At 47.1% G+C, this 132,798-nt stretch overlaps 3 protein-coding genes, 1 long non-coding RNA gene and 4 other non-coding genes across 18 annotated transcripts; 5 read left to right on the top strand and 3 right to left on the bottom strand.

The window, feature by feature from the left end:
* Window positions 1–15,607: 15,607 nt before the first annotated feature.
* On the bottom strand, window positions 15,608–33,884 carry LOC140897777 (olfactory receptor 11A1). 2 transcript variants are annotated; one of them, XM_073310803.1, is made up of 3 exons: window positions 33,298–33,884; window positions 29,305–29,409; window positions 15,608–16,761 (listed from the first exon to the last, which is right to left on the bottom strand). In XM_073310803.1, the coding sequence occupies exon 3, from the start codon at window positions 16,735–16,737 to the stop codon at window positions 15,775–15,777; it is 963 nt and encodes a 320-aa protein (XP_073166904.1). In that variant the 5' UTR covers window positions 16,738–16,761; window positions 29,305–29,409; window positions 33,298–33,884; the 3' UTR covers window positions 15,608–15,774. The 2 variants fall into 2 exon arrangements, with proteins under 2 accessions (XP_073166904.1, XP_073166905.1); XM_073310804.1 differs by lacking the exon at window positions 33,298–33,884 and having other exon boundaries at window positions 29,305–29,439.
* Window positions 33,885–34,515: 631 nt separating this feature from the next.
* Window positions 34,516–131,656, bottom strand: LOC140898298 (uncharacterized). Of its 8 annotated transcripts, XR_012154945.2 has the most exons (4): window positions 128,878–131,587; window positions 111,811–112,967; window positions 105,066–105,192; window positions 96,241–100,412 (listed from the first exon to the last, which is right to left on the bottom strand). It is a non-coding gene; the product is annotated as an uncharacterized LOC140898298 (long non-coding RNA). The 8 variants fall into 8 exon arrangements; XR_012154944.2 differs by lacking the exons at window positions 96,241–100,412; window positions 105,066–105,192 and adding an exon at window positions 34,516–34,829 and having other exon boundaries at window positions 128,878–131,586; XR_012154943.2 differs by lacking the exons at window positions 96,241–100,412; window positions 105,066–105,192 and adding an exon at window positions 76,060–77,536 and having other exon boundaries at window positions 128,878–131,586.
* On the top strand, window positions 78,750–91,483 carry LOC140898294 (lymphocyte antigen 6 complex locus protein G6c). Its single transcript, XM_073311934.1, has 6 exons — window positions 78,750–79,070; window positions 81,224–81,372; window positions 82,360–82,457; window positions 84,175–84,368; window positions 86,247–86,366; window positions 90,096–91,483. The coding sequence occupies exons 4-6, from the start codon at window positions 84,320–84,322 to the stop codon at window positions 90,218–90,220; spliced, it is 294 nt and encodes a 97-aa protein (XP_073168035.1). The 5' UTR covers window positions 78,750–79,070; window positions 81,224–81,372; window positions 82,360–82,457; window positions 84,175–84,319; the 3' UTR covers window positions 90,221–91,483.
* On the top strand, window positions 91,698–119,774 carry TRIM7 (tripartite motif containing 7). 3 transcript variants are annotated; one of them, XM_073311919.2, is made up of 8 exons: window positions 91,700–92,278; window positions 98,513–98,940; window positions 100,386–100,481; window positions 105,100–105,330; window positions 107,170–107,192; window positions 109,689–109,804; window positions 111,920–111,955; window positions 118,306–119,773. In XM_073311919.2, exons 2-8 carry the CDS (start codon window positions 98,524–98,526, stop codon window positions 118,818–118,820), a joined length of 1,434 nt encoding a protein of 477 aa, XP_073168020.1. In that variant the 5' UTR covers window positions 91,700–92,278; window positions 98,513–98,523; the 3' UTR covers window positions 118,821–119,773. The 3 variants fall into 3 exon arrangements, with proteins under 3 accessions (XP_073168022.1, XP_073168020.1, XP_073168021.1); XM_073311921.2 differs by lacking the exon at window positions 100,386–100,481 and having other exon boundaries at window positions 91,698–92,278; window positions 118,306–119,774; XM_073311920.2 differs by lacking the exon at window positions 91,700–92,278 and having other exon boundaries at window positions 98,334–98,940.
* Window positions 125,924–125,996, top strand: TRNAT-UGU (transfer RNA threonine (anticodon UGU)). The gene has a single exon. It is a non-coding gene; the product is annotated as a tRNA-Thr (tRNA).
* TRNAP-UGG (transfer RNA proline (anticodon UGG)) lies at window positions 126,819–126,890 on the top strand. The gene has a single exon. It is a non-coding gene; the product is annotated as a tRNA-Pro (tRNA).
* TRNAV-AAC (transfer RNA valine (anticodon AAC)) lies at window positions 128,956–129,028 on the top strand. The gene has a single exon. It is a non-coding gene; the product is annotated as a tRNA-Val (tRNA).
* Window positions 129,864–129,945, bottom strand: TRNAL-AAG (transfer RNA leucine (anticodon AAG)). The gene has a single exon. It is a non-coding gene; the product is annotated as a tRNA-Leu (tRNA).
* Window positions 131,657–132,798: the final 1,142 nt, after the last annotated feature.

Raw genomic sequence — 132,798 nt, 5'->3', positions numbered from 1 at the left:
GGAGGCAGTGGGTCACCCCCTACCCAGCATGTTCCAAGGGGCACTAAACACACCTGAACAGGTTGGCAGCCCTCAGACAGAACTTCCCATGGTGTGAACACAGGTGGGGCAGCTTTGACCAACACTCTGTGGAGTAGTTAGGTTACATCCTGTCTCCAAGGGCCTCAAAATGGACCCCAGGAAGGTGAATGTTGTTCGGACCTGGGCAGCACCCCTGGAACATCAAGGAGCTGCAGTGCTTCCTTGGGTTTGCTAATTTTTATAGGCACTTCATGCCTGGGTTTTCGGACCAGATAGCCCCATTGACAGTGCTCCTCCGCAAACACACCTCCTTCACCTACTCTCCGGAGGCTCAACAGGTGTTCGACCAGCTCAAGATGGCCTTCACCAGTGCTCCAGTCTTGATCCATCCTGACCCAATGCAGGCCTTTGTCAGTGAGACTGATGCATCTAATGTTTCAATTGGGACCATACTTCCCCCAGAATCAGGCCCCCAATAGCACCTGCTCCCTTGTGCTTATTATTCTCGGAAACTCGCACCCAGCAGAACAAAATTATGAGATTTTAGATACAGAGCTTCTAGCAATCAAAGCCACCTTCGGGGAATGGCACCACCACCTTGAAGGTGCCCAACACCCAATACAGGTATACACAGATCATAAAATCTTGGACTATCTCCATAGGGCAAAGGCGCTGAACCAAAGACAGCTTCAATGGGCCCTGTTGTTCACACACTTTTATTTTACCATCACCTGTCACCAGAACAAGGCAGCCAATGCTGTCCTGAAGAGGGGAATACCTCCCTGACCATAGCCAGCTGAAGTGCACCCTCAAGCCCTATAATTTCCTGGATGCTTTATTCCCAAGACCACTTCCTCCTTTAGTTAGTAAGATGGCACCCCTCAGCACCTTCAGACACCCTATCTAGACTCTAGGTGGTTATTACTGTGGATTTGATAGTCAAGCTTCCCTTATCTGCGAAGCATACCATCATCCTCCTAGAAGAGCCTGTCTGGGCAGCACCCCTAGAAGAGATGATGTAAGACCTAGTGGGTCTATAGGACTACCAGGCAACAAATATCCCCACATTTCTACCTGTAATTTGATTATTCCTTGCAACACACAATCTGCAGTGGTTTAACACCAGGGGAAGTTCCGCCTCATGTGATCTGATTGACTGGTCTTAGCTATCCCTGATTGGCTCCTTGACCCTATATAAAGCGATGGGGTGTAAAAGGAAGTGTCTAGGGTCTGGTTGAAGAAAGGCTGTTTCAGTGGTGACTGTGGGGTGCAGGCTCGGTGGCTGGTTGGGCAGAGTGAGATGGATGAGAGAAATGAAACTGAAACCAGGCTAGACCATGAGTATAGTGAAAGCACTGACAAAGACTGCATGCAAGCAAGGAAAAAGATTCTCTGCACCCAGAAGAAGAACCAGCAAATAGGAGGGCAAGGGGAAATGGGGGGAAATTACCTAACAGTAAAATCCGTAGATAAGGACATAAAGATAGGGGATATCAACCCCCTGAGAATGGCAGAGGGGATCAAAAAAGTGCTGGAGATAGAGCAAGAGCTAAGATGGTACCTGCTGGAGACTCATTAGTGGAATGTAAAAACAAAGACCAAGTAGGGACACTCCTTAAGACAAAGGTGCTAGGTAAAATAAAAATAAGTTGTCAGCTACCCAAATTCCTCACAGAAACAAGATGGGTAGTGTCTTGGGTGCCAAATGAAATTTCAGGAAAGAAAGCAAGGAATAGGTGGAGATAAGGTGATAAGTGCTAAGAGGCTAATTAGCAGAAGAGGCAGTGATAGCAAGTGCTTGACAGCTGTGCTGGTCACACTTTAAGGGAGGGATGTGACCAGATAGTCCAGAATATCAGAGTAACTTTAGGGTATCAAAGTCCTATAGTCCTCTTTCTGTGAGATGCTACAGCGGCCAGAGATATGGTCATGTTGCAAATAATTCCAATGGGAAAATACAGCGCAGTAAGTGTGGAGGTGACCATTCATAGGATGACTGTGAGGAAGGGACAGAAAAAAAATGTTGCAACTGAGGAGGAAAACACAGCTCAGAATATGCAAGCTGTACTGAGGGGAGCAAGCTAGAGAAATACAAAAAACCCAAGTTATTAATAACATGTCCTATGCAGAAGCTGTTAGGAGATACCTAAAAGAGAACCTGATGTGAGGAAAGGCAATAGCCTGCAACAAATTAATGGGGGGAATGAGTAACGTTGGGATGAAAAGAGATTCATTGCAGTAATGGTTGATGTAATCAATTGTAGTTCTCAAACAGGAAAGAAAACAGAAAATGAGAATTATAATTAAAGCTGCAGGCTAGCAACCTGTCAGTGGAACAACTTCATACTTTCCTAAGTGAAACTACTATGGACGGTTAGAAACAGGGGTTACTATTTTCAGCTTGAATGCCCACAGCTTAATAGCACATGGGCAGGAATTAAAGACCAATATTTTTGATATGAAAACAAAGCCTGATATAATATGCATACAAGACTTGGCTAATAGAAAAATGAGACTATAAAATCCCAGGATATGGTCTATATGGACATGATAGAGAAATGGAAAAGGTGGGGATGCATACCCTTTCACTAAGGAGAACCTGAAGTACCTTGAAGTAGAGATTAGAAAGCTAAATATCAAGGATAATGCTATTGAGATACCAATACAAAACAATTCTGCATCTCTAAGACTTTATAATGTTTATAGCCCATGCAGGAAACTAGAGGCTATGGACCTGAAAGAATTCATTGCAAGTGTCACATGCCCACTCATTGTCTGTGGTGATCTGAATAGTCACAACCGATTGCAGGGAAGTAAGAAAAACATGGAAAATGTTCAGAGCAAATCTTTTAAGAGAATAATTTAGCAATAAGTGATGGAGCGCCTACCAGGTTCAGTACAGCTGATGGAAGCTTCTCATGTCTGGATCTGGGACCATAGGGAGTGAATGCAGCTGTGAAATTGACAGAGGGATGGGAATGGCTAGTGACCACGTCCTGACATTAATTACATCTCAAGGGAAAGGATATCCTCACTTGGAATCTCAAAAAAGCAAACTGGAAAAATCTTTGGAAAGAGAAGTGAGCAATATGTGAGTAAGTAATGTATCTGTGAAGATATTGAGGAATTCTGTAGTAATATTAATAAAGGAATCATAAAGACAGCCAGCCTAGCTATTCCTAGGATGCCAACACTGCCTGAAGATAGGAGAAGTGTACCATGGTGGAACAGGGAATATGAAATGGTAATTAGGGAAAGGAATAAGGCATATAAGACAGCAAAAAAATCCTTAAATAATTGACTTAATGAAATATAAAAAAGTAAGGTAGTTTCACAAAGGGCTATAAAAAGGGCAAAAAGAGAGAACTGGACACGATTACATGGGAAAATAAGTAAAAATACCAATACAGCAAAGATTATATATAAACAAACTAGGGAAATGAATGGAATAAAGAGTAAGAGTCATGTAACACCAAGTCTTCCAGTTGCGGGGCATGGAGTAATAAGCTCTAACAAAAGAAAAGCAGAAACTCTGGCCACCATGTTTCAAAAAGTTAGTAATGATGAATATCAGAGGATACAAATTAGGGAGAAGAAAAGATCATTAAGGATAATTATGAGATGAAGAGGTGGGATGGGAGAAGGATGTGGATATTTTAAACGTAAACTTTAGTGTGGCTTAGGTAAAACCATGGAAAGCAAAGTAAGGGAGAGAACAGTAGCACACCTAGAAAGAAGAAGGTTTATAGATAAAACACAAAGTGGGCTCCAGTAAGGTGGGAGTGTGATTGACCACGTTGTCAGGATAGAGACAGAAGCACAAAAAAGCATGAGAATCATAGAATTAATTATACTAATATTTCTGGGCATAGAAAAAGCCTACAATGTGTTATGGAGAGAGGAACTACTTCATAATGTGGCCTCAATGGGTAACACAGGAAGAATGTACAGATGGATAAGGAACTTCTTAGGCAAAAGAACTGTACAAGTCCAATTAGGGAAAGCTTTCTCCAACGTATAGTAAATTGCAAGTGAAACTCCACAGAGCAGTGTAGTTACTCCAGCCCTCTTTAACATCATGATAAATGATCGCCCTGAAGAGATGAGTATAGGAATAGGGATCATGTTTGCTGACTGTGCCATATGGATCAAAAGCAGAAACCTTGAAAGTGCCACCAAAAGAATGATGATGCACTTAAGGGAAGTGCAGAATGGGGAAAGAGGTGGGGCTTCAAATTCTCATAGACAAAACTAAGGGAATGATCCTCACAACATGGAAAAGCCAAAAAGATGTAAAGTTATAGCTATATGACCAATAGATAAATATACTGACATTACAAATTCTTAGGTGTGATATTTGATAACAAGCTCACTTGGAGGGACCATACTGAAAATATTAGATAAGTGTAAAAGTCAAATACCTTTGGAACATCCTGGGGAGTGGATATGAAAATGGTGGCAATGCTATACAGAGCACTAATTAGACCAGTTATTGAGTATGGATGCCCGGCCTTTGGGTCAGCAATGAATACAAATCTGAACTAGATTAAGAATCCACTCACACGCATTGCATATCAGGTGGTGACTTCATTACTGTATCTCTGTACTACAGATATACGCATTTCAATCAGCTGCTGCTAACTCTTAGAACGAAGCTCCCAGACTTAACCTTTTTGGGCCAAAGTACAAGATAATAGTGAAGATAGCACTAAGCTAAACGGTTCGGACAAAAACTCAACATTCCCCATGTAAATAGGGTACAGAAGTGGATAACTGATCTTAATGAAAAGAAGGGATTGAAAGAGACCAAAATGTATAGCTATGGGAAAATAGTCTATCATTAGAAAATCACCCCCGGTCGGGAAAGACGTGGAATTATATAATGAAATCAATAAAAGAATGATAGACAAGATGTCACAATTATATTGATTTGCTATAAGTGGGGACACTATTGACAAATACATACAGAGGGTTGAGGAAAGAGGAAGAACAGAGTGGGAACAGCTTCCTGTGTGCCCTCACTCAGACTCAAGAAAGCTGTATGGCTAACTTTGCATCCATCTTCATGGCTGAGATACACAGGGATTATGCTAGCACTAAATCGTGCTTTAGATGTGTGGCCGGCTGCTGTGGCCATCCTGTCTGACTCCTTATCAGGGCTGCAGCAGGCAACTCACAGTTGTGAGTCTGACAGCAGAAATTATTTTCTTAATGATATATTACTGCTAACAGCCAGACTGGTGGAACTGGATATAACCAACGTAATCGCGTGGATCCTGGTGCAGACAGGGATAGCAGGCAACTAATTGGTTGGCAAAAAGTGTTATTAATCACAAAGAAGTTGACCTCGGGATCCCCTTAAGCAAACTGGAATTTAAACACCTAATCAAAAGTGAGCTAAGGAAGGAATGGCAATAACTGTAGGCAAATGAAATGAAAGGGAAAAAAATTCCTGATTCTGCCTCCGGCTCTGACCCTCGGCTTGACTCTTGACACTGATACTGACTCTGACCCCTGGCTTCAGTTCCGGGATCTCCAGCTCCTAACACTTGTCCTACCTACCTCTGCCCAGCATCCTGACACAGACTATGTATCGTAAAAATGAATACAGATACTTCCCACGTTCTTCACAGAAAGTGAATCTTAAATTGCTCATGCTTAATTACTCAAGCACTTTAATACCCCGGTTCGGAAGGTGATATATAAATGCAAAGCAGCAGCAGTTTGGAATTGGGTGCTCACCTCTATTCATAGGACAGCTCACATTTCAGTCGATGAACTCATTTCTCAGGGTTTGAGACAAGGTGGGTGAGGTAATACCTTTTATTGGACCAACTTCTGCTGGCGAGAGACATGTTTTCGACTACACAGAGCTCTTCAGGGTTTGGCAGACAGGACTCCAGTTCCACTGAGGTTCTTGTCTTTCATCATTCTGCAGAAATGGGATTTTCTCACTAGAGACCTGCAGTTACTTGAAGGGATGAAAAATGGGCTCCCCTTCGATTTAATAAGTGTAAATGCTCTCTCATAGTTGTATTCTCTCTTCGTGCTTTTCAAAATGGTCCCACTTCGACCTTTTTCCCACTTGGTTCATTTTGTGTCTCCAAAGCTTTGTAGCTAACAATGCCCAGTATGACTTGCAATTATACAAGTCCCACTGTACATCATGTTTTAGTCGAATGATCCTTTGTGGAAAATATTTTAGATCATGGACAAACACCAGCTTACATTTTTGGGAGATGCCTGTCCAAGGTGATGGCCAGTTATGATGTACTTGCAGTGCCCCTGAATTAGTATTCAAGATATGCTGCCATCTAATGGGCATTTTTGAAAATAGCTGCCCATGTCTCACTCTTACAACATGCTGCCACCTAGTAGCCATTTTACAGTATAACTTTCCCATTATTGTATTGGCTACTGAACTCTATTGGTCACTAGTCAGTATTTCTGATGCCCCCCCCCCCCGCCATCTAGTGTCGATTTTCCAGCATGACAGCCTATTGCTCTTCTCTCCTCTAGTGAATTCTTCTCACTATAGCTGCCTCTTTCCCATTCTTAAAAAGAAAACGAGGACTTGTGGCACCTTATAGACTAACAAATTTATTAGAGCATAAGTTTTCGTGAGCTACAGCTCACTTCATCAGATGCATACTGGGAAAAATATAGTGGGGAGATTTGATATACACAGAGAACATGAAACAATGGGTGTTACCATACAGACTGTAACAACAGTGATCAGGTAAGGTGAGCTATTACCAGCAGGAGAGCAGGGGTGGGGGGTGGGGGGGAACTTATTGTAGTGATAATCAAGGTGGGACATTTCCAGCCCTTTATAAGAACAGTAGGAGGGGAAATAGTTTTACTTTGTGTAATGACACATCCACTCCCGGTCTTTATTCAAGCTTAAGTTAATTGTATCCAGTTTGCAAATTAATTCCAATTCAGCAGTCTCTTGTTGGAGTCTGTTTTTGAAGTTTTTTTGTTGAAGAATTGCCACTTTTAGGTCTGTAATCGAGTGACCAGAGAGATTGAAGTGTTCTCCAACTGGTTTTTGAATGTTATAATTCTTGACGTCTGATTTGTGTCCATTTATTCTTTTACGTAGAGACTGTCCAGTTTGGCCAGTGTACATGACAGAGGGGCATTGCTGGCACTACAATAGGGTCCTCCCCCCCGGCTCTCCTGCTGGTAATAGCTCACCTTTCCTGATCACTCTTGTTACAGTCTGTATGGTAACACCCATTGTTTCATGTTCTCTGTGTATATCAAATCTCCCCACTATATTTTTCCCAGTATGCATCTGATGAAGTGAGCTGTAGCTCATGAAAGCTTATGCTCTAATAAATTTGTTAGTCTCTAAGGTGCCACAAGTACTCCTTTTCTTTTTATGGATAGAGACTAACACGGCTGCTACTCTAAAATCTGTTGCCCATTCTTGACTCTCAGGTCACCTGGTGGCCGTTATTTAATATAACAGCCCATAACTCACTCCATAATATCTGCTACTATCCACTGTTCATTACGCAGCACAGAGGTCCTCTTCTCTTCAGTGCTCTCTACTCAACACTTACACACCATTATACAGCTTCACCTCCCTTTCCATTGGTCATTTGGCAACATAACTTCTCCTTTCTTGCCCTTCCACTTTGGCTGCTGTTCAGTGGGCAGCACGGCTACACCTGTCCCAATCCTCTGCCCTGTAGTGGCCCTAGACAGCATAATCACATCTCTCTTCATTTCTTACGTACTGCTAGGTGTGAGCAGTTCCAAACTGTAGCTACTGGGAACAAAATTGTTCAAAAAATTATTGCAATATTAATGGCTACAAGAGCACATACAATGGCAGCAGCTCTCAAAGGTTTAGCAGGGGTTTCCCATCCATCCAATGCCTTTCTGTTGATGTGGGTTCTGTTTCCAATGGAAATGCATAGATTGAAGCTACCATGACAGAATCCCAGTGGCTCTCCAGGCTGAGATTCTCAGAGACATTTAAGGGAGATAAGCATCCATCTCCCATTTAAAAGAGATTTGGGTGACTAGCTCCTTCAGGTCCCTTGGGAAATCCTTTCCGCAGAGTTGGAACCCTACAATTCTCACTGGTGCCCAGTTCTCCTGCTTCTGGCCAAGCCCTGACGTGCTCCCAGTGACTGAGCCAGCACTGCCGTGTTTGGCATTGCAGGAGTTCTGCCCGTTGGTAGGTGGCAGTCACTTACTCACACCATCAGTTGCCTCATCCCCTGAGGAGAGGGCCCTGCATGGAGCAGAGCTGTCTGTGGTACCTGGGGCTAACTAGACACCGTGCCCTCAGAACTAGCCCTCTCGGACATTGTGCTTGTTACAGTTAGTTTTGGGGACACTCATTGTCACAGGTGTCCTCCCTTTGAACTGCTCTGTGCAGCTGGTGGAAGCAGAGCAGCTGGTGCCCTGCAGGGTCATGAGCAGAGTCCCTCGTCAGTGACCGTTTGACAGACCCGACCCCCGGAATGGCCTCAGTTCTATGTGTGCCCTGGCAAACCCCCAGCTGGGTCTCGGCAATCCCAGTGGACCTGGTATGTGAGCCTACCTCTGTTTGCCCAACCTCCCTGCATCCAAGAGCCTGGAGCTGTTGCTTTTCTGGAGGTGGTCACAGCCGGGTGTAGCCCAGAAAATAGCTATAAATCTGTTCCTGGTGAAGTATCCAGAGGTCACTGCTGGGGCCTGGTTGTTTGCATCCAGCCTGTGTGAGTGCAGTGGAGGTGGATGGTTTGCAGAGGGCTATGATGGTACCAAGCACAATTTCAGGGGTGGCAGATTTCCCAGGCTTACGTCCCCATCTCTGCGGTACCATGAGTTACTATTTTTATTGTCTAAACATTTATTTTGATCAAGAACAGCTTTTTTACAGATCTAAAAAATTGGTTAAAATTTTGTCTCCATTCTGCCTAGTGACCAGTTAATAACTCCATGATGGGAAAATGGTTATGGCCACCTCCCTCCAAGGTCCTTCCACTGAAATGGACATCACTGAGTGCTGAGATTTTCACTGAGACTTTTCAATTTAATTTTAATGGGGGCTGATTGCTGAAATCAGCTGGACAGCTTTGAAAACCTCAGGCTACATTATTATCTCGGAGTCTCTGCACATTTTTGTGAAAGCCACATTTACTGACTGCTTTGCTCAAGGCTTCCTTGACCTCTCTGTTTCTCAGGCTGTAGATGAGGGGGTTTAACAGGGGAGTCAGGTTCTTAAAAGAAGAATTTTAATTGAAGAAAAAGTAAAAGAATCACCTCTGTAAAATCAGGATGGGAAATACCTTACAGCGTAATGAGATTCAAAACATAGAGAATCTCTCTAGGCAAAACCTTAAGTTACAAAAAGACGCAAAAACAGGAATATACATTCCATTCAGCACAACTTATTTTATCAGCCATTTAAACAAAACAGAATCTAATGCATATCTAGCTAGATTGCTTACTAAGTTCTAAGACTCCATTCCTGTTCTGTTCCCAGCAAAAGCATCACACGGACAGAGAGAACCTTTGTTTCTCCCCGCCCCTTCAGCTTTGAAAGTATCTTGTCTCTTCATTGGTCATTCTGGTCAGGTGCCAGCGAGGTTATCCTAGCTTCTTAACCCTTTACAGGTGAAAGGTTTTTCCTCTGGCCAGGAGGGATTTTAATGGTGTTTACCCTTCCCTTTATATTTATGACACACACCCCAAATCACAGATAGGGTGAAACGCTGGCTGTGATTTCTTCCTGGAGCTCTAAGAGAAAACAGAGTTAATAAGACACATGCACCTCTAAATATAGTACCAAGTATATAAAGACTAACAATATTTTCCACATCTCAAGGACGATTTTAACCAGTTGATTCTGGGAAACTTTCAAGGGAGAGTGCATCAGCCACTTTGTTAGGAGCTCCTGAGATGTGTTGGATGTCAAAATTAAAATCTTGGAGAGCTAAACTCCACCGAAGAAGTTTTTTATTTCCCGTGGCGGTATGAAGCCACTGTAGTGCAGCATGGTCGGTTTGCAGGTGGAAACGCCGTCCCCGAACATATGGGCGTAGCTTTTCCAGAGCATAGACAATGGAGTAACATTCTTTTTCACTGACTGACCAGTGGCTTTCCCTCTCAGACAGCTTCTTGCTGAGAAACACGACAGGGTGGAATTCTTGATCCGCTCCTTCCTGCATTAAAACTGCTCCCACACCACGCTCGGACACATCTGTGGTTACTAGGAACGGTTTGTCAAAGTCTGGGGCCCTTAGCACAGGGTCAGACATGAGTGTTGCTTTAAGCTGGTTAAAGGCCTTCTGACACTCTTCGGTCCACTGAACGGCAATTGACTGTTTCTTTTTGGTTAGGTCTGTCAGTGGGGCAGCGATTTGGCTGTATTGAGGTACAAATCGCCTGTAATATTCAGCCAAACCTAAGAAGGATTGGACCTGTTTCTTTGGCTTTGGGACAGGTCACTTTTGGATAGCATCCACTTTGGCCTGTAGGGGGCTGATAGTTCCTTGACCCACCTGGTGTCCAAGGTAAGTCACTCTGTTTAGGCCTATTTGACACTTCTTAGCCTTAACAGTTAGTCCTGCCTCCCTTATGCGCTCAAAGACTTTTTGTAGATGTTCCAGGTGTTCTGCCCAGGAATCTGAAAATATGGCCACATCGTCAAGGTAGGCGACTGCATATTCTCCTAATCCCGCTAGGAGACCATCTACAAGTCTCTGGAAGGTGGCAGGTGCATTCCGCAGCCCAAAAGGGAGTACATTGAATTCATACAGACCGATGTGTGGTGAAGGCTGACCTTTCCTTGGCGGATTCATCTAGCGGTACCTGTCAGTACCCCTTGGTTAAGTCCAAGGTAGAGCTGAACTGGGCCCATCCCAGTTTCTCTAATAGTTCATCTGTGCGTGGCATGGGATAGTTGTCTGGGCGAGTTACAGCATTTAGCTCATGGTAGTTCATGCAAAAACGTATCCCCCCATCTGGTTTGGGAACTAGAACCACTGGAGATGCCCATTCCCTCCCAGTGGGCAGATGGGGCAGATTACACCCATCTGTAACATATCCTGGATCTTCCGTTCTATAGCAGTTTTAGCTTGAGGAGACACCTGGTAAGGTTGGACTTTAATTGGGTGAGCAATGCCTGTGTCAATGGAGTGGTATGCCCGTTCAGTCAGTCCTGGGGTGGCTGAGAACGTCGGTGCATAGCTAGTGCACAGCTCCTGGATCTGCTGTCACTTCATATGCCCAAGGGTTATGGAGAGGTTCACCTCTTCCACGCCACCAGCACTTTTCCCTTCATAGTGGACACCTTCAGGCCACTCAGTGTCATCTTCTCCCTGGGCTCTAAACTGACAAACCTTTAATTCTCTGGAATAAAAGGGCTTTAGAGAATTAATATGGTACACCAAGTAGTACTCCCAGTGGAATGACCTCCCCAACCAGTCTTTGGTTCTGTTCACCCCAGCATGGCCACTAGGATGATCGTGGGCTAAGCTCAAGAGCTTGACCCAGTACTTAGCTGGAACTATCAACTGTCTCTGAGGATGCCAATCTTCCTGCTGTCCACCAGAAAGAGTTTCCTTGTATAAAAGTCCTCTTTCTACAACAAACCTGGATCGATTAGAAGAGCTGAGAGGTGGTGGGTTGCTCCGTGCCGCCGTCCAAGCTCTCTGGAGGCTTTCATCTGCTTCCTGTTCAGTCTGGAACTGTTCCCTTGATGCTGGAGACATCAGTTCCTCATTGGATTGTGGACCTAGGCTTGGTCCCTCTGGAAGCGATGTAGGGGATGGGGCTGTTTCTGTTGACTGTGAACCGCTCTCCACTGGTGCACTATGTTGGGGTTCAGGCTCTGGCTGACCCTCTGGTGGGTTATCGGCTGCTGCCGGTTCAGGTTTGGTGGGGCCCTCTGGTGTTGGGGTTGCAAGTACTGGATTCAGTGCTGGCACGGGGTCTGGTGCTGGTTGTTCCACCGGTTCCGGTTCTGGGACTGGCTCTGTCTGGGTCTCTGGGACTGGATCCACCACTGCTGTTGCAGACATTGGCCTGGGGTCCGGGTCCATCACCTCTGACCAGGTCCTGATAGAAGTTTTCGGAACAGAGCTAGGCGTGACGGCTTGTTTAGCCTGGCTGCGGGTGTTAGGATATAGATATTCAGGCCTGTCTGCAAAGGCCTGTACCTTAAGAATTTAGGTGTATTCTTATCACTTGGCTGGTTAGAGGTATAAAAGAAAGAATCAAAATCACTGTCTGCCAGTGTAAGTTCTTTCTCTTACTGTGACAGTCTGAGGCCCTGTTCTTAGGCTAAGGCCTTTGGCTAAGCGACAGAGGCAGCCATAAGCTGGGAAGCAACCGGTCACATCCTCACATTCCAAACTAGTCACATTGAAAGAAGGTGCTATTGGGCTGTAAGGAATACAATCCTGTCCTGATAGTGCCTATCACCTCCAGAGAAAGAGAAATGCCTAGAAGATGTAAAAGGAAATTTAGGTTGATAGTTTTCTGTCTAGTAAGAACTTACTTATCAATAGACACAGCTGGGAAACTCTTATGTATTTATAGATGTAGTTGTGAAATCCGCACTTCTGTATTGTTTTGTCATTATAGTTCCCACTTTGCTATTGTTTATTGGCATGGTCTCTGTCTGGTTCTGTGATTGTTTCTGTCTGCTGTATAATTAATTTTGCTGGGTGTAAACTAATTAAGGTGGTGGGATATAATTGGTTAGCTAATCATGTTACAATATGTTAGGATTGGTTAGTTAAATTTCAGTAGAATAATTGGTTAAGATATAGCTAAGAATATTACTATATAAATTAGGGGCAAACAGGAAGTAAGTTGGGATTCGAAAATAAGGAAAAAGGAACTTGGATTTAAGCTTGCTGGAAGTTCACCCCAATAAACATCGAATTGTTTGCACCTTCAGACTTCGGGTATTGTTGCTCTCTGTTCATGCGAGAAGGACCAGGGAAGTGGGAGAGTGAAGGAATAAGCTCTCTAACAGTGAGTGACCATTCCCACCCTCTTGGCTAGCTTCACATGATTGGCCAAGTCTTCCCCCAACAGCATGGGGATGGGATAATCATCATAGACTGCAAAAGTCCACATTCCTGACCAGCCCTTGTACTGGACAGGCAACTTGGCTGTAGGCATATTGAAAGAGTTGGACCTGAAGGGTTGAATCGTCACTTGGATCTCTGGGTTGATTAAATTGGGGTCCACTAAGGAAGCCTGAATAGCTGACACTTGTGCTCCGGTGTCCCTCCATGCGGTGACCTTCTTCCTGCCCACACTCAAAGTTTCCCTCCGCTCCAAAGGTATCTGGGAGGTATCTGGGCCTGAGGACCTCTGGGGTGATTCCGGTGCAATGAACTGTAATCTGTTGGGGTTCTTGGGGCAGTTGCCCTTCACATGCCCCGGCTAGTTACATTTAAAACATCGTCCAGCTGACGTATCACTGGGGCGAGGTGGGTTGCTGGAGAACGGTGTGGCGGGATGATAAAGTGTCTGGAGGGTTCCTTGGGGGATAGGTGGGGCCTTGGGCTGCCCCCGGTAGTAGGGTGTGGTCTGAGATTGTCCCTTCTGGTCTCCGCTCCAACTGCGACCAGTTTTTTTCTTTTCTGCCACCTCCACCCATTTGGCTCCAATCTCTCCCGCCTTGATTACAGTTGTGGGCTTCCCATCTAGGATGTATCTTTCTATTTCCTCAGGAACACCCTCTAAGAACTGCTACATTTGCATTAGGAAGGGCAAATCTTCTGGAGCTTTAACACTTGCTCCCAATATCCAGGCATCCCAATGTTTCACAATGTGGTCGGCATGTCGGGTAAATGACACGTCTGGTTTCCACCTTAGGGCTCTGAACCGTTGGTGGGAATGCTCAGGTGTTAGCCCCATTCTGACTCTCACCTTGGTTTTAAACAGTTCATATTTGTTCATGTGTTCCTTAGGCATTTCAGCCGCCACCTCAGCTAAGGGTCCACTGAGCTGCAGCTTCAGCTCTACCATGTATTGGTCTGTAGAGATGCTGTATCCAAGGTAGGCCCTTTCGAAGTTTTCTAAGAAGGCCTCGGTATCATCGCCTGCCTTGTAGGTGGGGAACTTCCTGGGATGTGAAGCGGTACCTGGAGAAGGATTGCTATTCTGCTGAGCCTTTTACTTCTCCATCTCCCGTGCATGCTTCCTCTCTTTTTCCTTTTCCTCCATTTCTTTTTCCCTTGCCTCCATAGCTCTCCTGTGGGTAGCTCCCTTTCCTCCTCAGCATGCTTCCATTCTTTTTTCTTTGTCTCCACAGCTCTCCTGTGGGCAGCCTCCTGGGCTTTTTCCTTTTCCTCCATTTCTTTTTCCTTTGCCTCCATAGCTCTCCTGTGGGCAGCCTCTTTGACTGTTTCTGTTTTGGGCTCTGTCATGTTTGCCTCTCTGTTTTTAACTAACTTTACACCCGAGAGTTAGAAATAAAACAAACAAAAAACTTGGCTTGTAAAATTTTGCTGTACTGTAACCGGATACCTATGTTCTCTGATAGTGATTGTCAGCCTACAGAAAAATCCTTAAAAAAAACCCTAACACCTTTGTCTCCAGGCAAATAGACAGAAAACCCCTCTAGTTGCTCTTAGGTAAAAAAAAAAAAACTTCTTCAGGTCTGTGAAGAATTGTGAATTTCCCTGCAGGAGGTTAACTACCCTGCCTTTAGGTAGAGAAAACTCCAGCTCACAAAAGACAATTCCCTTTTGTCTCTGCTCTGGCCCCCAAGCAGAGACAAAAAAACTCTAACTGCTTTTAGCTGAAAACCTGCTTTCCAGCAGCCCAAAGGAAAATTTCCTTTTTAAAATCTCTGCTTCTTGTTCAAAAAATCTCAAATTGATCTCAAAATGATTTCAAGTTAATCCCACCACTCTATCACTATGTCAAGGTTCCTTCCCTACTCTGAACTCTAGGGTACAGATGTGGGGACTTGCATGAAAAAAACCCTAAGCTTATTTTTACCAGCTTAGGTTAAAACTTCCCCAAGATACAAACTATTTTACCTTTTGCCCTTGGACTTTATTGCTGCCACCACCAAGCACCTAATACGTATATAACAGGGAAAGAGCCCTCTTGGAAACATCTTTCCCCCCCCCACCCCCACCAAATCCTCCCAAACCCTACATCCCCTTTCGTGGGGAAGGCTTGATAAAAATCCTCACCAATTTGCATAGGTGAACACAGACCCAATGGTCTCACCTTTACAACATGTTGCCACCTAGACCATTTTGTGTCTTTTTGTAACTTAAGGTTTTGCCTAGAGGGATTCTTACAGCAGCCAAAGTGGAAGGGCAAGAAAGGCTATAACACTGTTCCTGGTGAAGTGTCCAGAGGTCTCTGCTGGGGCCTGGTTGTTTGCATCCGGCCTGTGTGAGCACAGTAAAGGTGGTTGGTTTGCAGAGGGCTATGCTGGCAATAAGCACAATTTAAGAGGTGGCAGATTTCCCAGGTTTATGTCCCCACATATGCTGCACCAGGAGTTAGTATTTTTATTCTCCAAACATTTATTTTGACAAAAATGGCTTTTTTACAGATATAAAAATCGGTTAAAATTTTGTCTCCACTCTGCCTAGTACCCAGTTAAAAACTCCATGATGGAAACATAGTTTTTCCTCAGTGGTCTTTCTACTAAAATGGACAACATTGAGTGCTTAGATTTTAACTGGGACTTTTCAACTTAATTTTAATGGGGGATGATTGCTGAAATAACCCAGGCAGCTTTCAAAACCTCAGGCTATGTTATTATCTCAGAGTCTCTGCGTGTTTTTTGTGAAAGCCACATTTACTGACTGCTTTGCTCAAGGCTTCCTTGACCTCTCTGTTTCTCAGGCTGTAGATGATCGGGTTTAACAGGGGAGTCAGGACCGTGTAGCAAAGAGAGAGCACTTTGTTCAGGTCTCTCAGTGTATCATGTTTCGGTAGCAGGTACACAATCATTAGGGTTCCATAGAAAATTGTCACCACAATGAGGTGAGAGGAGCAGGTAGAAAAGGCCTTTTGCCTCCCGGTGGTGGAAGGGATTCTCAGGATGGTGGCGATGATGCACTTATAGGACGTCAGGGTTAGTAGGAATGGAGGCCGGGTGAATACACAGGCTAGTATGAAATCCCCCAATATGACCATGTGGGTGTCACTGCAGGAGTGCTCTATCAGTGGAATGGGATCATAATAGAAATAGTCAATTTCATTTGGGCCACAGAATATTAACTGTGATAGGAATAAGATAAAAATGGTAAGATCCAAAAAACCATTTAACCAGGAGCCAGCAGCCAAATGGAGGCAAAACCTGGTATTCATAAGAGTTGAATAGTGTAGGGGTTTACATATTGCTAAATACCGATCATAAGACATCGCTGCTAGGAAACAGAATTCCATACCTGCCAGAGACCCAGAGAAATACAGTTGTGTGATGGAGCCACTGACTGAGATGGTTCTGTCCCCAGTCAGGAGACTGGCCAGCATCTGGAACAGGATGGTTGTGGTGTAGCAGGTCTCCAGGCAGGACAAATTCCCCAGGAAGAAGTACATGGGGGTGTGAAGGTGCTGATGAGCCACAATGAGCACCACGATGGGGGTGTTCCCAGACATGGTTGCCATGTAGATCACTAGGAATATCAGGAAGAGAAGAATTTGTAGGTCAGGGAGCTCCCTGAATCCCAGGAGTAAGAATTCTGTGATGGTCGTTTGCTTTCTCCAGTCTGCCATGGGTTGAGTCTAGGAACAATAAACCTGTGTGATTGAATCAGAAGGGCATGGAGTTAAAAGTTAATCAAACCTTGTGAGTTAATTCCATAAATATTCAGAAACTCCCCTTCCTCTCCTGGTTAAAGGCTGAAATGTTAAGACTAAATGTAGATTTCAGAGCAAAGTGCCAGGAGTGGAAACAGGGTGGAAACAGGTCATTATTCCTTTTGTGGGGGGAGGGATAGTTCAGTGGTTTGAACATTGACCTGCTAAACCCTGGGTTGTGAGTTCAATCCTTGAGGGGGCCATTTAGGGATCTGGGGCAAAAAATTTAAAGAAAAGCAGATGATTTAGTTGGGGATTGGTACTGCTTTGAGCAGGGGGTTGGACTAGATGACCTCTTGAGGTCTCTTCAACCCTGGTATTCTATGAGTCTCAGTCTGAGGACAGAACTTCACTCTGATGGGGAAGAGGGTGGTCTACATGGATACCAATGACTGCTATAACAGCCCGTTTCCATGGTGGCCAATTACTGATAGAGAAATGATCTGTTCTGTCATATCAAATCCCATCTAGTGACATACCAGAGCTTAACAATGACACTTAAATGCTGTATTTCACTTCTGACAATGGCCAGAATCATGCCATGCCTTAGGAGTTGTCAAGGTTCCTCCCCCACTCTGAACTCTAGGGTACAGATGTGGGGACCTGCATGAAAAACCTCCTAAGCTTATCTTTACCAGCTTAGGTCAAAACTTCCCCAAGGTACAAAATATTACCCCCGTTATCCTTGGAATGGCCGCTACCACCACCAAACTAATACTGGTTACTGGGGAAGAGCTGTTTGGACGCGTCCTTCCCCCCAAAATACTTCCCAAAACCTTGCACCCCACTTCCTGGACAAGGTTTGGTAAAAAGCCTCACCAATTTGCTTAGGCGACTACAGATCCAGACCCTTGGATCTTAAGAACAATGAACAATCCTCCCAACACTTGCACCCCCCCTTTCCTGGGAAATGTTGGATAAAAAGCCTCACCAATTTGCATAGGTGACCACAGACCCAAACCCTTGGATCTGAGAACAATGAAAAAGCATTCAGTGTTTTACAAGAAGACTTTTAATAAAAAATAGAAGTAAATAGAAATAAAGAAATCCCCCCTGTAAAATCAGGATGGTAGATATCTTACAGGGTAATTAGATTCAAAAACATAGAGAACCCCTCTAGGCAAAACCTTAAGTTACAAAAAAGATACACAGTCAGAAATAGTTATTCTATTCAGCACAATTCTTTTCTCAGCCATTTAAAGAAATCATAATCTAACACATACCTAGCTAGATTACTTACTAAAAGTTCTAAGACTCCATTCCTGTTCTGTCCCCGGCCAAGACGACTACAGACAGACCCTTTGTTCCTCTCCCTCCTCCCAGCTTTTGAAAGTATCTTGTCTCCTCATTGGTCATTTTGGTCAGGTGCCAGCGAGGTTACCTTTAGCTTCTTAACCCTTTACAGGTGAGAGGAGCTTTCCCCTGGCCAGGAGGGATTTCAAAGGGGTTTACCCTTCCCTTTATATTTATGACACGCCCCCCAAATCTCAGCTAGGGTGAAACACTGGCTGGGATTTCTTCCTGGAGCTCTAGGAAAAACAGAGTTAATAAGACACATGCATCTCTAAATATACTACCAAGTACATAAAGACTAACAATATTTTCCACATCTCAAGGACGATTTTAACCAGTTGATTCTGGGAAACTTTCACGGGAGAGTGCATCAGCCACTTTGTTAGAAGCTCCTGAGATGTGTTGGATGTCGAAATCAAAATCTTGGAGAGCTAAACTCCACCGAAGAAGTTTTTTGTTAGTTTCTTTGACGGTGTGAAGCCACTTTAGTGCAGCATGGTCGGTTTGCAGGTGGAAACGCCGTCCCCAAACATATGGGCGTAGCTTTTCCAGAGCGTAGACAATGGCATAACATTCTTTTTCAGTGACTGACCAGTTGCTTTCCCTCTCAGACAGTTTTTTGCTGAGAAACACTACAGGGTGGAATTCTTGATCAGGTCCTTTCTGCATTAAAACTGCTCCCACACCACGCTCGGATGCATCTGTGGTTACTAGGAACGGTTTATCAAAGTCTGGGGCCCTTAGTACAGGGTCAGACATGAGTGTCGCTTTAAGCTTGTTAAAGGCCTTCTGACACTTTCCGGTCCACTGAACAGCATTTAGCTGTTTCTTTTTGGTTAGGTCTGTCAGTGGGGCAGCGATTTGGCTGTAGTGCGGTACAAATCGTCTGTAATAACCGGCCAAGCCTAAGAAGGATTGAACCTGTTTCTTTGACTTTGGGACAGGCCACTTTTGGATAGCATCCACTTTGGCCTGTAGGGGGCTGATAGTTCCTTGACCCACCTGGTGTCCAAGGTAAGTCACTCTGTTTAGGCCTATTTGACACTTCTTAGCCTTAACAGTTAGTCCTGCCTCCCTTATGCGCTCAAGGACTTTTTGTAGATGTTCCAGGTGGTCTGCCCAGGAATCCGAAAATATGGCCACATCGTCAAGGTAGGCGACTGCATATTCTCCTAATCCCGCTAGGAGACCATCTACAAGTCTTTGGAAAGTGGCGGGTGCATTTCGCAGCCCGAAAGGGAGTACATTAAATTCATACAGCCCGAGATGTGTGATGAAGGCTGACCTTTCCTTGGCAGATTCATCTAGCGGTACCTGCCAGTACCCCTTGGTTAAGTCCAAGGTAGAGATGAACTGGGCCCTTCCCAGTTTCTCTAATAGTTCATCTGTGCGTGGCATGGGATAGTTGTCTGGGCGAGTTACAGCATTTAGCTTACGGTAGTCCACGCAAAAACGTATTTCCCCATCTGGTTTGGGAACTAGAACCACTGGAGATGCCCATGCACTTTCAGAGGGGCGGATTACACCCATCTGTAACATATCCTGGATCTCCCGTTCTATAGCAGTTTTAGCTTGAGGAGACACCCGGTAAGGTTGGACCCTAATTGGGTGAGCATTACCTGTGTCAATGGAGTGGTATGCCCGTTCAGTCAGTCCTGGGGTGGCTGAGAACGTTGGCGCGTAGCTAGTGCACAGCTCCTGGATCTGCTGTCGCTGCATACGCCCAAGGGTCATGGAGAGGTTCACCTCTTCCACACCACCAGCACATTTCCCTTCGTAGTAGACACCTTCAGGCCACTCAGCGTCGTCTCCTCCCTGGGCTGTAAACTGACAAACCTTTAATTCTCTGGAATAAAAGGGCTTTAGAGAATTAATATTATTAATAATATTAATAATATTAGCATCTTAGAGAGGTAATTAAGAAAAAGCAGAAAGCATATAGGGAGTGGAAGAAGGGAGGGATCAGTAAGGAAAGCTACCTTATTGAGGTCAGAATATGTAGGGATAAAGTGAGACAGGCTAAAAGTCAAGTAGAGTTGGACCTTGCAAAGGGAATTAAAACCAATAGTAAAAGGTTCTATAGTCATATAAATAGGAAGAAAACAAAGAAAGAAGAAGTGGGACCGCTAAAAACTGAGGATGGAGTGGAGGTCAAGGATAATCTAGGCATGGCCCAATATCTAAACAAATACTTTGCCTCAGTCTTTAATAAGACTAAAGAGGATCTTAGGGATAATGGTAGCATGATAAATGGGAATGAGGATATGGAGGTAGACATCACCATATCTGAGGTAGAAGCGAAACTCAAACAGCTTAATGGGGCTAAATCGGGGGGCCCAGATAATCTTCATCCAAGAATATTAAAAGAATTGGCACAAGAAATTGCAAGCCCATTAGCAAGAATTTTTAATGAATCTGTAAATTCAGGGGTTGTACCATATGATTGGAGAATTGCTAACATAGTTCCTATTTTTAAGAAAGGGAAAAAAAGTGATCCAAGTAATTATAGGCCTGTTAGTTTGACATCTGTAGTATGCAAGGTCTTGGAAAAAATTTTGAAGGAGAAGGTAGTTAAGGACATTGAAGTCAATGGTAAATGGGACAAAATACAACATGGTTTTACAAAAGGTAGATCGTGCCAAACCAACCTGATTTCCTTCTTTGAGAGAGTAACAGATTTTTTAGATAAAGGAAACGCAGTGGATCTAATTTATTTAGATTTTAGTAAGGCGTTTGATACTGTGCCACATGGGGAATTATTAGTTAAATTGGATAAGATGGGCATCAATAGGAAAATTGAAAGGTGGATAGGGAATTGGTTAAAGGGGAGACTACAACGGGTCCTACTGAAAGGTGAACTGTCAAGTTGGAGGGAGGTTACCAGTGGAGTTCCTCAAGGATCAGTTTTGGGACCAATCTTATTTAATCTTTTTATTACTGACCTGGGCACAAAAAGTGGGAGTGTGCTAATAAAGTTTGCAGATGATACAAAGCTGGGAGGTATTGCTAATTTAGAGAAGGACAGGGATACCCTACAGGAGGATCTGGATGACCTTGTAAACTGGAGTAATAGGAATAGGATGAAATTTAATAGTGAGAAGTGTAAGGTCATGCATTTAGGGATTAATAACAAGAATTTTAGTTATAAGCTAGGGACGCATCAACTAGAAGTAACGGAGGAGGAAAAGGACCTTGGAGTATTGGTTGATCATAGGTTGACTATGAGCTGCCAATGTGATATGGCTGTGAAAAAAGCTAATGTCGTCTTGGGATGCATCGGGAGAGGTATTTCCAGTAGGGATAAGGAGGTTTTAGTACCGTTATATAAGGCACTGGTGAGACCTCACCTGGAATACTGTGTGCAGTTCTGGTCTCCCATCTTTAAGAAGGATGAATTCAAACTGGAACAGGTACAGAGAAGGGCTACTAGGATGATCCGAGGAATGGAAAACTTGTCTTATGAAAGGAGACTCAGGGAGCTTGGCTTGTTTAGCCTAACTAAAAGAAGGTTGAGGGGAGATATGATTGCTCTCTATAAATATATCAGAGGGATAAATACCAGAGAGGGAGAGGAATTATTTAAACTCAGTACCAATGTGGACACAAGAACAAATGGATATAAACTGGCCACTAGGAAATTTAGATTAGAAATTAGACGAAGGTTTCTAACCATCAGAGGAGTGAAGTTTTGGAATAGCCTTCCGAGGGAAGTAGTGGGGGCAAAAGATCTATCTTGCTTTAAGATTAAACTCGATAAGTTTATGGAGGAGATGGTATGATGGGATAACATGGTTTTGGTAATTAAATATTCATGGTAAATAGGCCCAATGGCCTGTGATGGGTTTTTAGATGGGGTAAGATCCAAGTTACCCGGGAAAGAATTTTCTGTAGTATCTGGCTGATGAATCTTGCCCATATGCTCAGGGTTTAGCTGATCGCCATATTTGGGGTCGGGAAGGAATTTTCCTCCAGGGCAGATTGGAAGGCCCTGGAGGTTTTTCGCCTTCCTCTGTAGCATGGGGCATGGGTCACTTGCTGGAGGATTCTCTGCTCCTTGAGGTCTTCAAACTACAATTTGAGGACTTCAATAGCACAGATATAGGTGTGAGGTCTTTTTTAGGAGTGGTGGGTGAAGTTCTGTGGCCTGCATTGTGCAGGAGGTCAGACTAGATGATCATAATGGTCCCTTCTGACCTAAATATCTATGAATCTATGAATATGATACACCTTAGGCTTTCGGTTGGAGGTGGGGAATGCTATGAGATAATTAACAGCTCCCAGGCGCTCCTGGACCACGAATGGCCCTTCCCACGATGCTTCCATTTTATGGGCCTGGAGCGCCTTTAAGACCATGACCTGGTCTCCTACTTTGAAGGAACGCTCTCTGGCATGTTTATCATACCAGGCTTTTTGCTCTTTTTGAGCATCCTGTAAGTTTTCTCTAGCAAGGGCTAAAGAGGTTCGGAGGGTGTTTTGTAGGTTGGTTACAAAGTCCAGAATGTTAGTTCCTGGAGAAGGTGTAAATCCCTCCCATTTCTGCTTCACCAACTGCAATGGCCCCTTAACCTCACGGCCATATACAAGTTCAAATGGGGAAAACCCTAAACTGGGATGTGGTACAGCTCTGTAGGCAAAGAGCAACTGCTGCAATACTAGGTCCCAATCATTGGAGTGCTCATTTACGAATTTACGTATCATGGCCCCCAAAGTTCCATTAAACTTCTCCACCATGCCATTTGTTTGATGATGGTAAGGAGTGGCAACCAAGTGATTTACCCCATGAGCTTCCCAAAGGTTTTTCATAGTTCCTGCCAGGAAATTAGTCCCTGCATCTGTGAGGATGTCGGAGGGCCAACCTACCCTGGCAAAAATGTCTGCTAGTGCCTGGCACACACTTTTAGCCCTGGTGTTGCTTAGAGCTACTGCTTCCGGCCATCGGGTGGCAAAATCCATGAAAGTCAGTATGTACTGCTTTCCTCTGGGTGTCTTTTTCGGAAAAGGACCCAGAATATCCACAGCTACTCGCTGAAATGGAACTTCAATGATGGGGAGTGGCTGGAGAGGAGCTTTGACCTGGTCTTGGGGTTTTCCCACTCTTTGGCACACCTCACAAGACTGGACATAGGTAGAAACATCCTTGCCTATTCCCTCCCAGTGGAATGACCCCCCCAAACGGTCTTTGGTCCTGTTCACCCCAGCATGGCCACTAGGGTGATCATGGGCTAAGCTCAAGAGCTTGGCCCGGTATTTAGTTGGAACTACCAACTGTCTCTGAGGATGCCAGTCTTCCTGGTGTCCCCCAGAAAGAGTTTCCTTGTATAAAAGTCCTCTTTCTACAACAAACCTGGATCGATTAGAAGAGCTGAGAGGCGGTGGGTTGCTCCGTGCCGCCGTCCAAGCTCTCTGGAGGCTTTCATCTGCTTCCTGTTCGGTCTGGAACTGTTCCCTTGATGCTGGAGACATCAGTTCCTCATGGGATTGTGGACCTAGGCTTGGTCCCTCTGGAAGCGATATAGGGGATGGAGCTGTTTCTGTTGACTGTGAACCGCTCTCCGCTGGTGCACTATGTTGGGATTCAGGCTCCGGCTGAGCCTCTTGTGTAGGGTTATCGGCTGCTGCCAGTTCAGGTTCGGTGGGGCCCTCTGGTGTTGAGGTTGCAAGTACTGGATTCAGTGCTGACACGGGGTCTGGTGTTGGTTGTTCGGCTGGTTCCGGTTCTGGGACTGGTTCCGTCTGGGTCTCTGGGACTGGATCCACTACTGCTGTTGCAGACATTGGCCTGGGGTCCAGGTCCATCACCTCTGACTGGGTCCTGATAGAAGTTTCCGGAACAGAGCTAGGCCTCACGGCTTGTTTAGCCTGGTTGCGGGTGACCATTCCCACCCTCTTGGCCTGCTTCACATGATTGGCCAAGTCTTCCCCCAACAGCATGGGGATGGGATAATCATCATAGACTGCAAAAGTCCACATTCCTGACCAGCCCTTGTACTGGACAGGCAACTTGGCTGTAGGCAAATTGAAAGAGTTGGACTTGAAGGGTTGAATCGTCACTTGGATCTCTGGGTTGATTAAATTGGGGTCCACTAAGGAAGCATGGATAGCTGACACTTGTGCTCCGGTGTCCCTCCACGCGGTGACCTTCTTCCCACCCACACTCACAGTTTCCCTCCGCTCCAAGGGTATCTGGGAGGTATCTGGGCCTGTGGACCTCTGGTGTGATTCCGGTGCAATGAACTGTAATCTGTTGGGGTTCTTGGGGCAGTTGGCCTTTACATGCCCCAGCTCGTTACACTTAAAACATCGTCCAGCTGACGGGTCACTGGGGCGAGGAGGGTTGCTGGAGAACGGGGTGGTGGGACGATAAGGGGTCTGGAGGGTTCTTTGGGAGGTAGGTGGGGCTTTGGGCGGCCCCCGGTAATAGGGTGTGGTCTGGGGTGGTCCCTTCTGGTCTCCGCTCCAACTGCGACCAGTTTTCTTCTTCTCTGCCACCTCCACCCATCTGGCTCCAATCTCTCCTGCCTCAATTACAGTTTTGGGTTTCCCATCTAGGATGTATCTTTCTATTTCCTCAGGAACACCCTCTAAGAATTGTTCCATTTGCATTAGGAAGGGCAAATTTACTGGAGATTCAACACTTGCTCCTGATATCCAGGCATCCCAATGTTTTACAATGTGGTAGGCATGTCGGGTAAATGACATGTCTGGTTTCCACCTTAGGGCTCTGAACCTCCGACGAGACTGCTCGGGTGTTATCCCCATTCTGACTCTCGCCTTGGATTTAAACAGTTCATACTTGTTCATGTGTTCTTTAGGCATTTCAGCTGCCACCTCAGCTAAGGGTCCACTGAGCTGCGGCCTCAGCTCTACCATGTATTGGTCAGTAGAGATGTTGTACCCAAGGCAGGCCCTTTCGAAGTTTTCTAAGAAGGCCTCAGTATCATCACCTGCCTTGTAGGTGGGGAACTTTCTGGGATGGGAAGTGGTACCTGGAGAAGGATTGCTAGGGTTTGTTGGTATATTCTGCTGGGCCTTTATCCTCTCCATCTCCTCCACATGCTTCCTCTCTTTTTCCTTCTCCTCCTCCACATGCTTCCTCTCTTTTTCCCTCTCCTCCTCCACATGCTTCCTTGCCTCCATTTCCCTCTTGTGGGCAGCCTCTTGGTGTTGTTCTGCCTCCCTTTCTTGTTCCTTCTTCAGCTGCATGAGTTCTATCTGTCTTTCATGTTCCCTTTGTTTTTCCTCAGCCTGAAATTTGGCTAATTCCAGCTGTAGTCGAGCTGAGGATTTGGCCATTCTAACCTCTCTGTTTTTAACTAACTTTACACCCGAGGTTTAGAAATAAACAAACAAAACTTGGCTGTAAAATTTTGCTGTGCTGGAATAGAATACCTATTCTCTGATAGTGATTGTCAGCCTACAGAAAAAGACAATTCCCTTGTCTCTGCTCTGGGCCCAAATTAAAGCAAAAAACCTCCAACTACTTGGAAACCTGCTTACCCAGCCCAAAGAAGAAAAAAATTTCTTTTCAAACCTGTGCTCCTTGTAAAACAAACAAAAAAAAAAATCAAAATCCTAAAAAAAACCCTGCCACTTTTGTCTCCAGGCAAATGGGTAGAGCACACACCCCCTATTTACTTTTAGGAAGAAAAGAAAAAAAAAAAAAAACCTCTGGGTTGGAAGACTGTGAATTTCCCTGCAGGAGTTAAGTACCCTGCCTCCAGGCAAAGAAAACCTGCAATTCACAAGATAATCCCCTTTTGTCTCTGCTTGGCCACAAAGCAGAGAGAAACCAAGCTGCTTTCAGTTTCAAAGCTGCCTTCTGGACTTCCTAAAAATTCCTTTTTAAAATCTGTATTTCTAGTTCAAAAAATCTCAACTGGATCTCAAAATGATTTCAGGTTAATCCCACCACTGTGCCACCATGTCAAGGTTCCTCCCCCACTCTGAACTCTAGGGTACAGATGTGGGGACCTGCATGAAAAACCTCCTAAGCTTATCTTTACCAGCTTAGGTCAAAACTTCCCCAAGGTACAAAATATTACCCCCGTTATCCTTGGAATGGCCGCTACCACCACCAAACTAATACTGGTTACTGGGGAAGAGCTGTTTGGACGCGTCCTTCCCCCCAAAATACTTCCCAAAACCTTGCACCCCACTTCCTGGACAAGGTTTGGTAAAAAGCCTCACCAATTTGCTTAGGCGACTACAGATCCAGACCCTTGGATCTTAAGAACAATGAACAATCCTCCCAACACTTGCACCCCCCCTTTCCTGGGAAATGTTGGATAAAAAGCCTCACCAATTTGCATAGGTGACCACAGACCCAAACCCTTGGATCTGAGAACAATGAAAAAGCATTCAGTGTTTTACAAGAAGACTTTTAATAAAAAATAGAAGTAAATAGAAATAAAGAAATCCCCCCTGTAAAATCAGGATGGTAGATATCTTACAGGGTAATTAGATTCAAAAACATAGAGAACCCCTCTAGGCAAAACCTTAAGTTACAAAAAAGATACACAGTCAGAAATAGTTATTCTATTCAGCACAATTCTTTTCTCAGCCATTTAAAGAAATCATAATCTAACACATACCTAGCTAGATTACTTACTAAAAGTTCTAAGACTCCATTCCTGTTCTGTCCCCGGCCAAGACGACTACAGACAGACCCTTTGTTCCTCTCCCTCCTCCCAGCTTTTGAAAGTATCTTGTCTCCTCATTGGTCATTTTGGTCAGGTGCCAGCGAGGTTACCTTTAGCTTCTTAACCCTTTACAGGTGAGAGGAGCTTTCCCCTGGCCAGGAGGGATTTCAAAGGGGTTTACCCTTCCCTTTATATTTATGACAGGAGTCAAAATCAATAAATACATCAACTGAAACCTTGTAATGAGATCTCCAATGCAGTCTAGTGTCCTTAGGCACCAATCTTGTGTTATAATTAATGGAAATAAATCTAACAATATATCCTGGTATATTCAGCCTTTCAGTTCCCTGTAGGAAAAGGAACAATTTTCACCCCCTCACAAGAGATCAGTTTCGCATAATTTATGAAGTGAAGTAAATTCTCCCTTAGTTCCTGTGGTGGTGATGGTGACGTGGTGAGGGACTGGCAATGCCTTTTGTGTTTCCTGACATTAGCCATGTAGCAGTAAAAAAATACAGCTCTTTGGAGGGTGCATCTTAGGAAGGGGTAAAACCAGGCTGATGTGCAACCCTAACTGGGGAGTGACCTTCCACATCCATAGTGAATGTGGGATGATAATACAGGAGCAAGAAAGGCACTGGGGTGGTGGGGGTGGGGGAGATGCTGTCCCTGAACTCAGAGTCTAGAAACAATCTGGCATGTGTGATCCGGGTTAGTAAGACTCTATCACCACTCGCCACCCCATTGAAAAGTCATGGAAGACCAGAGACATTCCAGAAGACTGGAAAAGGTAAAACATAGTGCCCATCTTTAAAAAGGGAAATAAGGACAACCCGGAGAATTACAGACCTGTCAGCTTAACTTTTGTACCCGGAAAGGTAATGGAGCAAATAATTAAGCAATCAATTTGCAAACACCTAGAAGACAATGAGGTGATAAGTAACAGTCAGCATGGATTTGTCAAGAACAAATCATGTCAAACCAACCTGATAGCTTTCTTTGACAGGGTAACAAGCCTTGTGGATGGGGGGAAGCAGTAGATGTGGTATATCTTGGCTTCAGTAAGGCTTTTGATGCTGTCTCTCATGACCTTCTCATAAACAAACTAGGGAAATACAATCTAGATGGAGCTACTATAAGGTGGGTGCATAACTGGTTGGAAAACCATTCCCAGAGAGGAGTTATAGTAGTTCACAGTCATGCTGGAAGGGCATAACGAGTGGGGTCCTGCAGGTATAGGTCCTGGGTCTGGTTCTGTTCAATATGTTCATCAATGATTCAGATAATGGCATAGAGAGTACACTTATAAAGTTTGTGGCTGTTACCAAACTGAGAGGGTTTGCAAGTGCTTTGGAAGATAGGATTAAAATTCAAAACGATCTGGACAAACTGGAGAAATGATCTGAAGTAAATAGGATGAAATTCAATAAGGACAAATGCAAAGTACTCCACTTAAGAAAGAACAATCAGTTGTACACATACAAAATGGGAAATAACTGCCTAGGAAGGAGTACTGCAGAAAGAGATCTGGGGGTCATAGTGGATCACAAGCTAAATATGAGTCAAACAGTGTAAGACTGTTGCAAAAAAAGCAAACATAATTCTGTGATATATTAGCAGGAGTGTTGTAAGCAAGACACGAGAAATAATTCTTCCGCTCTACTCCGTGCTGATTAGGCCTCAAATGGAGTATTGTGTCAGGTTCTGGGTGCCACATTTCAGGAAAGATGTGAACAAACTGGAGCAAGTCCAAAGAAGAGCAAGAAAAATGATTAACAGTCTAGAAAGCATGAACTATGAGGGAAGATTGAAAAAATTGGGTTTGTTTAGTCTGGAGAAGAGAAGACTGAGAGGGGACATAAGAGTTTTCAAGTACATAAAAGGTTGCTAGAAGGAGGAGGGAGAAAAATTGTTCTTCTTAACCTCTGAGGATAGGACAAGAAGCAATGGGCTTAAATTGCAGCAAGGGCGGTTTAGGTTGGACATTAGGAAAAACTTCCTAACTGTCAGGGTGGTTAAGCACTGGAATAAATTGCCTAGGGCGGTTGTGGAATCTCCATCATTGGAGATTTTTAAGAGCTGGTTGGACAAGCACCTGTCAGGGATGGTGTACATAATACTTAGTCCTGCCTTGAGTGCAGGGGAATGGACTAGATGACCTCTTGAGGTCCCTTCCAGTTCTGTGATTCTATGATTGGGGCTCACACTGAGCTGGATCCTCAGCTGGTGTAAATCAAAGTAGCTTCATTTGTGTCAGTGGCGCAGATCCTCCACTGAGGACCTGACACAAGACATGGATCTCATGCTCCATCTCCGTGAAATTTTGCTATGAATGCTGACTGGCACTGCAGTGGGAAAGTGAGGTTAAAACTGTTAATATTCACCTGTAGAAGAGCTCTGTGTTGCTCAAAAGTTTCTCTCATTCACCACCAGAAGTTGGTCCAATAAAAGATATTAACTCACCCGCCTTGACCTTCTAATATTCACAAATCACATTCATGCCCCTGTTTGGAAGGTGATATAGAAATGCAGTCAGGAAGATGGTGCTCACCTGGAACCACAGGACAGACCAAGCTTGAAGTGATGAGCTCTTGTTTCTCAGGGTTCAGTGGCCAGGACTCAGGATCCTCAGCGGAGGTTCTTGTCACTCCTCTTTCTGCAGAAACGTGGAGATGGTAGAATGGGGAACTTCTGTTTTCCCTGCCCCTTACTCCAAGAACAAGGGGGACATACAACAAAATTTAAAGGTGGGCAACTTAAAATCTAGAAAATGAAATTCTTGTTAACCCAATGTGTAAGTAAACTGTGGCACTCACTGTGATGCTGGCAGACCAAGTGCTAGCTCATGCCAAGGTCCCCCCGTCTCAGTAGGACACTAACATACACAGCTGGAATCAGTCTGGCTCCCTTCTAGGTTAATATTGATAAAATGGGTACTAGAATTATATGGAAGTGTTTAATGTTTGACTCTGAATGCTTGTCAGTTGCTGCCTGCATTAATCTCCCCTGCAATGTCTGTTCCATATCGTAATTTAACATTTGAGTGGTTGTAGTGAGCTTCAGTGAGTATGCATCACCATACAGGAGAGGGACGATAATGAGTGTGAAGAGTTGCTCTTCCACAGACATTAAGCCTCTCCTGAAAAAGGAGACCCATCAGTACCAGATGGGGTGACCAGATGGCACGTGTGAAAAATCAGGACAGGGATGTGGGGTGGGGAGGGGTAACAGACACTTATATAAGACAAAGCCCCAAATAATGGGACTGTCCCTATAACATCGGGACATCTGGTCACCCTAATACCGGGTGGGCTATGGGTGGATATTGCAACTGGAAACTCCTGACAACTAGATTGAGAAAACATCAACAAAAGGACTAGAGACTCTTATTGTTCTGCTCTCCTCCCGATGAAAATGAGTCATGCAAATGGATTGAGTTTGCAACTCAGAGCAGATGGCAGGAGGGGGATAAAAGCCTCAAACAAAAGGAACTAGGGATCTCTGTGCTGCTTGCACACTTGGGGCAGAGTGTTTCTAGGCATTAGCAAGAGATCCCCAGCTGCTTAGCCTGGGATAGCCCTAAAGGTCAAATACAGCTTGCTGCTGAGAGAAGCCTGTATCACCTTTTGAAACCTAAGACTGTGACTCATTCATGGGTCTATTTTCTTGCTTTAACCTTGTAAATAACTCTCATTTCCTTTTCCTATTTAATAAATCTTCCTATACAGTAGGTCACTATAGGATTGGCTACAAGCATCGTCTTTGGTGTGAGACCTAAAGTGCAAATGACCTGGGGGAAGTCCGGAGTAACCTGAATATTGCTGTGATTCTTGGCGTAAGGGGTCGTGTACCACAGATACGCTCACCTGGGTGGCAGGACAGACCGGCGCAGCCAAGGAGGGGAGTGTAGGGGACTCTGTCAAGGCTGTTAAAGTGCCTGAGGAGTTTGCACTCGGTGCAGTTGGTTGGTGAAATCTAAGTTTAGAACTGACAAGCAATGAGGGGGTTTGTGCCCTGGTTTGAAACTGTCTGCCCTGAGTTTGGCACTCACACGTTTGCATCCCCATTGGGAGCATCACACTCATTGCCACAGGAAGTCATTGATATGAAGGACTTAACTAGATTCCAGAAGAGATTGGATGTTCCTGACAGCCATATAAATATCCAGAGTTATCCTAATTAATGGCAACAATAGAGATTGGCTTAACCCCCAAAACATGAGGTTTAATATCCATTCCAAAACTATTATAGACCAACATGACACATGTGAGGGGAGATTATCCCAGAACTGCTATTGCAGTGTTCTTACATTTGAAACATCTAGTACTGCCCGCTCTTGGAGAAGGATACTGGGCAGGATGGCCCTTGGGTCTAATCTAATCTGGCAATTCCTACGTTCTCCTAAAGTGATACAGAGAAGCCCAAAATTCCAGTTAGTTCAGGAAGCTACTTCTTTGATATTTCAGCTTCTGACAGGCTGTTCCATGAAAAAAGATGACCTGGTGCAGGTAACACTTTTTTGGTGAAAATCGATACAAAGAAATCATTTGAGAGGAGGTTGTCAAACTGTCTATAGGATTGGGACATTAATTCTAATAGGAGATTAGGACACCCAATTCCTAGGTGGCTTTAAAAATCTCAACCATAGCACCTAAGCAATGTCCATATCTTGTTTATTCCCTGGGTTCAGTGGACTCGTGGATTCTCTTGCAACCTGCCTGACTCAGATATAGTGAAGCAGTTTTTATTTACTTTTAACTAAAACCATTTATTCTTCACATACCCTCTCATCCTCCTAATTAAGTTCTTACACTTTATCCACCTAACATGCCATTTTAATGTTCCTTTCTATCAGCTTCACTTAGTTTTAGGGTGACCAGATGTCCCGATTTTATAGGGACAGTCCCAATTTTGGGGGCTTTTTCCTCATATAGGCACCTATTACCCAAAACCCCGTCCCAGTTTTTACACTTGCTATCTGGTCACCCTATTTGGTTTTGATTTCCATTATTCTATTCCAGGCTTCACCCTAGTTATCCTGAGCCAGATCCTTAGCTGAGGACCTTTCACAAAACACATATCTCAATTTCCCCGTTGTTAAATGGTGCTATTAACATTGACTGGCACTGCTGTGGGACGGTGAGGCTAAAACTGCTAATATTCACAGAGACAAGGTGAGTGAGGTAATATATTTTATTGGACCAACTTCTGTTGGAGAGAGAAACAGATAAGCTTATGAGAGCTAGAGAGCTTGTCTCTCTCTCCAACAGAAGTTGATCCAGTAAAAGATATCACCTCACCCACCTTGTCTCTCTAATATCCTGGGACCAACACGGCTACAACAACATTGCAAACAATATTCACACAGCACATTCATGCCCCTGTTTGGAAGATGGTATAGAAACACAATCAGGAAGAGGGTGCTCATCTGTGAAGGATTCATGCAGGGTTCATGCGCTTGGCAACATTCAGGGCACACCCTGAGTGTTGTGTAGGAGCACTGCACACACGGCTCCTCTCAAGGGCATGAACCTTGGAAACTCGCCCCGATGACATGAACCGTGGGAAGCCTCCCAGGACTGGGCTCAAGGCCCGAGAGCGAGGAATGCGGTAGATAGAAATTGGTAAATAAGAATATTAAACAAAGCCAGTGTATTCCTTTTATCTGTTGGAGTATGTAATGCGCAGGAGGGGGGAGAGAATAAAAGAGAGGGTGGAAAGCTGACAAGGCAGACCAGCCTGCTTGCTTGCTTAAAGCTTGTTCTGTCTTGTATTTGGACCGCAACACACCTGTAACAACAGGACAGCTCAAGCTTCGAGTGATGACTTCTTATTTCTCAGGGTTTGGCAGCCAGGACTCGGTTTCCACCACTGAACTACTTGGGTCTCATCATTCAGTAGAAACTGGATCTGCTCAGCAAAGACACCTGAATCTACCTGAATGGACGAGCAGCTGCTGCGATCTGTCTTAGAACATGCTCTTCCCCCTCCATTTACACAGTGCAGAGCCCTCATATTTGTATCCTCCTCCATGGAAGGCTGTGTCTCCCTTGATTCCACCTCTGAAGAGGTTGAGTCTGGGGAATTAGTGCTGTGTTTTCTGTGCAGACAGTACAAACAACTGTCCTGATGCAACCAACCTCCCACTCCCAGAGGAATCGCCTTTCTGCTACTAGCTGTATGAGGTCATTGCTCTGCATGGCTGAAATATAATGCAGCGACCCTGGAGTACAGGGCCACGCAGAGACTGAAACTACTCAGCAATCTTTACTCATGTCGATTGTCCCATTGCCTTCAGTGGAACAATTGCACAAAAAACAATGGCTAAGATGACTCAGGCCTGCCAGATTGGGTGCAGAAGCCACACAGTTTAACAGACACACAGGAAACTGAATGCAAAGTAAATTTAATCCATAGTTTGCAAATGAAAGATTTGGATGGAAGAATCTCTCTCCCATTCACACCCCCAATGGACATATTTCTCCCAAGGAACTTTGATGTTATCAGTAATTACTAATGTTTGTTTATTTAACAATATTCTCACCCTTCTGCTGAGCGGTAGCAGAATTCAGGTCTTGCAGATTGATTTCCCATTGGAAAACCAGTGATGTGGAGTCTGGGTAATTTCTCAGAGTAACTTGTTTGTTTTTACACTATATTCACCAGTCCTGGAACAGAGGTGACCACAGACAACATGCCGGAATCCTCCTTTTAGGGATCTCAGCCCACACATCAGAGGCAGGACTAGCAAGCAAGGACTTTCCCCCACACAATACTTTCAGCCCAGGACACTTAGTCCTAGTTTACACTACAAGTTTAGGTCGAATTTAGCAGCGTTAGATTGATTTAACCCTGCACATCAAAGCCATTTTTGTCAACTTAATGGGCTCTTAAAATCAATTTCTGTACTCCTCCCCGACGAGTGGATTAACGCTGAAATAGACATTGCCGAGTCGAATTTGGGGTAGTGTGGACGCAATTAGCTTCCGGGAGCTATCCCAGAGTACTCCATTGTGACCGCTCTGGACAGCACTCTCAACTCTGATGCACTGGCCAGGTAGACAAGAAAAGCTTCATAAACTTTTGAATTTCATTTCCTGTTTGGCCACTGTGGCAAGCTGATCAGCACAGGTAACCATGCAGATCTTATCAGCAGAGGTGACCGTGGAATCCCAGAATCGCAAAAGAGCTCCAGCATGGACCGAACGGGAGGTACTGAATCTTATCGCTGTATGGGGAGATGAATCCATGCTATCAGAACTCAGTTCCAAAAGACAAAATGCCAAATATTTGCAAAAATCTCCAAGGGCATGAAGGACAGAGGCTATAACAGGGACCCGTAGCAGTGCCGCATGAAACTTAAGGAGCTCAGGCAAGCCTACCAAAAAACCACAGAGGCAAACGGCCACTTGGGGTCAGAGCCCCAGAGATGCTGCTTCTATTTTGAGCTTCATGCAATTCTAGGGGTGCCCCTGCAACTATCCCACACCTGTACATGGACTCCTGCAAGGAAGTCTCACGCAACAGGGATGAGGATTTTGGGAATGAGGAAGATGATAGCGCACACCAGGCAAGCAGAGAAACCATTCTCACCAACAGCCAGGAACTGTTTATCACCCTGGAGCCAATACCCTCCCAACCCGGGCTCCCAGACCTTGAAGATGGAGAAGGCACCTCTGGAGAGTGTACCTTTTGTAAATATAATACACAGTTTAAAAGCAAGTATGTTTAATGATTAATTTGCCCTGAAGACTTGGGATGCATTCACGGCCACTATAGCTACTGGAAAAGTCTGTTAACTTGTCTGGGGATGGAGTGGAAATCTTCCAGGGACATCTCAATGAAGCTCTCCTGAAGGTACTCCCAAAGCCTTTGCAAAAGGTTTCTGGGGAGGGCAGCCTTATTGCATCCTCCATGGTAGGACACTTTACCACACCAGGCCAGTAGCACGTAGTCTGGAATCATTGTATAAGAAAGCATGGCAGCGTGTGGTCCCAGTGTTTGCTGGCATTCAAGGAACATCCATTCTTTATCTCTCTGTGTTATCCTCAGGAGAGTGATATCATTCATGGTCACCTGGTTGAAATAAGAGAATTGTATTAAGGGGGCATTCAGAGGTGGCCATTCCTGCTGGGCTGTTTCCCTGTGGCTGAATAGAAATCTTCCCTGCTGTTAGCCATGCGGTGGGGGGAGGGGTGAAGCGATCATCCCAGAGAATTGGGGGCGGGGTTAGTTGGGTTTGTGCTGCACGTTAACCCAAACACATCAGTCCCTCCTTTTAAATGACCAATGTGTCTTTTTCAATTTTACTCTCCCTTTTTTTCCTCCCGCAGCTGCAAATGTTTCAACGCTGCCACTAGCATCTCCATCCCAGAAGCTAGCACAGATAAGAAGGCGAAAAAAACACACTTGATGAAATGTTCTCTGAGTTCATGCAGTCCTCCTCCACTGAAAGAGCCCAGCAGAATGTGTGGAGGTAGACAATGTCAGAGTCCAGGAAAGCACAAAATGAACGCGAGGACAGGAGGGACACACAAGAGGATAGATGGCGGGAGCAACAGGAGAGGTGGCGTCAGCATGATGAGAGCAGGCAGGAGGCAATGCTGAGGCTACTGGAGGATCAAACTGACATGCTCCGGCGTATGTTTGAGGTGCAGGAAAGAAACAGACTGCCACTGAAGCCCTGGTGTAATCAACCGCCCTCTTCCCCAAGTTCCATAGCCTCCTCACCCAGACGCCCAAAAACGCGGGGGGGAGGCCCCCCTCCGGGCACCCAACCACTCCAACCCAGAGGACTGCCCAAGCAACAGAAGCCTGGCATTCAATAAGTTTTGAAGTGCAGTGTGGCCTTGTCCTTCCCTTCTCCCCCACCCCTCCTGGGCTACCTTGGCAGTTATCCCCCTATTTGTGTGATGAATTAATAAAGAATGCATGAATTTGAAACAACGACTTTATTGCCTCTGCAAGCAGTGATCCAAGTGGGGAGGGGAGGACGATTGGCTAACAGGGAAGTAGAGTGAACCAAGGGGGCGGATTTTCATCAAGGAGAAACAAACAGAACTGTCACACCGTAGCCTGGTCAGCCATGAAACTGGTTTTCAAAGCTTCTCTGATGCACAGCACGCCCTGCTGTGCTATTCTAATCACCCTGGTGTCTGGCTGCGTAATCAGCTGCCAGGCGCTTTGCCTCAGCCTCCCACCCAGCCATAAACATCTCCCCCTTACTCTCACAGATATTGCGGAACACACAGCAGGCAGTGATAACAATGGGAATACTGGTTTCACTGAGATCTAACCGAGTCAGTAAACTGCGCTAGCGCGCTTTTAAACATTCAAATGCACATTCTACCACCATTCTGCACTTGCTCAGCCTATAGTTGAACAGCTTCTGACTACTGTCTAGGGTGCCTATGTACCGCTTCATGAGCCATGGCATTAAGGAGTAGGCTGGGTCCCCAAGGATAACTATAGGCATTTCAACATCCCCAACGGTTATTTTCTGCTCTGGGAATAAAGTCCCTTGCTGAAGCTGTTCATACAGACCAGAGTTCCCGAAGATGCGAGCGTCATGTACCTTTCCCGGCCATCCCACGCTGATGTTGGTGAAAGGTCCCTTGTGATCCACCAGTGCTTGCAGCACCACTGAAAAGTACTCTTTGCTGTTTATGTACTGGCTGCCTTTGTGCGCCAGTGCCAAGACAGGGATATGGGTTCCATCTATCGCCCCACTACAGTTAGGAAATCCCATTGCAGCAAAGCCATCCACTATGACCAGCACATTTCCCAGAGTCACTACCCTTGATAGCAGCAGCTCAGTGATTGCATTGGCTATTTGGATCACAGCAGCCCCCACAGTAGATTTGCCCACTCCAAATTTGTTCCTGACTGACCGGTAGCTGTCTGGCATTGCAAGCTTCCAGAGGGCTATCGCCACTCACTTCTCAACTGTGAGGGATGCTCTCATCTTGGTATTCTGGTGCTTCAGGGCAGGGGTAAGCAAGTCACAAAGTTCCATGTAAGTGTTCTTATTCATGCGAAAGTTTCATAGCCACTGGGAATCATCCCAGACCTGCAACACTATGTGGTCCCACCAATCTGTGCTTGTTTCCCAGGTCCAGAATCGACGTTCCATGGCATGAGCCTGCCACATTGCCACCAGGATGGTCAAATTGCCAGGGCCCGTACTTTGAGAGAAGTCTGTGTCCATGTCCTCATCACTCTCGTCACCGCGCTCCCGTCGCCTCCTCGCCTGCTTTTGCAGGTTCTGGTTCTGCATATACTACCTGATAATGCGCGAGGTGTTTACAATGCTCATAACTGCCGTGGTGGTCTGAGCAGGCTCAATGCTTGCCATGGTGTGGCGTCTGCAGGAGAGCACAGTTGCAGGGGAAGTGGTGGTTGGATGTCCAGTTTTGCAGACCTACGGCATCGTCTGCACGCTTGCCGAGGAATGGCGAGACAAGAGCAGCTGAGCAGAGTTGCAGCGGAACTGGTCATATAGAGGACCTGTGAGACCACCAGGAGAGCAGAGTGGCAGCAGAAATGGTCATTTGATGACGACGGTTTGCAGTCCTACTACACTGTCTGCTGAAAGCAGTATGGCGCCCGCATGGAAAAAAGGCGTGAAATGATTGTCTGCCATTGCTTTCACGGAGGGAGGGGGACTGATGACATATACCCAAAACCACCCGCGACATTGTTTTTGCCCCATCAGGCATTGGGAGCTCAACCTAGAATTCCAATGGGCGGCAGAGACTGCAGGAACTGTGGGATAGCTACCCACAGTGCAACGGTCCGAAAATTGAGGCTAACCTCGGTACTGTGGACACACTCCATCGACTTAATGCACTTAGTGGGGACACACAATCAACTGTATAAAATCGCTTTCTAAAAAATCGACTTCTATAAATTCAACCTAATTTTGTAGTGCAGACATACCCTAAGGGTGAAAGCTGGGTCATCACCAGTGAGTGGGAGCTGGGCAAGGCAGGGTACTTCTCTGTATGATCTCTCTTACAAATGTAGTTGTGATTCTGTCTAATGGTGTTTGTGGGGGGGATTGTACCTTATCAACCCCTTTGATTCAGGGGTGGGTGGGGGCAAGGTGTGACTGCACCTCTCTGCATCTACATTGGTTTTACTACCCTTCCGGTAGTCAGTACTGTGTGGCTTAATAGCCAAAGTCCATATAACTCCACTTGCCCTAGTGGGATAGCATGGCTAGCGGCCAGAGTCCGTAGAATATGCTCCTACAGCAGGGTGGCCCAAGGCCAGAGTTCCTCTAAATTCTCTTTCCCCTGTGGGATAGCGCGGCCTGGTGGTCGGAGTCACAGAATACGCTCCTAAGGCAGTGTGGCCCAATGGCCTGAGTCCATATATCCCTTTTAGGGTAAGAAAGGGGTCAGGGAACTATGTCGTCATTAGGGAAGGGGGGCTGTGACCCCCGGTGGGGGAGCCCAGGCCCACCCGTCCTCACCGGGCTCTGACCCAGGGCCCTGCCAGTGGCGGGGTGAACCGCCACGGGGTCAGCAGGGAATCCTACCGCAACACACTGACCTCGCTGTGGTGGAAGGTACCACTCCCTTACCTTCCCTGGGTCCCTCCCCACCAGTTCTCCAACAATAGCCGTCCCTGTGGCATCAGGGTCTCCAGGTTCCTTGGCACCCGACACTCCCTGGGGTTCCAATAGCTGTAAGCCTCTGTTCCCGGTTCCTGACTCCTCAGCTCTCCCCTGTAAGGGTGTAGCTGCTCCTGGGCTGGAACCTCCACTGGGCATCCTTCCTCCTTGGCCACCCACCCTGACTGAACAGCCCTGCAGGCTTTTATACTTGACCTCCAGTTGGAGCATGCCCAGCAGAGCCTAGCCTTCCTCTGCTAGGAGGGACGGGTTAACCCTCTCAGACCCAGTGCGGGGCCGGTCCACCCTGTCACACACCCTCCCCTTTAGAACGGTGGTTGGGGTTTCCCCCACCTTGTCCCCCTCCCCGCCCTTCCTCTTCTCCCACCCTGGAAAAAAAATCCGCGTTTCCGTGGGCCTTACCTGGCCTATGCAGCACTTGAAAGGAATAGGGCTGGAGGCACAAATACCACTGCATAATTTGATCATTTGTCTCTTTCATGCTGTTGATCCAGCGAAGGGGGGCATGATCAGTCACTAAGAAGAAGTGGTTTCCCAATAAGTAGTACCGCATTGTGTCGACTGCCCACTTAACCACGAGGGCCTCCCGTTCTATGGTGGAGTAGTGCGTTTCGCGTGGGAAGAGCTTCCGGATGAGGTACAAAACAGGGTGGTCTTCCCCCTCTATCTCTTGTGACAAGACAGCTCCTATGCCTACTCCGGATGCATCCGTCTGGAGAATGAAGGGCTTCATAAAGTCAGGTTGGGTCAACACAGACTCCTAGGTCAGTTGTTCTCGGAGTGGGTGAAAAGCGTCCTCACATTCCTTCATCCATTGGACCTTCTGGGGCTGTGTTTTCTTCATTAGGTCCATCAAGGGGGTGGCCAGTGTCGAGAAATTAGGGACAAACTGCCGATAATACCCCGCCAATCCTAAGAACTGCCATACCTGTTTTTTGGATTTAGGGATAGGGTAGTCCCTCAAAGCCCGTACCTTATCCACCATAGGGTGTAATTTCCCTTGCTCTACCGTATAGCCTAAATAAGTCACCTCCCACTGTCCTAAATGGCAATTAGCCGGATTTGCCGTGAGACCCGCAACGCCCAGGGCTTGTAGTATATTGGTTAGGTGCCGAATATGGTCTCCCCAGCTGGAGCTATAAATGACAATGCCATCAATGTATGCTGCAGCGTATAAACTGTGGGAGCTCAGTACCTGGTTTACAAGCCCTTGGAATGTAGCCGCAGCACCATGTAACCCGAAAGGCATTACTGTAAATTGAAAAAGGCCGAACGGCATGGGAAAGGCTGACTTCACTCGTGAGGTAGGTGTCAGGGGGATCTGCCAATACCCCTTGGTTAAATCCAGGGTGGAGATAAATTCTGCATGGCCTAGTCTCTCCAGTAACTCATCCACCCGTGGCATAGGGTAGGCATCAAAGCGAGACATGGCGTTCACATTGTGAAAGTTGATTCAAAACCTCACTGAGCCATTTGGCTTGGGGACCAACACTATGGGACTCCTCCACTCACTCTTCGATTCTTCCACTACCCCAAAGGTTAACATTTGACTCCAACTCCTTCCACATGGTCTCCCACATTTTCTTAGGGAGTAGGCGGTGGTTCTCTCTCACCTTTTGGCCGGGGATGGTGGCAATGTGGTGGCTGATCACCGTTGTTCTTCTTGGTTGAGCAGACAAGACTGTGGGGAAAGCTGCTACTATCTGCCACACCTGTTCTTGCTGGGTATGGTTGAGTTCTCAGCTAATGGCTACTGTGCTTGACTTCTCGTACTCACCGGTTAATGGCCCAGGTTCATGTTCTGCAGGGTAGGGGGCAATCATAAAACCCTCACGGTCCTTCCACACCTTCAGCAGGTTTATGTGGTATACTCGGGTGTCCCTTTGTCGCCTGGACCAGCTGAATCTCGTAATCAACAGGCCCTACCCACCGGACCACCTTGAATGGCCCCTGCCACTTGGCTAATAGTTTAGACTCAGAGGAGGGCAGTAACAGCAGAACGCGGTCCCCCAGCTCAAAGTTCCTCATCTTCGTCCCCCAATTATACTGGACCTCCTGGTTGCACTGTGCCTGTAACAGGTTCTCCAGGGCCAGGGTGCCTAGTTCCCAAAGCCGGTTCCTCAAATGGAGGATATACTGGACTGAACTTTTGACCCAGGTCTCTTGCTCCTCCCAGGTTTCTTTCAAGAGGTCTAAAATCCCCCGGGGTTGTCTCCCGTAGAGGAGCTCAAATAGGGAGAACCCTGTGGAAGCTTGAGGCACCTTGCCTATGGCGAAGAGGAATGCTGGTAGGAACTTGTCCCACTGACGGGGGTCATCCCCCATGAATTTCTGTAGCATCTCTTTCAGGGTTCCATTAAAGCATTCCACCAACCCGTCCGTCTGGGGACGGTAGATGGAGGTCTTGAGGGCACGGATGTTCAATAGTTGGCAGAGTTCTGCCATCAATTTGGAGGTTACATTAGTCCTCTGGTCGGTCAATATCTCTCGTGGCAACCCCATGAGGGAAAATATCTGCAATAGTTCATTGGCAATGATGGGGGCCATGGCTGTTCATAATGGTACGGACTCAGGATACCAGGTCGCGTAGTCTACTACGACCAAGATGTATCTATGGCCCGTGCTACTTCTCTCCAGGGACCCCACCAGGCCAAGGTCAATCTGCTTGAACGAAGTGCCAATCACAGGCAAGGGTACTAGGGGGGCCCTTGGTACCCCCTTCGGGACAGCCTTCTGGCACTCGGGGCAAGAGGCACAGTAATCCCGGACCTCCTGGTGTATGCCTGGCCAGAAAAACCATTGGGCTACTCTTTAGGAAGGTCTTTTTGTGCCCCAAATTCCCCATCCAGGGGACAGCGTAGGCCAGGCAGAGTAGTCCTCTTTGGAACCTCCGCAGGACCAGCAATAGGCGCACCTCAGCTCGTATCTCTGGCTCCTGGGTCACCCGATAAAGCAGGTCCTTGTGGATCTCAAAATGGGGGCCTTGGGGCCGATACTGCTGAGGATGGGCCTCTCCATCCCAGCTGGCCGCCTGGTCCCAGGCTCGACTAAGACTGGGGTCCCCTCTCTGTTCCTCCAGGAAATCTCCATCAATATCCAGCCCCCTCGTCTCTTCCACCGTTGAACGGTCGGTTAGGGCCTGACTCCCTTCTGTTACTTTGGGACCTCTCGACATCCCCTCCAAGGGGTCATGTGACCCAGGTTGGCCTAACAAGCCCTGCCTCCCATAGCGGGTTCTGTACCTCTTCTTGGGCTGCCCGCTCCACCCCCATATAAGGTTGGTGAAACTCGGCCAGTCATGTCCCAACACCACAGGATACACTAATCGAGGAGCCACCCCCACTAAGCAACACACCTCCTGTTGGGCAGCCTCCAATGGTACCCAGACGGTGGGGTAAGACTTCATGTCCCCATATATACATTGTAACTGGATCAGTGCCCTGGTGGGATGGGAGTACTCTACCAGTCCCATGTGGATGATGGTCTGGCTGCATCCCGAGTCCACCAGTGCTAAGGTCAGGGTTCCTTCCACTCGCACCGGGATCACAATCTTCGGTGTCCCCTCCTTCCGGGCTTGTCGGTCCACCATCAGGACCTGTCCATAATTAAAGTCCATGTAGGGGCACTCTCTCCTGAAGTGCCCCATTTGTCCACAATGGTAGTATCTATCCCAATTCCCCTCCATGGGTAGGGTGCCTTGCGGTAGGCTTGATTCACCTGATGGTTCCTCTTGGCCACAGGACAGGCGCACCCCTGAGGGTTGTGGGAGACCTCATCTGTCAGGTGGGGAAACGGGAGCTTTTTCCACCGGTCTTATGCACCGCTCCTTCTGGGATTCAGTCTCTGCCTCCTGAAGTTCTCATCTTAAGACCCACTCGCTCCTCCGGCTCTGCAGCCATGTAGTCTTCGGCAAGGGACGTGGCCTCTGCGAGGATCTTCGGCCGGTGTCACTGCACCCACTCCTTCCCCCTGGTGGGCAGGATCCAGAGGACCTGCTCCAGCACCACAGCCTCAGCCACCTGGCAACTAGTACAGTGTTCAGGCTCTAGCCACCTCCAACAGAAGTCGAGGACCTTCTGGGCTACTGCCTGCGGTCTAGCTCCTGGCGGATATTTCTCTCGACGTAACCTCTGCCGGTACGTCTCCAAATTGATACCCATCTGGTCTAGGATGGCAGCGTTAACCTCCTCATATTGCAGTGCCTCCTGAGGGTCGAGACTACGGTAGATGGCCTGTGCTGGTCCCATTAAATACGGGGCTAGAATAGTGGCCCAATGCTCAGGGGGCCACTGAGTGGCCATCGCTACCCGTGCAAAAGTTACTAAGAAGGCCTCGTTGTTGTTCCCAGGCCCCATCTTTGTCAGCCGCACTGGTAGTCCCCCAAAGCCCTCCCCTGGCCCTCCTCCGTCTGAGGGGACAGGGGGACTGGCTGCCGTCTTCAACAAGGTCGCCACCTGTTGAAAGAGTCAATCTTGACTCACTTGCTGCTGAGCGGCCAACTCCCAAACCAGCTGTTGCTGGGACTCTTGTTGCTTTGCTGCCTGCAGTTGCTGCTGGGTAGCTAGTTGCTGTAACAGCTGCGTCTGCTGTTGCTGCTGTTGTATGGCCTGTTGCTTCTGGTTTTCCAGCAGCCATTTCAAGAGCTTGTCGGTCTCCATTCTGTACATGTGGGTCCTTCTAACAGGCCCGGGCAATTGCCTGCATTCTCCACCACTTGTGGGGGGTTTTGTACCTCATCAACCCCTTTGATCTGGGGGGGGTGACATGTGACCCCCACCTCTCTGCGTCTACGTTGGTTTTACTACCCTTCTGGTAGTCAGTACTGTGTGGCCTAATAGCCAAAGTCCCTATAACTCCACTTCCCCTGGTGGGATAGCACAGACTAGTGGCTGGAGTCCAAAGAGTGTGCTCCTAGAGCAGGGTGGCCCCATGGCCAGAGTTCCTCTAAATTCTCTTCCCCCTGTGGGATAGCACGGCCGGAGTCCATAGAGTCCATAGAGTCTGCTCCTAAGGCAGTGTGGCCAGAGTCCATATATCCCCTTTAGAGTAAGAAAGGGATCGGGAAACTATGTCATCGAAAGGGGGGGGGGGGCTCCGACCCAGGGCCCTGCCAGCGGCGGGATGATCTGCCACAGGGTCAGCAGGGAATCCTACCGCAACACGCTGACCTCGCTGTGGTGGGAGGTACCACTCCCTTACCTTCCCTGGGTCCCTCCCCACCAGATCTCCAACAATAGCCGTCCCTGTGGCGTCAGGGTCTCCAGGTTCCTCAGCACCCGACACTCCCTGGGGTTCCAATAGCTGTAAGCCTCCGTTCCCGACTCCGCAGCTCTCCCCTGTCAGGGTTGTAGCTGCTCCTGGGCTGGAGCCTCCACTGGGCATCCTTCCTCCTTGGCCGCTCACCCTGACTGAACAGCCCCGCAGGCTTTTATACTTGACTTCCGGTTGGAGCATGCCCAGCAGAGCCTCAGGGGCGTGGCTTCCTCTGCTAGGAGGGAAGGGTTAACCCTCTCAGTCCCGGTGTGGGGCCGGTTCGCCCCGTCACAGTGTTGCACCATGAACTAACTTCACATATTTTCCATGCAACAGCCCTCTGGGCTGTACCCGAATAGCTATTGCAATAGCTTCTCTATAGTTCCAGTGTGGTTCCTGGGATGTGCCCTGCGGGTTGCCTGACCATTCTGTGTGTTGGATTCTCATTTCTGAGAGATTCCCGCCTCTCCCAATGGAACAGAAAATAAATTATGGGAAAATGGGAAAGGAAATGTCCAGCCTTCTCAGTCTACTGGGGTGATGCACAGTGCCCCCCTTTTGATGAAACCCTGTTTTAAAGTAAACTTCTTAGGTTTTCTGATCTTTGCTTTAGCTAATGTTCATCCCAAGCGTCACTGAGGAGTTCTTCAAACCTGTACTTGCAAAAGTGCTAGAGAGATTGTAGAGATGACAGTTTGGAAAGGATTTTCCATAAATGTGTCCTTTTTATATTCAGCTCTTTTTGAGCCCCTGCCTAGTTACAGAATGGAACCTGGACATTTGGAGGCTGCCTAACTAGTCTCCCCTATCCCTGGTCTTACTGACTCAAGAGATATGGAGCGGGACAATGTATTCGAACTCACGTCCTAATCAAAATATTTGAGGTGGTGAAAAGCAGCACTAAGTACAGAGTCACTGTACAAGAGTTGTTCGAAGGTAACTAACCTGTGGGCATGTATTGGTTATTAATAAGCTGCAAAGCATCACCATTTGGAATGTCAGGGATTGGATATTTACATAGATAATGTTCAGAGTTATCCTAATTAATGACAACCAACATTCTGGAAAAGATACTAAACCTCATGCTTCAGGGCTTGAGCCAATCTCTAAGTATTAGAGATCCAGGTGAGAGCTATATGGGGGGCTGATTATCCCACCTCTGCCTCCCGTGGCATTCTTACACCTTCCGCTTAAACATCTGGGTCTGGCCACAGTCATGATATTGGACTAGATGGACCATGTGTCTGATCCAGTCTGGCAATTCCTGTTTTCCTATGGAAACAGAATAGGTGAAACTGGGGTCATCCTGCTCAAACCACAGACCAGTATCTGAGTTCTGGACTACTTGAATTAGACACTAGAAGAAGAGGGCACATTTGACAGGATCTAATTCCATCCACTAGACAGCAACGCCCCCGCCCCACACACAGAGTTGCTTAAGTTATTTTGATATTGTCTATAGAGCCATTACATTTCTGCATCATACAATTATCCACACACCTGCCTTCCAGAAGCTGGTATACAAGCACAAAGTTCTTTTTTATTTTATTTTATTTTTTACCAAAGTTTTCTCATATGAACCCAAATAAAATTGTTTCTTTCAGCCTTTGGGCAACAAACCACTTTTATTTATTTATTTATTTTATTATTGGCTTGATTGCAAAATTGATTGGGAAAACAATATTCTCAACCCCTTTTAGGCTTTGTTCATTTTAATGGTGATGGTTTTGAACTTTGTAATAAGGGTCCCACTTTAACCTACCTCCCAGCTGACTAATTTTCTGTCTGCAAAGCTTTTTTTTGTAAACATTTTCCAATGTGACTTATTAATTCCTTATAAAATGAAGGGAAAATCCCATGGGGGAAAATACTTCACATAACGAAACTCTAGGTTAAATTTTTCAGAGACACATGTCCAAGGTGGTGGCCTGTTATAATGTACTGCCCTTATAATAATTAATAATAAGCCTATATCTGCTGCCATCTAGTGGGCATTTCAGAAAATAGCTGCCTGTTTCTCCTGCTTAGAATATGCTGCCCTCTACTGGACATCTTGCAGCATCACTGACCTTTCCACATAAGTTTATCCTGTTCTGAAATCTATTGGTCAATATTCTTGACCCTGCCTCATTTCTTCCAGTCTGCTGCCCCTTGTGTTGATTATGCAGCATGAAAGTCTATTGCTCTGTTCTTATCCTCTTCTCTCTTCTAGAGTTAGCTCCAGTGGATACTGTTAGCTGCCTCTTTCCATCCTTGTGGCATCTTAGAGACTAACAAATTTATTTGAGCATAAGCTTTCATGAGCTACAGTTCACTTCATCGGATGCATTTAGTGGAAAATACAGTGGGGAGATTTATATACATAGAGAACATGAAACAATGGGTGTTACCATACACACTGTGACGAGAGTGATCACGAGAGCAAGAGAGCGGGAGGGAAAAAACTTTTTGTAGTAATAATCAAGGTGGGCCATTTCCAGCAGTTGACAAGAACGTCTGAGGAACAGTGGAGGGAGGGGGGAATAAACATGAGGAAATACTTTTACTTTGTGTAATGACCCATCCACTCCCAGTCTTTATTCAAGCCTAAGTTAATTGTATCCAGTTTGCAAATTAATTCCAATTCAGCAGTCTCTTGTTGGAGTCTGTTTTTGAAGGCCTCGTATCGGGTGTGCATAAATAAACAAGTGTGGGGAAAAGTGCAGCCAGAACCTCAATAAGAGGTTCTGGAGGACCCGGAAAAGGGGCTGCAGCCTGGCGCACTGAAGGCACGCATGCACCAGGGTCTCCCTCATGCCACAAAAGGGACAGGCTTCAGGGACAGAAGTGAACCACGCCAAGTACACCCCCATGCTCACAGCTCCATGGAGGAGCCACCAGCTGATATCCCCAGCAGGCCGCGGGACTAAGATGGAATATAAACTGGCTTACCGGGGTTCCCCACCCTCCACTGCTGGTAAAAGATCCTGCCACTTGGTATCTGGGCGGGACACGAGGGTGGGGAAATGAAGCATATGCAACACGAGCATGTATACCTGGTCTCTTGGTGCGGTTTGAAAACAGACTGGCTGCAAGACACGCAGCCAGCTCAGGGTACGAGGAGAGGGAGGCCGGGAAGGCTCATGGGGCAGGGAGCCAATGGAAAGATCCAGAAGGCCTGGAGTGAGGGGTAGGCAGGGTGCACCCTCTCATAGGATCTGCTTAAGGAAAGCCTGAGCTGCAGGGGACAGGGCTGTCTCCACCTCCTGGAGAATGCGCTGCGGGGGGTTAAGGGTGGAGAGCCCCATGTGCCGACTGAGCACCAGGGGATCCACCCAACCCCCCAGGCTGTAGTCCAGGCGGTCTCCAGTCTTGGTGACTCCCACCAGGACCAACCTCCAGCTCACCAAGGGGGACTCCGTCACCTGCACACAAAGATGAGGATTGTGTAGCAGGAGCTCCGCGAGGAGATCTACCCCCTCAGTGTCCAGAAAGGACCTGGTTGCTGAAAGCAACCTCCAGGCCCGGAGGAGGTCCTGGTAGAAGTCCGCAGCTTGGAGAGGTCTTGTGGAAGACTCCTTGGATGGAGAAAAAAGATGCCAATCATATCGGAGCCCTCGCAGGCAGCGGAGGAAGGCATGCACCAACGTGCTCCACGCTGAGCCCCCTGCACTATAAAGGAGTCTGCAGGGCCTGGAGGGGGAAGACATGGACTTGCATGTGCATACACGTCAGGCCCTGTCCCCCCCCATTGCCCCAGCCGCCAGAGATGGTAACAGAGACGGTGGCTGGGAGAGATGACATAGCGGCAGGTCGGGGGAGCCGCCACTACCTGGGCGTATGGGCAATGGTGAGGGATGCCGCGGCCAATGGTGGGGCCACGGCAGAGGGAGCAGTCCCCACCATGGAGGGCCTAGCCTTTTTGGCAGGGCCCTTGCTCTTCTTTTTCCCTGGCCTTTCCCACCAGCTGGGGGGCTTCCCCAGAATAGGAGGGGGCAAGGGACGTGGCAGCAGTGGAGTCTACCCCATTGCCCGCCACTGCCAGTGCCCCAGCGGGGGCGGTAGCAGATGGTTCAGCAGCGGCGGTTGAGGTGGGGGACAGAGGGTGCGACGGGGAGGGCAGGTGGAGAATGGGCAGCAGGGTCTGCCAGAGGGGTTCCACCCACCTTGTACCCCGCCATAATGAGCAGGGATGGAGGGGAAAGGGGAAACAGGTCAACCACTCCTCCCCACTAGGCTGTAGGCAGGGGAAGAGGGTGCAGGAAGGGGGGGGGGGCAGGCTGGATAGGCGCGGCCTATGAAGGCAAGGGCTTGCGGGGGGGGGGGGTTCAGTCATTGACATAGGATGGGATTCCAGCTCCTCAAGCTGCACTAGGGGAGGGGAGGAGTTATAATAGCATGAGGCGGGTGCAGTGAGACAGGGGTTCAAACTGAAATGGGAGGGGCACAAGCGCATTGGAGGGTGCATGGGCACACAGAGCAAAGGGCCAGTCATAGAATCATAGAATATCAGGGTTGGAAGGGACCTCAGGAGGTCATCTAATCCAACCCCCTGCTCAAAGCAGGACCAATCCCCAATTAAATCATCCCAGCCAGGGCTTGTCAAGCCTGACCTTAAAAACTTCTAAGGAAGGAGATTCTACCACCTCCCGAGGTAACGCATTCCAGTGTTTCACCACCCTCCTAGTGAAAAAGTTTTTCCTAATATCCAACCTAAACCTCCCCCACTGCAACTTGAGACCATTACTCCTTGTCCTGTCATCTTCTACCACTGAGAATAGTCTAGAACCATCCTCTTTGGAACCACCTCTCAGGTAGTTGAAAGCAGCTATCAAATCCCCCCTCATTCTTCTCTTCTGCAAACTAAACAATCCCAGTTCCCTCAGCCTCTCCTCATAAGTCATGTGTTCCAGCCCCCTAATCATTTTTGTTGCCCTTCCCTGGACTCTCTCCAATTTTTCCACATCCTTCTTGTAGTGTGGGGCCCAAAACTGGACACAGTACTCCAGATGAGTTCTCACCAATGTTGAATAGAGGGGAATGATCACGTCCCTCGATCTGCTGGCTATGCCCCTACTTATACATCCCAAAATGCCATTGACCTTCTTGGCAACAAGGGCCCACTGTTGACTCATATCCAGCTTCTCGACTACTGTCACCCCTAAGTCCTTTTCCGCAGAACTGCTGCCTAGCCATTCGGTCCCTAGTCTGTAGCGGTGCATTGGATTCTTCCATCCTAAGTGCAGGACCCTGCACTTATCCTTGTTGAACCTCATCTGATTTCTTTTGGCCCAATCCTCCAATTTGTCTAGGTCCCTCTGTATCCTAACCCTACCTGCCACCGTATCTACCACTCCTCCTAGTTTAGTATCATCCGCAAATTTGCTGAGAGTGCAATCCACACCATCCTCCAGATCATTTATGAAGATATTAAACAAAACCGGCCCCAGGACCGACCCTTGGGGCACTGCACTTGATACTGGCTGCCAACTAGACATGGAGCCATTGATCACTACCCATTGAGCCCGACAATCTAGCCAACTTTCTACCCACCTTATACTGCATTCATCCAGCCCATACTTCTTTAACTTGCTGACAAGAATACTGTGGGAGACCGTGTCAAAAGCTTGACAGGTCAGGGCAGGGGAACTGCAGTGTTGTGGAGGGAGGGAACAACCAGGCTGGAAGTAGGACAGGGAAACCAAGGGGTGAGCTCCAGAGGTTGGGGCTGGACAAACAAGCAAACAAAACTGCAGAGAGAAACGGGCAGGGCAGGCAAACAAACTAAAGTTGCTGAGGGGCTGGCGCAAAAGGGGGGAGCAAAGAACTGCAAGTGGAGAAGGGAAGATTGCTGCAGGGAAAGGGGGGTGTCAGTCCAAGGGGGGACATGTGTGCCCACGTGTGCTTGCAAGAGAGCCCTTGGTTGGGTTGGTTGCTGCTTCAGGCCCAAATGGTGGCAAAAGGGTGTGGCAAGCCAAGCAAGCAGCCAAGTCCCAAAGGCAGGAGCTGAGGCAGATGGTAAGCTGCCAATGCGGGTGGTGGAGGGGGCAGCGGTGGTGGTGGTGGGGACGGGGGGTGGACACAGATGGACCCGGGGGCAGGCTCCACGCCACACCCCCTGTGTCCCCACAAACACAGTCAAGACCCCCACCACAAGAGCACTGGTGGGCAGCAAGGCCAGGATCCTCAGGCCAGGATGGAGATGGACCAGGGCAGAAAAGGAAAGGATCCTGCTGGATCAAACATGAAGAGAGGACAGAACCCTAAGATGCAAGAGGAATTTTCCATAAACAAGTCCAATAGGGCAAGGTTCAGGCAGTGAGGCAGACCACAAAAAACAAAACAAGACAAAGATGCTCAGGGTCTTAGAGCAAGGCAAGAACCCTGACCTGGCAGAAAAGTGAGAGCACAAGATGGGGAGTTGAGCCCAAAGTGTAACCCAAGCCAGCCCCAGACAGGAGGCCTGGCTGCCACTGAAAACTAGCAGCCCAGACAGTAACACCAGCAAAATGTAGGTAGGGAATTCATGGCACAGAGTCCAGAAAGATGGTTTGAGCCAGTTAACTGGGTCCCACCAGTGATTTAGTGAGGAAAACGCCTGCACCAATCAGCAAGGAATTGCCACCATAAATTATCTCTAGCCAGCGGATGGGAGCTGAGCAGGGTGCTTGTTAGACCCAAGTGCGTCTCTTCATCTCGATCAACGCTGCGTTTCTTAACTGGACACACATTTCATCCCCTGCTGGTCACTATTGTGATAGCCTCTTGCTACAGGAGAAGTACAAATGTCATTTGCTGGAACTCATTCTACACAAAGCGTTTGACCACATCTGCATGTTGAGATTCTCATTCCCAAAATGCTCCTAGCTCTCCCAGATGTAGAGGAGATAGTCTAAAGGATCCTCAGGCTTGAGTCCCCTTGATCATTCATGGTCTCCTGTTATGAGGATAGCCTACACTCTTAAATGGACTTGTTAACAATCTTTTTGACTGGGCCTCTCTTCTTCTACAGTGTCACTCAGGTTTTCTCAAAGCTGGGCCTGAAAAAAATGTTTTGGGCAGGAAATTAGAGAAGAGACTTTTATAACTGGGGCCTTTATTGTCCAGCTGGGTTTGAAGTGTCTTCGCATGGTTGGAAAATGAAATATGGACATTAAACTTTGGTGCCTTAGATGTTTCTGAGATCTTTGATTTCCCTCTCAATATTTCCTCCACACACACACTTTCAGCTCCTCCTCCCTACCTTTACCTGCACAGAGCATCTTCCAGTGAAGCAGAACACTCAGAAAAAACTTTGTGCGTGACCAAGTATTCATGATTGGAAGGAGGATAAGGCAGCTGTGAAGAAGTTTGTACTGAGTCCCACCTCTCAATCCTAAATATCCTGGCACTGCATAGATGACGGTCTAATATTGGAACTAATCCTTGACCACAATAAATTTGGCTGAGAGTTTCAAAGGAGCCCAAGGGAGTTAGGCACTCATATCCAACTGGTATTTGGGTGTGTAATTACCTTAGGCTTCTTTGGAAATCCCAGACTTCCTGTTTGCCATTCAAGGTTATCCATGCTGGCTATCACTTGAACTCAAGAGAACTTGCTCTACGAGGTGTAGAAAAGAGCAAACTTGAGGCTATCTAAAATCATACAGAAGAGGAAAGTGGTTTGTGCAGAGGCACAATTTACACACGTACAGATGTGTGTACACACATCAATTAATGTAAATATTGTGGTATAGTCTATGTTTTGTTAGTCTCTAAGGTGCCACAAGTACTCCTTTTCTTTTTGCGAATACAGACTAATACGGCTGCTACTGTGAAACCTGTCATATGTAACCACTGTATTTGTTCATCACAGTATATTGTCCATATTCCCCGAAGTTGGCATTTCTATCAGTAAGTTTTCTTTCAGATGACAGCTGTTCTATTTTGACCTGAATTAAACTGGTGTTTTGGGGCATGAATAAGACCATCCACTTATTTCTGATTACAGATCCCTGTGGGAGATTGTTGTTTCTTAACCAATTCCAAATTTTTAAATAAGTACAATTTGGTTCCAAAACATTTTAATAAGGTCTCACTTCAACCCATCACCATTATGGATAATTTTGTGTCTCCCGGTGTGTCTTGACTTGTTTTTCCCCAAATGTAATTGCATTTAGAGAAATTGCCTAATGAGTCTCTGCGGGGGAAATGTTTCATCATGATGAAGCACTAGTTTATCTTTCTGAGCGATGACTGTCCCGTATGATGGTACACTACAATCCACTGCCTTTTGCTAATATTCATCCTCTGCTGCCTTGTAATGTTTATTTCATGGAATAGCTGTCCATTACTCATTCCTGACAGTACTGCCATCTACTGGACACCTCAAAGAATAAATCTCTTTTCCGTTAGGAATCCCGGCCAATATAGGCTGTAGCTGACCCTTTTCCACCCCCCACCCCCCGCCCCACACACACTTTTTGCCACCTAGTGGTCTTTGTGAAGTATAACATCCCTTTCCTTGTGCTTGCCAATAAAACATTACAGGCCATATTTTACTCTGATGTAAACTGCTGTAGCTCTGATGGAGACAGTGGGCCAGATTCCCTGCTGGTGTAACTCGGTGTTACCCTATTGAAATAAACAGAACTATTCAAGTTTGCCAGAGCTGAGAATCTTGCTCTATAGCGGACCCTTTCTTATCCTGCATTTTCTGCAGCCATCTAGAGAGGTCTTTCGAAAATATATCAGCCGTTTCCCACCCCAGAGATTCTGCTGACATCTGGCCTCCATTATGCATATCACTCATCCAGTACAGTATCCGTGCTAAGTTCTCATCAGTAATCCTATGCAGCAGCAGTTAGACATTATAGCTGTCTCCTTCCTTCCTTCCTTCCTTCCTTCCTTCCTTCCTTCCTTCCCAGGCTAAGGAAACATTTGCTTCCTGGGTCTGCCACTTTTTGCTGTGTGGCCAGTGGAAAGTCACCTTGCTTTGCTGTGCATCTGTTTCCATTTCCACCTTTGGTCTGATTTATGTATTTAGAATGTAAGGCCATCAAGTCAAGGATCGTCTCATACAGAGCTGAAGCCATGCAAGCACAATAAGGCTGTGATCTTGGATAGGACATGAAAGCACAGCTGTCATACAGAAACCCTACTCCTACTAATTATCCCTTTTGGCCTATTCATCTCTCAAACTGATAGGAAAGAAGTGGAAGGGGATATGTCTGGTGTTTGCCATCCTGAAGCTAGTGGGCCTGGGATCACAAACAGCGCCCCCAAATAGTGAAACCCTCATTTTTCATTTCACAGCTATGGTGACAATTTGAGGTCCAAGAGATTTGAGTCTCTGCACAAGTATGTATCTATTTGAAGTCTCCATGATGGGAATATTTTTCTTGTGTGCCCCTAAACCTGTACATCACCTGGCCACCGCTGACAACCACTGAAGTTGTGACTGTCTCTGAAAATGTGTTTTTAATGGCACAAAGCAAAATTTATAGGCAGAAACTCCTTGGAAATTCAGTCCTTTGTGTAAACTAGTTTTATTTTTGCATTAATTTGCTCTAAAGGTGTTGCACTCTGACACAGAGAAACATTAACATACAACAGGTGTAATGCACTGGGATTGTGTTCTTCAACTCCAGCTACACACACATTATACCCTGCTGAGGTGGGATTGTTGGGGACCCCAGAGGGCAGTGGGTCCAACACTCCATGGAGATGAATGATGCAGCTCCCCCCTCCGAGAGCTATAGTCTCAGGCTCTCTGCACACACAGGCAGATGTTGCACTTGGGGGACCTTTTCAAGCTTTTCTTCATAAACAAGAAACCTAGAAGCTTGATTTTAAATGGAAGCTGAGATTCTGCTGTAACCACATGAATCCAGGCCCTTTTGTGTTTGTGTCTAAATTCAAATTTAGGTTAATCCCCCAGCAGGAAAGTAGCTTTCAGCTTGTGGCCTGAGGAAAGAGGAGGAAAGGATGAGTGAGCCTTTCCCCTGCCTTCCCAGAGAGCCAAGGGAGCCGGTGGGTGGATAATCTTCACATTTAGGCCTGAAATCTCAGACCAGGATGGACAGGCAGAGCAAAGGAAAAGAGATGGCAAGCAGTCAGATAGGTCCAGCAAACTGAGAGTGAGATGCAAAGGGAGGGCAAAAATTAAGGGCTATATTTCCAAAATAGCTCAACATGGGGGGTGATGAACGCTGTGAAAAATCTGACAGTAAGTGCCACCCAGAAGTTGCTGGCTGATGGGCATTTTTGAAAATCTGGCTCTTTTCATTGCCTAATTGGGAGCTGAGCTTTTTGAAAATTTCTGTCCCCAATTGTGGGTGCCAAGCTATTGGAAATCTGGCCCTCAGGGTGGGATTTTCAAAAGCACTTAAGTGATTTAGGAGCATAACTCTCATTGCTAGCGTCACTGGGACTTGGTCTCCTCAACAGTTTAGTGGCTTTTGGAAAATCCCGCTCTATCTAACCAGCTCAGTGCTGAAACCTCCCAGCCGGGAGCTGTATCATGGAACACAATGGAGTACAGAGTGCTTTCTCTGTGTAGGTACCCTCATCACTGTGCCACCTGAGCATCTTGCAGATGTTAATGGAGTAGGCAGCTCACTGGGTCAGCAGCGGGTAAGGGGCTGGGAAGGGGCGGCTATACTGTATAATGGGCACTGGGGTAGCAGAGGGTGAGGGGTGGAGAAGGAGCGGCAATACAGATAAGGGTAGGGGCAGGGCCTAGCCAGAGAAGGGGCAGGCTCTGTGTCTGAGGCAGGGCAAGAAGCGTAGGGCAGGGGCAGGGCTGAGCTGCTGGCAGGGCCGTGTTTAAGGCAGGGAGCTGATGGGCTCAGGCCAGGTCCGAAGAGCTGAGGCAGCTCTATTGATGCAGTGGGAAGCGTTGAGGTTGGGTGGCCGGGGAGAGACCAATGGGGGAGAGCAGCGGGGAAGCGAGAGGCGGGGGGGCTCAGGGGATGGCAGGAAGCCCTGAGGCAGGGGGTAAGAGACAGGTCACACTGAGGTGGGAGGTGAGAGATGGGGGGACTCAAGCTGAGGCGGGTAGGGCTGAGGTGAGAGACATTCCGCTTGCAGTGCGGCCCGAGACTCCCCTGGCTCCCCCCGCATACCACTTGCTCCTCTCAGCCTGCCTGCCAGCTGGCCGAGGGCTCCTCTCCGACCCCTGCCCCACCCCTTGCTCCTCTCAGCCCCCTGGCCAGACTCCAGTGCACCTCCAGCTCTGGGCAGTCTCTGCTTCCCACACCTGTGGGGCCCCACCTGTCTCCCCGGAGCTGAGCTGCCTGGGACTGGTGCAGAAGCCTGGCCAGTCTCAGCCAGGTGTGTTGGGGGGTGGAGAACAGTGTGGAGGGCTTGGCTGGGCCCCTCCAGGCAAGTGCATCTTGAGGGACCCCAGCCGGGGCAAGTCCTGGCCTGGCTGATCAAGCCACTCTGGAGGGGCCAGAGCGATTCCCGGCCCTGGGACCAGCCCTGGCTGCGCTGCCAGCTCAGCCCGCAGACACAGTCGCCTCCAGCAGGGCCGGTGAGTGCGGCCGGGATGCAGGGCTTGGGGGAGTGGGTCTGTGGGGAGTCTGGGGTGGTTCAAGGCTGTGAAGGGGCAGGGAAGATCTGTGTGTGTTGGGGCACTAGGGAGTGGGGGTTCTGTGGGGGGGGGGTTGCTGGGCAGTTGTGGTGGGGCTGTGGGCAGGGGTGGTGTTGTGCAGGGCGCTGTGCATTTGTGGGTGGGTCTGGGGCGGGCGCTGGGCATAGTGGGTACAGGGGGCCTCTGGCCATAAGGAGTTGGGGGGATGGGGGTAGAGCTGTGTGGTGTGGCATGGGCCTGCCCCCGAGGGGAAGGGGCATGCTAGCAGCACAGGGCCGGGCAGGCATCTGGCAGCTGCCAGTTTGTAATAGTGCCCTTGCATTGGGTGGGGCAGGGGCATCCCTGCCATGCCATGTCCCATTGCCTCTGGCTGGCCCCTCACTCCGGGGACTGACCTCCCAGCGCCATGCTCCACTGCGCCCACGGGGGCCCACCAGAGGTTAATCTGGCCCTGATCTCCAGGGTTAAGGTCTGAGATCTTTTAGCCTCTTCACATCATGCTTCTTTCACATGCTAGTGAGAGTGACTGCCCTGTCATTAGGGTGCATGTCAGGAGCTTCCCTCTCTTTTATTGGATAGATTGAGGCCTTTGGAACCTTGACTCTAGAACCTGTCTGTAATTCAGGGCAAGGTCTCTGCCCTTTGGTCTCATGGCATTAGGCCCCTCTATCTGGCTAATTGGAATGGTCCATCCTGTAATTCAGGGGACCAAGGAATCCCTTTTGTTTAGAGGCATCTTAGTACCAATGGTACTCCAATGTTCCTGTAATTTGGATTCAGGTCTTTGCTTTTTTGGCATTATGGCCTGTTGACAACCTAGCCAGTGAGACTAGGCCAAATCTGGACCTTTTGGCTTTAGAATAGGATTTCTTTTGTAGTTTGGTCTGCCAGAGAAGGCTACCCTAAGGCTACCTTAACACTCTCTCTCTCTCCTCTCTCTCTGTTTCCAGCAACTTCCAGGACAAATGGACAAGAAGAAGGAAATGTCTAAGAAACAGAGAGCTCCTCAGAGAAAACAAGCCACCCAAGATGGAGGAGAAGGAAAGAGACTCTGGGCAGAGTGAGCACCTCGTAATTAGGGCTTGGGTCACATAGCTATAGTCTATAGGGATGGTGGAGCTTTAATACCTTGAGCAGTGTGACCTCCCTGTAACAAGGGTTAAGGTCTCGGCTCACTTAGCCTCTTGGCATTATGCTCCTTCAGCTGGCTAGTGAGAGTGACGCCCCTGTAATTAGGGTGCAAGTCACGTTCCTGTCGCTTCTGGGGGATATTGAGCTCTTTGGAATCCTGAGCAGCCTGACCGCCCTGTAATTCAGGGTAAGGTCTCTGCCCTTTTGTCTTACGGCGCTGGGCCCCTGTAGCCAGCTAATGTAAATGGGCCACTCTGTAATTCAGGGGGAAGGTGGAATCCCCCTGCTTAGAAGGGATTTAGAGCTCTCTTAGCGCCGTTGGTACTGCGACCTCCCTGTAATTGGGTTCAGGTCTTTAACCTTTTCACATTATGGCCCGTTGGCAGTCTGGCCACTGTGACTACCCTGTAACTAGGGTGTAGGTCACATCTCGTCTGGTGATGAGAGCATGGGCCAGTTTGGTACCATGATCAGCGTGACCACCCTGTAACTAGGGTTCAGGTCTGCACCTTTTTTCTTTCAAATGGTGATTATTCCCTTAAACAGATAAGATGAGTGACCGCTCTGTCATTAGGGTTCAGGTCACAGCCCCATTTTCCTACAGGAAAATTAGGACTGTCTTGGCTGTGATGGACCTCCCTTAAACCTAGGGTTTAAGTCTTTTCCCTTTTGCTGCTTTGGGTTTTTAGGCTACTCTGTTTGAGTCCTCCCTTTAATTTGGGACCAGGACTCATCTCTCTTGCCCTGTTGGAGGGGAGCAGAGTTAGACCCACTTAAGACAGCGGGTTAAATATCCTCTAATGACAAATTCTTTTTCTGTTCTGGGAAATCTTCCTTCGATGGGATGTATGTGTTTGTCAAAGAATGTGACATGTGGGCATGGAAGGTGATTTTTAAGTTTCCTTTTAAAATCGCTGCAACGTTTTTTTCGTTACTCTTCCCAGAATCGGAAAAAGAATGATGTCTACACAGATATATTTATCTTTCCCCTCCAAATCTGAAGGGTTATGCAAGGGTTGAGATCTTGTCCCTTTTTTCCTAGTGAAGGGATAGGCCTCTTTTAATACCTTAAGCAGCAAGACCAGTCTCTGTCCTGTTGAGGAGGGTGAAAGTCTCAGGGAAGGAGAACACCAATTTGGATCAGAGGGAAACAATCCCATAATTGGGATCCTCCTTTCAGATGACATCACAGTATCCTCTCACACTGAGGACACCCCAGTTAGAAGGAAGAGACAGGTTATAGTAATGTGGGACTTGATTATTAGAAATACAGATAGTTGGGTTTGCGATGACCGGGAGAACCGCATGGTGAGTTGCCTGCTGGGTGCAAAGGTTGCGGATCTCTCAAGAGAGCTAGACAGGCATATGTGCAGTGCAGGGAAGGAGCTGGTGGTCTTGGTATACATAGGTACCAATGACACAGGAAAAGGTAGGAGAGGTGTCCCGGAGGCCAAATTTAGGCTGCTAGGAAAAAGGTTAAAGTCCAGGACCTCCATGGTGGCATCCTCTGAAGTGCTCCCAGTTCCACACACAGGGCCAGGTAGACCGGCAGAACCACAGGGTCTCAATGTGTGGATGAGATAATGGTATAGGGAGGAGCAGGGCTGACTCCAAGCACCAGCAAAGGAAGCAGGTGCCTGGGGTGGCCAATAGAAAGGGGCGGCACTCCGTCCATCATCAAGGCAGCACGTCCGGGTCTTAGGCGGCAATTCGGCAGCAGGCCCTGCAGTCCCTCTCTTCCTCTTCGGCAGCAGCTCAACCAGGCTGTTTTTTGTTGTTGTTGTTATTGTTGTTTTTTCCTTCGCTGCTTGGGGTGGCAAAAAAGCTGGAGCCGGCCCTGGGGAGGAGGGTATTATTAGGAACTGGGGAACCTTTTGGGGAAGGAGGAGCCTATACAGGAAGGATGGGCTTCACCTAAACCAAAACAAACCCAGATTGCTGGCATGTAAAATTAAAAATGTTGTAGAGGAGTTTGTAACCTAAGGGCTAGGGGAAAACTCATAGGTGTGGAGGAGTACACAGCTGCATATCATATCCCCAGCAGCTGAAGCTGGCAGTAAGATGGAATACTGTTCAAGCAAAACAGGAAAAATGGCTGAACATTTTCTGATGGAAGTTTTCTGCTGGAAAATGCTGATTAGCTGGAATACAACGATCTGGTTATTGTTAAAAACACAGTGTGTAGCCCAGCCCTTGAAGAAGAGATGCAAATTGTGCTGGAGAGTGGGTAATCCACCTCACAGAGCTACAGCAGGATAAATCATAGAAACATAGATTAGGGTTGGAAGAGACCTCAGGAGGTCATCTAGTCCAACCTCCTGCTCAAAGCAGCACCAACACCAGCTAAATCATCCCAGCCAAGGCTTTGTCAAGCCGGACCTTAAAAACCTCTCCAATTTGTCCACATCCCTTCTGTAGTGGGGGGACCAAAACTGGACCCAATACTCCAGGTGTGGCCTCACCAGTGCCGAATAGAGGGGAATAATCACTTCCCTCAATCTGCTGGCAATGCTCCTACTCATAAAGCCCAATATGACTTTGTCCTTCTTGGCAAGGAGGGCACACTGCTGACTCATATCCAGCTTCTCATCCACTGTGATCCCCAGGTCCTTTTCTGCAGAACTGCTGCTTAGCCGGTCGGTCCCAGCTTGTAGCGATGCATGGGATTCTTCCTTCCTAAATGCAGGACTTCTGCTCTTGTCCTTGTTGAACCTCACCAGATTTCTTTTGGCCCAATCCTCCAATTTGTCTAGGTCACTCTGGACCCTATCCCTACCCTCCAGTTTATCTACCTCTCCCCCAGCTTAGTGTCATTTGCAAACTTGCTGAGGGTGCAATTCATCCCATCATCCAGATCATTAATAAAGATGTTGAACAAAACCGGCCCCAGGACCAACCCCTGGGTCACTCAGCTTGTTACCGGCTACCAACTAGACATCAAGCCGTTGGTCACTACCCATTGAGCCCAACAATCTAGCCAGCTTTTATCCACCTTATAGTCCATTCATCCAATCCATACTTTTTTTAACTTTTGGGCAAGAATACTGTGGGACACCGTATCAAAAGCTTTGCTAAAGTCAAGATATATCACATCCACCGCTTTCTCCATATCCACAGAGCCAGTTATCTCATCATAGAAGGCAATCAGGTTGGTCAGGCAAGACTTGCCCTTGGTGAATCCATGTTGATTGTTCCTGATCACCTTCCTCTCCTCCAAGTGCTTCAAAATGGATTCCTTGAGGACCTGCTCCATGATTTTGCCTGGGACTGAAGTGAGGCTGACTGGTCAGTAGTTCCCCGGGTTCTCTTTCTTCCCTTTTTAAAATATGAGCACTATTTTTTCCTTTTTGCAATCGTCCAGGACCTCCCCCGAATTTTCAGAGATAATGGCCAATGGCTCTGCAATCACCCTCAGCACCCTTGGATGCATTAGATCCGGACCCATGGACTTGTGAATGTCCAGCTTTTCTAAATAGTCCTTAACATGTTCTTTCAGCACTGAGGGCTGCTCACCTCCTCCCTATACTGTGTTGCCCAGTGCAGCAGTCTGGGAGCTGACCTTGTCTGTGAAGACTGAGGCAGAAAAAGCATTGAGTGCTTCAGCTTTTTCCACATCATCTGTTACTATGATGCCTCCCCTATTCAGTAAGGGTCCCACACTTTCCCTGACCTTCTTGTTGTTGCTAACATACCTGTAGAAACCCTTCTTGTTATCGTTCACATCCCTTGCTAGCTGCAACTGCAATCATGCCTTGGCCTTCCTGATTACACCCCTGCATGCTCTCGCAATATTTTTATACTCCTCCCTAGTCATCTGTCCAAATTTCCACTTCGGTGAGCTTAAAAAGGAAGCTTACAAGAAGATTTCACTGTTAAGCCAAGCTGGTCACCTGCCATATTTGCTATTCTTTCTGCACTTCGGGATCGTTTGTTCCTGTGCCCTCAATAAGGCTTCTTTAAAATACAGCCAGCTCTCCTGGACTCCTTGCCCCCTCATGTTATTCTCCCAGGGGATCCTGCCCATCAGTTCCCTAAGGGAGTCAAAGTTTGCTTTTCTAAAGTCTAGGGTCTGTATTTTGCTCCTCTCCTTTCTTCCTTTTGTGAGGATCCTGAACTCAACCATCTCATGGTCACTGCCTCCCAGGTTCCCATCCACTTTTGCTTCCCCTACTAATTCTTCCCGGTTTGTAAGCAGCAGGTCAAAAGGAGCACGGCCACTAGGCGGGACAGAAAGTCCACATTAGCATTCTGTTTCCCCGCGTGGTGTCAGATAGTGAAGGCATACTGCTGCAAGGTGAGGTACTATTTCATCAGCCAAGCATTGGCAGTTTTCATGGTGCCCAACCACTTTAGTGGATTATGATCGGTTATCAGAATGAAGGGTTTTCTGAAAAGGTAGTATCTGAAGGCCTCAATTGCCCATTTGATGTTGAGGGCCTCATTTTCTATAACCCCATAGTGGTGTTCTCTGGGGAAGAGCTTCCGGCTAACGTAGAGGACGGAGTGCTCCTCTCCATCCACCTCCCGGAAGAAGACTTCCCCTAGCCCCACCTCTGAAGCATCCATCTGGACCAGGAACTCTTGATCAAAATCCGGGCTGAACAGTCCAGGTTCCCAACACAGGCTCTCCTTGAGCATTTAGAATGCCTCTTTGTATTCCGCTGATGATCGTACTCGATGTGGGCTGTCCTTAGTTAAAAGAGCTGTGAGAGGAGCTGCAATAGATGCGAACTGGGGGATGAAGTGTCAATAGTATCCTGCTATGCCCCAAAACTGCCGTACCTGCCGCTTTGTAGTTGCCACTGGGCAGGCCTGCAGGGCTTGGATTTTCCCTACGAGGGGCTGTATGAGGCTGTGCCCTAGGGTATATGCAGGTAGGTAGTTTCCTGCCATCCAATCCAACATTTCTTTGGGTTTGCCATGAGGCACGCTTTCCGAATGATCCACAGGACAGCTGCTACCTGGAGTAAGTATTTTTCCCAATGGTGACTATAGATAACAACATCGTCTAAGTAAGTGGATGTGTAGGTGATATGCGGACTTAGGAGGCGATCCATCATGCGCTGAAATGTAGCTGGGGTCCCATGGAGGCCAAAGGGCATCCAGACAAATTGATACAGCCCCGTCGAGGTGGCAAACGCCGTCTTCTCTCTGGAAGGTGGGTCCAGTTTGATCTGTCAATACCCTTTTGTGAGATCAAGTTTGGTGATATAATTGGCGGTTCCAAGACGGTCAACGAGCTCATCAATCTGTGGCATTGGATAGGCGTCAAACTTCAAGATCACATTTACCTTCCAAAAGTTGATACAGAAGCGATGGCTCCCATCAGGTTTTGGTACCAGTACAATGGGGCTGGGCCACTCGCTTCACGACCGCTTGATGACTCCCAATTCTACCATCATTTGGACCTCCTCCATGATCTCCAGCATCTGCTGTGGGAGGGGGTGGGTCGTTTCCGGACCACCTGTCCTGGGGTTGTATAGATCATGTGCCGTATGATGTAGTCTGGCTAAGGCGTGTGGTGAAGGTCTTCTGGAAGACTTCCAGGAAGCACGGAGCTTGTTTCTGCAGATCAGCTGACAGTGTGTCACCCAACTGGGATTCCTCCATCTTGTCCAACTCAGGCACTTGGGGCCCTAGGGCTGGTTAGGGTGGGTAGGGGGCGATTAGCAATTCTTCCCGAGCTTGTCAGAGTTTCAAGAGATTCACATGGTACATCTGTTTCTTCTTCCTCCGTTCGGGCTGGTGAACCTCACAAGTGACAGACCCCACCTGCCGGATGATTTCATATAGGCCTTGCCACTGGGCCAGGAGTTTTGACTCTTCTGATGGGAGGAGTAGAAGTACAAGATCCACAGGTGCAAAGCTTCTTGTTCAGGCCCCGTGGTTATAGCACCACTCCTGGATCCCTTGGGCCACCTGAAGATTTTCTCGGGTGAGGGTCCCGGCTCGGTCAAGCCGGTCTCGCAATTGCAGTACATATTGGAGAAGTCCCTGGTCAGTGCAGCACCAGAACTCAAAAGTTTATCTGCAGAGTTTTACCTCCCAACCTGGGTGGAGATGGGGGAGGTTAAGGGGCACCTTACGTGGTCCAAAGCCGATTGTCCCACCTCTCCATGGGGCTCCGCTCCACCAGCAGTCCCATGAATCGCTCCTCTCTACCAGCCACACCCCACAAGTTGCTCCAGCCATCCCACTCCGGCATGGCCGGACTTTGCTGACTATGGTTCAGGCCTCAGGTCTTACACCAGGCCCAGTGCCCCAGGCTCTCGCTCTCTCGCCTGCACAAACCAACCACCTCCATTGCACTCACACAGGCCGGATGCAAACCACCAGGACCAGCAGTGACTTCTGGACACTTCACCAGGAACAGCTTCATAGCTCTTATCTGGGCTATGCCCGGCTGTGACCAGCTCCAGCAAAGCAACAGCTCCAGGTTCACTGGGCCCTTGGAGGCAGGGAGGTTGGGCAAACAAAGAGGTAGACTCACAAGCCAGGGGCACCAGGACTGCCCAGACCTCGGGATAGGTTCATGGAGGACAGGTCCATCAATGGCTATTAGTCAGCATGGGTAGGGATGGTGTCCCTAGCCTATGGCATTGGCCACTGTCAGAAGACAGGATACTGGGCTAGATGGGCCATTGGTCTGACCCAGTAGGTCGTTCTTATGACCCAGCTGGGGGTTTTGCCAGGGCAACTGAGGCTGTTCCTGGGGTCAGGACTGTCAAACGGTCACCAGGAGGCTTTTTTATGGATATAAAAAACTGGTTAAAATTTTGTCTCCACTCTGCCTGGTGCCCAGTTAAAAACTCCATGATGGGACCATGGTTATAGCCACTTCCGTCCCTGGTCCTTCCACTTAGACAAACAACACTGACCCAATGGACAGCAGCCAAAGTGGAACAGCAAGAAAGGAGACGTTATGTTGCCAGATGACCAACCGAGGGAAGTGGAAAGGGAGGTGAAGCTGTATAACAGTGTATAAGTGGTGAGAAAAGAGCACTGAAGGGAAAAGGAACTCTATGCTATGTAATGAACTGGGGATTGTAGCAGATGTTAAGAAGTGAGGAATGGGCTGTTATATTAAATAATGGGCACCAGGTGATGTAAGAGACAAAAATGGGAAAGCAAAAAGAAGAATATATTAGAAGAGAGCAGAATAGCAAGCTGTGATGCTGGGAAATCGACACTAGATGGCAGCAGAGTAGAGGCAGTGTGGGCAGGAGGGGAGGACAAAAATACTGATTAGTGACCAATAGATTTCAGTGGTCAATACAATAATGGGAAAGATATACTGTAAAATGGCCACTAGGCGGCAGCATGTTGTAAGGGTGAGATATGGGCCACTATTTTCAGAAATGCCCATTAGAGGACAGCATCTCTTGAATATTAATAAAGGGGCGGTGCAAGTTTATTATAACTGGCCAACACCTTGGACAGGCATCTCCCAAAAATGGAAGCTGGTGTTTGTCCATGATCTAAAATATTTTCCACAAAAGATCATTAGACTAAAAAAGATGTACAGTGTGACTTGTATAATTGCATATCACACTGGGCATTGTTAGCTACAAAGTTTGGAGACACAAAATGAACCAAGTGGGAGAAAGGTTGAAGTGGGACCTTATTAAAAAGCGTGAAGTCAGAAAAGAAATATCAAGGAGCATTTACACTATGTAAATCAAAGGGGAAGCCCCTTTTCCAAACTAAGACCAAATGCACCAGCTCATCCCTTCAGATAACTGCAGGTCTCTTCACTAAGAAAATCCAGATTCTGCAGAGAGAGGACAGACAAGAACCTCAGCTGAGGAACTGGAGTTCTTGCTGCTGAGCCCTGAGAAATAAGAGCTCATTGCTTCAAGCTTGGACTGGCCTGTAGTTACAGGTGAGAACTGTCTTCCTGACTGCATTTCTATACCACCTTCCAAACAGGGGCATGAATGTGCTTTTTGAGTATTAGTGGGACACGGTGGGCGAGGTAATATCTTTTATTGGACCAACTTCTGGCGGTGAAAGAGAGAAGCTTTCAACCTACACAGAGCTCTTCTTCAGGTGAATATTAAGAGCTTTAGCCTCACCTTCCAACCGCAGTGCCAGTCAGCGTTCATAGCAACATTTCACAGAGATGGAGCTTGAGATCCATGTCTTTGACAGGTCCTCAGTTGTGGATCTGCCCCACTGACAGAAATGGAGCTACTTTGATTCACACCAGCTGGGGATCTGGCTCAGTGTGTGTTACAATGAGGTGGGGAGTGGTGACAGAATCTTACTAGGCCGGATCACACATGCCAGATTGTTTCTAGACTCTGAGTTCAGGGACAGCATCTTTTTTCACCCAGTGCCTTTCTTGTTCCTGTATTATCATCCCACACTCATTATGGAGTGTGGAGGGTCACTCCCCAGCTAAGGTTGCACATTAGCCTGGTTTTACCCCTTCCTAAGATCCAGCCTCCAAAGAGCTGTGTTTTAGTACTGCTACATAGTTAATTTCGGGAATCAGAGAAGGCATTGCCAGTCCCTCACCATGTCACCATCACCATCACAGAAAACTAAGAGAGAATTTACTCCACTTCATAATATATGGCATGAACTGATCTCTTGTGAGGGGGTGAAAATTATTCCTTCTCCTACAGGGCACTGAAATGCTCAATATACCAGGATTGTTAGATTTAGTCTTAACATTTCAGCCTGTAACCAGAAGGGAGAGGGAGTTTCTGAATATTTATGGAATTAATTAACGAGATCTGATTAACTTTTAAATCTAAAGAAAGAGGCAGCTATAGCAAGAAAAATCCACTAGAGAAGAGAAGAGCAACAGACTGTCATGCTTGGAAATTGTCACTAGATGGCAGCAGGGTAGAGGAAATGAGAGGGTAGCATCAGAAATACAGATTAGTGACCAATAGAGTTCAGTAGCCAATACAATAATGGGAAAAAGAAAAGGAGTACTTGTGTCACCTTAGAGACTAACCAATTTATTTGAGCATAAGCTTTAGTGAGCTACAGCTCACTTCATCGGATGCATACCGTGGAAACTGCAGCAGACTTTGTAGATATAAAGTAGATATAAAGTCTGCTGCAGTTTCCACGGCATGCATCCGATGAAGTGAGCTGTAGCTCACGAAAGCTCATGCTCAAATAAATTGGTTAGTCTCTAAGGTGCCACAAGTACTCCTTTTCTTTTTGCGAATACAGACTAACACGGCTGTTACTCTGAAACCTGTCAATAATGGGAAAGTTATACTGTAAAATGGCCACTAGGTGGCAGCATGTTATAAGAGTGAGATATAGGCAATTATTTTCAAAAATGCCCATTAGATGGCAGCATATCTTGAATACTAATAAAGGGGCAGTGCAAGAACATTATAACTGGCCATCACCTTGGACAGGCATCTCTAGGGTGACCAGACAGCAAATGTGAAAAATGGGGACAGAAGGTGGGAGGTAATAGGAGCCCATATAAGAAAAAGAACCAAAAATCAGGACTGTCCCTATAAAATCAGGACATCTGGTCATCCTAGGCATCTCCCAAAAATGTAAGCTGGTGTTTCTCCATGTTCTAAAATATTTTCCACAAAGAATCATTAGACTAAAATATGATATACAAGTCCCACTGTACAATTGCAAGTCACACTGGGCATTGTTAGCTACAAAGCTTTGGAGACTCAAAATGAACCAAGTGGGAGAAAGGTTGAAGTGGGACTGTATTGAAAAGCATGAAGAAAGAATACAAATATGAGAGAGCATTTACACTTATTAAATCGAAGGGGAAGCCCGTTTTCCAAGGGTAGATCACAGGCACCAGCTCATCCCTTCAGGTAACTGCAGGTCTCTTTACTGAGAAAGTCCCATTTCTGCAGAATGATGAAAGACAAGAACCTCAGTGGAACCGGAGTCCTGTCTGCCAAACCCTGAAGAGCTCTGTATAGTCGAAAACATGTCTCTCACCAGCAGAAGTTGGTCCAAGAAAAGGTATTACCTCACCCACCTGGTCTCAAACCCTGAGAAATGAGTTTGACTCAAGTGTAAGCTGTCCTACGAATAGAGGTGAGCACCCAATTCCAAACGGCTGCTGCTTTGCATTTATATATCACCTTCTGAACCGGGGTATTAAAGTGCTTGAGCAATTAAGCATGAGCAATTTAAGATTCGCCTTCTGTGAAGAACGTGGGAAGTATCTGTATTCATTTTTACGACACATAGTCTGTGTCAGGATGCGGGGCAGAGGTAGGCAGGACAAGTGGTAGGAACTGGAGATCCCAGAACTGAAGCCAGGGGTCAGAGTCAGTATCAGGGTCAAGAGTCAAGCCGAGGATCAGAGCCGGAGACAGAATCAGGAATTGTGCTCGGGGTAAGTACCAGGTATCACAGTTGGTGTCGTGGTTCCAAGAATCAATCGGGAGTCAGAATCCAGGTTGGAGCCAGGATAAATACTGGGAGCCCAAGAAGAAAGCAGCAGGGCAGGCGTGGCAGATAGCTAGGCGTTGTTGCCTGCACGCTTCTTGGGTTTTGTGACGTAGCAGACTCACTTCCTGAGTCAATGACTGCCATGCCCTGTACTTCGTGTCTTGTTCATGACTTAGTCTCACACCCTTCCCAGTATTCTTAAAGAATTACAGAAAAGCTGATTTTATTGGTCCCCATTGTCTTTGTATTCTTGATAGATGTTGCAAGGAAAATTGTTACTTTAAGGCCACTGAGTTTCTAAGAAAATACCTTATTCCATTGGTACAGTTTTAACAATGCCAAAGGATTGGATCTATAGTTTCCTATACCTCTCACATGTTAAACATAAGCCACCTTTATGCTGGTTAATTAGAAATAAATGACTATTTAATCTGCAATGCCCTGCTTAGAATTCTAAATAAAGCCACTTCACTGCTCCCCTCATGGTCTTGGATTATATCCAGATTTTCAACTGTTGAGCTTTCTTCACGGAATTTTTTCCCCTTCATTTCATTTGCCCACAGTTCTTGCCATTCCTTCCTTAGCTCACTTTTGATTAGGTGTTTAAATTCGAGTTTGCTTAAGAGGATCCCGAGGTCAACTTGTTTGTGATTAATAGCACTTTTTGCCAGCCAATTCGTTGCCTGCTATCCCTGTCTGCAACAGGATCCATGCAATTACATTGGTTATATCCAGTTCCACCAGTCTGGCTGTTAACAGTCATATTTCATTAAGAAAATAATTTCTGCTGTCAGACTCACCACTGTGAGTTGCCTGCTTCAGCCCTGATAAGGAGTCAGACAGGATGGCCACACATCTAAAGCACGATTTAGTGCTAGCATAATCCCTGTGTATCTCAGCTGTAAAGACGGATACATAGTTAGTTAGCCATACAGCTTTCTTGAGTCCAAGTGAGGGCACACAGGAAGCTGTTCCCACTCTGTTCTTCCTCTTTGGAACCCTCTGTATTTGTATTTGTCAATAGTGTCCCCACTTATAGCAAGTCAATATAATTGTGACATCTTGTCTATCATTCTTTTATTGATTTCATTATATAATTCCATGTCTCTCTCGACTTTTCTAGTGATAAGAGTATTTTCCCATAGCTATAGATTTTGGTCTCTTTCAATCCCTTCTTTTTATTAAGATCCGTTATCCACTTCTGTACCCTACTTACATGGGGAATTTTGAGTTTTTGTCCTAAAAGGTTAGCTTAGTGCTATCTTCACTATTACCTCGTACTTTGGCCCAAAAGGTTAAGCCTGGAAGCTTCATTCTAAGAGTTATAGGTATTTCCACCAACTGCTGCTATCTGTAGTACAGAGATACAGTAATGAAGTTACCACCTGATATGCAATGCGTGTGTGTGGATATAATCTAGTTCAGATTTGTATTCATCACTGATCCAAAGGCCTGGCATCCATACTCAATAACTGGTCTAATTAGTGCTCTGTATAGCATTACCTCCATTTTCATATCCGCTCCCCAGGATGTTCCAGATGTATTTTACTTTTGCACTTTCTTTTCCTTATTCCCTTCTCTTTCCCTCCTTCTTCCCTTGTCCATTCCATGGCATTAAATGGCAAAACTTTTCTCTTCTAAAGGACTCTTCCCAGTCAGTGAAACGTGTGGTGAGAAAATTTCCCTTGACTTTACTGCATTTGGGTTTCTTGTCTTGTTGAATGGGTCGCTAGGAGCTGTCAGAGAAATGTCCATGGAAAAGTGGAGTGGATGTAAGCTTGGCCAGTTCGTAGGTTTGCCTGTGTTTTGTCTCATTGTGAGATGGGTAAATTGGAAGAGATATTGCAGGATTTGTGATGATTATTTGAGTTAAATTATACTTTCTTGTTGCACTTTGTTTTAATGTTCCTCAAAAGGAAACTGATTGAGGTGATGCAGTGGCTACTAAGAAAGCCTTAGAAAAGGGCCAAAAATGTGCAAGTAGCTGGTTTCTGTAGTTTAGTGGTTATCACGTTTGCCCAAAACAAGAAAAGAACCTGGTTTGAAAGCAGGAAGAAGCAGTGTTGGTCTCTGGTTCCTTTTAGTCCAAGTCCTTTCTCAAATGCATCCATAGCTTCTATGCTTTCTTCCAAATTAGTTTTTCCTTTCATGAAACTTTAAGATCTAAAGGAAGCGATTAGCCTGCCTGTTGAGGGAAGGAATAGACCATCATTTGGGAGCTTGCTGGCTACACAACAAATATGGCTGTAGAAGAATACCAACCCTTAGTTCTGCAGATTTAGCTCTCAGCCAGAAGTTTCCCCCCTTCTGTTTCTTTTGAGATGACTACAAACCACCACATGTACCCTTTTCATGTCAGAAACATCTATTGACTGTTGATCACATTTACCCTACTTTCCTGGCCAGGCAGGGTTGGTGTGTGAGGAATCAGAAAATAATAACTAAAAACATCTAAGCCAGCCTTTTAACACACAACATCACACTCCCCTTTTTAAATAACATTTTCCCCATAACACTTCTGAACACTCAACCTCTTGTTCTTATTCAAAGGATGTTAACACAAGCTTTCAGCTACTCATTTCCTTATTGTTCCCTTGGTATTTTTAGCACAGTGTATTGATATAAAAGAGAAACAGAAAACAAACTAAAACAATTTCCAATATTATTAGGGCATCCAATATTATAAGCATGCCTCAGCCTAAAACAATCTCCATGAAACTAAAGAGGACTTGGGAGGCTATGAAACAGAAGTAGTTATATGCCCAATGCAGAGCTGGAGACAATGAGAAAGAGGTAGAGATGCTACTGATCGATCAATGGGGGCAGTCTGTTCCTGAAGGGTTATTTTTCCCCTCTCTTGGCTGGGGTAGAATAGAAATGGAGAAAATCCACTCTTACTCTCAGAAGAGGATGGAAATGTCAATTTGTCCTCTCTTCATCTTCTACTAAATCTCAGAGACAGGAAGAGACATTTCCTGCCTAAGATTGTGGAGAGGACCCACACTAACTACCAAAGCAGCTGGAATTTTCAGGGGAAACAGAGTGTGATGACTAAGTGACAAGGAAAACACTCTCCCCGCTGGCACTAAACACTTTCAGGGTCCCCCCTCAAAATTAGCAGCTACATCATATCAACAAAAAAAATAAAAAATTTTAAAAAAAGTCACAAAAAGAAAACCAACCCAAACTGTATCCTGGTGTATTCTTGAGTGTGAAAGAAAGAGTGCTTGAGATTTAAAAGACAAGAACAAAACCAGCCCTTTCCTTCTGCTTACAACATCATGCCCTAGAATTAGCTGAACTCTTGGAGGGTGGAATTTAGTGTTCTTTCACCAGGGGGAGGTGCTGTTTGATTAATTTAGTGGGGAAAAGTCAGAGAAAGCTTTAGAGCTCCCAGAGAGGGGGCAGACAAGCCGGTCCCCTGCACACAAGACACACATTTTCACCAGGAATCAGGTCCCCCCTAGGGAAAAAGCTCCTCAAAGGAAATGTGGCCCCAGAAAGGTTAGAAAAGAGAATTCCTACCAGCTGAGTGTTTTTCCTGGATGAGCCTCTAGCTAGGCAGAAGAAGAGGTGGAAAGGGTTTTGCTGGGATAAATGAAAGCAGAGGAGGGTTGTTCCTCTTGAATTTTCTGTGTTTTTCTTGTGATCCTGATGGCTGAATAGGGAGCATACTATGAGCTGTTTTAGTGCCTTTGGTTGGGCTCACCTTGTGACCCTGAGTACAGGGAAATCCTCCACTTTCTGTTCTTGTCTCCTCAGTGCAATGGAGACTCCACCAGCCTACTGAAGTTGGCAATGAGTCTGAGGAAGCCCAGCATAGTTCCAAAAAAAGGAGACCTTGCGAGCGTCATGTACCTTTCCCGGCCATCCCACGTTGATATCGGTGAAATGTCCCTTGTGATTCACCAGTGCTTGCAGCACCACTGAAAAGTACCCTTTGTGGTTTATTTACTGGCTGTCTTGGTGCTCCGGTGCCAAGACAGGGATATGGGTTCCGTCTATCGCCCCACCACAGTTAGGGAATCCCATTGCAGCAAGGCCATCCACTATGACCAGCACATTTCCCAGAGTCACTACCCTTGATAGCAGCAGCTCAGTAATCGCATTGGCTACTTGCACCACAGCAGCCCCCACAGTAGATTTGCCCACTCCAAATGGATTCCTGACTGACCGGTAGCTGTCTGGCATTGCAAGCTTCCACAGGGCTATCACCATTCGCTTGTGAACTGTGAGGGCTGCTCTCATCTTGGTATTCTGGCGCTTCAGGGCAGGGGAAAGCAAGTCACAAAGTTCCATGAAAGTGCCCTTACGCATACGAAAGTTTCGCAGCCATTGGGAATCGTCCCAGACCTGCAACACTATGCGGTCCCACCAGTCTGTGCTTGTTTCCCAGGCCCAGAATTGGCGTTCCACGGCATGAGTCTGCCCCATTGCCATCAGGATGGCCAAATTGCCAGGGGCTGTACTTTGAGGGAAGTCTGTGTCCATGTCCTCATCACTCTCGTCACCGCGCTGCCGTCGCCTCCTCGCCTGCTTCTGCAGGTTCTGGTTCTGCATATACTACATGATAATGAGAGAGGTGTTTATAATGCTCATAACTGCCACAGTGATCTGAGCGGCCTTCATGCTTGCAGTGGTATGGCGTCTGCAGGAGAGCAGAGCGGCAGCGGAAGCGGCGGGTGGATGACAATGCTGATAGCAATATGGTGCCTCCACGGAAAAAGGCGCAAAACGATTGTCGGCCGTTGCTTTCACGATGGGAGGGAGGGGTAGGCTGGCAGCAGACAGTGCTGCTGGCTGGGAGAGCTATCCCTCTGCCAAAATTCCAGGCCAGACTGAATCTCCATTAAACAAAACTTAAAGAAGAGAATGACCTGAGTCACTCCCATTTATGTGCAGGCGCCCCTGACAGACTTTACCGAGATCTGCCAGGAGCACCCATGCCCGCTCAGGCAGCCCCTGACAGACCTCACCGAGATCTGCCAGGAGCACCCATGTCTGCCCAGGTGCCCCGACTGACCTGACCAAGGCCAGCCAGAGCACCCAGGAGACGACGAGGACGGCTACCGGTCATACTGCACTATCTGCTGCCACAAGGCAAAGAGCTGCTGCTGTGTGGCAATGCAGTCCCATGTCTGCCAGCACCAGGAGACGTATGATGACGGTGAGCTGAGCGGGCTCCATGCTTGCCGTGATGTGGTGTCTGCATGGGTAACCATGAAAAAAGGCACAAAACGATTGTCTGCCGTTGCTTTCACGGAGGGAGGGAGGGAATGGGGGCCTGACAACATATATCCAGAACCACCCGCGAAAATGTTTTTTGCCCCATCAGGCATTGGGATCTCAACCCAGAATTCCAATGGGCAGTGGAGACTGCGGGAACTCTGGAATAGCTACCCACAGTGCAACGCTCCAGAAGTCGACGCTAGCCTCAGTACTGTGGACACACTCCACCGACTTAATGATCTTAATGGTTTTAAGTGGGGACACTCACAATCAACTGTATAAAATCGCTTTCTAAAAATTCGACTTCTATAAATTCGACCTAATTTTGTAGTGTAGACATACCCTTAGAGTTGAGAGAAATATAGCTCCCCTCTCCCAAAATGTATTACTATATGGCTGTTTTCTGCTCTCTCCCTTATGAAAGAGAAGAAAAAGTAAGAAGTATAAGAAGGGGCAGAGCTGGCTGACTCTAACCTCCCCTGTCATTTCACTTGTGTGTTGAACTCAATGAATCTTTCCGTTTCTGGGATGCCCAGCAATATGACAGCATAAATCTAATTCCATGCATATTTCTGAAGCGATATTGTCTAACTAATAGCTGGCTTTTTTGGAAAACAGTCATCTCCACAGAGGTTGCAGATTTGTCAGAGATTGGTTGGAACTGACAAAGGGGCATTGTTCATTTTTCTGTTAGGAATTAAATGTCTTTGTTCCATTTTATCTGCTGTGAGTCTATTTGCTCATTTCTCAGGTAAAGCGGCTACCAAAAGCTAAGTTGGGTGGAGTAATAGCTTTTATTGGACCAGCTTCTGTTGGGGAGAGAGACAAGCTTTCCTGGGAGCTACATGGCTACAATGACATAGCAAACACCCCATAACACATGAACAAATTCTTCTTTCACACTCGCATGCATCACTTGTAGTGTTACACCAAGAACCACTTATTAGCTCGCTTACCATTTCTTCTCCACATTTTGAGGTTACCTTTTGAGTGTATTGTCATCATTGATTAAAATTCCAAATGGCCAATTAGCAAGCACCAACATAAAGAACAGCTGATTATTAATCTGCCCCATCACTAACTCTGCCCACCTTTCTTTGCCATAGTTTAGAAAATATTTTCACATAGACATTTGCGTATAGGGAAGGTTTTAATTGTGCCTGCTTCAACCTAGAAAGAGAGAGTGGTAAGCTAAATTCCTCAAACACACATTTCCTCATCTCTATGAAAGAAAGAATTAGAAAGAAATGAAGAAAGTATATCAGACATAAATGATTCTGAACTTTCCTTTGAAAGGCGAGGTGTAATACATAAGTTAGTAGTCCCATAAGTGAACTGATGTAAGTGAGAGGAAGGAGGGCATAGGAAAGGGCTGTAAAAGCTGGTGGGACCATGGGGTGGGCAGCCATGGCATTCCCCCATCTGCTGCTCGTGCCAGGGGATTGTGGCTCCCAGTCCCCTTTGACTGCTCACGCAGCTGGTCAGAGCTGCTGGGGCAGCTCTGAGCCCAACAGAGCCCTCACACAGCCCCAGATAGGTGGGTGGCCTGCTGAGGTGAATCAGGGGGTGGAGGTGGCGCTCCTTCCCTGGGCCCTGCTCTACAGAGCTAGTCAGAGTCCCACCAGGCCTTCCCCACCCCTCTTAAAATAGAAGTCAAACTATGCCTCTGCCCAAGAGTTTCCACCTAGAGCCCCAAGTTCCCACCCACCTACTGGGCCCTGGAGTTTTTCTAGCATGTTGAAGGGGGCCTCAGAAAGAAAAAGGTTGAGAACCCCTGTGCTAAACTGCTCAAAAACAGACTTTCCCATCTGTGTGAAATAAAAAATTAGACAGAAATCAAGGAAGTGAACCCGACATAAATGATTCTGAACCTTCCTTTAAAACGTGAAGGGCAATAAATCAGTGAATAGTCCCCTAAGAAAACTCATGTAAGTGAGAGGAAGGAGGGCATAGGAAAGGGCTATAAAAGGCCATGTTTCCCCATAAATCATGAGCAGAGTTATGTGGCAATTAAATTAAGAATCTACAGTTTCATAAAGGGAAAGAATAATGAACAAAATGTGTGGGAAATACAGATGTATTTGAGAAAAGTGCTTGGAATGAAGGAAAACAAATATTGATCAGTAGAAACAAAAGGCACGGTGCGTGCCTGCTTTCGAAATTCTCTTACAACAACTCTATTAGATACACTTAGCAGTTGGTGTTGTAATGTTACAAGGGAGATGGAAATGAAGCCATTTCTTCAGGTAGAAGAAAACATTTATGGGATTTGAACTAGGGTGGCCAGACAGCACGTGTGAAAAATCAGGACGGGGGTGGGAGGTAATAGGAGCCTATATAAGAAAAAGACCTCAAAATAGGGACTGTCCCTATAAAATCAGGACATCTGGTCACCCTAATTTGAATACATGCCTCCATACAGAAACCAGAACACCCAACAAAGCAGAGCTTTAAGTCTGGTGCCTCAGACCACTCGGCCCCCCTGACACTACAAAGAATGCACCTTAACCACCCTAGCTTTCTTTAACATGTTATGAGCTGTTCAGGGAGGCCAAGATGCTACATGTCTTTCAACTCCTAGAGCCCTTCTACAGCACAGTTGATTTGTATACACATTCACCCTAAGCCAAATTTACAGGTTTTCTGGAGCCTTATGAGTTCTGAGGTGTTTTAGTCTCCCTGCTGACTTATTATGAGAATAAAAGATGGACACCAGAACTGAGGCAGAATACAGACACAGCATTATGAGAAAACAATGGTGAACCTCAAACTCCTGCAGTGTAGGCTACATAGTCAAGTAGCCAGCACCACCAACTGTACCAGTTTTTTTTTTTTTTCAAAATAGCTCAGACTGAGTGAAAAACTGGCCAGAAATTTAGGTGCCTAACTGGGAGCCGAGTTCTTCTGAAAATCTGGCTCTAGTGGTGGAAGTGAGATCTTCTGAAAATTCTGGTCAATGTGTCTGGAAGCTCTAAGAACCATCACAGCTTTTAACATGTGCTAGAACATGATGAGAAAACCTTCCTTCTGTTCAACTCAGTAGAGACTTTGTCCTTGATCCCAGGTTTCAACAAAATTATTTTTATATGCAATGTGAAACAAACACCACTCCGCAGACATTTGGACAGAGCGAAAGAAATAGACCTGACACTAGCCCACATTGCCTTGCATGCGTAGCCCCTGAGCAAGATGGTAGCCAGTATCCTACAGGTGGAAAGGTATGCACTATTGTTCACCCTCAGAACCCTTCAGCAGTTAGACCTCAGGAATGGAAGAGGCCAATGATCCTGAATCTCTCCAGATGGTTAATTTTGAAGACTTGTCTATAGAGCTGGGTGAAAGGTTTTTGCATGAATATTTTATTTACTGAAATATTTTGACTGACAAAAATGATTATTTTTTTTTTAGTTTTGTTTCAACAAGAAAACTGAAAAAAATTAATCTTGGGTCAACCTGGATTGTTATTATTATTGTTATTATAATTTGGTTAGGCTAGCTAACAAGCAAAAGGATAAGTGATTTGCACAGCTCTATTTGTATAAAAGGTCCACAGTGGGAACATTCTGCTCTGAGGCACCCAGAGAACCATTTTGAAATGGTCTCCAAAGCCCTTCCAGCACCGTGAAGAAGTAGGGGCCGTCTGGAAAAACTCCTGTTTTTCTTTCAATCAGAAGCAAAGAAATAACTGTTGAAAAGCTTCTTTTTTCCCTGACCAGGAATCGAACCCAGGGACTGCTGGTGAGAGCACTAACCACTAGACCACAAGGGAAGTGGTAGTATAGCTTTTTGTTATCTCTACTTGGCTTTCTCAGGCTACCTTGTCTCCAAGTTGTGAAGTTGGCCATTCTCCATAAGGGACAACAACAGGGAGTGAAGGAACCTCAGGGTCACAGCCTGAGCCCAACCAAAGGCTACTGAAACAAACTCCACTTAAGCTTCAGCTTCCTACAGCAGGATCACAAGAGCAACACAAACAAATCTCAAGAAGAACAAGTCTCCTCTGCTATCATTTACCCCAGCGCAACCCACTCAGCTTCTTCTGCCTGCCTAGAGCCTCTTCCAGGAGGACACATGGAGCTGACAGTAATTCTGTCCCAGAAGCCAAGGGCGGGGTTTTGATACCACCTGACAGGAGTTTGATTGTATGTAAAGGGACCCTGAGCTTTGCCTGCCCCCTGCCCCTACTCCTAATTTGTCAATTCAATGCGGTTAGGAAGCAGCTAAAGGGCTGAATACCCCTTCTCTCCTCTCCTCGGCCTCATCGGGTGTCCCAGGCCCTTCCCCACAAATCCGGGCCGCCCAGAGGGGGGGGCATGTGGGGCAATTTGCCGCCGGGGCCCCCACAAGAGTTTTCGGCGGCAGGGGTGCTTCCACTCCATGTCTTCGGCGAAGTGCCCTGAAGACCCGGAGCAGAAGGAACCCAGCCGCCAAAGACCCCAGGCCCCCTGAATCCCCTGGGCGGCCCTGCCACATATACTTTCATCAGAAGCTGGACTGACTCAATTACCTGCAGGTTTCCCTCACCCACCTCCTAAGGCAAACAGTCATCCCCTTCTCTGACACTCCTGGGGACACATTTCCTTTGAGGAGCTTCTCCCCAGGGGGATGTGATGCCCTGGAAAAATGAGTGTGGAGTGGGGGGAACCGGCTTGTCTGCCCCCTCTTGGGAAGCAGTGACTTTCCCACATTAGCTCAGTCAAACAGCCCTCTCCAGGAGTTCATCTATTTCTAGGGCATGATACTAACAAACAGCACAGAACAAAGGGGTCCATTCACATTAAACGGCATCTCAACAGGATGATGGGGGAAAAGTTAAATGACTCGACATCACTTGAGCAAGTGAATAAAGACTCTCAGTGGCCCAAAAGGTTGTCTTACTCTTTCCTTAGCAGCTGAGATCACGTCTTTTAATGTCTGCAGTGAAAAACAGGTGGAATGAAACTAATTCTGTTAGCTGTTTTGCATTATTAAAGTTTTATCCCGTTGCAAATAGTTCGAATCCAAAACCAGCCCATTTCCCCTAAGACCCGGCTCCCAGACCCTGGGAAAGTGCCAGGAGCACTGGCTGAGAGATTTCCGAATTGTTTTAGTTAGAGGCGAGAAGGACGATTTACCTGGGCGTGAGGGAGACGGAAAGGGGCAGCTCAGTGTTCATGTTGTTTTTATTTCCTAAATCTTTTTGACAAAGAGTTTTATCTGCTACACCCCGAAGGCCCCACAGCTGCTGCTTGCAGACGTTATTCTATTGAAAGATCTCTCTTGTTAACATAACCAAAGGGGAAACTGTGCTAGTTTAATGAATTAACTGAGTTCTTCTTATTCTCTTTTCTGTTAATATAAGGTTGAATAAAGGAGGCTAGAGGGGGTAGGGGAATGCACCTTTTGGGGGTGTCAGGTTTGTGAATGAAGAGCAGCAGAAAAGGAGAAAGTGAAACTGGCTTTCATTACAGTAACACAACCCTATTTAAAGCGGGAGTTGGCTTGTGGTGTGTAAAGCAGAGAGGTGGGGGTGATCCATCATGCTGTGTCTATCCGGTGGTGAACCCTCAAGCGCCTGGAGCCTTGTAACAGCTCCTATTTAGAACAGGGTGAAAGAACCAGGAAAGAAGGTTATTGTCAGAAAAGACACCTCAGAGCCGAAATGGCCATAGGGCTCCTTCCACACTGTCACTATGCATGGGACCACCCTATAAGTACAGCCTGGCTAGCTCAGTCAGTAGAGCATGAGACTCTTAATCTCAGGGTTGTGGGTTTGTGCCCCATGTTGTGCGGTATATTTTCCTGCTTAAGGTACAGTGTCATTATTTTGGTTATCCTCTCAACCTGAATTGAAATGCATTCTCTGTTCTCAGGACGATCTTAGACAGGAAATGTCTTTTTCTGTCTCTGAGCTTTAATACAACATGAAGAGAGGACAGATTGATGGTTCCATTATCCTATGAGAGCGAGAGGATTTTTCTCCCCTTCTGTTCTACCCCAGACAAGAGAGGGAAAAATAACTCTTCAGCAGCTAATTGTCCCCCTTCAGTGATCTGTACTCTACTTCTTTCTACATTGTCTCCAGCTCTGCACTGGGCTGCAAATAACTACTTCCCTCTCATAGTCTCCACGCAGCCCCTCTTTATTTTCATACAGATTTTTTCAGGCTGAAGATTTCAACTACATTGTATTAATTCCTTGTACATTTCTGTAACTCCTTGTTACTTCATCAGTGGTGATTTATAAAAACAGGCTTGAGAGTAAAACAAGATGGTAATAAACCGACTTTTTTTATATAAAAGAAGACATGCCCTCAATTAATAATGAAAATTGTTTTAATTTGTTTTCTGTTTCTCTTCTATGTCAATGTATTCTGCTAAAAATATGAAGGGAACAGTAAGGAAATTAGTAGCTCAGAGCTTGTGTTAACATCATTTGAAGGAGTGTTATAGAAAAAAATAAGAGTTATTTTAACAGGGGAAAGTGATGTTGTATGTTAAAAGGCTGGCTTAGAAATTTCCAGTGATTATTTTCTGATTCCTAACACCCTGACTCTGCCTAGACAGGAAAGCAAGGGAAATGTGATCATCAGTCAATAGATGTTTCTGACATGAAAAGGGGACATGTGGCTATTTGTAGTTAGCTCAAAAAAAACTGTAAGGGGACTGTAGCCCCCTTACTAACATTCAGTGGGGGTGTTTTACTTGCTAGCACCCAGTACTAAAGGGGGAAGGGTCGATGGGAAATCAGGACCCTGAGACTGACAGTCCCCAGGAACAATGGGGAGAGACCAATGCTTCAGGTCAACCTGAATGACAGGGCGGGCAGGCTAATCAGGGAATCAGGAGGCCAGGGAAGTCCCGTCCTCCTCCGGGTGAGCTGGAATTGCATGGGTCAGACAGAGTGGGGCCAAGCTAAGGAGAAAGCAGTAGCCCAAGCTGAGCTGGGGAGCAGAGCTGTGCCAGATCCAGAGGGACCAGAAAAGAATCCCAGAGAGAGCAGACCCTGTCCTGGGAGCAGAGCTGCAGCACCAAAGCCAGAGGCACAGCCCAGGCAGAGCAGACTTGCCCTGGGAGCAGAACTGCAGCAACCAGAGCCAGAGCGGGCAGAAAAGCAGCCCAGGAAGCAGGTCAGTGCTGGGAGCAGAGTCACAGAAGCAGCCTGTAGAGCAGACCTGTCCTGGGAGGAGAGCTGTAGTAACCAGAGCCAGAGAAGCAGCCCAGGGAGCTGAATGCAGAGCACAGCCGTGCTGAGGCAGAGTGGAGCTGGGGCTGGGGCTGGGGCTGGAGCAGTCCGGAGCCGGGTGTGGTGAGCAGCTGGGGAGAGTGGGGGGGAACCTGGGCAGCAGGTCCAGCACAGTTTGATTGATATCTGAGCCAGGAGGCTCTGCAGGCCAGACTCAGAGAGGGGTTGGTAACCCTGACAGGGCGGGGGCAATGCTGGGAAGAAGGGCCCTGCCACCTAGAGCCTGAGAGTGTGTGGCCACCACCAGAGCAAGTGTCCAACCCACAGCATCCCTGCAGCACAGCCAGAGCCTGAGAAGGAGGCCTGGAACTTACAAGGAACAGACTGTGAACTGCCCTGACATTCCAGAGACACTGTTTGTGACGTTCCCTGCCACAGAGTGGGATGATGTGTTTCCTTTAACCTTTCCCATTTTTCCTTATTCTTTTTAAAATTAGTTGTTGATTTAAATGACTTGTATTTGCTTTAAATTGTATGTAATGATCAGTGGGTCAGGGAAGTGCCCAGTGCAGAGAGAGTACCCTCGAGTGGGGACACCCTAGCCCCTGTACTAGGTGACCACAGCAGGGTTGGGTGTCAAGCCCCCCAGGAATCCTGGGCCCAGCCTTGTTGGGGTTATGAGGACTCTGCCAGACAGAAGAGTGGAAGGGGAGTCCTCAAGGACAGGGAGGCCTCTGGATAGAGGAAGTGGGAGCGAGGACTCAGATCCTTTCGCTAGCCCACTTCACCGGGGTAGTGCAGAAGCCAGGAAAGTTCCAAGCAGGGGAAATGTGATCATCAGTCAATAGATGTTTCTGACATGAAAAGGAGATATGATGCTATTTGTAGTTAGCTCAAAAGAAACGAAAGAGGGAGAAACTGCTGGCTGGGAGCTAAATATGCAGGACCAAGTGTTGGGATTAATCATAGAATATCAGGGTTGGAAGGGACCTCAGCAGATCATCTAGTCCAACCCCCTGCTCAAAGCAGGACTAAGCCCCAATTTTTGCCCCAGATCCCTAAATGGATCCCTCAAGGATTGAGCTCACAACTCTGGGTTTAGCAGGCCAATGCTCAAACCACTGAGCTATCCTTCCCCCCAAAAAGATGTGTCAGAAGTGGGATTTGAACCCATGCCTCTATACAGAGGCCAGAATACCCAGGAGAGGGGAAGATAGAGCCTTGAGTCTGGCGTCTTAGACTACTCGGCCATCCTGACACTAGGATTCTTCTAAGCTCCCAAATGATGGTCTACTTTTTCCCTCAAAGTGCAGGCAAATCTCCGCCTTTAGGGTCTTGTATCTTGAAGGAAAACACAGAGAGAGTTGGTGCCTAGATCTAGAACAGAACAACCTTGGAGATACAAAACAAAGATTAAATATCCATATGTACTGACCTAGAAGGATAATGGACAGTAGAGATTCTCTGCTCACAAAAGGTCTGGTATAACCCACATTATTAGGAGGGTTTTTTTTAAAATATATATATATTGTATCCCTGGTTTTCAAAAGGACAGAACACTGCATGGCTGGCGTTCCTTTTTTTGGAACACAGGATTGAACTGATCTCTGTGTTTGGTGTCAGAACATACCATAGAGAAAAAGGAACCTTTGAATTATTTTGGCTTCCTCTGCAGAACTGGGACAAGGGCAGAAGGCATGTCCTACACCAATAACAATTTACTGTAAGTGCAGATACTGGTGGTCTTTAGTCCTTCTCCCATTCTGTCTCTGTGACTCCCCAACAAGTGGGTGGAGTTGGACTGATGGGCTCAGAACAGAACATTCATGGAGGATCCATGTGTTGAGTTCTCTAGGACGATTCTATCAGGGGATGAGGTTGGATTCCCCAGCCCCAGATGGCCTTTGGCTCTGTACTCTCAGATCCCAAAGACCATAGGGGATCTGAAAGAAGACAGGGTCTTCTGCAGAGAGGACATGTACCTGCATCCTGATTCTGATCCATCCCTCTGTCTCCATGAATGGATTGTTTCAAGGATGAGTTCCCTGGCACACAGTGCTCAGTGGAAGTTAACTCTCCATTTTTTTCCCCCAGCAGAACTTCAAGGTGGACAATGCCTATCCTCCTGGTCTCCATTGTATCCCTACCCCACTTCTCCTCAGGTGTGTATTCCCAGCTCCAGGGTGGGGACTGACTCCCTGGCATGCAGGAAGGCTGGGATCTGCAGAAAGAGGACCATTCAAATGGTTAGTTCTTTCCGGGCGATCTAGGAATCAACTCACATACAGTATGTCTTCACTGCAGAGTTAGTCCAGGTGGTTGGTGCTTGGGTTTTAGCCTAGTCACATGGCAAATCTGTACCCAAATGACTGTGTCCACACTCAACTGTGTGTCTGGGAGAATGGCCCATGGTTCTTTGGCTGTAGTAAGCTGAGTCACTCAGTGATTCTTTCCCCATGAATTTCCAGTGGGCAGGATTGAATTGTGCGGGTCCTTTTGGGAACATGTGGGGAGGGGGAATGTGAGAAGGAGTTATAGGACTATGACCACTCAAGTGGTTTAGCCCAGCGGTTTTCAACCAGGGGGCCGTGAGCAGGTTTCAGGGGGGCCGCAAAGCAGGGCCAGTGTTAGACTTGCTGGGGCCCAGGACAGAAAGCTGAAGCCTCGCAGTGTGGGGCTGAAACCCAGGGCTTCCAGCCCTGCCACCTGGGGCTAAAGCCAAAGCCTAAGCAACTTAGCTTTATGGGGACCCCTGTGGCATGGGGCCCTGGGCAATTGCCCTGCTTGCTACCCCCTAATGCGAGCCCCATCCCTGGTCTTCATCCCCAGTCCTCCCCCTCCCACCCAGCGCCTCCTGCACACCACTGAATAACTGTTCCATGGTATGCAGGAGGTGCTGGGGGGGAAAGGGGGGGTGGCTTGGCTGCCGGTGGGTGCTAAGCACCCACTCATTTTTTTTCTGTGGGTGCTCAAGCCCTGGAGCACCCACGGAGTCAGCGCCTATGAACTGGAGTTCTACTAACCCTGGCCTTACACGGCAGTGTAGACATACATAGAGTTAACTTATCTGTGTTTGGGAAGCACAGTGCTGGAAAGGAGGGTGAGGCTCATGATTACTCAGGTGCAAGGTGTGTGGGGGAAAGCATTGTTCCAGGGAAACAATATCCCCACCCCCACCCCAGGGACTGAATAACCTGTGACCATTGGTTCAAACAGAATTATTTTGTATGTAGAGCTGTGGTGGATCTTGTGAGAAGGCAGGCGGAGACCTTGAGACGGCAGACGCTCGGACTTAAGTTTGCCAGCAGGCTGCTTGGCTGGATATCGCATGGTAAGAGATTCCCCCAATAAGATTTGAATTGCATTTGACTTTTCTACATAAAGTGTTCATCATCTTTCTTTCTTCTTCCTATGCTGGGCTCCAGCTAACACCTGTAGCTTTCGTTAGGCCTGTTTAAAGAATATAAACTGCACAAGATTCACCCTCTAAAATCAGTGAAAGCAGAACACGGGTCCAACTGTTCTGAGTTGCTTTTATACCAAAGGTCAAGACACACCTTTATTACAGAAGGTGATGTTTCATAGGCAGCTACTTAAGTACAGGATCAGCTAGGGTGTTCTACATGAGCCTGCTTAGCTCAGTTGGTAAAGCATAGGACTTCTAATATAAAGTTTGTAGCACTTAGCCCTGTGTTGGGTGGAAGGTATTTAATCATTTCCAGCTCAATACAAATTTTCAAATGGGCTGCACCCCCAACATTTTGCACATTCATGCACTTGCCTGTCTTTGGTCTTATAAATGTGTCCTGGTGACAGGTCATTTGCTGGCAGGTCCTGTCGTCCCCTCCAATAGTAGAAGCTTAGACTAGTAATTTCTAGGGTAGTCAAAATCCCTTCTTTGGTAGTAGATCCAGAGAAAGAGGAAACCTGTGGTTCTAGCAAGTCCTTTGTCTTGCATGAAGTCCAGTAACTCATAAGAGAACATTGTTTTCTACTTGTAGCATGGAGTTCAGCAGCTACATTATTGGCACTGAAGGTGGCTTTTGTGTTTGCTTCAGGGCTTGGAGCTCAGCCAAAGGGAACAGGGGGTGTTTATCATAAGAGATGACTGAATAGAAAAGTAAAGATGATTCAAGCCAGGGCACTTATGGGCCCTGGGAAGATGGATTACAAAACAGGGAGGGCCAGATCCTTAGTTGACCTAAACAAATTTAGGATCATTGACTTCAAAGGAGCTATGCTGATTTACAGCACTGAGGACCTGAGCCAGAAGAGCGCACCCATCTGTGTATTTTCTGCCCTATGTGCTCATGACTATATTCATTTCTTTCTTTCTTTCTCTCAAATGAAACATACCAGCAAACTTCCCAGTATTAGTTTAAAAGGAAAATATGAAAAACAGATTTACTCCCAATCTAACTCTAGATCTTCTCTCTATCAGGCTAAAAAAATTCTAGTCCCTGAAATATCTCATCATATTACTCTGACCAGTTTTGCTGACCTACTCTGGACCTTTTCCAAGCCAAGAATAAATCCCTCCAGTGAAGGAATCTGTAGGTGAAACTCTATATCTTGTGCTATGCTGAAGGTCAGACTAGAATGATCACAATCATCCCTTCTCACCTTAAAATCTGAATCTCAGCTACATCTTTCTTAAAGGGAGCTGATCAGAATGAGACATGTGGGCCCAGATTATATTTGTCAGCAGCATTTTATTATGGTTTGTTGGCTGATTTGCGATTGGGATAGAGCTCCAAAAGAAAAATAGCCATTGTTGCAAAAATTGTCCACGGATTGTTAATTACATTCATGTGGTCACAGCCTCAGTTTCAAGCCTATTCAAAAAGATGGTTAATGAAAGAAAATATAAAGGCAGACAGGTCCGGCTATTGTGTGTGTTCCTTGGAGGCTTCCTTCACAACCTTTTTTGGAAATGTGATGACCACTCAGTTTTTTTCTTGGGGGAAGTCAGAAGGTCCCTGGAGCAGGCAATTTGTACTCTTTACTGTAAAGCAATTTTAAAACTCACTTTTCCCACCCTACAATAGGGCAGGCACCGCATAAGCCGACAGGATCAGAGAAAGCAAGACTGAAACTCTGCTCCAACACAGCCAGTTCTGGAGATATCCCTGGTGGTGTTCTGCTGAAGCACACTCAGGCTGTCTGGTTCATCTTGCCTCTTTCTCTGCTGACATGAAGGTTTTTTTCGTGGGACTTGCCACTCTCTTGTGTTTTGCAGGAGGTAAGTCCAGGACAAAAGTTGAATTAAATTGAATTTTTAAAAGAACAACATCCAGATGCTAGAACAGAATTCAGATATGAATTTCCAATGGGTTGGTTATTAGACACTGCAGTACAAGGGTTTGTTTAGCTTATAAAGAAAGGCTAGTCCATTGGCTTGGGTTCAGTTCCATGTTCTCTCCATGCCTTAGCCCCAGTTCTTCAACAGTATTTAGGTGTCTTATTCCCATTGTTTTCATTTTCTTTCTTTGATTGATTCCAATACCTTTTGAGCAGGGCATAAATTCTCATACAGTATTTCCCAGAGCCCCCATTCTCCCCCCTCCCCTCCCCACAGATTTGGGGCTCCGGGTTTCAGTCGTGGAGCAGGGTCAGGGGTGACAGATTCTTCCTAAAAGTGTGTGTGATTGGGGTCCACAATGCCTTGCCCACTCCAGGGCCCCCCACCCTTACCCCTGAGCCCTGCCGGGGACCCCAGGCCCCTCCACCTGCCTTCTTAGTGGCATATCTTCGAATAGAGTTAGGCTGTCTCTTTCTGTCACCCACCCCTCTATTCCCTTTTCTATTATTATTATTATTATTATTATTATTATTCAACTCCCGGCCAATGTCTCCACCCCCCGGACTCCCTGCCCAGGGCAGATGGAGAGTCTGCAGCTGCTCATGTGGCTCTTATCCCAACCCAGCTTTGGCTTCTGGCCTGGCCTAGGGGCTGGGCTTCAGGGAGAAGAGGAGGGGCAGGGGGCCAGGGCGAAAAGTGGACAAGCCATGGCCCCTTGGCCCACCCCATTCTGGCACCCCTGAGCAGGTATCTTGGGGCTTTAGCCTCGTGAGTGTGCCAAGGTTTGGGGCTTCTGTGGCACTCCAGGACTCGGGGCTTTAGTCCCTGGGGGCATGCCAGGGCTCAGGGCTTCAGCTCCACAGGAAGCGCCAGGGCTCAGGCCTTGAAAATATTTACCAAAGCTCTACTCCGGAGAGCTCTGGCAGAATCTAATCCCTGCCTTGGAGGCTCCGGGTCGTAGGGCTGGTCTACACTGAACAGTCCACAGCCCTGAGAGATGTAGTTAAGCCAACTGAACCCCTGGTTTAGACGGTGGAAGACCCAGCTATAGAGCTTGTCTACACTTAAAATGCTACACTGGTGCCACGGCAGCTGTGCCACGGTAGTGCTTCAGTGCAGACACTACCTACGCCAACGAGAGGGGTTCTCCCAAAGGTAATCCACCTCCCTGAGAGGCGGAAGCTAGGTCGCCCTGAGAATTCTTCTGTTGACCCAGCGCTGTCTACATTGTCTTAACAACGCTCCTCTGAAGTGTGGATATCTCACACCCCTGTTCAAAGATATTGGAATCACTCAAAGAAACCAATTGAAAACAATTGGAATAAAACACCTAAAGATTAATCTTTCAATAAAGATTATGCCCTGGGATGAAACCTCCAGGAATACATCCAACCAAAACTGGCAACCCTAGTTAGTGTAGACCAGGCCCTTGTCTCTCTAGGCTTATTTCCCATTGGTAAAACAGCACTTCCCTGCCTTGTATGGGTGTTGTGAGGATAAATGAATTAAAGACTTGAGGTACTAAGACAGTATGGTAACAGGGCCCGTATAAATTCCTAAGATATCTAGAGAGAGAGCTGTAAGATATATGACCGGGACCAACAAACTGATGACACCCTTAATGCGTCCCCCTAGTGGACGAAGTGTGAAATGCTGTCTACACCCACACCAACTATTGTTTTTCTTTGGAGCAGTACTAGGGCTTGTGCTGTGGGTCTGCTCCTACACCCACTGACTTCAATAGCCAATGCTCCATTATGCCACCCCACTCACTGTCAGATGAAGCCCTGAGTTGTTTCTTCTGTTTATCTGACGTAGCGGAGGCTCTGCGCTGCAATGTCTGCAAACGCAAGTTTCTACTCTTTGGATGCGTTCAGGGATCAGGTGAAACGACGTGTGGATGGAGGGAGAGATGTGTGAACATTAAAGCTTCTCTTGGTATGTACGGATTTCAAGGACCACTGACATCGAACTGTGTACTTATAGTGGGGTTATCCCAGTAGCAAAAGTTGTGCAGCCACAGACTTGATGGACAGGGCAGCAACAGTCAGACTGGGATATGGGGAGGGGGAAAGTTGAAAGAAAGCAGTAATTGCTTTCTTCGCAAGCATTGCCCACAACGCCAAATTCAATCCACAATCTCAGACTCAACGGAAATACTCATGGCACACTGATGTCATGGTTCATGACTCGGCCTTCTAAGTGTGATAATAACAACAACATCAATTGTGCATGAAGTAGAGCCCATTGGTGTATTTTTTGCAGGCCTGAGGTCTTGCTGTGTCACTTAGAAGTCACTTGTGTTTCCGTGCTTTCTGCTACACACAGTTGTCTGGGACTGTGTGTAGCAGAGCTGGTCAAAATATTTATTTTTAATTGCAGAAGGTGTTGCTGGTGCAGGAGTATTCTAGATCAGTGGCTCTGAACCTTTCCAGAGTACTGTACCCCTTTCAGGAGGTTGATTTGTCTTGCATACCCCCAAGTTCCACTTCACTTAAAAACTACTTGCTTGCAAAATCAGACATAAAAATACAAACGTGTCACAGCCACTATTACTGAAAAATTGCTGACTTTCTCATTTTTACCATATAATTATTAAATAAATGAATATAAATATTATACTTACATTTCAGTGTATAATATATACAGTAATATAAATAAGTCATTGTCTGTATGAAATTTTAGTCTGTACTAACTTCACTAGTGCTTTTTATATAGCCTGTTGCAAAACTAGGCAAATATCTAGATGAGTTGATGTACCCTCTGGGAGACCTCTGTTTACCCCTGGGGTACGCGTATCCCTCATTGAGATCCACTATTCGAGAGAGAGTTTGATGGACAGATGGTGGTTGTCGAAGTTGTGGAAGCTTGAAAGCTTGTGTCAGGGCCGTCCCTAGCCATTTTGGTGCCCTAAGCACCCCCCGCTGCAGGGGTGTGTGTGTGGCCCCAGGCCTCCGCAGGGGAGCAGGAGCAGGCTGGGGGGCAGGGGGGAAAGCGCCCCCCAGCAAGAGCCGGCAGAGCAGAGCAGGTTGAGGCTGGGTCGTTCCACTTCCTGCTGCCCAGTGAGTGCAGGGCAGGCCCGACCCCATACTCACGGGGCGGTGGGAAGTGGAGTGACCCAGCCCCAGCTCACTCTGCTCTGCTCCCCTGGGTCCCAGCTTTGGGGCTTGGGGGGCAGGGGGAATTGGCCCCCAGCATTTACCGGCGAGAAGGCTGGGAGCCGGTGGCACAGAGCGGCCTGGGGCTGGGTCGCTCCACGTATCGCTGCCAGGTGAGTGCAGGCCCGACCCCTACTGCAGTCCTCATGGGAAGGGGTGGAGTCGGGGGGGGGGGGCATGTTGGGGTGGAGCAGGGGCGGGAAGAGGCGGGGTGGGGGCAGAGCAGGGGCGGGGGTTTTGGGGAAGGGGTGGAGCAGGGGCTGGAGCCCAATGCAGCTGCGTACTTTGCGTATGGGTAAGGATGGCCCTGGCTTGTGTCTTTCACCAACAGAAGTTGGTCCAATAAAAGATATTACCTCATCCACCTTCTTGCTTTAATATCCTGGGACCAACACAGGCGTAACAACATCGCAAATAACAATTTTTAATCTGTCACTTTTCACTGAAGAATTTTCAAATGCTATTTATTTTTTTAAAAGATTAGTTTCCTTTTCTCTTTTTCTCTCTCTAAATCCAGAGTTGTTCTGTTTCTGTTTTTTAAGGATTCAGAGATCATATATATTCACAATCCCAAAGTCGGTAAAACTACTCACAGCAAAATGGAACTACTCATACCATATATATAGGTATCTCATCCGGTGAGTAAAATTGACAATACAGAAATATGTACGATGAAAACAACCACCAAAATGTGGAAAAATTACTGAACAACCAACAGGCTTCCCCCCCACAAACACCCATTTCTTTTCTTCTCTTTAGCTCTATCAGAAATCTTCAGAAAGTGAGAAAGGTAAATAAACATGTCCATGAAAAAATTCATTTTTTTTAAATGGATCTAACATTTCAATGACATTTTGTTCTCTTGGAGAATTGAGGCTCAGCTCTGCTGTGTGGCGTAAAGTGAGAACAACATTTTGCTCCCTAAATCCCTTGGAGATTCTTGAATAGGAGATGCTACAGAAGCACCCAGTGGTATTTGCCAGTGAGGGGTGTGCACAAGGAGGGGGAAAGGGGTGCACCCCCCCAAATCTCCATGTGTTCCTGCAGCTCATGGAGGGAGGAAGCAGCAGGGCAGCTGGCTGCCAGCTGAGATCCTCCTCCTCCTATAGCTGCTGCTTCTCCTTCCCTGCTGTTGGAGTCCTACATGTTGCCGCTGCCTCCAGCCAGCTCCGGACTCACCTCAGCGGGGATCTGGAAAGCAGGGATGGGAGCCCAGCAGCAGGGAAGGAGAAGCAGCAGCTGTAGGGGGAGGTGGAGCTCAGCTGGCAGCCAGCCGCCCTGCTGCTTCCTCCCTCCCTGGGCTGCAGGAAGTGCCACTGCCAGAGGGACCCGTTGCCTCCTGGCTGCTGGGCGTCCCCTCCAGAGGTGGGGGGAGAAAAGGGGGAGAGGGTCGTGCAAACCTTTCATTTGTGTGTGTGTTTAATGCGCCCCTCCAAAAGTATTCACATTTAAATTCCCGGGCCCCACCCTGTTGCCACTCATTAAGTATAAGAGTCCCACCAACATCTTCTTTGGCATATGGTACCACCAGGCACTGTTTGCATCAGAAAAAGATGATGCATGGAGTCATGCAGTGAGGTAGCTTTGCCTGCGCTCATCAATGTCACCAAGGCCAGGAGGGATTGTTGTGATCATCTAGCCTGACCTGTCCCCAAATAATTCCTAGAGCAGTTCTTTTAGAAAATCATCCAAACTTGATTTAAAAATTGCCAGAGATGGAGAATTCCTCATGACCCTTGTTGTTCCAATGGGTAATTACTCTCACTATTAACATTTTTTGCCTTATTTCCAGACTGAATTTATCTAGCTTCAATTTCCAGCCATTGGATGGTGTTAGACCAGTGGTTCTCAACCAGGGGTACATGTACCTCCTGGGGCTATGCAGAGGTTTTCCAGGGGGTACATCAGCTCATCTAGATATTTGCCTAGTTTTACAACAAGCTACATAAAAAACCTAGCGAAGTCAGGACAATCTAAAATTTCATACAGACCATGACTTGTTTATACAGCTCTACGTACTATACACTAAAATGTAAGTACAATATTTACATCCCAACTACTTTATTTTATAATCATATGGTAAAAACGAGGAAGTCAGCAATTTTCCAGTAATAATGTGCTATATGACACTGTTGTATTTTTATGTCTGATTTTGTAAGCGAGTTGTTTTCAGGTAAGGTGAAACTTGGGGGTAGGCAAGACAAATCAGCCTCCTGAAAGGGGTTCAGTAGTCTGGAAATGTTGAGAGCCGCTGTGTTAGACTTTTCTCTGCTAGATGGAAGAGCCCATTATCAAATATTTGTTCCCCATGTAGGTACTTAGACTGTAATCTAATCCGCCTTCCTCTGAACTCCCTGTTCTGCAGTATCCTCAGTGATATGGGGTAATGAGTGCAGCACACAGCCTGCACCACGGGTATATAATAATGTCTCCCAGCTGATCATAGCAAGCTGTGCCTGAGTGGATGTATGTTTTTCTAACCATGCCCCTTTTCTGTCTCTCTCCTCAGGGAAATTACCTCTCTACTACCAGCTGAACTGCACCTCGGTGCAAAATTGCGGCAAGGTGAGGGCACCCGACAAATCTCACCTTACTTATGACTACACCTGCTGCAACACTGATTTCTGCAATTGAGCTGGAGGGGAGGAAGGTTGAGAGGGGTGGGGGTCAGTGTCACTGAATCAGTTCAGCTCTTACATTTGCTGTCTCTCTTCTTCTGCAGTGCAGGGAAGGGGAACAGATCATGAGCCTTTTTTTCTGTTTCTTTTAAATCCAGATTATAATTCTTTTAAGATTCAGAGATATTTCCATTCTTCCTGGAAAATACCTGCTTTCCTGTTGTCTTTAAAGCAGGGATCATGTCTCAGAGTGATGAAGCTTGGGGTAAAATGCTCCAAAGTGTCACTGTCAGATGCCTAATGTGGAGTATTGGAAACCGTGTTCAAAATGACACGCTGTCACTTTGTGTGAGGGGGTTGCCTGGCCCTGCAGCCAGGCTAGGGGGCTCTGAGGGAAACATGTGATCTGGGTGTGGTGAGATGCGCCTCTTTGGTTGTAGCCTGCTTTGTCTCTCTCTGTTTCAGCGTTCTTTTGTGTCTTATCATTCAGAATTCTAAGAAATCAATTTGTGTTACGTTGCAACCTTCCAGCAAGAGTATTTATGTTCTGATCCTTCTTCTCCGTGTGTATGCCATGAATATAACACCTAAGTCCCACTAACTTTCCATTTTACTCATAATCATTTTTCTTAGTTCCAAAGTCATAGGGCCTTTAGGAATCCATGATCCACTGAAGTCAATGGGACTGAACTCATGTAACTGACAGTAGAACCTGGCCATGTGTCTATATTTCTTCTCCAGCTGGTCTTATTTATCGAGGTCTAAACTTGGCGCTTCTGATGCTGTAATGGCTGCTTAGCACACTGATCAGAGTCATCTCGCTGTTGCCTTGTACTCCCCCCCATCTATTGGTTGTATCCACTTGTGGTGTCTCCTTCCTAAATTTAGATGGTAAGTGCTTCAGGGCAGGGCCTGTTATGTGCGTGTACAGCGTCTAGCACAATGGGACCTGGACCCCTGACTGGGGCCTCTGGGCACTAGTACAGTAAAAATAAACAATAATAACAACATGATCTCTGTATTATGACAGGAGGCAAACAGATTTTTGGAGCTGGAGAGCTTAAATCAACAAGAATATTCCGCTTAATTTACTGTCTATTTAGATTGTTTGCTCATGATTTAGGACTATCTGTTGCTTTGCTTCTGCGTAGTGTGCTGCAAAATAGGGTCTGGATCTCAGGTGCTACTGCAATATACATAATAATAATAATAATGATCATCTTTCAAGGAAGCCAGCCATGTGTATTTAAACTGCTAAATAAATCCTTCAAATGTGAAATCACTTCAGTGTTCTGTAATTCATTTTCACCCTATGTAAAACAGGGATAACATACCTACCATGCCAGGGGTTTGGAGGCTAAATCCATTAATGTTTATAGCCCACGTCAGGATTCCCCATTGGAGAAGTGCCAAACATGACAGGTGGTATTGTATGAAACTGGAAGGCAAAACAGTTTAAAAATGGAAAGTCAATAAGAAAATATTTTAAACATAATCCATAGCTCGCCTGTGGAACTCAGTGCCACAAAGTGTCACTGAGGTCAAAAGCTTATAAAAAGGATTAGACATTTATATAGGAAATGAGACCATCCACAATTACATCAGACAAGAAAAAATTGATGGGATATAAATTCTGATTCTTTGGGGTATAAGCCATACAACTGGGAGACCTCAGGGAGAAACTTCTGTGGGCATAGTTGCCCTTTAGGGCATTACTTTCACCTTGTTCTGGGTGGAAGCGAAGACATGTTCAGGCTTAACTGCCGTGGTCTAACAGTCTGACATCCTAGCACAAGTAAAATTGTGTATGTGCAAGAAAATGCAAGTAAGCATGTCTGTGAGCAAATGAAAGTGAAAGAGGCACAAAGGCGGAAGAGAGCAGTTTGAACTAGCACAAAACAAATGGGGGAAGAGAGCTAATGGAAAACTCGGAGGCTAATCCATATGTATAAGGAGAGAGAGTAGAAAAAGTTATATATAGTTGGCATAACAAAGGATCAAGGAAGCCATGAATTGACTCATCCTGGAGGTGACTGTGGTGGTACCATCCCATTTCCCAATCTGCTTCCCACTTGTAAGTAACTGATCACTGCTTACTTAATAAAGATTTGTTTGTTCCATCTACTGGGCAGTCCTAAAGCAACTGGTCATTGTCAGAAGCAGGAGAATAACTGACGAGATGGATCATGGGTCTAACCTCGTCTGTCAATTCCTGCGCTCCTATGAAAGGTGATATCATTTGAGGTCTTGGGCACTAGGGGAGGTGCAATGTACTCCCTCAGTGGGACAATATCTGGGCTTCCCTGCTTTGCATTCATGCCATTATAGCATTTTCAGCTCCCACCAGGCCTTAAATTCAGATGGAGCTGTCTGGAGCAGAGCTCTGGTAAATATTTTCAATCCCCTCGAATTTCTATAGCATGTTGGGGGTGGCATAAGCGGCTTTGGGAAATACTCTATGAGAATTTAAGCCCTGGTTCCCACATAAGTGAAACATCCCCTAAGGGAGGACTGATTCCCTGGTGGGGGGGGGGGGCTTTCACAACAGGCTGCTCAGAAAGGGGTGCTCTACCCTGTACCAGGTGATTGACAAGGGCACCTCATTTTAGAAAGAGAAATCTTTAATCAGACTGGGACTTTTCAGCTTGGAAAAGAGACGACTAAGGGTGGATATGATAGAGTTCTGTAAAATCATGACAGGTGAGGAGAAAGTAAATAAGGAAGTGTTATTTACTGCTTGTAACACAAGAACTAGGGGTCACCCAATGAAATGAATAGGCAGCAGATTTAAAACAAACAAAAGGAAGTATTTCTTCACACAAAGCCCAGTCAACCTGTGGAACTCCTTGCCAGAGGATGTTGTGAAGGCCAAGACTATAACAGGGTCTAAAAATATCTAGATAAGTTCCTGGAGGATCAGTCCAATCAATGGCTATTAGTCAGGATGGGCAGAGATGATGTCCCGAGTCACAGGCACCAACTTTTGTCAGCGCTGGTGAGTGCTCGCCCCCCCCCCCGGCACCGCCCCTGCGCCACCCCAACCCCGTCCCTCCCTGTCCCTATTAGATCCCTCCCCAGATTCCCACCTCGGCCCTGCCTCCTCTCCCCTCCCTCCCAGGCTTGCTGTGCGAAACAGCTGTTTCGCAGAGCAAGCGCTGGGAGGGAGGGGGAGAAGCAGGACCCAGCAGCGCGCTCAGGGGACGAGGCGGAGTGGAGGCAGAGGTGAGCTGGGGTGGGGGGATGGGGTGGGGAGCTGCCGGTGGATGCAGAGCACCCACCAATTTTTCCCTGTGGGTGCTCCAGCCCCAGCACACCCACACAGTTGGCGCCTATGTCTCTAGCCTCTGTTTGCCAGAAGCTGGGAATGGGTGACAGGGGTTGGATCACTTGATGATCACCTGTTCTGTTCATTCCCTCTGGGGCACCTGGCATCAGCCACTGTCGGAAGACAGGATACTGGGCTAGATGGACCTTTAGTCTGAGCCAGTGTGGATGTTCTTATATGTGTTAGAGTTGGCCCTTCTGGAATGAGCAACAAGGGAAGGGTTAAACTCATCAGCACCCCCCTCTGGATGGGGATGGAGCTGGGAGACAGGTAGGGAAAGGGAGGCGGGTTCTGGGTGTTTGATCTCTCTGCCCCAGAGGATCCCTTTCTGTCCTTCCAGCTGAGAATCTCTGCCAAGGGACAGACCAGACAAGGGGGAAGGAGGGAAGTGGAGAAAGGGGCGGGAGTGGAGAGAAAAATGCTGGGGGAAGAGGAAGACAGCATGGGTGATGGGCAGGAGTGGGGGATGGGGGAGAACAAGCAAAGGAGTGGGGGGCTGGGATGGGGGAGAGATTGTGAAGAGATGGGAAGGGAAACAGAGGAGAGGGCACTGTGTGAGGAAACAGTCTCAGTGTCACTGAGGGGTGCTCTGATGCCAGACAGGTGTCCTGAGACTTTTGAAGATGCCATAATGTCTCCTCCTCTCTATGTTGCATCTGGACAGATGAATTATCTGTCAGTCTGTCTGTTTTTCTATCTGTCTTTGCATGGCACATATGGGATGAGATGATTATCCATCCATCCATCAAGGAATACAGAGTAAAAACAACTAGCAGGGTGAAGTTTCTTGCCTTCGTTCTTGGAGAGCATGTTAACGACAAACTATTTTAACTCCGTTCCCCAGTCCTTCACACACACATTCAAGTCCTCTGCAGATACTGGTACATGGATTTTCTCAGACCAAGAGGAAAGATCTTTATCAGGACCCCATGGGAAGTAAATCACTGACATTAATTGGATCATTCCAGCCTAAAACCCATTGCAATTTTTGCAAGCAAATTATTTTCCTCCCCAGGAAAACTGGCCTTTCCCCTCCCCTCTAAAATGCTTTTCAGTGAATGAATTTTTTTCAAAAATGTATTTGATAAATAAAAGTGTTACAAAAATGTTCAAAAACATGACATCCATTTTTGAACACTATGAAATATAAACAACCAACATTTTGATTTTTTCATGAAAAACAATGTTTATTCAAGCCTCATGGCATCTGTGCCAAAATAAAACACATTCTGGAAGCTCTTTAGAAGTTGGTCAGTGGAAATAATATTATTTGTGGGTTTTTGGTTGTTGTTCTTTTGCCACCAGATACTGTCATTTTTTTTTTTTTTTTTTTTTTGCCAGATACCCTTTTAAATCATTATTCATGCCAAGCAGTTCTTGCAAAACTAAGGAAAGATTGGCACCTTGTGGACACACTGAAAATAGCCAGCTATAACCCATAGACTCATCAGCACAGACATATCCTCATCCTCTCTGAGGATCCAAGAGGAGAATTTAGCCCTGAGTCCATGCTGGTGCTGTTATGACCAAAATTATACAAAAGTCTGGACAGCACGTACAACCTAAATATCAGATAAGAACCTTGGGTTTGGATCTGGCTTTGTGTCCAGCCTCCAGTCTGAATCTCTCTCCCATTTGTCTTCAAACTTTTAAAAAGTTTGGAATCAGATCTGGATTTCATATCCCACTGTACAGGTGTGTCCTGATCTGATGTTTTGTTTCTATCCACAGTAGATCTAAGCTTTCTGAATTCATAACCAGAGATTTGTTTCTGCTGTGAAGTTCAGATCAAATCTTTGTTCCATAACTCAGAGCCAGAATTATTTACCACTTATGGAGTTCACACCCAACTCTGGATGCAGAATTTGGCTCCAAAGTTTTGGGTTGTATCCACTAAGGCACAATAAAAGCCTAGATCTGAGTATGGAATTCAGATCTGGGTTTTTTATTTCCGTACTGCTTGTGTGACCCTTCTGCCAGTTGAAGTCAGCAGCAACAAGGGCTGGGTTCAATATCTAGGGTTCCTTGTCAACAATACGACACAAAACTGGCTTGAGCCCACACCCAGTAACCTGGGACAATTACACACCACCCCTGAGCGCCTCTGAGAGGCAATACTTCCCCTCTCGCAAGCACACAGTCCTAGTGTAGAAAAGGAACTATTAATAAAAAGGAGGGCCACAAGAAGGATTCATAAACATAAATCCATGAACAAGACACCCACCCCAGAGTACATTGGGCAGGGTCCTTTTGCCTCAGGTTCTTAAGTCCAGCAACTAAAAGTTCCTTTAATGTGCCCCTCCCTTCACCGCACCTTACTCACAGTTGCTGTCCTTGGTCAGTGCAGACCCAGAATTCAGAGGTGCATATGCAGAGCTCACCCCCAACCCCGGCTGGGGGCGGGAAGGGAAAAGAATGCACCTTGCGTGCCCCACCAGCTGCTCAGCACTCTGGGGTGCCTTGGAATCCACTGGTGGCGGAACCTTCTCAAAAGTGGGGAGGGAGCAGGGGCCCCGCTCCCACCATGGCCCCGCCCTTCCCCTGCCCCCAGACAAGCTAGAAGCTGGAGCAGGCTGGGAGCCGCAGACCCTCCACCTGCCCGAGGTGGAAGGGGCTGAGAGCAGCCCCTGGTCCATGTCCCCAGTCTGTGGGACCCCATCGGGGATGGGGCCTCAGAGCTGCAGCCTGGCCAGGCTAAGAGCCATGTGACCAGGTAGCTGTGGGGAGCCATGGTGGACCCTCCTCCTGCCCTGCATGGGGGGCAAGTATATGGGCCAGGGGATGCTCTTGGCACCTCCACCCCAGGCAGGTGGACGGTCCACAGCATGGTACCCCATGCTGCCCAACTAGGCTCCAGCTGTCAGCCTGGCTGTGGGGGACTTAGGGGGAGGCAGGCCCATGGCAAAAAGTGGGAGGGCCATGACCCCCTTTCAGTGATCCCACCACTTAATAGAGCTCTTAGTGACTTCAGCTGTTAGTGGGGGAAGCCATTATGGTAATGCACACTGTCCCACAGCAGTGATTTTAGCTCTGTTGGTGTGTTATAGGACTTTCCGTTGAGCCTTAAGCAGCTCTGTTACTACACAGCGGAAAGAGGAAAGATCAAATGATGCCTAAGATCCTTGGTCAGCACCAGTACCACCCAGTACAAGTACTTATGCCCACCCTCTTGCAATTGCACTGGGCTTCAGCACCTATGTCCCCCGCCTAGTGTGTTCAGTTTAATTGAGGTTGAGTCCCTCAGTCAGGGTATACCAAGCACAGTTCTACTGCCCTTGATTCACACAACAAGGATAACCACCCTTTAGTGCCCCTTCCCCCAATAACGAAATGACTTGTTATCCAACCCCAGCCAGAAGTGATCATTTAATAGAATCATAGAAGATTAGGGTTGGAAGAGACCTCAGGAGGTCATCTAGTCCAACCCCCTGCTCAAAGCAGGACCCATCCCCAAATAAATCATCCCAGCCAGGGCTTTGTCAAGCCGGGCCTTAAAACCCTCTAAGGATGGAGATTCCACCACCTCCCTAGGTAACCCATTCCAGTGCTTAACCACCCTCCTAGTGAAATAGTATTTCCTGATATCCAACCTAGACCTCCCCCACTGCAACTTGAGACCATTGCTCCTTCTTCTGTCATCTGCCACCACTGAGAACAGCCTAGCTCCATCCTCACTGGAACCCCTCTTCAGATAGTTGAAGGCTGCTATCAAATCCCCCCTCACTCTTTTCTTCTGCAGACTAAATAACCCCAGTCCCCTCAGCCTCTCCTCATAAATCATGTGCCCCAACCCCCTGATCATTTTCATTGCCCTCCACTGGACTTTCTCCAATTTGTCCACATCCTTTCTGTAGTGAGGTGGCCCCAAAACTGGATGCAATACTGCAGATGTGGCCTCACCAGTGCCAAATGGAGGGGAATAATCACTTCCCTCAATCTGCTGGCAATGCTGTTACGAATGCCGCTCAATATGCCATTAGCCTTCCTGGCAACAAGGGCACACTGCTGACTCATATCCAGCTTCTCATCCACTGTAATCCCCAGGTCCTTTTCTGCAGAACTGATGCTTAGCCAGTTGCTCCCCAGCCTGTAGCGGTGCATGGGATTCTTCCGTCCTAAGTGCAGGACTCTGCACTTGTCCTTGTTCAACCTCATCAGATTTCTTTTGGCCCAATCCTCCAATTTGTCTAGGTCACTCTGGACCCTATCCCTACCCTCCACCATATCTACCTCCCCACCCACCTTAGTGTCATCTGCGAACTTGCTGAGGGTGCAATCCATTCCATCATCCAGATCATTAATAAAGATGTTGAACAAAACTGGCCCTAGGACCAACCCCTGGGGCACTCTGCTTGGGCAAAGCAATCCCGTCTGCTGAGCACTGAGGCAGGGTGGGTGTGCCAATGCAAAGGAGAGCAGCTCCTGAAGTCCTCCTCCACAGCTCATTACTAGATGACAGGGGAGAGCTCATTCAGATCCTGCTTACATTTGTCATAGCTGCAGTTCAAGAAAGCATCCTTAATCAGCAAAGCACTTAAGCACTGAAGTCAATGGGTCTTAAGCAGGCACTCAAATGATATCCTGAATGGAGGCCTGTAAGAGCTATGAAGCACAGATCCAGAATTTAGCTCCAGAGTTGTGAGCTGGGCCCGCTAGGGAGCGATGACATTCAGGTCTAGATCTGGCTCTGGAATTCAGATCTGGAGTGGCATCCCATCCTCTTCCAACCTCCTATTGCTAAGAATGATCAAACCCAGATCCAGAACACGGATCTGGAGTTTGGGGGGGTTGGGTATCTCTCTGCCTATGTTTTCCATCAGAGTCTCCTCCACTGGCTGCAGCCCTGATGAGTGACTCATTACCAGTTTAAGAAATTTGACACTGCAGATATGACCCTGTGACAGCAGCTGTCTCAGAATGGGAACACCCACATCACATTCCATGCCAAGTATTCATTAAAGTGAAATCAGTTCCTGCTCTCAGGGAAAAGAGCCATGGCTGCTGTCTTCCTCCCCGGGAACCTGCAAGACGAGGCAACTTGTTCAGTCTGCCTGGAGTTCTTCAAAGACCCCGTGTCCATAGAGTGCGGCCACAACTTCTGCCGAACCTGCATCACCAAGAGCTGGAGAGGCCTGGAGATGGATTTCCCCTGCCCTCAGTGCCGGGAGATCTTCCAGCAGAAGAACTTCAGGCCCAACAGGCAGCTAGCCAACATGTGCGAGATCATCAGCCAGTTTGCAGTACCTGGGGCGAAAGGGGCTCTGGAGGAGGGACTCTGTGAGAAACACAGGGAAGCGTTCAAACTCTTCTGCAGGGATGATCAGAGGTCGATCTGCGTGGTGTGTGACAGATCCCGGGAGCACCGGCCTCACACTGTGGTGCCCGTAGAGGAGGCTGCCCAGGAGTACAAGGTACTATCTGTCTGTCTGTCTATCATCAGATCTGTACGTCTATCTATATTTGTATTTAGCAAGTCTCCCTCTCCCCCTCTATCATCTACATCCCCCACTGCATCTATCTAGCTACACCAGTGGTTCTCAACCAGGAGTATACAAACCCCTGGGGGTATGCAGAGGTCTTCCAGGGGTACATCAACATATCTAGCTATTTGCCTAGTTTTACAACAGGCTACATAAAAAGCACTAGCGAAGTCAGTGCAAACTAAAATTTCCTACAGACAATGACCTGTTTATACTGCTGTATATACTGTACACTGAAATGTCAGTAAAATATTTATATTCCAGTTGATTCATTTTATAATTATATGATAAAAATGAGAAAGTCAGCAATTGTTCAGTAATAGTGAGGTCGTGACACTTCTGTATTTTAGGTCTGATTTTGTAAGCAAGTCATTTTTAAGTGAGGTGAAACTTAGGGGCTGTGCAAGACAAATCAGCCTCCTGAAAGGGGGACAGTGGTCTGGAAGGTTGAGAGTCACTGGTCTACGCCACAAAAGTACACAGCAATCACCTAGTTCAGAGGTTTTCCACAGAGCACTCTTCTTTGAGGAGCTGGCACATCATAAACTACTGGTCTCTCCATTTTCTCCAGCTGCACTAAAAGACATCTTAAAAATATACAAAATACTTTCCTAATATTACCTTTCTGTATAAGCAGTTGCTGTGGCCGCTACCCTGATGTTATCTGATTGCAAATGGGAAGGGGGGATGCAGGATCATAAGTCTAGAAGACAATCTCTCTGTCAAGATGTGGTGCATACTATGGGAAAGTTGGAGAATGCTGGCTCCAGTTAGTCTCCCTTAATTATATTGAATTTAAGCCATGTGATTGAAGGAGCCTGACGCTGCAAACACTTACTGTACTTGCTCAGTTGCCTTGTTAGAAAACGAAGGGTTAAATGAGAAAGTCTCCCGATCTATTTTTGGCAAGGGAGAATTCCCAAGGATGAATAAGGTCTTTTGCAGACACTGATTCTTCCGAGACGGGGCTAAGTTTTCTGTTTATGTCTTCAATGGTGATAATTAAAATGGAATTTACAGCTGATAAATGCAGCAATACTGTGTGTGTGAGAATGTATTAGTGCGTATGTGCGTATGAGTTTCTTCTCTGTGTCTGTGTGTTTGCCTCTTTGTGTGTGTGTGTACATGCACAAAAATGACGTTGTTCCTTCTCTGTGTATGTCTGTCTGTCTGTCTGTTTGTATGTATGCATAGGTCTGCCTCTTTTTGTGGGAGAACATGATCGTTTCATTTGCATGAATGTGTTTGTGTGAGTAACGCTGAGTTTTTTCTCTTGTGTTGTCTCTGTGCACTGAGAACAAAATACACCAACACAAATAAGACCCCAACAAAAACAAATAATAATAATCAAATATAATGTTTCCTGTTGTTCCTAGGAACAAATTCAGAGCCAGTTGGATTTCCTGAAAAAAGAGAGACAAGAATTGCTGGAATTTAAATCAAAGGATGATAAGAAAAGCCAAGAGCTACTGGTGGGTGCCTGCTATTAATAACAAGATATAAATGACAGGTTTCAGAGTAGCAGCCGTGTTAGTCTGTATTCGCAAAAAGAAGAGGAGGACTTGTGGCACCTTAGAGACTAACCAATTTATTTGAGCATAAGCTTTCGTGAACTACAGCACACTTAACTACAGCACACTTCATCGGTGAAGTGAGCTGTAGCTCATGAAAGCTTATGCTCAAATAAATTGGTTAGTCTCTAAGGTGCCACAAGTACTCCTTTTCTTTTTAAGATATAAATGAGTTAGGAGCCTAACTCTCGTTGACATTTATGTCTGCACGGTGGTAAACTTGATTCTTCTTAGTGTGTAACACTACATTCCCATCAGGGGTGCCAGAACAGGTGGGACCAGGCGGCCATGGCCCCACACTTTTTACCGGCTGTAAGGGTGAGCGACGGCGGGAGGGGGCAGAGAGGAGCGGACAGGATCTTGGGGGAAGGGGCAGTGTAAGGGCTGGGCCTTGGGAGAATTGGCGGCATGAAGGAGGGGGCTCAGGGAGAAGGGGCAGTGCAGGGGTGGAGCCTCAGAGGGTGGCGTGCGGCGGGGGTGGGGCCATGATTCAGGCATCTGTAGGCCCCCCACCACTTTTAGGGTGCTTCTGCAGCTCCTGATTCCCATTGGGTTATTATGGAGATAGGTGTCGTAGAAATACTAAAACTGTCCTAAAATTTGATAAAGGGCTTGTGATTTTTGATGCTCCCCACCACACACTTTTTTGGTGCCCTTGCCCTATTTAAGACACCTCAGAGTCATGGAGCCCTAGATTTTAGAGGCCAGTCTGAGCTTCTGCATAACAGACCCAGAGACCCCCCCACCCAGTAATTTATACAACAAGTCCATCTTCCCAGTTTGAGCCAAAGCATGGCTTTTAGAAAGACATCAAACCTTTATTTAAAGACTTAGGGATGGAGAATCCACCACATCTGGTGCTTAATTTGTGACAGTGCTGAGCCCCGGCACTTCTAGCCTTGGCAGTTCATAACCCCAGCACTTCTGGGCTTGCTGCATCAGTTATGAATGTAAGAAAATGTCTTGAGCCCTGGCACCTCTTTCATTACAAAATTAAGCACTGACCACATGCCTGTGGGAGTTGTTCCGAAGGTTAATTAGCCAGTCAAAAATGTGCCCCTCATGTCTAGTGTGAGTTAAAGGGGCTTAGTTTTCAGGGGATGTGAGCTTAGCACTTTCTGAAATCCTGGACATTTTGTGGTGCCTCAAACTGGGCCCTTAAAAATGAAAACCCCACAAAATCATCGATCGCATTTGAGAATTAGGTCAGCAGCAACAACAGAGAGATTTTCCAGTGCAAAAGTAAGGTAGCTCTTGTCTAGTCAAAGTGCAACACAACTACATAGCAAGCAGTGCAAAATGCTATTTAAGTAAACATTTATTGATTGCTGGCTCTGACCTCCCGCTGGATCACCAGCTGTTGTCTCAGTAGAAGGAAAGGGGAGCTGTTTATAACTTGAGACGCTCCTCTGGTGCTGAGCAAATACAGAGCGTTGAAACTGCGTAACTTGGGTGAGAGCTATGCAAATTGCCACAGGACTGGATCAAGCCCCATGTTCCCATTCCTCTGTCACTGGTCATGCCCCACGGAGCCTCATATATCCTAATCATCCTCAGAGACCTCGAGTACCATGCAAACTTCTACACAGATTTACACAGTTTCCCGTGCTTAGTATCATATCAGCCTGCATAATTCAAGATTGAGGGGGGACGGAGGATGTCACAAGGGAGCGGAACATAAATGCTTGATTTAGAGAAAATAAACAAGGGGGGGGGGAATCCAGATTTAACTCGGGAAATTCATGCAACCCAAATCGAGGAGAAAGGAGAGGAAGTTTTTGACCATACATTGCATTAGAGCAATACATTTCATTCCCTATCCTCTGCTGCTATCTAGTGCTCATTTCATGTAATTCCTTCAAAGCTAAAGTTTGTTGCCCTTCCCCCTTCTGTTTATTATCTTGCTATTATTAATTTTTGATTATTATTATTATTACAGTTCCTCGGAGCCCCGGTCATGGACCAAGACCTCATTGTGCTAGGCACTGTACTAACACACAATAAAAAGTCCCTGCCCCAGGAGTACTTTCTCCCTGCCAATCAAACAGTACTGTAGTGACTTAAGTGTAGACATTAGCGTTAGCGTGCAGAGTAGAAGTAATCTGGGACAGCCACAGGGCTGGCAGGGGAGAGGCTGACAGGCAGAATTCTGCCATTCATTGGTTGATAGCCTGGAATGGGAATGAGAGCAGCCAGTCAGGTAAAGTTATTCCCAGCTGAACCTGGGCCATGGCTGCCTACCAGTTTACGCTAGAACGCAGCTCAAAAATAGCACTTCCAAGTTGTCTGAAAGTTTTTGGTGTCCCCCCAGGCCATTCAGGTAAAAGGGAGAGTATTGCACACTAAAAACGGTGAGACTCATGATAGAATCATGAGAGCTGGCAACACTGGTTAATAATTCTGATGACATTTCACCCCTAGCCAAAGGCCAGGCTGGCAGATGGTTAGATAACTGTCCCAGCAATCATTTTTGTGCCCTGTGGCCGGGGACACCTAACCTCACTTGTCTAACCAGTTTGCCTGGTCTTTCTCCTGGCTTTCTGTGTGACTGGATATCCCAGAGCGCATTGTTCCATACCGTGCTAGCATCTAAGCACTTTATCCCCTGCTGAGTCACATATATTTTGTCCAGACTACACCAATACAAGCACAGCCATGCCGTGTGATGGCTGTGTGTGCACAAATGCATTTCAACCCCAGTGGTGTGGTGATTAAACCACCATGTGCACACAACCAGCAGCCACAGGCATAGGCACCGACTCCACGGGTGCTCCAGGGGGAGGAGTGGGGACGGGGCCCGCTCGGGGGAGGGGGTGGAACTGGGGAGGAAGAGGCAGGGTTGGGGTAGGGTTTGGGGAAGGGGTATAGTGTGGGCAGGGCCTGGGGCTGAGCGGGGGTTCAGCAACCCCAGGGATAGGAGGAAGGTGGCACCTGTGGCCACAGGCCCTAGTCTTTGCACTGTCTCCACAGGCCCCACCAACATCTGTAAAGCCATCACCACACATCCCTTCTCAAAACTCCCCTCTTCTAGGACGCGTATGGAAAGGCACACCCTTGCTGCGATCCCTACCACATTTGTCACCCTGTTGCTCCCTCCCCACTTGATGGTGTCATCGATCCGCCTCTTCCATTTTGCCTCTTAGGGCACGTCTACACTACAAAATGAAGTCGTCCGAACTTATGTGAGCGTACAATCGCTGCAGTAATTACATCACTTGGGTGTGTTTACACTCTGCTCCTTGTGTCGGTGGTGCACGTCCTCACCGGGAGTGCTTACACTGATTGTACTGTCACTGTGGAGCGGCTTCTGAAGGCCAGTAACAGTTGATGTAAGCAACGTAGTGTCTACACTGACACTGCGTTGACCTAACTTAATCCACATTGACTCGATGCCTCTTGTGGAGGTGGAGTTATTAAGTCGGTGTAATGGGTGAGTTAAGTTGGCAGGAGCGAAATTTTAGTGTAGACACAGAGTTGGGTCGACGTAAGCTACCTTGCAGTGACCTAACGCTGTAGTGGAGACCAGGGCTTAGTTTGTAAGCTCTTTGGGCCTTGAAATGCACCCTCAATATAAAAATGATATAGTCAATATGTAGTTAGTTGGTTGGAACTGGGTTAAATGAGAGTGTAACTAACTAACTGGTTGTGTGAATTTGCTTATAGTTCAGAGAGGGCATAAGGTGGAAATTCACCCATTTTCTTCACAAGTTAATTGGCAATCTAAGGTTCTTATCAGCCCACCATTACCATAATATCTAAGCACCTCACAGTCTTTAATGTTTTCATCCTCACAGCACTCCTGTGAAGCAGGGCTGGTCTACTACCCCCATTTTACAGATGGCGAACAGAGCCTGAGCCAAAGCCCACTGAAGTGCAGGGAAAGACTCTCATTGACTTTAACGGGTTTAGGGTCAAACCCTGAGGCAGGAGCGCTGGAAGCTTCCTAGAAGTGTGGGTGGGAGGAGGCCACCAGCACCTGAACCATAGCCCTGCCCCTCACTCTGCCTCTTCCCCAGGCCCTGCCTCTGTGCCGCCTCTCCCCCCAGAGGCCCCACCCCCACACCGCCTCTTCTCCCTGAGGCCCTGCCCTGTGACATCTCTTCCACCCAAGACCCCGCCCTTGTGCCACCTCATCCTCTTGAAATCCCACTCCCTGCTCGCTCCTCTCTGCCCCCTCCCCCCATCGCTTGCCCTTAAGGCAGGTAAAAAGTGGGAGGGCTAGCTTATTTATTTAAGATATGCTCTTCTTCAAAAGGAACTCTTTTTGGGGGGTGAGTTCTAAATCCTGTGTTATTCAGGAGGTCACATTAGATTATCTCAGCAGTCCCTTCTGGCACCGGAATCTATGGAAATTTGGGGGTTTTGGTTGAATTGGTATTCAGCAGTGGAAACCTGTTTCAGCAAAAAATTCTGGCTAGCTCTATTCACTACCTCATGCTGCCATTGCATTCAGCAATGTACAATCCATCATATGAGTTTACTGACCTGCTCTCTACCTGATCATTTATTTTTGTTGAAGAAAACTATAGAGTTGGAGCGGCAGATGCTCATCTCTGAATTCGAGGGTCTGCGCCAGTTTCTGCATGACCAGGAGCATCTCCTTCTGGGCCAGCTGGAGAAGATGGAGAAGGGAATCGCCAAGAAGCAGAATGAGAACCTCACCGAGCTCTCTAAAGAGATTTCACTCCTCAACCAACTGATAACAGACTTGAAAGAGAAAATCCAACAGCCAGTGCTTGAGTTGCTCAAGGTAAGGCTGGGGCCATGAGCTCTTGGACATGGAAGGAGAAGGCCTTTACCCATCAGCATCACAAAAATAAGACACCTCAATAATGGTGGCCATTTCCCCCCACAAAATACATACATAAATAAAAATGAATGGCCGGGTGTGGGGCATGGATGGGAATATTGATTTGAAAAATGTCCAACCAGCTCTACTTCTGAGTGATGGCTGCATTCAAAGCTATTAGGATTGGTACACAAAAGAGAGTGCACCATGGGGGAATTCATCCCCACCGCTCCATGTTATTTCTTTTAGCCCAAGCAGCTAGCTAAAACATTTGTGGCTTTGTGGGTCGTTCCAGCTGGGAGGAGAAATTGGGGGTGGAGTCAGAGACCTTTCATGCAATCTAGTTCATTTACAAGTCCTGAACACAGGAGGATCCAAACAATAGAAGACCGTATCTTTACTCATATCTCCAAGCCTCTTCTAGCAAGTACCACATCGTGATTGTCCAGGGTGTATCTGTAGCGTCTCTTCCAGCCTGTTCCGGTGTGATTCACCCACACACCCTCACCTAGTAACCAGCCCATATAGTTCTAATTCCTGGGCAAACTTGCATATCCCTATGTTGTAGGTGAGGGCTGCAATAAACAAGCTTAAGTGTTTTCTGCAGGTATCTGACATTCTCTCCCTAGCTTCTCAATGACATTTTGCCCAAACCACAACCCTCCACTGAAGCAGTGGTATCTTGTGTTGGGCTCTCTGCACAAGGGTCCATTTCATCCATGGGGCCAAATCCTCAGCTGGTTGAAAATAGACACAGATCCATTGAAGTCACCTGTGCTGATATACACACAGGATGGGTATCTGGCCCGCAGCTCTTGTAAAATGTAAGGAACGAGGGGACTGTCTTATCTGGAATTATCAACGTGGGGAATGTCAGTGTAGGCATAGGCACTGGCTCCGAGGGTGCTCCGGGACTCAACAACCCACGGGGAAAAAATAGGGGGTGCTCAGAACCCATGGACCATGGCCCCACCAGCGCTTGGCCTCTTCTCAGGTGGCCCTGCCTGTGCTGCATCTCTTCCCCTGAAGGCCCCTCTCCTCCTCACTCACCCTTAAGGGAGGAGGGGGCAGAAAGGAGCGAACAACAGCGCAGGCACTTGGGCGAGGGGTGGGGAGGAGCGAGTGGCGAGCTGGTGGGGAAGGGAGTGTCAGGGGAGGGGGTGAAGAGGAGCAGGTGGGAGGCACTCAGGGGGGGGCAGAGAAGAGCGAGTGGCGGGCAGGCGGGTGAGGGCAGCCTTGGGGGAGGGGAAAGAGTGGGGGGGAAGAGACGGAGTGGGGGTGTGGCTTTGGGGGAAGAGGCCGAGCAAGAGTGGAGACTCGGGGCAGAGCAAGGGTGGAGCACCCACCAGCAAAAAGAAAGTCAGCGCCAGAATGTAGGGATCAGAGGAACAGCCGTGTTAGTCTGTATTCGCAAAAAGAAAAGGAGGACTTGTGGCACCTTAGAGACTAACCAATTTATTTGAGCATGAGCTTTCGTGAGCTACAGCTCACTTCATCAGATGTTTACCGTGGAAACTGCAGCAGACTTTATATACACACAGAAATCATGAAACAATACCTCCTCCCACCCCACTGTCCTGCTGGTAATAGCTTATCTAAAGTGATCTGGGCCCTGACGGAGATTGAACCATGGTCTTTCAAAGCTAAAAGCACGAGTTTGAAGTCAAGGATAAGGACTCATACAAGCTCATAGACTTGTATTTGGTGGGTAGGCCACAGAGTGGGTGGGCATGAAGAACACACCCTGTCCAGTGAGTGACATGAATGCAAGGTAGTATCTCTTTCTTTCCCCCCTTCTAGGATGTGACGAGCATCTTGAACAGGTACGGAGCCACGTTTTTACCCTCCCTCATGCTTGTCTCACGAGTGCCGCTGAACGGTCAGTGTTAGCCCTTCAGAGATAATCAGGGACACTTGGGCACACTGGGACAGAAAGAGCACCTGCTGCTCCACGTATACCCTGGGCTCCTTCTAGCTTCTTCTGTGGAAATTTAGAAATGCTCAGAAACTCTCAGATCTCCTTTTCCTACCAGGGAGCTCAGTCAAGTACCAGATTGAAAGCTGTAGGGACTGGAGTCCTGCTTTTATTTATCTGTGTAACATGCAACTCACTCTTTACGTATCCCTCAAGCACCATTTATGGCAGTGATTCCCAACTTGTGGGGCGTGGAGGAACGTTTCGGGGGCAGCAGCGGGGAGGGAGCACCACCCAATCCCGCTCCACCCCCAGCTCTGCTAAAGCCCCATTCCCAGCCCCAGCCCTGCCCCCAGCCATTCCCAGCCCCAGACCTGCCCCCAGTTGTGGCCCCAGCCTCTGCCCCCTTACCCCTGTTCACATCCCCCACTCCGCTGGAAGCTGTGGCCCTGCTCCCAGCCCTGAAAAGTTTGAGGACCACTGATTTAAACCCTTAGGATGAAATTCAGCTTGGCACAGTGGCTCAGACATGGCATGGCGCACCACCACTTAAGCCCCACTTATAGTCTGATCCAAGGCCCTTTGAGGTCGTTGGGCATCTTTACAGTGACTTCAATGGCCTTTCTCTCAAGACCTTGATGTGGGACTCCAGTGTTGCATAGTTCTATGAACAGGCCCTCAGAGTCAGTGATGGCCTTCCCCACCAAGGTAAAATAACCCTGCCCTGAAGTATGGCACAATGGCCAGGACACTAGTGGAGGACTTTGAAATTCTGGGGTTAAGTCCTTGCTCTATCAGAGACTTCTTGGGAGATATCGGACAAGTCTCTTAGGGTACATCCACATGGCAAAGAAAAATCTACGGCTGCCCCATGCCAGCTGATTCGAGCTCAAAGGAGTTGGGTGTCTTGCCTGTTGTCTTGCTTGTTGTTTATAGGAAGCAGTTTGGCCTAGTGATCTGAGCATTAGATGGGGCTTCAGCAAACATGCCAGAAATTGGGCTTGTTTTTGGCTTAATTGGCTTGTGAGTTGCTTGTTGGCTAGTTTTTGGCTTGTAGCTTGTTGTAGCTTGTTGCTTCTTTCTTTTTATTGGCTCCCAGCAAACAGGGGCAAGGGGGGCAAGCAGGGGCAAGGGGCAAGCAGAGGCAAGGTGGGGGAGAGTCAGAGGTGCACAGCGGGCCCACCACAGTCCCAGACTGCATGTCAGAGGATATAGTCACATAGGGTGTTGGGGTTCTTAGGGATTGGCTTGTTTTGGCCTTGTTTTTAAATGGGATTAGCTTGATTTTTGGCGTATTGTGAAAGTTGGGGTGCTTATTTACCGTGTGAAAGTTGGCAACTGTGGGCTTCAGAAGATGTGGGTTCTATTCCTGGCTGTGCCAGTGACTGCAGGGGGGATGATAGGCAAGTCACTTCCCTTATTTGAGCCTCAGTTTCCCGCTCTGTGAATGGGGATCATGATACCGACCTCCTTTGAAGTCTGCTGATGAGAAGAGCTAGGTATAATTAAAAGTAGGGGACAGCTCCCCCTCTCTCTGGCTTGGGTCAGCAGTCCACTCCCCTCCTCTTTGGCTGGCATGGGGAAATCTCCCTCTCCTGTTTCAATCTGTTTTATACAGTGCCCAAGAAGGTCCCACTCAAAGGGTGAGAAGAAGGGTTGGTCTCCTTGGGCAGTTTGGTCCTTTAGCTCTGGGCTGAGTCCTCCAGTTGTGGTGATAAATAATTAAAAACAAACCACAATATTAACAGAAAGGGCTTGAGTGTCTTCTCCCCGCAGGCATATCCCCACATCCACCTGGAAGAGCAGGGAGTCACCTATCTCTGCAGCATTGTACATGCTTCTCCTGGCCCCCTGGGTGGTGGGGATCTGTCCGTGACGAGCTGATGGGATGAGGATAGGGTAGGGCACTGATTCAATGCCCAGTTAAGTTAATTGGATTCTTTCCATTGACATCAATGGATCACATCCAAGCAGCGGAGAGGATGTGAGGACAGGTGTGCTAAATCCATGGTTTACTACACATGCTCCCCTGAGAAATAAGTGAGATAGATAGAGTGTGTGGGGATAAATAGATCTTGACGAATACTATACATTAAATTCATTATTTGCAGAATATTGTCATTTTTTTTCAGTGAACATATTCAGCTAGCACTATAGCTGAAGAAATACTATTAACCAACACCACTTCAGTCTGACTAGCCCAGTTTTGTGGTGGAAGACATAAGTGGGCTGAAAATTTGTGCTGGCCCTTCTGCCTAGGGGGGGTACGGGGGGGGGTGTATGTGAATTTCACTCTCAAGCACTAACACAAAACAAATTGGATACTTTGGTGAATATTTGTGAGCATTGGAGCAGCTCTATAGCTCATCATCATAACATAGAACAATTTCCATTTTTTCTTCAGAAGCAAGGGTCTGAAGTTTCAGAAGCCGGTTCCTGTCTCTTCTGATATGAAAAGCTCTGTCAGCAATTTCTCTCTCAAGACTGTTGTCCTCAAGGCAGTGTTAAAGAAATTCAAAGGTGAGTGGAAGCAAAACCTCTAGTTTAAAATATACTTGGCCTTCAGTAATGTTTTCTATGGATTTTAGTGCTAAAGAGGTCCCTGATATGTTCAGTGCCCAAGGGAAAAGATAATGATTCTTTGTGCGTGTCTTGTTTAGCCTTTGTTAACAGATCATTGCACCAACTAAGAAGAGCCAGTAGATGGTGCTAAGAGATTTCAAAAGCATGAGAAATTAGTGAAACTAAAAACAACAGGGCCTTTCTTAGATGAAAATCCCATGAGATGAAATCACTCCTGAACAGAGAGCCTTTGCCATGGGAGCCCGGTTTTGAGGTTTTAAGTGGTGCCTAGACCTCTGCAGAAGGGGGATTTTCTACTGACTTCAGTGGACAATTTGCTTGACTAAGATCCAAAAATAAGAACAAGGCCCAATCACATTAGACAAGCTCTGCAGAGCTCTGTGACTGCAGACAGACCCATGGGACAGAATTTGAGAGCGCCATTAAACATTAAGGCCAGTCAAGAAGTGACTAGCAATGATAATGTTTACAATGATTTTTCACTCATTATTGACATTCAAAAACAGTCTGTTAGCTAAGGGTGAATTCGCTGGGTATTCAGGCTCTCCTCAAGTGAAAAGCAACGAGGTGGAGTTCCCAAGGTTGCCAACGCTTGCCATTTTTATCACCAGTCTGCTGACACTGCGCATTGTGCTCAAAGCCCCAGCTTCCCAGAATCAAGCTACTTCATGAGGATCTCCGCTGTCATATTTTTAAAAAGGAAGTTTCTAGGCCATGTGGTTGCACAGAAAAACTTGAGAACATGGTCCGAGTGTGTAGCTTAACGTCTCAGAAACCAGACAGCACAGAAAAATAAGAAGAAAAGTATTAATATTTTAAGCCAATCTCATGACTTTTGAGCGCTAGGGATTGGCCATTCTGGGCGGCATGTATAAGAGGCCAGGGGAGGCTAAGCCTCCCAAAAAATGGCCAGCCATGCAGGGTGGAACTGCCGCGGGTGTGTTGCAGATCACCCCTCTGGAGCCACGCCAGCCAGTCGCCGCATTTGGAGCGCCGGAAGTGAAACTCCATAGAAGTGGGGGATGGGTCCCTGGCTCCTCCCCACCCCCACTCTGCCTCTTTCCCCAAGGTTCTGCCCCCCCCCGCACCTCTTCCCCTGAGGCCTCCCTCTACCCACTTCTCACTTCTCCCCACCTTCTCCCACTCTGTTGCTCGCTTAGGGCAGGAAAAAATGATGGGGGTTTGGCCCCATGACCCCCTGGTGGCTTTTATGGGAAGGAGGAGGGCAGAAAGGATCGAGCGGCAGGTGAGAGGGCCCTAGGGGTGGAGAGGCATGAGTGGTGGGCGGGGGGGGGGGCAGGGGTGTCTCGGGGGAGGGGGCGGAGAGGTGCTAGCAGGGGACGAGGAGGGCTTTGAGAGAAGGGGCTGAGCGGGATCGGGGCCTGGGGTGGAGTGGGGGTGGAGCGCAGGAGGGACCTCGGGGGGAGGAGGCTGAGCGGAGGTGGGCGGAGCCACGGTCCGGGCTCACTCATTCCCAGACTCTTCAAATGTAGGAGTCACGCTCCACCCGTGTTGGCTATGCTGAATTCCTCCCACCCCTAAGCAACTTTGTTATGCTGATCTAACCCCCCACATACACAGCGCTATGTTGATGGGAGAGCTTCTCCCACTGACCTAGCTACCGCCTCTCAGGGAGGTGGATTAACTACGTTGATGGGAGAGCTCTCTCCCATCGGCATAGGAGCGTCTTCACTTAAGTACCACAGTGGTGCAGCTGCATCAGTACAGCAGCAGTAGTTGCAGTGTTTGAAGTGTAGACCTGCCCTAACACTGTCTACACTGAGGGTTAGGTCAATATAGCTATGTCTCTGTGGAACTTCCACACCCCTGAGAGACGTAGCTATGCTGAAGCAAGATGCAGCGTTGTAAGTGTCGACCTGCCCTTAGTGATGTTACTTGAAGTTAAGTTTGTCCAGCCCTTAGTCATGTTACTGGGAGCTTACCCACAGGAGCAGTCCTGTTGAAGTGGCAGTATTCTTCTGAATAAAGTTTCCTTACTGATCCTCACTGGTATATCAGCATCGGCAGTAACTGACTTTCTTCTTCTTTCAGAGACTCTGCAGGATGAACTGGGAAAAGGTGAAAAAGGTAAAAGGAACATAGACTTTACATTTTGGTTGTAATTTGCAAAGGGTTTTGGCACAGGCACCAACTTTCTTCTTTTCAGGTGGGTGCTCCAATCCCGCTCTGCCCCGAGGCCCCACCCCCACTCCACCCCTTCTCCCAAGACCCCACCCTTGCTCTGTCTCTTCCCTCCCCCACTCCGCTCCCTCTCCCCAGTGCCTCTTGCCCACAGCTGAACTGATCACCAGGGCTCACCAAACAGCTGATAGGCGGGTGACTGGTGGGTGGTGAACGCACTATTTTTCCCTGCCCCTGGAGTACGCACAGAGTCGGCACCTACAGGTTTTGGTGAAACAAAATGACAATTTTAATTTTCTTCTTTCTCAATGATTTCCAGATGCAGTTGGCTTAGGGTTGGTCTACACTAAAAAGTGAAGTTGACCCAGCTGTGTCGCTCAAGAGCGTAAAAAATCCACACCCCATAGCGACAAAGTTAAGCCAACCTAAGTCTCCAGGTAGACTGCGCTAGGTCAACAGAAGAATTCTTTGTTGACCTAGCTGCCTCTTGGGAAGGTGGATTACCTATGCTGACGGGAACTCATCTCCTTAGCATAGGCGGTGCCTACACTGAAGCTCTACAATAGCCCAGCTGCAGCTGTAGCATTTCAAATGTAGACAAGCCCTCAGTTCAAGAGTCAAAAGATGGATTTTCTCACTGAGGCTCTGCAAGTCAAGCTGGGCCCTTTCTGCCTGTTACATACACCAGCCTGCAGCTTGCAATGGAAAGCACAGAGATTTTAACTTACTCTGGTGTCATCCAATTCCCTCTGGCTTTGTTCCTCAGGCATTTCAAACAGCAAATTAAGGTCCCGATTTTGCCAAACTTACTCTGAGGTCTGGTCTAGAAAGTTTGACTGGCATAGCTATGTCAGAAATGTGAAAAAAAATCATACCTCTAATGGATATCCAGTAGAACCTCAGAATTACGAACACCAGAGTTACGAACTGACCAGTCAACTACACACCTCATTTGGAACTGGAAGTACGTCATCAGGCAGCAGCAGAGACCAAAAAAAAAAAAAAAGAAGAAGAAAAAGAAAGAAAAGCAAATACAGGACAGTCCTGTGTTAAACATAAACTACTAAAAAAATTTGAAAAAAGGAAAGCTGTATTTTTCTTCTGCATAGTAAAGCTTCACAGCTGATTTAAGTCAGTGTTCAGTTATAAGCTTTTGAAAGAACCATAATGTTTTGTTTAGAGCAGGGGTCCTCAAACTTCATTGCACCGCGACCCCCTTCTGACAACAAAAATCACTACACAACCCCAGGAGCATGGACCGAACCCTGAGCCCTAGGCAGGGGCTGGGTCAGGGGGTGGCAAAGCCAAAGCTCAAGGGCTTCAGTCCCAGGCAGAAGGCCTGTAACCTAAGCCCCGCCATCGAGGGCTGAAGCTTGGGCCGCAGGTGGTGGGGCTTGGGCTTTGGCTTGGGCCCCAGGCACCAGCAAGTCTAACGACAGCCTTGGCAACCCCATTAAAACAGGGTCGCAACCCACTTTGGGGTCCCAACCCACAGTTTGAGAACTGTTGGTTTACAGGTTTCAGAGTAGCAGCCGTGTTAGTCTGTATTCTGTATTTCCAGCAGTTGACAAGAACGTCTGAGGAACAGTGGGCAGAGGGGAATAAACATGGGGAAATAGTTTTACTTTGTGTAATGACCCATCCATTCCCAGTCTCTATTCAAGCCTAAGTTAATTGTATCCAGTTTGCAAATTAATTCCAATTCAGCAGTCTCTCATTTGAGTCTGTTTTTGAAGTTTTTTTGTTGAAGAATTGCAACTTTTAGGTCTGTAATCGAGTGACCAAAGAGATTGAAGTGTTCTCCGACTGGTTTTTGAAGGTTATAATTCTTGACGTCTGATTTGTGTCCATTTATTCTTTTATGTAGAGACTGTCCAGTTTGGCCAATGTACATGGCAGAGGAGCATTGCTGGCACATGATGGCATATATCACATTGGTAGAAGTGCAGGTGGACAAGCCTCTGATAGTGTGGCTGATGTGATTAGGCACAAGGAAGGTGTCCCCTGAATAGATATGTGGACACAGTTGGCAATGGGCTTTGTTGCAAGGATAGGTTCCTGGGTTAGTGGTTCTGTTGTGTGGTGTGTGGTTGCTGGTGAGTATTTGCTTCTAGTTGGGGGGCTGTCACTAGCCATCACCTTCAGCCCCCAATTAAAACCTCTCCAACGCATCATCAAGGATCTACAGCCTATCCTGAAGGACGACCCACCACTCTCACAGATCTTAGGAGACAGGCCAGTCCTTGCTTACAGACAGCCCCCCAACCTGAAGCAAATATTTCCCCATATTTATTCTCCCCCCCACCCCCCACTGTTCCTTAGACGTTCTTGTCAACTGCTGGAAATGGCCCACCTTGATTATAATGATTGGTAATAGCTCACCTTAAGTGATCACTCTCCTTACAGTGTGTATGGTAACACCCATTGTTTCATGTTCTCTATGTATATAAATCTCCCCACTGTGTTTTCCACTGAATGCATCCGATGAAGTGAGCTGTAGCTCACGAAAACTTATGCTCAAATAAATTGGTTAGTCTCTAAGGTGCCACAAGTCCTCCTTTTCTTTTTGTTGGTTTACAGTTACGGATCTTTCAGAGTTATGAACAACCTCCATTCCTGAGGGGTGCATAACTCTGAGGTTCTACTGTAGCTGTGCTGGTAAGAGCCCTTGTGCAGATGCAATTATAGCAGCAAAAATACCTTGCTTGTACAGCTTATTCCGTTCAGGGAACTGGTTTAAGCTACACCAGCAAAAGAACTCAGCTGCATCTCCACTTTGATTAGCTGTGTTACTATACCTTACTGATAGCAACCCCTTTTAAGTGTAAACAAGACCACAGTGGGCCTTTGCTCCATGAGAAATCAAGAGAGCACACTGTGAAGAAGGACTGATCCAAAGCAAATTGTTGTCCAATTTTCTTTTCAACAGGCTTTAGATCAGACCCTAAGTTATAATTCACGGCAATGTTATCAGCTCTCACAATCTTATGACATGTCTCATGATAGCTGATGTTTTATTTAAAGCCCCAGTACCAGGAATCATGTGATTCGAGAGAATCTCAGCTTTCATTTTTGTTTTAAAAGAATACGTTCCCAGCTCTGTTGGCTGTGGAAAAATTGGAAAAATGTGACCCAAGCATCCCAAAGGCTCAGAAACCAGCCAACAAATAACCCTACTTTTATCATTGTTTAAACAAATCTCAAGATTTCTGTAGGGAGGGGAGTCAGACTTGTGATTTTTGAACATTTGGGGTTGACAAACTTGCAAGGGGTGAAATCCACCCAGGTACAGAGAACATAAGAATGGCCATACTGGGTCAGACCAAAGGTCCATCTTGTCCAGTATCCTGTCTTCCAACAGTGGCCAATGCCAGGTGCTTCGGAGAATGAAAAGAATGGATAATCATCAAGTGATCCATCCTCTGTGGCCCATTCCCAGCTTCTGGCAAGCAGCAACTAAGGATACCATCCCTACCCATCCTGGCTAATAGCCATTGATGGACCAATCCTCCATGAACTTACCTAGTTCTTTTTTGAACCCTGTTATAGTCTTGGCCTTCACAACATCCTCTGGCAAGGAGTTCCACAGGTTGACTGTGGGTTGTGTGACAAAATACTTCCTTTTGTTTGTTTTAAACTTGTTGCCTATTAATTTCATTTGGTGATGCCTAGTTCTTGTGTTACGAGAAGGAGTAAATAACAGCATATGGCCCACCCATGACCTTAGTCCTACTCAAGGCCTATTTTGGAGGCCTAAGCTTGAGATAAATTATCCCTAGGCCTTGTAGTGATCTCTGCAAAGGTGTGAATTTCATCCAGTGACAACAGGAGGGGCAGAATCAAGACTGCAAACATTTTTTAAAAGTGCATAAAATCAATATTGCCCTTTAAATGAATCCAGGTGATTTCATGGCTCAGATATTTTGGGGCTACCCCCTCTGCCTAATGTGGATGCTCTCTGTTAACAAACAGGCCTTTCACCCTCACTCTGTTCTAGTCCACATCACTTTCATGGCTGCCACGTCGCCAGCTTTCACACCCATCTCTGTGGTGCTGCCACAAAGCCTTGGCCTTTTGCAGGCCCAGCTGAGGGCCTGAGGAAAGCCCCAGAGGGCCTAGGCTGAGGTTTTCAAGCCTGGGTGCCTAAAGTCGGGCTCCTCAATTTATAATTGGGCAGCTAGATCTCTAACGGCCTTGTTTTCAGAAGTGCTGAGCAGCCACAAATCCAGCTGAAGCCAATGGGAGCGGCCGGATCTGGGAAGTGAGAGCTGAACACTCTTAAATTTTAAACCGTTTCGGTGAGACAAAACAGAAGCCGCATTGGCTGGGCCAATGGGCATACAACTGTGGGGCAAAATCCGGCCTCCCTATTGAAGCCAATGGCAGGTTTGTAACTCACTTCAATGGGCCCAAGGTTTCATCCATGAGGACAAAGATGGAGCCTATTTAAGTTCATTGGGAAATTTCAGGCCCTTTTTTGTGGTACTGAAAAGCTGGGATTTTCAGTGAAGTGTAAGGGAATTTAAACCTTGGAACCCAAATCCCTGATGCTTCTAAAACCCCAGATTCTGTTTGCCAGAAGCTGGGAATGGGCGACAGGGGAATAGATCACTAGATGATTACCTTCTTCTGTTCATTCCCTCTGGAGAACCTGGCATTGGCCACTGTCAGAAGACAGGATACTGGGCTAGATGGACCTTTGGTCTGACTCAGTACGGACGTTCTTATGTTAACACGACTTGACAGTTCATGGGAGGCAGCTGTATTGCTTGAGAACATGCCATTTTCACCTTGCAACTTTGCTGTCTATAGTCACAATTTGAGGTGACTTAGGGTGTGTCTGCACAGCAGCCAGACACTCATGGGTGGCCCGTGCCAGATGACTCCGGTGCTTGGGCTGTGGGGCTGTTTCATTACTGTGTAGACATCTGTGCTTGGGCTAGAGCCAGGAGTCTAAGACCCTGTGAAGTGGGAGGATTCCAGAAGTTGGGCTCCAGCTCAAGGCCAGAAATCTACTTAGCAATGAAACAGCCTGAGCCCTACAAGGCCAAGTCAGCTGGCATGGGCCATCCACGGGTTTTGTGCTCTGTGAACATACCCTTAAGCTATCTTATTGTTTTAAGCCTGACTTTGTGAATAAAGCATCATTTTATCTACCCTCTTCCTTAAGACCCATCTGCATCCAATCTGAGGTATGGAGATATGTTTAGGCCAAGATTTTCAACACTGACTGGTAGGTATTCTAAGGATACTCAGTTTTTAAGAGGTTCTGGTTTTTAAAAGATGGCATGTCAAGCACCTTATGTGACTCACATCAAGCACCTAAATACGTAAGTGACCTCATTTTTAGAAGTGCTGAGTCACCACAAATCCAACTGAAGCCAGTGGAAGCTGTGAATTCAGATCTGAACCATCTCAACTAAGAACTGGTTTGGACCGGAGGCTCCAGGTCTCGCTTGTTCTTAGGCCCCTCCCAGAAAATGGAGGCACCACCAATTTTGAAAAACTTGACCTAGGTATCAGTTGCTTTTTATTACAGCAGAACCCTCGTTTTACAAATAATTGGGGACTGAGGTGTTCATAACATTGAAAAGTTCATAAAAATGCACCTCGCAAAAGGACAGTGCAGGGGTGTGTGTAAGATGCAACAGGGGGCACTTTGTTGCTTTCTTCTAGTCCTTCAAACCACAGCAAAGTAATTTCCAGTGAACTGAAGGCATCAGAATGTGAAGGAACAAGGACAAGCTCTTCACTGACATCACCGTCATGATGAAATTTCTCCCTTCTACCCTCATTGGGAAAAATGGTCATTCATAAAATCAAGTGTAGGTGCCGAGTTACCGAGTTGCCGGGGTGTGCTCAACCCCTGTCCCGCCCCAAGCCCCACCCCCGCTCCACCCTTCCTCCAAGTCTCTGCCCTGACTCGTCCCACCCCTGTCCTGCCTTTTCCTTCCCTCACTTCTCCCCCCCTCTCCCAACGCCTCCTACACTACAGAACAGCTGATCCATTGCAGGCGGGAGGCCCTGGAAGGGAGAGGAGCTTATGGGAGGGGCTGCCGGCAGGCAGGAGATGCCGTGGGGGAGGGGGAGGCATTGATCCATGGGGCTGATAGTGGGTGCAGAGCACCCACTGTTTTTTTTTCTGGGGGTGCTCCAGCCCTGGAGACCTATGGAGTCAGCACCTATGAAATCAAGCTTCTAGTGCAGATATAAAATTGCTAATCATTTGCATGGGGTTTGCATAGTTTCTCCTTCTACTGGTAATTCTACATTGTTGTTCTTATTATTATCCACAGAGGACCTGACTCTGGATCCGGATACAGCCAACCAGCTGCTCATCTTATCCACAGATCTCAAGAGTGTGAGGATGGGATGCCGAAAACAGGAGCTGCCTGATAACCCCAAGCGATTCGACACTAACTCCCGGGTGCTGGCTTTGGAAGGATTCAAGTCGGGGAGGCATTACTGGGAGGTGGAAGTGGGGGCCTCAGATGGCTGGGCTTTTGGGGTGGCCAGGGAGTCGGTGAGGAGGAAAGGTCTGACTCAGTTTTCCCCCGAGGAGGGGATCTGGGCAGTGCAACAAAACGGAGGGCGCTACTGGGCTGTCACCTCCCCTCAACGCACCCCGCTTTGCATCGGCGAGAGGCTCAGTAAGGTCCGGGTTTACCTAGACTACGAAGGGGAAGAGGTGTCATTCTACAACGCTGAGAACATGCAGCACATGTTTACTTTTAATGTTGCCTTTAATGAGAGAGTGTTCCCCCTCTTTTCAGTCTGCTCCACAATCACCTACATTAAACTGTGTCCCTGAAACTTGCAAAACAATTCACTTAAGACTTGCCCGGGTGCCCCTCACAGAAAAAGCAGCCAGAAACCGTGAAGATGAGCATGGCATTAATGCAATAGCTAGGTTGTTAGCTAGCTAGCCTAGGCAGTTGCTTGTGTTTTCATGATCAGGTCATCTAGCCCTGACCAGAACAGGTCCAGACCACATGGCAGTTGGTCCATATTTGTGATCCATGAGGTTGGGCCGAAAGCTCCTTAAAATCAATAAACAGACTCCAGTTGACTTAAGTGGGCTTTGGACTTAAGAGGGCAGGTGCAATGAGGGGATATTTTCAGAAAACTGCCAGTGTAGACAAAGATTGTCAGCAGGGCAAAAGCAATATGATCAGGTCTAAGGACTTGTAAATTACCACATTTAAGCCAAACCAATATAAATAAGGACTACTCTGATTTAAATGCATCTACATTGGGGTTTTGTTTCAGTCTAGCAAGATCAATTTTAAATCCATATAGTTAAACTATTGCAACTTTTCTAATAAAAGCCAGGGTGTAACGCTACTAGAAACAGCTGACCCTTGTCCAAACTACAGCTTCCATCACTGGAGCAGCACCAGTCCAGCAATTGCTTAACAGTTACCCTACAGTAGTGGAGGCCTTAGTGAGAGCCTCTGATTGTTCTCTTTATTTGAAGGCTAGATGCTAGTCCTATTTGTGTGACCCATGCACCTCTTCTGTATCTCTTGATGTGCAAGTTGTTTGAAAGTCAATGGCAAATAATTCTTTGCATGATGGGGCTTGGAAACTCACTGGTTGTCTAAAGGCCTTGTAGTAGAAATAAAATCTGAAGGCACTCTATGAACGTTTATTTTGCTTTCATTTGATATTATTCAGAATTGACCTCATGTATTTTCCATATGATCAAGTCAAGCCGAGGCCCAAGGATTACACACCATTTAAAACTGGGCTTAAATGGGATGAAAGTGATATTTCGGTCTTGTGCTGGCTTCCTTCAGTGGGTGGAAAATTTCTCATAATTTATTTTTATTAGAAGCTCCCAGACTTAGGTATTTATACAGAAAACTTCGGTGTGGTGGGAACTTCTGTCTGGAAAACACCTTGTTATGTTGTAACCTTATAGAGACTAACAACCTGAATCTGAAAAGCTGGGTAATGAGTCTCATGCAAATAGACTTTCGTCAGTATTTCAGGCTCCAAGACAGGTTGAAAATACCCCTAGGAGCATAAGGGAGAATTGTGAAGTTATAAGAACACTAGCATGTAATGAAAGAGACATGGCATCCATTATCTGCTCTGCTACAAACTCCTCTTGTGAACTTGGACCACTCAATCTCTCTGTGTGCCTGTTCCCAATCTGTAAAGAGACAATAATACTGAACTCGCAGTGGTGCTCTGAGGATAAATACATTGATGACTGAGAGGTATGTGGACGCTATGTTAACGGGGACCATATATGACAGACAGGGGAATATTATCTTTCATAGTATTTCTATGGTTGTCAGACTGGTGCTAGCTAGAGCCAAGAAGAGCAGAGATGAATGAAAATTAGGGAGGTGGGGAATGGTATTAACTTCAATTTTTGGTCCCTCAGAAAAGTGTTATTCAGGTTTATCTTGAGAGATCAGCGTGAGATAAAATCCTAAATGAATCCGACAGAGTATATTTCTTCTCATCATTGCACAATGTAGAAATGTGAGTGCATGCCACGAAGGATGCCACTGATTAAACCATGCGCATGCAGCAAACATCTAGGCAGAGGCAGTATTGTGTATGGGTTAGAAAAGGGGACCTGGAAACAGGATCCTAGATTCCATTCCTGGCTATCACAATGACATAATCTCTCACCAATTAATGCATCTAATGCATTTAATACATTCCTTAATAAAAGTTTGCTTAGTGCTTTGAAAAAAAAAGTCAAGTGCCAAGCAATTAATACGATGACATATGACCTGCTGTAGTTGTTGTATGCAAATAAAGTCCAGCGAACACACAACACTGCAAATTATTAATTTCCACTTCTGGGGAAATATTTTTAACTTAACCAACCTTCAGCATGCAAAACACACTCAGTGCAGCAGCTTGTAGGATTTCCACTTATTTTTTTCAAGGAAAGACCCAGCTGGTGGGCCGACTGCAGCTGGCGTAAGTCCCTTTTCTTGTTTCTTTCTTAAAGCTGGCTGAAGAGGGTGGAGGAAGATCCAACAAATGCTTTTTATGAGTATTTAGGTGCAAACATCACTCTCCGTATATTTCCATCAACTCCTGGTGAATTAGGATACGTTTCATTGAGTTCAGAACACTGATTACAATCTGAGCAAAGCACAGGTCAAAAGATCATCATCATTCTGCACTAGGTTTCAGAGTAACAGCCGTGTTAGTCTGTATTCGCAAAAAGAAAAGGAGTACTTGTGGCACCTTAGAGACTAACCAATTTATTAGAGCTTATGCTCTAATAAATTGGTTAGTCTCTAAGGTGCCACAAGTACTCCTTTTCATTCTGCACTAGAGAGATTAAGAACTTGACTAAAAACCAAAATAAGAACAAGGCCCAATAACCTTAGACAAGCTCTGTGACTACAGAGAGATGCATGGGACAGAATTGGACAAAGTCATTTAAAACAAAAGGCCAGTCGAGAAGAGACTGGCAATGATAATGTTTTCAATGATTTTTCACTCATTACCTACATCCAGAAAGTCTGTTAGCAAAGGGTGAATCCACTGAGCATTCAAGCTCTGCTCAAGTGGAAAGCAATGAGTTGGAGTTCCCAAGGTTGCCAATGCTTGTGATCTTATCACCAGGCTGCTGATACATGCATAGGCGCCGACTCCGTGGCTGGAAAATTAGGCGCTGACTATGGGGAAATATTAGTGGGTGCTCTGCACCCACCGGCAGCCAAGCTCCCCTCCCACCCACCTCCTCCTCAGCTGCCTCCTCCCCTGAGTGCGCCGTGTCCCCGCTCCTCCACCTACCTCCCAGCACTTCCCGCCCTGCCGCCGCCAAAGAGCTGTTTGGCTGCTCCGGGAAATGTGGGGAGGAGCGGGAACGTGGTGCACTCAGGGGAGGAGGCAGGGAAGAGGCGGGGACGGGGCGGGGATTTGGGGAAGGAGTCAGAATAGGGGCAGTGAGGGGGCGGAGTTGGGGCGGGGACTTTGGGGAAGGGGTTGGAATGGGGGTGGGGCAGGGGCCAGGCCTCATGGAAGGGGTAGAGTCGGGGCGGGGCTGGGGGCAGAGCAGGGTTGAGCAAAAGTTGGTGCCTATGGATACTGGGTGTTGTGACAAAGCCCCAGCTACCTGCCCAGTGTCACGCTATTTCAGGAGAAATAGCGTGACTCTGGGCAGGTAGGTGTCATTTTCTATAAAAGGAAGTTTCTAGACTGAGAGCTAAAACCATGCTGGAGAGGACCCTGAAGGATGCCACCTGTTGGCAATATGAGGAAAACCTGTGATGGAAGCCAGAGTAGGGCAAGGCCTTCGAGGTGATATGCAACTGGAACACCAGTAACTGCTTCCTCCCTCGAGGCAGCTTCACCCGATTTGCTGGCTGGAGATTTGTCAATAAGACCCAGCTCAACTGTGTCCCACTGAAGGGGGCCGTCCACTAAGGGAATGGGGACAAGCCATGCAGAGTGTGCAGCTATATGAAGGCAAGGCACCAGACTGCTATGAAGAGAAACTAGAAGTATCTTCGGTATGACTGATTGCAAGTTGGAGCTAGACATGGGATAGCAGAAAAGAGCAGTGGGGCTATGGAATAGCACTTGCATATATTGTACAGACACACTTCTCTCAACCTGTGTATTATATAATTTTAACATTAGCTTTAATAAAATTTTTATATCTGTTCTTATCAGTTTAATTACTGAGGCAGAAACTGCACTTTGTAGAAGACTCAACCTGCTATCCTGAAGAAGACTACTATTCTGAAGATGGATTCTGCTGCTGCTTCAAAAGAAGATCTTCATGCTGCTTTGGAGGCTCCAGGACAGACCAAGAACACCCGCAGTGCTTCCAGAACATTGCTTCCTTGAAGAAAACCTGTGGAAATGCTGCAGTAAGGGGATCTTGCACCTCGAGGACGGCCTTCCGTTTGGACATCACAGCCAGGACAAACATCGTCTCCCCAGCTCTTCAGGAGAAAGATGCCACAAGGAGAACTTCTTCCACCTCCTCTACTGCCCAGGATCCTGATGCTGGTTGTTGTCCTGCTGTGTCCTCAGCCGGCAGGACCAGTCTCTCCTCAGAAACCAGCCTCTCCTCAGAAACCACCCAGCGGGACCTCAACACCTCACTAGATGCCTGCCCAGCCAAACCTCTCCATACTACTCTCCCAGCGCAACGAGAACCCATCTAGTGAGTCCACTGATATGACTGAAGCCCATCTAGCAGAGCAAGAAGAAAGGGAGAATGATTGCCTCTACCTCCAATATCCCCTCCCTATGGACATTGTCCTCTGGCCCTTCTGCTATCCAGTTCGTGGATTCCAGTACATTGACAGTCTCAGCAGACACCTCAAGAAAATCCATGGCAAGCAGATTGCCTTCCGGTGTGCCCTCTGTGACCTGCCTTTTGAGACGCAGACGAAATGTAAGTTGCATCAAGTCTCCTGCAAGGGACATCTCACCCCTGAAGAATCTCAACTCTACCAGACTATGTTGCTACCATCCCATCTCTGCTCTGAATGCAGGAACACCACATGCTCCAACTCCAGCTTCCGACTGCCCAAATACTCCGGCTACTGCATCACAGCCAACTCCCCCAGAGCCAGAGCACGAAAAGGTGGTCCAACAATCTACTGAGGGAAGGACTACTCCTGTCCATTGGACCACCCAAAAGCATACGACCATTGAAGGAGTGAGTGCTGCCTTAAAAATCCCTAAGCTGGTCCCCACCAAGAGGAGGATCAGCGCTCCCTCGCAGCCTACGTGAGGCAACTCCATCTCCAGACAGCTTAGTGCTTCCTCACAGAATGTTCATCATGGCACCATCATCAGGAGGGTCAGTGCCCCCACGCAGGTAACTTAATGGGATCCTGTCATCAGAAGAGCTAGCTTCACCACACAGGCTACCCAGTGAGACCCAGCTACTGGAGGAGCTATATACGCAGCTAGGACCACGCAAAGGGACCTCACCCCTAGGCAGACCAGCATGGCCTCCAACACCACCCACGAGGACCTTGCCCCCAGAAGGTCTCACACTGCATCAAAGACCCCCCTCCCCACCCCAACAGAACTCATCCACAGAAGGATCAGCATTGCGCTGGAAACTCACAAGCAAGACCGCATCCCTAAAAGGGCCATTACCGCTGCCCCTAAAACTGTCTTTCCTAAAAGGACAAGTGCTGCCCTAAAAACTGCAAAGGAAGACACTGCCCTTGTTTCGGAGATCATGCCTCAAGATCCAGCTGAATAGAGCACTCAAAACCGGGAGGAAAATAGGCAACAGACTAATCCCACCGCAGTTTTCCAGCCTGAGCTTGTGGAGATTGAGCAGCCAGGGGAGCAGCAACCTTCGGTGAGGGCTGCCACACCTCGGCAAGCCACTTGGATGGAGGAGTTGGCAAGGACAGCCTCCTTCAATGACTTTGACCTCCTTGTAGACAGACTCACTAAGACCTGTCTGCAAAATTTGTATCTGGGAGGAAAGGAACTCAGGAGAACACACCGACTGCTCACAGAGCTCCGGCATGGAGACATAACAACAACAACCACCACAGGAGAGAAGCCAGGAGAAGGAACATCAGTCACCACTACGGCCCAGCAGCAGCATCCAGGATCCAGAAGCTCTACCAGTCAAACCGCCCTAAGTCTATGAGAGAGATCCTCGATGGGCCCTCACCCTACTGCGCAATCCCGTCCGAGAGACTATTTTCATACTTCAGGGGTGTGTTTGACCATGTAGCTTAGAACGACATGCAGTGACCAGGGAGCCTTCATCCTTTACCCCACCTTGACTATGCAGAGGACCTGGAACAAGACTTTACAGCACAGGAAGTAGAGACCAGACTTACAAAGACCAAAACCACAGCCCCAGGAAAAGATGGCATTCACTACAACTTCCTGAAAAAATGAGATCCCGGCTCCCTGGTCCTAACTGCCATTTTCAACAAATGCAAACAGTTCCTCTGTACTCCCAGCTCCTGGAAGAAGTCTATGACGGTGCTCGTCTACAAGAAAGGGGAGTGAGACAAAATAACTGCATGAATTTTGTGGACTTGATTCTTCTTCTCTGCATCAAGTGAAGGCTCTCAGTGTGGTACAGTGCACCCAGCCCACATGGGTCCTGATCCTGTTTTTTTTTAAAACCTACTGTAACGTAAATTCAGTATAATAATACTCAACTTCTGGTTCTTCTGATTTGGTGGAACTCAGACAGAGATCTTAGAGTATATTACAGTACTCAGAGTATTTTGCTTGTCATTATTACACAATGTAGAAATGCAAGTGCATTCCATGCTGGATGCCATTGATTAAACCATGCATATGCAGCAAACATCTAGGCGGAGGCAGTATTGTATATGGGTTAGAAGAGGGGAGTGTGAAACAGGACCATGGATTTTATTCCTGGCTATCACAGTGACATCATCCATCACCAATTTAATACCTCTAATCCATTTAATATATTCTTGAATCAAAGTTTGGTTCGTGCATTGGAAAAAAAAAGAAAAGAAAAGTGCCAAGCAACTAATGGGATGACGTGTGATCTGCTGCATTTGTTGTATGCAAATAAAGTGCAGCGAACACACAACAACGCTGCAAACTATTGATTTCCACTTCTGGCAAGCTGTATTTAATTTAGCCAACCTTCAGGGTGCAATACACAGTCAGTACAGCAGGTGGTAGCATTCCCACACGTTTTTCAGGCACAGAGCCTGCTGGCCAGCAGTGTGTATGTGGCGAGTCCCTTTTCCTGTTTGTTTCATAAAGCGGGCTGCAGAGCTTGGAGGACGAGCCAAAGGAGACTTTTCATGCAAATCCTTACATTGACATCGACTCCTGGTGAATAAAGATACTTTTAATTGGTGTCAGAACATTAATCCAGATCCTGAGCAAAGCACAGGTCAAAAGATCTTCACCATTCTGGGGAGGACAGAAGAAGCTTTTACAGCTGCAGGCTCCATAGCTCAGGGGTTAGAGCACTGGTCTTGTAAACCAGGGGTCGCGAGTTCAAATCTCGCTGGGGCCTACTGTTGTTCTTTTTCACCCCATGTCCCTTCATTTCATTTTTAAAACAATGTTACTTATTTCAACAAAAGCTTTTATCTCGCTTTCCAGATCAGTCACATTCCTTGACTTTTTTTCAAATGTCAACCGGTGTCTTGGGCCACCAGATAATTATTTGAGACACAAGCGAAGTGACAAGACAAACTTCGAAGCCGAGCTATTCTTCAGCTCACTTTCACCAACAGAAGTTGGTCCAACAAGAGATGTTACCTCACCCACCTTGTCACTCTAATATCCTTGGGGCAACACTGCAAATGGTAAATTCTTAGGAAGGCTGGAGATATATAATGTTGGCGCACCTAAGCACCTGCAATCATGGATTTTAAAATTTAGCACCTGACAGTCTCTTTTTCTTTGGGGGAAGGTTTTTATCTGGAAACACTTGCTGCCTCAGTTTACATTACAAAAAGCATGGGGTGGGGGGAGGGAATCAGTAGGATAAAAATCTGCCGCTCTCTACAGCTGTTACCAGAAATTTAGAAACTGTCAGATCCGCTGGGTGATACGTTTTTCACTTATGTTGTTGGAAAGAAAGAATGACTGACTGACTGGAGGGGGGAAGGGATTAAAGGGGAAAAAAATGAATTAAAGTCAAGCCTCTCTTGTTGAAAGCTGAATCACTGAGCAGTACTGGACACTGAAGCGTTGGCAGAGGGAGAGGAAAGTGAGCTGGAGCAAGAGAATGGAAGCAAAGTGGAACTGATTCTAAAAAAGCAAAGGGCTCACGCGCCGCGTTACCTAAAGACAGCTCTCAAGTACTTCCTCAGGTGCTTATGACCAACATGGCTCGTTGGTCTAGGGGTATGATTCTCGCTTTGGGTGCGAGAGGTCCCGGGTTCAAATCCCGGACGAGCCCTCTTTTATATTTTAAAAATATGTATTGGCACTCTAAAAAACGTGCACAGTTTGCCTGTGAACAGTACAAAATATGACCTGCTGTACAAATACACAGGAACAGGGCAGTGACGTCCTTGTGCTTTTGCAGTGGTTGCTTCGCTCTGGCTTTGGGGACTTGCCACGTGGGCTGATGAGTTTTTGCTGAGCCAGGCAGCACACACAGGGATTATACAACGGAATAGCAGGAAGAAAAACAAAACAAACTGGGGAGGAGTTAACCAGGGCGAACCAAGCTGGTGGGGAAGTGGGGACGAAGAGATCAATAGATTTGGTGGGGGAGAGATAAAACATTCCCTATAGGGTGACCCAGGGTGGCATGTACCCCGCCGTGCAGGGCTCCCTGCAAGTCACCCAAGGGGCTCATAGCTCCCCAAAGTAGGGGTTGGAAAGCTAGAAGTGGCATAACAGTAGGGCATAGAACCAGGAGACTGAGGGGGGATGTTGCCTGAGGGGCAAGCTGCCAGGATGGGGACCAACTGGGGTTTCCTGGGGGAGCTGTGTGAGAGGGGAATTCGCGGGCGGTGGGAATTGTTTCCAGGGCTCCTGGCAAAGAGCGCGGCATGGGGGGGGGTGGGGCGTGTTAAAGCGGGGCACAGTCAGTAAGTAGCAGGGTTATTTTTGGGAAAGGGGTGCAGGGGTGCCTTAACGGGCTGCTTGGTAGGGGAAGGAGGGAGGAATTCGGGTTGCTTGAATGGAGACCTGCAGAGCCTAATTAAGTGGGTGCTTTGCTGCGGGAGATTGTTGTTTTTTGGGGGAGGGTGGAAACAAGACTGATTATTTCTGCTATAGTTACAGACATCCGGACAAGCATAGCGGGGGGGGGGGAGGGAGAAGGAGAGGCGAGTTAAGTCATTCCCATCTGCACACATGCGGATGGAGAAACAAAATTCGCAGTTGTGCTGTTACATACACAGCAATACGATTCCACCCCGCACATATAGACAGGAACGCATCCGCACACTCACCCACCCACCCAGCCACCAGCACTGCTGCATACAGTGGGCAAATCACTCTCTTGGGCAAACAGCTCATAGAGGTGCAGGTACACAAATCACACTGCGTGTTTAGAAGTAAAAAAAATCACGGTAACATATTCACACACTAATCATATACGGGCTGTGCAGGCAAAGCCATTCACTGCAACACTGCAGGATAAATGCACCACAGAGTTTTCACCCTATAAATTCCGCCTACAAATTAGCAGGCTGAAGCTCGGTGCGATGGAATTATGTAGCACCCAAAGAAACAACACTCCTAGTAAAACACATTTAAGCGCAAGTACACATAAACCACTCAATACTAAACACACACAAACTAATCACGTTATTGGGCGTGCACACAGGGCGGTATTCTTCGACCCACAAACTATTAGTCTGGCTAGCACAATGAGATCCTCATCTTGGTCAGTCCACAAACACTATCCTAGTAGAGGATAATAGTAATCATAAAACGGTCCTATTCATCAACATACATGCAAATACTGAAATCACATAGGCAGGCCTACACAAAAATCGCACATGGAGGTGAGCACACAGCTGTCAGAGACATAGACATCACAATCAGTCCAAAACACACAGGAAGGTATAAACCACAGATTAAGAAACACAACCACCGAGCCCAGAGGCATTTTTCAAAAAGCAAAATCATACCTAGGCACATAAAGAACATGAACATACACATGTATGCACACGTTTAAAATGATCACACATACACAAACAGAAGCATTGTCATACCTAAGCCTACTCAAAGCTTCATGTCTGTATGTGCACATTCACAAACAAATCACACAATCATGCGCTCACACCCATTTACAAATATCACAGCAGTTAGGGGACATTTGTGAGTACACAGTTTCACTATACACGAACACACATACAGACCAACGTAACAGTCAACAACCATCTACAAACACAAAGCCACTGATTAGCAAAACCCAGTACACTTACATGAAGACATCAGCAAAGACACAGGACCCACGGATTAGAAATCTCTAGATAATCAGGGAGCACACATTTTCCAGTGGGGTTTCTGTAGTGTAGTGGTTATCACGTTCGCCTAACACGCGAAAGGTCCCCGGTTCGAAACCGGGCAGAAACAGCTGTGCAATTTTGATATGGTGAACACTGTGTCATAGGGTAGTGTTTCCAAAGTATGTTAAATAAGAACCCGTTTTGGAGAAGATTAAGTCTTAACGTTTGTGGCACATCCGCTGCTCCTCTTTCTAATAATATCCTTGGGGCAACACTGCAAATGGTAAATTCTTAGGAAGGCTGGAGATATATAAAGTTGGCTCATCTAAGCACCTGCAATCATGGATTTTAAAATTTAGTACCTGACAGTCTGTTTTTCTTTGGGGGAAGGTTTTTATCTGGAAACACTTGCTGCCTCAGCTTGCTGACTGACACACTAACTACATGGCATACAGGACAAATCCTGACAATTTGTATTTGGATATTTTTGGGGGTGGAAAAGGAAAACTCAGGCATCTCTCGTACATTTCTCTTGCAGTGAATTGCTTTGCCTGTAATGTTAAAGGGAGGGAGCATTGGCTGGTTTGAGATCTACATTCTCCTAATTTGCAAGTCCCTTTTGTCAGGAAGAAGTGACAGACAGAGCAGCTTTGCAGGGATCCAGCCAGCTACCCTGCTAATGCCCTGAATAGTTGCTGTGCTCTCTGGGCTGCAGAATAAATCCACAGCTGTCATGCACAGAGGGATATTCCACTTCGGTTATTTTTAGCACCGTGAAAACCGTCTACAAACAGGAGCTTCCTGAAAACTGCCCCTCTTCAGCCAAGGTCAGTGTTCTCTGGGACCGGGCTATCAGGCAAGAGCAAAAGCATATCTGCTAATTAGCACCGCGAAATTGAAAGTCTCCATTTAGCTATTTTAAAAAATGGATCCTGAAGGAAAGGCAAAGCACAAAAAGAATCTGGCAGCGGTGGGATTCGAACCCACGCCCCCGAAGAGACTGGAGCCTTAATCCAGCGCCTTAGACCGCTCGGCCACGCTACCTTGCTGAAAATGAGCTCCTGGGTATACCCCTTTCCTTGGCATAGTGCTCTCCACACCGCTGAAAAAACTGCAATTTGAAAGCCAAAAGCAATCTGACAGCGTGCTGCACGCATCTCACAATGCACAATAAAAAAGAGTATAGTTCTAATTACAGCAGCCATTTACTACTCTTAATTCAAAGTCAACCCCCGCTGCCTATAGCCCTGCTCGTGTGTAAGGTAGTTTGGGCCAAAAATTGGCACACAAAGAAAAACTGAAGTAATAAAATATTTCCTTGCTAACCCATAGTGACATTCCTTCAGATGTGGGAGTTTACAATAAAACTAGAAGGGCAGCGATCTGTCTTTTGACATAATTATTACCTGGCTGCATTTAAAGAAGAAGGAGGAGGAGAGGGAAAGAAAGAGCAGAAAAATAAAATAATAGTAATTTATTATTATTATCATTATTATTACCGGCTTTCCTCCAGAACTGAATGATATCCACTCTCATCCTGGGTCTCTCTCTTTCCCCCGTCCAGTAGCAACTATCTCAGATAGCAATGGCAAACTATTTTAACACCCGAATGATCATAGAATCATAGAATCATAGAATCATAGAATATCAGGGTTGGAAGGGACCCCAGAAGGTCATCTAGTCCAACCCCCTGCTCAAAGCAGGACCAATTCCCAGTTAAATCATCCCAGCCAGGGCTTTGTCAAGCCTGACCTTAAAAACCTCTAAGGAAGGAGATTCTACCACCTCCCTAGGTAACGCATTCCAGTGTTTCACCACCCTCTTAGTGAAAAAGTTTTTCCTAATATCCAATCTAAACCTCCCCCACTGCAACTTGAGACCATTACTCCTCGTTCTGTCATCTGCTACCATTGAGAACAGTCTAGAGCCATCCTCTTTGGAACCCCCTTTCAGGTAGCTGAAAGCAGCTATCAAATCCCCCCTCATTCTTCTCTTCTGCAGGCTAAACAATCCCAGCTCCCTCAGCCTCTCCTCATAACTCATGTGTTCCAGTCCCCTAATCATTTTTGTTGCCCTTCGCTGGACTCTCTCCAATTTATCCACATCCTTCTTGAAGTGTGGGGCCCAAAACTGGACACAGTACTCCAGATGAGGCCTCACCAATGTCGAATAGAGGGGAACGATCACGTCCCTCGATCTGCTCGCTATGCCCCTACTTATACATCCCAAAATGCCATTGGCCTCCTTGGCAACAAGGGCACACTGCTGACTCATATCCAGCTTCTCGTCCACTATCACCCCTAGGTCCTTTTCTGCAGAACTGCTGCCTAGCCATTCGGTCCCTAGTCTGTAGCTGTGCATTGGGTTCTTCCGTCCTAAGTGCAGGACCCTGCACTTATCCTTATTGAACCTCATCAGATTCCTTTTGGCCCAATCCTCCAATTTGTCTAGGTCCTTCTGTATCCTATCCCTCCCCTCCAGCGTATCTACCACTCCTCCCAGTTTAGTATCATCCGCAAATTTGCTGAGAGTGCAATCCACACCATCCTCCAGATCATTTATGAAGATATTGAATAAAACCGGCCCCAGGACCGACCCCTGGGGCACTCCACTTGATACCGGCTGCCAACTAGACATGGAGCCATTGATCACTACCCGTTGAGCCCGACAATTTAGCCAGCTTTCTACCCACCTTATAGTGCATTCATCCAGCCCATACTTCCTTAACTTGCTGACAAGAATACTATGGGAGACCGTGTCAAAAGCTTTGCTAAAGTCAAGAAACAATACATCCACTGCTTTCCCTTCATCCACAGAACCAGTAATCTCATCATAAAAGGCGATTAGATTAGTCAGGCATGACCTTCCCTTGGTGAATCCATGCTGGCTGTTCCTGATCACTTTCCTCTCATGCAAGTGCTTCAGGATTGATTCTTTGAGGACCTGCTCCATGATTTTTCCAGGGACTGAGGTGAGGCTGACTGGCCTGTAGTTCCCAGGATCTTCCTTCTTCCCTTTTTTAAAGATTGGCGCTACATTAGCCTTTTTCCAGTCATCCGGGACTTCCCCGGTTCGCCACGAGTTTTCAAAGATAATGGCCAGTGGCTCTGCAATCACAGCCGCCAATTCCTTCAGCACTCTCGGATGCAACTCGTCCGGCCCCATGGACTTGTGCACGTCCAGCTTTTCTAAATAGTCCCTAACCGCCTCTATCTCCACAGAGGGCTGGCCATCTCTTCCGCATTTTGTGATGCCCAGCGCAGCAGTCTGGGAGCTGACCTTGTTAGTGAAAACAGAGGCAAAAAAAGCATTGAGTACATTAGCTTTTTCCACATCCTCTGTCACTAGGTTGCCTCCCTCATTCAGTAAGGGGCCCACACATTCCTTGGCTTTCTTCTTGTTGCCAACATACCTGAAGAAACCCTTCTTGTTACTCTTGACATCTCTGGCTAGCTGCAGCTCCAGGTGCGATTTGGCCCTCCTGATAACATTCCTACATGCCCGAGCAATATTTTTATACTCTTCCCTGGTCATATGTCCAACCTTCCACTTCTTGTAAGCTTCTTTTTTATGTTTAAGATCCGCTAGGATTTCACCATTAAGCCAAGTTGGTCGCCTGCCATATTTACTATTCTTTCGACTCATCGGGATGGTTTGTCCCTGTAACCTCAACAGGGATTCCTTGAAATACAGCCAGCTCTCCTGGACTCCTTTCCCCTTCAAGTTAGTCCCCCAGGGGATCCTGGCCATCCGTTCCCTGAGGGAGTCGAAGTCTGCTTTCCTGAAGTCCAGGGTCCGTATCCTGCTGCTTACCTTTGTTCCCTGCGTCAGGATCCTGAACTCAACCAACTCATGGTCACTGCCTCCCAGATTCCCATCCACTTTTGCTTCCCCCAC

The sequence above is a fragment of the Lepidochelys kempii genome, chromosome 14 (genome assembly GCF_965140285.1).
Source record: "Lepidochelys kempii isolate rLepKem1 chromosome 14, rLepKem1.hap1, whole genome shotgun sequence".
Lineage (NCBI taxonomy): Eukaryota > Metazoa > Chordata > Testudines > Cheloniidae > Lepidochelys > Lepidochelys kempii.
The sequence above is the reverse complement of the archived record's forward strand: the minus strand, read 5'-3'. Positions and strand labels throughout refer to the sequence as shown.

Bases quoted from the DNA above. Each gene is read 5' to 3' on its own strand.
- TRIM7 (XM_073311919.2), top strand. From the start codon at position 98,524: ATGGCTGCTGTCTTCCTCCCCGGGAACCTGCAAGACGAGGCAACTTGT. The intron at 105,331-107,169 runs GTAAGGCTGGGG...CCCCCCTTCTAG, and splicing joins CAGTGCTTGAGTTGCTCAAG to GATGTGACGAGCATCTTGAA. The intron at 107,193-109,688 runs GTACGGAGCCAC...TTTTTTCTTCAG, and splicing joins GTGACGAGCATCTTGAACAG to AAGCAAGGGTCTGAAGTTTC.
- LOC140897777 (XM_073310803.1), bottom strand. From the start codon at position 16,737: ATGGCAGACTGGAGAAAGCAAACGACCATCACAGAATTCTTACTCCTG.
- LOC140898294 (XM_073311934.1), top strand. From the start codon at position 84,320: ATGAAGGTTTTTTTCGTGGGACTTGCCACTCTCTTGTGTTTTGCAGGA. The intron at 84,369-86,246 runs GTAAGTCCAGGA...TATCTGACGTAG, and splicing joins TCTCTTGTGTTTTGCAGGAG to CGGAGGCTCTGCGCTGCAAT. The intron at 86,367-90,095 runs GTATGTACGGAT...CTCTCTCCTCAG, and splicing joins GAACATTAAAGCTTCTCTTG to GGAAATTACCTCTCTACTAC.